This window comes from Squalius cephalus, assembly GCF_949319135.1.
Source record: "Squalius cephalus genome assembly, chromosome: 6".
Lineage (NCBI taxonomy): Eukaryota > Metazoa > Chordata > Actinopteri > Cypriniformes > Leuciscidae > Squalius > Squalius cephalus.
In genome coordinates this window covers 45,591,842-45,715,500 of record NC_137127.1, presented here as the reverse complement: position 1 = coordinate 45,715,500, position 123,659 = coordinate 45,591,842, and the positions used below count along the sequence as shown (strand labels likewise).

At 38.9% G+C, this 123,659-nt stretch overlaps 2 protein-coding genes across 4 annotated transcripts in view; one reads left to right on the top strand and one right to left on the bottom strand.

The window, feature by feature from the left end:
• fli1 (Fli-1 proto-oncogene, ETS transcription factor) overlaps window positions 1–20,591 on the bottom strand; it is a 31,345-nt gene extending 10,754 nt beyond the window's left edge. The window contains exons 1-5 of one of the 3 annotated variants that reach the window (XM_079874885.1): window positions 20,414–20,591; window positions 18,030–18,117; window positions 9,309–9,520; window positions 8,955–9,106; window positions 7,723–7,926 (exon numbers count right to left, since the gene is read on the bottom strand). In XM_079874885.1, the coding sequence (XP_079731011.1) occupies window positions 7,723–7,926; window positions 8,955–9,106; window positions 9,309–9,520; window positions 18,030–18,074 (613 nt within the window). In that variant the 5' untranslated portion in view covers window positions 18,075–18,117; window positions 20,414–20,591. Of the gene's footprint in view, window positions 1–7,722; window positions 7,927–8,954; window positions 9,107–9,308; window positions 9,521–13,344; window positions 13,483–18,002; window positions 18,118–20,413 lie in introns of those variants that run through there. The other 2 variants (XM_079874884.1, XM_079874886.1) reach the window with 2 other exon arrangements.
• A 26,840-nt stretch (window positions 20,592–47,431) lies between these two features.
• Window positions 47,432–98,727, top strand: ets1 (v-ets avian erythroblastosis virus E26 oncogene homolog 1). The gene is given in 11 exon segments (XM_079874119.1): window positions 47,432–47,545; window positions 47,551–47,592; window positions 49,526–49,624; window positions 60,172–60,313; window positions 86,246–86,365; window positions 87,376–87,576; window positions 88,451–88,528; window positions 89,687–89,932; window positions 91,537–91,797; window positions 96,248–96,366; window positions 97,519–98,727. Coding segments are annotated over 11 exon segments (1,623 nt in total). The 5' UTR covers window positions 47,432–47,446; the 3' UTR covers window positions 97,735–98,727.
• Window positions 98,728–123,659: the final 24,932 nt, after the last annotated feature.

Below are 123,659 nucleotides of genomic sequence, written 5' to 3'. Positions count from 1 at the left end.
ACACCTATTATACTATAATAAACATCTATTATATTCTATTATACAATTATATAATAAACACAATTTAATAACAAAAAATAATTCCACTCTTAAATATTAAATTATTATTCAATTTAGTGAGGTTAAAAAAATCAGCCAACAAAATCAAATTCAGTTACATTCTATGAAAAAAAATTAAAAATACATAAGAATAATATATATATATATATATATATATATATATATATATATATAGGGAGGGATGGATGAACAGATGAATACATGTTTTTTCACAGGATACATTTTTTTTTACAAATGCTAAATTTATGCAAAAGCATATATATATATATATATATATATATTTAATGTTATGCTTTTTGCATAAATTTAGCATTTGTAAAAAAATGTTGGCCATGAAAATTTTTCCTATTAAGCTTATGTCTTAGTTTTGAAGTGTATAAACATGTAATAACTATGTAATTACATTGTAACAAGTTATCTAATTGCATATTATATAACAAGGCACTTAATCAAGCGTCAGACATCTATCATTGATTCCCAACATTCATTTCTCTTCACACAAGCTCCTCGGTTTTGTCATTACAATCCAAACACAATCTACACTTCGCACAGAGAGAGGCATTCATGTGCAGTCTGAGAGTGTTTCCAGTGAGCCGTCCCTGAAGCGCTCTCTTAATTTTAGCTGCTTTAACTCATAAATCAGCGCAAAGGAAAACAGAAGGAAAAGTGCACTGGCAAAACACGAGTCTTCCTTCTCCGGACGGAGAGCTGATGGTTCAAGTGCTGGGATTTCAGCAGATGCAAAAGGAGGGATTCATTATTTTTTCTGAATGAAGAAAAGGAAGGGGTGATATTTGTCGTTCGTCTTTGATCAGCTCAGAGAAGATGGTAGGGTGTTTTAATATACGTGCGAGTGTGTGTAAGTGTGTTGTTACGGGGGAGGAGAGCGCATTGAAGACATATTTTAACCTCCAGGCCCCTAAACCCCCCTGAGCGCTGCTGTTGGGGCCACAGAACAGGGCAGGCTTTGTGTGGGGTGCGATCCGCACATGGCAATCAAAGACTGCTGTTCCTATACTAAAATAACCCCCCACAAATCCATGAAAGAAAGAGAGAGAAACTTTTATAGGAAAAATAAAGACAAATCTCTGTTAAGCAGCAGCTGAGTTTTACAAGCACTGTTTTTGTGTTCAATCTGTTGCAGCATTTATCCATCCATCCATCCATCCATCCATCCATCCATCAATCCATCCATCCATCCATCCATCATCCATCCCTCCATCCATTCATCCATCCATCCATCCCTCCCTCAATCCCTCCCTCAATCCCTCCATCCATCCATCCATCCATCCATCCATCCATCCATCCATCCATCCATCCATCCATCCCTCTATCCATCCATCCATCCCTCCCTCCATCCAATCCATCCATCCCTCCATCCATCCATCCATCATCCCTCCATCCATCCATCCCTCCATCCATCCCTCCCTCCCTCCCTCCCTCCCTCCCTCCCTCCCTCCATCCATCCATCCATCCATCCATCCCTCCATCATCCATCCCTCCATCCATTCATCCATCCATCCATCCCTCCCTCAATCCCTCCATCCATCCATCCAACCATCCATCCATCCATCCATCCCTCTATCCATCCATCCATCCCTCCCTCCATCCATCCAATCCATCCATCCCTCCATCCATCCATCCATCCATCCATCCATCATCCCTCCATCCATCCCTCCCTCCCTCCCTCCCTCCATCCATCCATCCATCCATCCATCCATCCATCCCTCCATCCCAATTCACTTTACAACTTTTTTACATTCACAATCAAATTGCAATTCGGTATCCTCTTTGCTACCTCAATTCAAATTTAAATAAAATTTTAAATTCATTGCATGATCAAAATTAGGATCATTGCATTAGTGTTCATCACACAACACATATAACATAGAGCGCAAACTCATCAGCACAGAAAACAGAAGAACAGCCGATGTGAGCCAACAACAGCGCTCAGGTTTAATCCCAGACTTTTGAGCTGCTTTATAAGTTATGACTCAATCTTCCAGAAGCTGTTCAGTAGAAATGAAGATCCAGAGATGCACACAATCCCACGACACTATTTACGAAGGTGTTGAAACATCCAACATAAGCGATAATCCACCACAAATGGAGGACAGATCAATAAAAGCTTGTGGGAAAGGGAGAGAGAGCTAGAGAGAAACAGAGAGAGAGAGAGAATAGGCTGTTCATATGTTTATGGTCTGTGTAAACCATCAACGGTCTCTGAATGTCCCACTCTGAATTATCACTGTGACCAGTCTGTCTCATAACTACAGCCAGACCAGCAGCAACTGTGTGTGTGTGTGTGAGAGAGAGAGAGAGAGAGAGAGAGAGAGAGAGAGAGAGAGAGAGAGAGAGAGAGAGAGAGAGAGAGAGAGAGAGAGAGAGAGAGAGAGAGGAGAATCACAAATAAAATATATATATAAAAAAAAAAATAGTGCAGTGTGCCAAGTACTTAAACTTCAAATTCAAGAAAAAAAAAAAAAAAGGTTTATAACATTTTCAACAAAACCATTAATTTAATGATTATGAAACTGTGGTATAACCAGTAGGTAAAAACTACTGAAATATTTCCCTTTCACCTTAACCGAGTATCTAATTATTATTATTTTATTATCTATCTATCTATCTATCTATCTATCTATCTATCTATCTATCTATCTATCTATCTATCTATCTATCTATCTATCTATCTATCTATCTATCTATGGCAGTGTTTTCTAAATGAAACACAAGAGCTGTAGTTTGCAATTGCAAACTAAGTATAAAGCAGATATGCTTGCAGTTTTGCAGACTTGGTCTGAAAGATATATGAGTAAGTGGACCTCAAGTACCACTTTTAGTGTGTAAGCAATAAAAAAAAAAAACTAATAAAATGTAGGAATTGAATTAGAGTTTGAATTAAGCGTTCTCAATTCAGTTCTAGATATCAAACAAGCCTGTGATTAATATGCAAACTGTGGAAGTTTCCATGATATTAAAAACACAATTTTAATGATATTCTTTTTAAAAGATTGTGCTAAACTCCTACTATTTCAGCATTATAATTGACAAGGCTTCTTTCCTTAACACAACTACCAGAAAATTCCCCTTTTTTATTTTAATTAAACAAGATAAACTGAATTCAGTCACTGAAAACACAGAAGAGCTGCAAGTGATTCAACAAGAGCATCACATCTTTGTGAGCATAAGTGTGCATTTCTGTGCATATATAGTCTTACTCCTGGAAGCGTTCTAACACATGCACACACACACCTTTCCAGTCTGTACAGTGTGTAAGTTGAGCTAAAGGCAGCAGTTCAGCACCGCTCCCCTCCTGCAATGAAATTCCAACAAATTCTCAAATTGCAGTCAAATTGAAAGCACATTGGTGAGGGGGCGGCGATCGCTAATAAAATCTGAATAACTGACCAACTGCGAAGTCAAAACAAAACCTTCAACAGATATCATCACCATTGAGCTTCAGCATCACCAAACACAATGCATATTGCATATCAAACACTGAGCATATTCACCAGCTCTGCATCTTCGGCTGGTTATGATGCGTGTGTGTGTGTGTGTGTTGTATGAGTCAGTGTTTGCCTGCAGTTTGACCAGAGGCGGTGCCCGTCCCTGCCCTGCTCCGCTGTGTGTAGACTTAATAACACACAGGAATGTTAATCAGACTCACCACAGCATCTACATACATGTATGAAACTATTACACTGCGGACTGTCACATTCGCGGACGGCGGGGAGCGGAAACACGCAGCAGGCCGAGGCAAACAGGGTGTGTGTGCGTGTGTTTGCGGATCCAGACCGATCCAGCCTGGCTTTATTGTGGAGGGCTGTGATTGTGTTTGTTTGTGTTACAAGAGGAACATGATCATCTCTGGTTTCTAACCCTGAGCCCCGGGGCTCAAAAGAAAGTTAAACATATGGTCCTACATACATGTACACACATTCCCACATGTAAACTACATAACACATGGCACTCTTAAAGGGATAGGTCACCAAAAAATGAACATTCTGTCATCATTTACTCTCTGGCCTGTATATATTTTGAAGAATGTTTCAACTCTTAATGGTAAAAGACTGTAAAAATGATTTCTGTTAAGTTGCCTTACTCTATACGGAGACAACTGTAATATATCCAATGAGACATACTGTTAAATGAACAGTTTTTGGAAGTGAAAAAGAACAAGTCATCTTATAATTTACAGTGAACAAAAGCATAAATTGACATACATTTCCTGTGTATTTTTACAGTAAAGCAGCCACATCTTCCTTTTTACTATTTACCATGGATATCAGATTATGTGAGATTTTATTGATCCTCTCTGGGACACAAAAGGAATATTTCTGAGGGGATCCTGTTTTTTTTTTTTTTTTTTTCATACAGAAGTCAATGGGGTCCAGTGGGTTGCTTTGGGAACACTGACATCAATTGTATTTCAAAATATCTCCTTTTGTGTTCAGGAAAGTTAAATAATAATAAAAAAAAAAAACAGGTTTGGAATGAAATGAGGGGGAGTAAATGATGACAGAATTTTACATTTGGGGGATGAACTAACCCTTATAAAGTCACAAACAGGTAAAAGGAACTCAAATATCTTTTGGCGGAGAGCGAGTATAGCCTCTGGTAGATGGGACAAGACCATCTCTCTTATTATTATTTGATTTTCACTCGGGACGCCTTCCAAGGCAATACAAATGGTGGAGTGGAGGATTACGAACTTTTTCTTCTGTTTCCAAAACACACAGGCTAAATCAAAGAAACAGCAGAAGGCAGATCCACAATGCCCGGCGCGTAAGCTCTGGCTCAGTCCCGAGGCAATCGTCCCTAATGAAAACTCAAAAACCCAGTTCTCTTAAAAAAAAAAAAAAAACACCTGACAGCTCGCAGACAGGCCGGGATCTGCCCTACGACTCACAATGGCTCTCTGTTAAACTGCGAGTGTGTATGCAGGCCCACAGCCTGGCCACCAGCACAAAACCGTTGACACCCACGGAATAAAGTTCCCATTACCTCACAGCAGAATCCATCACTGTTTTTTAAGGACCGTTTTTAAGCACTCGGCCCTGTTGGGACTCCACCCACCTCAGAGGCGAGCTGCTGTCATAATGTTTGGACGGGCCAGCTGCTCTCACCATCCCAGCAAACTGCATCTAAACGCGGCCCTTCAGAGAACGCGAAGCTTCTGTTTACCGACACGGTTCTCGTGCAAACAAAGCGACGGTCCACGCACAGATGCGGCGTGTCCTCCCGACATCTCGCTTATAGATGGCACTGAAGTATTCAAGTGGATGAGTGGACTTAGTTTTCGCCAAAGCCACGGGATTCTTGCCAAAGAAACGAAGGGAAATAACATAAGAAATCCCTTGGAAGAGAAATGGGGCAAGATGCCTCTGTTGTAAATTAGGGATAAACTTTCCCGTGCAACAGCGTGCAAGCATGGGCCTCGTCTCCTGAGGCCATGCACCTGGGCTTCATCTCTCGAAGTCTGAGGCCCAAAGCACTCAGGGGGAGATGCTCGGGATGGGATGCTTGCTGAAATTCATAATCATTGCGACTCTGCCAAACCAAATGCGTCCAGTAAAAGTCAAGCAGGTGGAGCGAGACAGGAGCTCTCCCTACTAAAACGCTCGTGTGGAATAAAAGCGAGCGTAATGTGCAAACTATCTTATAAAATATTGTTGTTAACTTGATCTCAGTGTGGTTTGAGTGACTGTGCCACGGCGTGGTCAAAAACAATGACAGCAACCATGTGGAATAAACTAGACCACTTTGGCTCCATCTGTCGCATGGATAGTCACGCATTAAACAGTTACAATCGCTTCCAAACTTTTTACTGTTGTGGTGCAATTAATACAAGCTTTTTCAAACTAGTTTGGAAACAATTTATTGGTCAGTTGCTTGGCACTTCATAAATAGTCATAAACAAAATATAAACGCTGCTCTAAAAAAGGCTTTGGAGTGATGTTCAATGAAATTGCAATTAATCTGGTTTTGTTTTGAAGTTATTAATGCAATCTGTCATCAAAAATAGTCAGACCATTTCAACTAGTGTGAGATTTTAAAAATGTACAAAAGCTGTCACTGGGGCAGTATTCTTTCAAAAGGTACAGTTTTGTTCCTTATTTACCCCTAAAGGGTGCATATTAGTACCTTAAAGGCACATGTTAGGGGCACTGGAGGAACCTTTTCATAGTTCCTATAACTACTGGCGCAAGTACCAGCTTTTTTGGGACGCAGGAACTCGGAACGATTTTAGGAACACCTTTTTTAGGAAGTGTACGATGATTGGCCCGAACGTATCCGCACCCACCATTTTTAAAAAGCAGTGTAAACACAGTTACGGTATACATTTACTCCACACACATGGAAAACAGCGATAAATGGGCCGATGTTGAAGTCCAGGCACTTCTCAACCTTTACCCTACCGAGGAAGCAACTTTGAAGGGACCAAGCGAAACATGATAATATATTTCTGCTCAGCTAACGCCATCAGTCATCAATCACATGGCAAACGCTATACTACTTTTTTTGTATACCGTTTACTTTCTTTGTTTAACAATTCTATCCAATAGCATATTAGATTAGCCTAGAAATCTAGACGCACCCTAGCGGCAGCAAACTTTATTTTGCAGCCAGTGTGGTCTAGCAACTCTCCGTTGACTTTCGAGCTGGAAAAACCAAACTCTAGTCAGGCCAATTACATCGTGTATAGAGTAGGCGGGGCGGGCTTAACATAATGACGACAGAGTTGTGACGGTTCCCTGCTACTTGAAAACAAAGAATGGCGGCTGCTGCTGGCGAACAGTCTTTCGAATCGGCTTTGGCCGCGACTCTGGAGGACTTGGAGTTAAGCTTTTCTTTGAGAAAAGAGCAAAGAACGGCACTTCAGTCATTTTTAAAAAAGGAAGATGTGTTCGGAGTTTTGCCGACTGGATACGGCAAAAGTTTAATATACCAACTAGCCTTCTTCGTTGCTCTGATTAGTTGTAGCGCTATCCTATTGCGTGCAGAGGGATTTTGAGAGACAACAGTTTATCCCGCCCCTCGGATTGAGCCGTGCCAATGGTGAGTTGGTGATCTTGATGTAGGTCTGGCTTGCCAGTCTAATATTAGATCAAAAAAACTAATGAAGATGGAGAATGGGAGCATTGTGTGCTCTGGCGATCTCAGCGCCGTCAAAATAAAAGTCCCGCACAACATCCAGGGCTGCGTTTTCCAAAAGCATCGTCTAAGCATCGTCAAGCCTAAGTTGGTCGTAGAGACCATTAGTGGCAATTGTTCTAAGATCAACTTAGACGTATGATACTTTACATCACTTCAGAGTTCCTACTGTCAGTGTGAATGCAACCAGGAAAATGGCACTAGGGGAACATTTAGTTCTCGGACGAACGCCCTAGTGGTTAGTTCCCATAACTAGAGCAAAATCCCCTATAATTCCCTAAAGTTTTTGAAATGGTACAACCATTTTTTTTTTTTTTCTGACAACAATATTATAATATTGTGATTGAGATATGTTGCAATATATATTGACATCATAAAGCACGCCATAGAATAAAACAAGTTAACACATTTGTAGGCGCACAAACCCACTAAGAGAAATGCAGCAAAAGTGAAAGACCCAAACTAGCCAATCTCAATCGAATAAAATAAACCGGGTGGACTTACTTTCCCTGAGGTAATTGAGATGTGAGAGCAGGACCTCCGTGTTATAAATGCTGGTAAGTCTCAGGAAGTCCTCTTTGCTCATCTTGCAAAGCTCTTTTCCATCTGTGTTGTGGAACATGGCTGTGTCGATCTCCTGAAGACCATACTCTTTAATGGCCCAGTCTAACCATTGCCGCACATGGTCCGGAGACCAGAGAGAAGGGTCTGAAATGGCAAACACAAAATAAAGCCACAAATTAGCTGGAGACTCAAGGTTTAGATATGGCTTACAAGCAGCTTTCATTGGTTTCAGTGTGAAAAGACAGTAACTGTTTTAAAGCGAGCACTAAAGCAGAGAACAGATCTTGGTGTACAGAAACATTTTCAGATAAACTAAGTAATAATTTCTGCAACATTAGTGGGACCAAACAGAAATGCAAAAGTTATGACTCCAAACATCCAAAGGTCATGCATCATTATCTTATTTTCTCCAGATATAACAATCATTGGGATTATGAGGAAAATCAATCACAATCTCAAGAAAACAAGTACATAATAATAATAATAACAATAATGCATGGCCACTGCTGGCTTCCTTATGTTTGGAAACATAATTTCAGTTTGGTGCAGCTTACACATCTTTAATAGAACTGAACATTTGATATTCAACTATTTTATTTTAATATCTTTTTGGTATTGATGTTGTACACTGATTTATGTTGACTAGAGGTGTAACAATATATCATGTCACAATATATTGCAATGCAAAAATTGCAATAATATGTATCGTGGATAGTTCACTCAAAATAAAAATTCCAGTGTGAGGAAAAAAAAAATCATATAATGTATAATAATGCAATGGGGGAATATGTGTGGGTCCTAATAATGCCAAATATCTTATGCTACCAGTAAAACGTGGCCTACATTATTTTAAATACATCTAGTCAGTGACAGAGTGCAAACATGTTAGTCTAAAATAATTCTGTATTTTCAGCTTCAGAATCATGAATATTGTTATTCTGGTGTCTCTATTGTCCTGTGCTTTGGGTTTCAGCTCCAAGTCCACGCCTGTTCATTTACACACACAATGTAAAACCAAATTTAGCATTTTAAATCAACAGTACATGTTTTGTTAACCTTTTAAGTCTTGGAGTCTCAAAATAATATCATATCGTGAGTTCAGTATCGTGATATGTATCGAATCGTGACATGAGGGTGTCGTTACACTCCTAATGCTGACGAACAATGAATACCTGCTGGGACGATAACTCTCCTCTCATTGGTTGTCATGTTTGGAGGCGGAGCACACTTCTCATCCATGTAGCCAGTATAGTTCATCTGAGATGTGTCGGTCCCACCCACCATTTTATTGCATTTACCCACACTACAGTCCACCGGGGACTCTCTGCCAGGGTGAGAGAGAGAGAGAGAGAGAGAGAGAGAGAGAGAGAGAGAGAGAGAGAGAGAGAGAGAGAGAGAGAGAGAGAGAGAGAGAGAGAGAGAGAGAGAGAGAGAGAGAGAGAGAGAGAGGTTATTGCTTACTAATGCTCATCTCAGACAGAACAACTCTGACAAACACAGAATAGTGGTCTTAACAAAAGAGGTACCTGGATCCATTGATGTGGTCATATTCTCGTTTGACATTAACTCGCACAGGCTGGCTGATCCACTCCTGCTGAGGAGGAATAGGGTTGATCTTGTGTGTCTGAGCGTAATCCTGTGTGCCGGACGCAGTCATGTCCGTCTTGGGTAAAGGAGCAGCAGAAGCGTATGGAGGCTCAAACAGAGACTGGTCTTCACTCACCACTGACAGCGCCTCCTGGAGGATCGTAGAGCCAAAGCTATATCACTGTTTCTCATTAAAGCACATGACAAATGACTTTCAGTTCATCGTGTGTAATCAAGCAACACAAATGTCTAAATTGTTTCTTGCTGAAGGGCATTAGAAACACAGATGCTGAGTGCAAACGAAGCAGTGCAATTGATTGCTTTCATATATTAAATATGTGAAGTCAACATGAAACACAGTTGTACTTTATTTGACATAAAGTATGACAAATTGACATATTCAATAAAAAATAAAAATGTAAAAAAGGACCACTGGGCATTGATGGGATTGTGAAGAGTAGGAACTACATACCAGACTGAAGTCAGGTGTTTGAAGGGGAGGAGTTAAAAAAAAGAGGGATTTGTGATGTCATGTTTCAGAGATGGAGAAATGTATTGTGTTTTGAAAAAAAAATAAATAAAAAATCATGGAATAATTTGCACCAATGAATTGTGGACACTAAAATCAGGAATGTGCATTGGAAAAGTAAATAAGGTCGCATATTTTGATTTCATGTTGACTTCACAGCGTTATGGGTGTAATAATAATAATAACAAAATTCAGCCATTTACTTCAGAGTTATCATTAAAAAAAAACACAACCGAAAAACTTAACTTTGACTTTTAAACCTTTTTGTTTTCGGGAAGAATTTTAAAATGTGACTTTCAATAAGCAGAAGATTTCTTGCTCATGACTCATATGAGAGACGGAACAGAGGCAAGGTCACTTCTACATTTGCTCTCGTTGCAGGCGCTCAGCTGGGGTGATGTAGTTTTATTAAAGAAAACAAACGCGGCAGACAGGCTCCTCTGGAGAGATCCGCGTCTACACGTGCACGTGATCGTCTCCATTCAGCTTTCTTTCAGTTTTATGAAGACTATCTCGAATCGGTCGCCTAGATTTCCCTCTGTTATTTCAGTCACGAACACCTGTAAAACTCTCAACTTTCACTGAACTTTATACTCAATAAATGTGAAAATTCACCATTAAAAAAAAAACAAACATTTAGGCTAAAAGACTCACATCATTGTAGACTCAGAGGGTGATTTTGGACTACTGTTCGATAAAAAAATAATGCTTCCTCTTTGGCATTTTTTAATCAAAACATACTTTCCATAAAGCATGTATGCTTTACAATTAACCATTCCGTCTCTGGCTAAGGGGATCTTGTTTTTTTTCTAACTTTGCTGACAGTCGTCATCAATTTGATCAGTGTCCCGCGGACAGTATCGGGGCGACCCACAGCAGCAGGCCGGTGGCATGATAAGTATGGCAGAGTTAAGGAATGCCTTCACGCTGCCAGATAAGGCCAGAGCTGCTATTATGACTGTTACACGTTACTTACACGCAGACATATCAGCCTCCACCATATAATTCATGATTGGCAGTCAGTCTTTCCCAAGATTACAGAGGGCTGTAAAAATAGGAAAATCTAATTCCACACTCACGCTCGTACATACGTACAGACAGGCCTGTCAAAAGGCGAAATTCCTTCATCTCTGTGAAATCGAGTGCTAAGCAATGGTCAGCGCACAAGTGCAAGCTTCTTCTTACAATGAGGTTAAAATACTCACAAAGGTGCCAATTTCCTTGAGCCATAAATTGGCCGTGTCTGCACGGCTCGCTCAAACCATCCAGAACCACAGGGTTACACTGGTTCGGCGTTGTACATTTATAGTGAGCCGTATTATATTAGAAGTTATCTCTAGAAAAAGCTATTTTCAACATTTGCATATGAGAAATTGAATAGCCACAATCACCATTGCTTGTCCCACAAGATGCGTCATTAGGTCGGGATGTGCAGACACATTAAAAGCACAGTGCTATTTTATACAGAGGCCATTCCTGTCTTTTGTTTAAGGAGGAAAAGGAAACCTGACAGGAAACCAGATTGTGTGCAGCAGGAAATACCCATGGATTGAGACACCCTCCTCATTGTCGACTAAAGTGAACAGTTAAAAATCAATCAAGAGAGCTATCGGAGTCAAATTCCAAACGACTAACACACAAATTCATGCTAAAGAAGATGCAATTAGAAAAACGAATAATTGATGACTACATTTCCAGATAATTACGGGTCACACATTATATTAGTTGTATTTTATACACTACTTTCATTTGAAGTCGAAAGGTTAGGTTTAGTGTAGTGCCATTGCAGGACTTCAATTAAATATGTTGTATGTATATATATATATAATGTTCATGCAATGATTTGACACTGATGACTGGAGTATGGCTGATGAAAATTCAGCTTTGCATCAGACAAATAAATAATATTTTTAAGTATATTACAAGAAAAAAAAACATTATTTTAAATCAATAATATTTCACAACATAACTGTTTTTCTGTGTTTTTGATATATATATATATATATATATATATATATATATATATATATATATATATATATATATATATATATATATAGCCTATATAAATATATATAACTTACATAAAATGAGTGTTCATCAGAATATATCAGTATGTTATTTAAATTGAGTTATGATTATAATTTATTCAAATTAAGCTTATTTCCAAAGATAAGTAGCTACAATTGTAAAGTACATAGAAATTCATTATATGTTGGAATTGTTATAATACTACTACTAATAATAATATGCTATATTAACAAGTAATGACAACAACTATCATACAATAACATACACTTCTTTTCTCAATGCTATACAATTTCCAACAATAATTGTATGCCCTTTGAACTATAAGGCAGCATTAAAATCATCCTCCATCTGTCCTCAGTCACCCCACTGCAATCGAAACACTCTATTTAACATGATACAATCTAAAACAAGCATAATGTGTACAGCCCCAAACATATACCACACCCAAAACCACTTATATGACCGCAAAAAAAGGAGTGTTTGAATGTGCAGCCCTCCCCTCCAGAGGAGAGTCCACAATTAATCAGTGATCATTACCTTATTTGATGCTCATACCATTTTAATTCAAATATTGATAGTTGTTTTTAATCGGAGATTGTATATGGGGATTATCCATTTAAAAATAATAAAAATATAAAAATTCATGCTAGATTATTCTAAATATCGAGATGCACAGAGCAGCGGCGTGGACCACACATCACTTATTATTCCAAGTAGAGCGCAAGGTTTTTTTTTTTTTTGTTTGTTTGTTTTTTACTTTGTGGACTGTAGTCTTTGTGTAAACACAACCCATTCAAAAGCGCATTATAGCAATTATTATCAGTTATCAGAAGAAGGGAAAGAACGTGGAGTAATATTTTACTGTGGGTGGGCTCGGCTTTTGAACTATATGAATGGTTGGAAAACCTCGGCACGGTGCCACTCCAATTGCGCAGCCACATCTCCAGCCTAAAGCTTTATGATTTATATAAACCACTGCACTGCATTCACACACACACACACACGCGCGCGCTCGCCACGATATACTGAAAACTCACAGCAGCCTCGTCGAGCACCGGACGTTCGCTATTCTAATCTTTAAAACGAAACTTAGGCTATGATTTTTTTTTCTTTTTTTTTTTTCTTGACGAAACATCTTTACTCCATCATAAACAGCCCGTGCGTTTTTACGAGCGTCCAAGAGTGCGCGTTGAGTCCGTCTGAACGCTCGTATCCTCCGCTACAGTTTTCAACTTTCAACAAAGTTTCGACGAAAAGGAAAAGGAAACTTGGAGAGAGAGAGAGAGCGAGAGAGAGAGAGAGGGAGAGAGAGAGAGAGAAGAGGAAAAGCGCAACTCATAGCGGCTGAAAAGTCCCAGACTACAAGCTCCCAAAACTCTGTCCATCTCAGAAAGATCCCTCTCCTCCGCTCTTACCTTAATAGTTCCGTCCATTTTGCGCAATTTTCAGTGGAGCCCGACAATATTCCAAACATGACACGCGTCTGAATTAATTCCAGCCCCGATATGTGGCGGAGAGACAGAGACAGTTTCGCCGGATGGTTTTTTTCCTCTAAATTTGGGAAGTGAAGTCACTGCGCTTGAGAAGGAAGCCGTGCGTGCGTGTGTGTGTGTGTGTGTGTGTGTGTGTATGTGTGTGTCACTGGCCCTGCCTTCATTACGGCACCCAAAGCAGGATATTTGTCCCGAGAAGATAAGACACCAAAACAATAGTGTTTCTTTCCTTTACATGTTTTTGCCTGGAAATATTTACAGAATGCATGCCAGCTCTTTACGTTTGTTGCGCTTTTTCCAACATTAAAATAGACATCGATCTGGTAGAAACACTGTATGTTAAATATAATTATTAACAATAAAACTCTAAAAAGAAAAAGGACAAACACTAAGCTGATAGAAAAATATTATAATAAAAATAATAACTTTTGACCATTAATGCAGATAGTTATTGTCATAGGCTAAAGGTTTAATCGAATGCATAACGGGATAATATTATGATCGTTATTCCGCTATAAACGAAACGCGAGTTGGTACCCATGTGAAGTGAAGAATGTGACGAGTCTGTCCGAACTTCTTTCGCTGCTAATATGGGTTTCCATTAATAAAAGCGAAGCCCGCAGCGTCGAGTCTGTCTGCTCCACACGTGTGCGCGCTTCTGAATGCACACGCATAGCATTTCTCCAGAAACACTGGCTGTATATGGATCATATAGAGAGGCTATACCTCTCGAGTGCTTGCTGTTCAACATTTCACCAAATCAATAGCACATGGCCTCACATTTTTTTTGTTTTTTTTTATGTCTTCATGTGCAATGAGGGGAACAGTCTCTATTCTAGACAATATTTATACAGTAATTATTTACTTTCGTTCTGGGAAAAGATTGAAATAGACATTATTTATTACGATTTAAACATATGTTGTGTCAAAAATTCTAATTTGAATAAATATTATACTCTAAAAAAAAATGCTGGGTTGTCTCAACCCATGTTTAGGTCAACTATGGACAAAACCCAACGGTTGGGTTTAAATTTTAAAATAATGAAATACATAAATAAACCAAAAAAATAACAGATTAAAACATTTAAACCAACCGTTGGGTTAAACAAATCAAAAAAGTTCAAACCAACCAACCAACCAAAAAAAGTAAACCAACGGTTGGGGTTGTCCATATGTGACCCAAACATGTTAAAACAACCCAGCGTTTTTTTTTTTTTTGTTTTTTTTTTGTGTGTGTGTTTTTGTTTTTTGTATACCATTCTCTAAAAATGCGAGTGAATCTCCACCCCTACGGTTTTTTTTTTTTTTTTTTTTTTTTTTTTTTTTTTTTATAACATATTACCGAGCACACTCTAGACGCGCAGCCAGACCCCCGGATCCTGAGACCCCCTGACCGAGAGGGCCAAGCCTCGGGGAGCGAGACTGAGTCTGCGCCGGCTGACTTGCACTGTTTGCGGGGTCTGGGAGGGGGTCGGGGGGCGGGGAGGCCCCCTCGAGAGCTCCACATCTGGATCCTGCTAGGGGTCAAGGCTTCTCCTGCCTGAGGCCTGCGCAGTAATTAACGGAGACACCTTGTTTAACCATTTCGAGTCTGTGCCTCTCTCCTGCACAAAACAACCCTGATTTTTCTTTTATTCAAATAAACGGTGTTGGCATATATTTATCAATTTCTGTGTTCTGCATTCGTGATTGAGTGGGGGATATAAGACAAGTAGAGAGATCTGACAAAGCGAAGGAGAGGAATTGGGTTTTAGTCGGAACTAACCTTACAATAGGCTATTATGGTTGAGTAATGCAGATTTGGATCATCATATCAGGTTTTGGGACATGTGTATGCGCGTTGCAGTGGAAGGGTGGACATCATTTTCACAGAGCGTGGGACTTGATAGCTGAAACATATGTTTCCCTAGAGGGGCCGCTTAGACTCCACAATTCTTTTAATTAAAACACCATTATCTCTGAGCGCATGACGAGACGGAGATCTGGCGGAGAGGGGTCACTAATGACAGTATAATTATGTTTTATGGTCTCTATTTCGATTATTATAAATGAGACGTCTCTTTACTCGAAGCTAAACTATATATCAGATAAATAGCGAACACAGTGGTTTCATTCAAAGTTACGAACCGCGTTTGTAGTGAGCAAACATTTTGTAGATCGTTTGAAGACGACATTATCTTGCTCTAGAAATCCACAATGTAGACAGCATCTGCTTATCTAAACCATGGTTCTTTCCAAGATACAGTGTGTTTTCAACTTTCAAGATGTAATGATAACAAGTCCAAAATAAATTACTTTTTATTTATGGAGAAAACATATCCAAGAGGTGCATCATTAAACCTAAAAAAAAAAAAAAAAAAAAAAAAAAAAGAATCAGTCTCTTTTCCCGCGTGGCACTTGCCCAGGTCATTATGAGTCCAGCGGTAACAAACATTTTGGAAGGCCAATAAACAAATGCATGTTGGTTTATGTAGTGAGCCACAGAACATCTGGCTCGACGCTTGTGCTTGACAGCCAGGCATTTCTCCCAACCACGACCTGTGGGAAGCCAGTGGCCCAACGCTACTGGAAAAACCCTGAAGTGCCTGAGTAAGACTAACCCAAAGTGAGGCCAGAGGCTTCCTCTGGTGGTAAACGGACTTTCGACCATACAATTACATAACTAAAGGTTGATCTACAAGTAGCCAATATACCATATCTGTCTATCTATCTATCTATCTTACGATTTTTAGACAAATATTCGACACAGATTACCGGTAATGGCGTGGTGCTTCTCAGGTTGCTCGAGACCGTCACGAGCCCATTTTCCTCTCACGCGCTGAGAATGACACGCACATCGAAAAAATAAGAGACTGCAGCACACAACACCAAACTGTCTGGCCTCCAGCCCCGGGCCATAATTAATTTGAGATTTATTTTTATTGGAAAGCTCCAGTCTCGCCCGGCCTTAACCAAACAAAAACCTTAACCCATGGCTTCGCCTGAATGAGGCTGAATATTTCTCTGAAACTTGCCTTTCTTGAGGCGTGCTGAGGTAAATACATTTCCCGCTCAAATTCTGCCCGGCAGCAACAACATTCAAATCTGAGCGTTTAACTGGCTGACCCTTTTCACAGACTGTGATGACGCGTTTTAACGGTCATAAATCATAAATCCTCAAATTTATTTTATATATATATATATATTTGTATGTATGTATGTAGCCTACATTTATAACGCTACTTTGTATTATATTACCTTTGCATCAAATGACAAAAATAAATAAATAACATAGTGAATGCTTCTGTGAGGGTGTTCAGCCTCTCTCTATTTTTTCCCCTCTTTTTGAAAGTTGTGAAAAGTTTTTATTTTGCTATTAGAGCAAATGGGAACACTTTTTAAGGTAGTCTCTCATTCACCGCTATAGAAGTTTCCTACGAACTACGACTTCCGATTCTGAGAAACCCGGAAATGTGAAGGAAATGGGTTACTTCTGGAACACATTTGTTAAATATTTGTAAATTTTGACCAAAACAAAAACTTAGTTTTGGTTTTGTGAGAAGACTGTCTTAACACAGACACTTGTTTACTTGTTAAAAAATAAGAATAAATGCAAAATGAAAAAAATAACAAACATAAAATAATAATAATAAGAATCTTCTCAAAGGCTCTTTCTTGCTGCATGCACTGTACTATTTATTATTCAGTCTGTGGAGAGAAAGCTGGATTTCAAAGAGAAGTTTTTCCCTCAACATTCCTCCGCTGCTAATGTCTCGAAACAAATCGAGGACTGTTCGTGGGACTGTGAAACGCAGCCCTCTGTGGAGGAACACAAACTATAGCGTCTGCATGAAAAGCTCCCTTATGCAGGGGGGCAATAAGTCTCCATAACATAACAACTCGGCTCTGGAAAGTATGCTGATTGTAAAGATATAATGAATGACTTTAGCAGGCACAATACTTCATTTTCATGGCTCTGTCTGTATGCAGTGCACTAAGCCTTCTGATACATTTAAGTTATTGTTGTGGCACTTTGCCATAAATAACCATCCAAATATGCCAATTTCAGCCTCTAAAACAATGAACAGTGATAATACCTTTCATATAGAGGTATTAAACCATGTTTGTATCAGAAAGAGAGAAATTCAGTAGAAGTGGCATAATCAATGTCAGTCTGAATGTGTTCAGTGGCTTATACAGTGGACTCAAACCCATCAGAGATTCCTTAAACAGGTCGAGTTTGAATAATAAATGGAAACTTCCCTGCTTGGTCGAACCTAGTTCATGAAAAAACAGATGTCTGCCATTTGCAATGTTTACATTCTTTAAAAGCATGTAGAGAGAGGAAAAAAAGGGCACCATGTCAAATGCAATAATGTACAATATAAGTAACATTTGTGAAGGTCATATGGCCTGTCCCTTCATTCAATGTTCAGATCAAGTTAGAGAGATGTGTTGTAAACAAATGAACCCAGTCGTCAAACATGACGAGGGGTGAATCTGCGTTTTTACAAACCATTTTACGTCAGTCATCATCACCATGCAACTTGTAAGAGGAAAAAGGCATTTTAGAAGTTCCAGTGTGTTTCCTCCAACATTACCTGCTCGTAGTGACGATGTTGTCTTACCTTGACGTAAGACGAAGTGTCGGGGACGGTCTGAAACATTTTCATTGGACAGAGAGCCCGGAAATGTGTGATGTTCACTTCACGGCCCCTTCAAAAAACAAGTCCACATGTCATCTTAGAGGAAACTAGAGTTTGTCCAGTGCAAAACTAACAAATGAACAAATACAAAAAGTCTATATAATAATAATAATTAGACAAAAAGCCAATTTGTGCCTTAATTCTGATCCCCACACCAATACAATTGTCTTAAGCTCTAAAAATGAACTTGATTCTAGTCTACTGAAATTCATTCATTATAGTCATTCATTAATTCATATCTCTCACAAATCTGCACAAAAAATATTTCATTTATTTCTCTGAATTAAACGTATTCTCCTCCACAAGCATATTAGCTAAGCCATTTCCTCTCAAAATTATTGATATGCGTCTCATATTCTAAGAAATACATTTCTTCATCCACTACAGAGATGTTTTCATAGATAAAACTCATGCATCTGCATTTTCTGTATACCTGCATCGGGTAATGGTAAAATCATTTGCAACGCAGCAGTTATTGTGTATATTTGGGCACCTTGCTTTCAAGCCCGTAAAACCACATCCAGCCAATCTAAACAGAGAGGTCAGATCTGGTTCATGAGCTTATGAGAGGCAAGACTGGAGCACAGTGAAACAGAGCTGCATTTATTCCTTTAAGAATTGTAGCTTTTACCTTTCATCCCTTCAGAGGTTCAAAACATTTTTTTTAATTAACTACACAAGCCTCTGTTTCATGGCTATTTTGGCTAAGGTGGCAGTGAAGCCATCATTAATAATAATAGGCTAATAATAATAATAATAATAATGAATTATTATTATTATTATTATTATTTGCATCGTTATGATTATATAAACAATGCATCCGTTTAATCTAGATCATGCTTTTTCTTTTCTTTCCCGGTCTTCTTTCGTTTTTGGATGTGTTTATATATGTGTTATATGAGATAAGTCAATTAGTGCAGTATATAGGCCCAGCCCCTTCACTTCCAGAGGAGACACACATTGAAACACTTTTCGTTTTAATAAGTGTAGCTTACAGAGTCTCGGGTGAAAGGGCACCTCGGGGACGGTGTCTTTTGCCTTTCCCTCGGCGTGCAATTACAGAGCAGACTGGCACTAGAATTATTCAACATTCCTCAGCAGTTCAGCAACACAATCAAAATAACCGATGGCCATATCAGAACACAAGAGAAATAACGCAAACCTTAACATTAAAAAGAGTATTTATCCTTCTTTAGAGGCTTAAATGATTATTTAATGGTGATTTTGTTTGGAGAATAACACGGTGATGAGTTGCATCGGTAGCCTATAATAATAAATAGGCTACAACTTTTTTTTGTTTAGGCCTTTCTTGATAACCAGGTCAGCTCACTTTCCCGAACCATCAGTGTAAAAAAACAACAACAACAACAACAAAAAAACCAGTCATTATTTTATATTCATTCATTGTGTATCAGTTTTGTTTCAATCCACTAAACTTATTAAAGTCATTTCTGTATTTCTGTTTTTCAGAGCGTCAACGCGACTTACTTCATCAATCGTAATTTAAAGTCATTTAAATGTATGACTGCAGGTTGTCACTTTGTGTTTACGAAAAATAAAAAATAAAAAAATGCAGGGGAAAATTCACCTTGTATTTTCAGTTCTAGTTGTAATTTCATAGCCTACATTGCACTTGACTACTGAAACAACATTTATTTTAAATCAATTTGTGCATAAAGCATCTATGCTATGTCATACGGGTTTACACATTTTACAGTTCAAATGATGCAACAATAAACGAAATATGCAACACGCTAATTATGGAAATTAAAATGCATTCGTCAGTTGCCTGTCATCGCGATAAGGAACGAGATGTTGACATTTCGATACCTGAACATACTGACCGTAATGAATAAATCAGGAGTCTTATAATTCGCTCGATTTATATTCGCAGCGTCAGACCCCGGGCTCCTGCGGGCGAGGGCTGGGCTCGCCTCATAAACTTTCCCAAATGCATCCAATTTCTAAACGGTAAAAGAGCATAGAATTCCGCATCTGTGGCCAATTAAGTGACTGGAGGCTCAACAGGACTGTTAAGTAACTGCATCGTCTCTCCCCCGAAGAGCGTCTAGTGTTGCATTTAAAGCGTGTGCTTGTTATCCATCAAATAGCTTTTCTCTCGACTGTCAACACATTGGAAAAGAGCAAAGAAGCGACATAACAAAATGCACAAGGAATTCAAAATAAAAAGTAGCTCCACGTGCATGTGTTTTTATTCAAGAGCGACTGAACTACTGCGGGTCAAACTAAATACAGAAAGAACACAAGCTCAGCTTCTGAACCTCAAACACCGCATACAAACTCACCTGTCTGGACTTTGTCTCTCGGTAACTTTGAACTCGTTTCCAGTCTTAAATAATTAGTCCCGTCTATGAGAAAGTGATTGTCATGGATAAGTGTGAGTAATGTTGAGGAGGAGAGGAGGGATGTATGAATGGGGAAAGAGAGATGGGAAAGAGGCGGCTCGCTGACCAATGAGAAAGCGCGAGCTCACCCCTGCACATCCACTGAACCGTGAAATAAGGGAAATCTGACTGAAATGAGCGCAAGACCATAAAAGAGAAGAAGGAGAGAGAGAGGGGGTAAAACGTGAAGCTACTGGAGGACATCCGAATATCTTCTGCAGACACTATAGGCCTATATTAACATTTAAAAACATTCGAAGTTTTCAAATTTCATTCATTCAATTGCTGATTCAGTTACGGAGCCCCTAAAGGGACATGGTGAAGGAAAAAAAACATGAGATGGAGGGAAAAAAATATTTGTCAATGCTTTTGAGTCCCCTCGCAAATGTTTTGCTTTCCCCGAGAAACTTGAGCTCAAAAGGTTTTTGAACGCAAAACATTTGTGAAAGACTTATTATTTTTCCCATCTCGTATTTATTTCCCCCACCACAATGTCGCGTTAGGGGCTCCGTACTATTTCTTTCACACCATTTCATTAATCAAAAATAAATAAATACATATAGGCTATTTGTGCTTAGTGATATTTTTACAAGAAAAAAATGCATTTAAAATAATAAATAGCATTTATGTTTTGACTATTGCGATATGTTTTAGTTTATTTTGTTTTAAAGATGTCTCCCAGAATCCCCGTCTGTCTCGTGAGGATCATGTCCCATCCACGCGTCACCCGTAAGCGTCTCTTTCCTGTTAGGTTGACCCTGTTCACTTCACTAACTCCATTTCCTCCACCAGAAAACTCCTTCAAAGAACCAGCGGCAGGTTTACAGTGGGGAAATCTACTGATGCGTGACGTCTGAATATCAGCAGGGAACCAAACACTTAATATAGACTCCTCATTGATCTGAACTGAAGGCGGTTCTCACATTAGGCCTGACAGTTTTTAAAAGCTGTTGATTTGAAAGCTTGATGACACTTATCATCGTTACAAGGGTTAGATTTCAGCATATAGGCAACTGAGTAGTTTACAAATTAACAACACTAAATATGTAGCCAAATCATATTGTGGAGTTGCTTGTGGGTACACTATCTGGTTACACTTTATTTTAAGGTGTCATTGTTACAGTGTAATTATATATTTTGTTACTGTAATATTAATTAGCATTACTATAGGTTTAGGGTTTGGTTGAGGGTTAGTTGCATCTAATTATGCATAATTTATTGTTATTATATGGTAAGTACATGCAACAAGGACACTAATTAAAGTGTTACCCTTTATTTTAAGGGGACGTTGTTACATTGTACGTATAAGTAATATTAATTTACTACATGTGCTTATAATAGGGTTAGGGTTTGGTTTAGGGTTAGTTAATGCATACTTTATTGTTATTACTATAGTAAGTAAATAAAATAAAGTGTTACCATAAAAATTGCTTGCTTTTGTAAACAATTATTACACAATGTAAAATGTATTGCATAAGGATTACACGTGTTGTTGCTAAAGGATATTTGTAATAATTTAGTTTGAGCTCATGGTCCTAAAACTAGATTGCTATACAAATGTGACAACTAATAATAAAATAGTATTGAAAAAAAAAAAAAAAAAAGTTTTTCCCATGAGTCTAAATTTACCTGACTGATTTAGGTAAACCCGTAAACTCTGAGACAAACAGCATTTGGAATAGCACGCCACGTTCTCGTAAGATCACATACATTCTTTTGAACAATAGCAGGAAATTGCCACCTTAGCCAGACGGGAAACATATCTGAAGGCAACCGTCACTTTACTTGCAGTTTCTGACTGTCATTTACAACATGTAAAATGCTAAATTCTTGCAATCTTTAACCAACATAGAAAAGTTTTACTTTCTTCACCTCTATATGCAGTATTATTATTTATTTCTCAATATATCCTGTAACTCCTGGAATTTTACAGATGTCGGGATTGAGAACACATCAATGGCTGGATGACGCACTTCCATCCAAATGCCTTATGACAGGAGTAAAGAACAATAAACATTGACAGTGTTAGTTCTCAGAAAATGGTTGTTTTTTCCATTCCATTGTCTTGTTGCTTTAAAACCGTTACTGTAGCTACTCACATCAAGATCAGCAATAAGGAACAGGAATACAAATGTTAAAGGAATGAAAATACAAAGATATCCAAACAACTGTTCTCAATAGAAATGGCCTATGTCCTCTCTTGACAAACTTAGGGTCCGTTTACACAACACCGTTTTCAACTAAAAACTGAAAACTTTTTATGTATTTTGGCCATTTATTTACACAACAACGGCATTTTGGGGGCCTGAAATGCAAACTTTTTAAAACGGGTTTCAAAGAGCGAGTTTTTGAAGACTATACTTCTGTCAGGACCACTATCGTCAAATACGATTGACAATTAGCATATAGTTTGGATTGGCGGTATGGTTCTGTTCTGGGCGAGAACTCCCTGCACATCCATGCAGCCTAGCATGAATAATAGCAGGGAGAACAGCAATAACCCCCCAAAACAAAACCATATGCCAATATCCCCCAAACCCAACTGCTTTTGCAGTTACCTGAGTGAGCCAAGGCAACAAGCATGTTGCCAATACCTGAAAAGCTTGAGCAACAGCATGTTACCAACAATACCAGAAAGCCTTAAAGCAGGGCTCAGTAGTTTCGGGATTTCTTCGCTGTATTCACGCTTTTTGCTCACAGGTTTCTCTCTAGAGCTCCCCCCACAGCTTCGGAATAGATATTTGACAACACTGTTGTAAAAACTCGTTGGCGATTCTCAGACACCAGAGGCTAATAGATCAACGACATCAAAGCAGATGGGACATTCTTTAAAACGTCTTCTTCATTTGGGTGCGAACAGCGTGAGGGAGCGCAATAATGACAGCATTTTAGCAGATTTCTTTTGGCCGTAAAGCAATTGTTTACATCGCGAGACCTGATATCACGCGATACTTCCTGACGCGGCGGCCGGCGCCCCGCCGGCTCAAAGTTGCAAGTGCGTATTTTCCACTCATGGGCACCAGGGGAGTGCGAAACGACCACCATTCAACCCGAAATAAGTAATATAACCACTCCAATGACTCCGAAGCTGTTCAGTTAAGGTAAAAAAGTTACTTAGTTCACCTTTAAGCAACAAGTATGTTGCCCTTACCTGGATGACATAAATGAGTATGTTGCCATGGCAACATGCATGTTGTCAATACCCGAGATGCTTAAGCAGTAAACATGCATATTGCCATGAATGACATGCTGTCTGAAATGAAGAAGTGAAAACTGAGATGTCAAAATTAATCAGCTGCTTGCTTGTGGTTGTATATCTGCTGTCTAAATCCAGTTTCTTTTGAGTGACGACTGTAAGCTAGAGATGAGAGATGGAGATTTCCTTTTCAATTATTCTTTTCATTAGAAATACGTCACAATACTGATTAATGTTGGTGAAAACTTCCAGTTCACGCAGAATTAAGCAACATGTCATTAATACAGCTGGATGGTTTAATGCAACAAGTGTGATTCTGATACGTAGATATATTTAAGCACAAATAGCCTATGTAGGTTTGCAAAAACTGCATACACTGACACCTGTCAATGATGTCCTACACCATGCAGCACTAGCTCAGACTAGCGACAACACAATCTGATACAACCATAGGACTATTATTGAAACTAGTGCATTTTGGCAGGGCAAGCATAAACCCAGTAGCTCTGAGTCAGATGCAGTGCGCAGCTAAGCATGGATACAGTGTGCTTCCTCAGTCATGAACATGATTTCTGCTCCCTTCGTACTGATTCCATCCACGATGTTGTTAGTGTTGAATAACAGACCTCTGCGGTGAATGTACCTACTGTGTATTTTGCATAAGTATGTTACAGATAATCTAGATAGCTTTAGCCACAAGCATATGCTAACTTTAACACAGCATGTTGCAATAATCAGATATAATAAAGAACGAGCATGTTTCCAATGCAACCAGATAAGCCTAAAACAACGCTTGATTACCACAGCATGTTGCTTCAGACAGTATGTGCTAGGAAGTTATTGTTATTGTTACTTAGAAGCCTAAGTAACAAGCATATATTCGATAACATTTGCGCTAGCAACCACCATAAAGTACTGATAGCAATGTTGCTGAATGACAGCATATTGCTGATACCTGATAAGCTTATAATGACACCAGATATTAGCCTAAAACACAGCTATGTTCCAAATAACGACTGGATTAAATAACCTTAAAACATGTTCCTAATAGCAACTAACAGCTTTTAGAGCAAGCAGTGACAACAGATAAGTAACAAACATTGCCAATATGATCGCATAAGCCTAGCAAGAGCATTTTAATGAAAACAACTAGATAAGCCCAAGCACACGGATAGCATTAGCAACAAGCATGTTGCCAATACCGTGTTAGCTTTTAGCAATGAGCATTAAAAAGGAACTTAGCTTAGCTTCGTGAAGACTTTCAGATATGAATGGAGAGAGAACCACGTCGAGTCCTGTGTCAATAAGCAGCGATGCAGACTGAGGTCACTTCCAAATCAGGGCAGCTTATGATCAATGCGGCGAATTTCGTGTTCAAGTTCACAAACTTAAATGAATCTGAGGTGAAATCCTTGTGGGGAACGAATTCCTCTTGCTAAATTCCCAATTGTACGATTCCTTGTGAGATGATGCGGTTTCCCTGCCGAATTTCGCCATTTAATTAGCTCCTGAGAAACGTGATAGCTGCTGGTAATAATGAAGGAGCTTCGTATACAGTGATAGGCGTTGTATTCTTATTGGTAGACGTGGATCAGCTGAGAGTCAGCTGATGCGAGCTTGACCAACGTGACCTACCGCTACGCTTGATCGTTATCATGTAAATTATAAAAACGTGAATTTATGAAAACGGTGACAACATGCTCATCCATATCAAGTGTTCAGTCTATAGATGCGTAGTGTTTCTTTACAAAGTGACATCGCCATCTGACCTGGCAGAAGAGTACAGCTATTTTCGTTGTTTCTGTGTGATCCATGTGTACGGGGATCATTTTGACAAAGTTGTCATCTGTAAGCAAAACTTTTCAAAAATGCAAAGGAAAACCTTTTCCGTTTTAAGTACAAGTTCCGTTCTAAACCTAACCCTAACCCTAACCCTAACCCTAACTAGTAAGAATTCAATTAGAGAGCTCTACAATTCAGTTCTTACTAGTAACAATTCCAATTAGAGAGCTCTACAAATTAATTTTTACTAGTCATATGTTTCCATTGACTTCCATTAATTTTTAATTACGGAGCTCTACAATTGAATTGTTACTTGTAAGAATTACAATTAGAGAGCTCTCTTATTAAATTCTTACTAGTAAGAATGCAATTACAGAGCTCTCTAATTGAATTTTTACTAGTAAAAAAACTATTACTAGTAAAAAAACAAATTAAAGATATGTATAATTGCAGAGCTCTGTAATTGAATTAAAGAGCTCTGCAATTGCATTCTTACTAGTAACAAATGAATTAGAGAGCTCTCCAATTGGTATTGTTACTAATAATAATTGGATTAGAGAGCTCTCTATTTAAATTGTTACTAGTAAGAATTGAATTAAAGAGCTCTGCAATTGCATTCTTACTAGTAACAATTCAATTGTAGAGGTCCGTAATTAAAAATGAATGGAAGTCAATGGAGACATATGACTAGTAAAAATTAATTTGTAGAGCTCTCTAATTGTAATTGCTACTAGTAAGAATTTAATTGTAGAGGTCTCTAATTGAATTCTTAAAAATGCAATTACGACGTAGCCTGGGAAAACCCAGACAACTTCCGGCAAATTTAGATTTGCTCTGCAAATAGTCTGGCAAAGAGCTCATTCAAGCCCATTTCTAATCCGTCGAAATCCCGGCACCAATCAGAAATGCTGAGGCGGGCTTTACACGATGACGATCGCTCTGATTGGTTTTAGGTCTATCCAATTGCGCCCACTGAGCGACGTCCGTTGGTGAAGCGCAGCAACTTTTAAATGCATTATTATATTCAAATTGCAAACACACGAGGACAGTCTCCATGAAAGACCCACTGGCAGATGAACGTGCTACTACATTTCTCTCCGAAACAGTAGGAAATTAATTAGATTTAATAGAGGATTTTAACTGTGACAAGATGATTGACAGGGCAGTTTACGTGACAGGATGCACGCGACAGATCCGTCCGATAAAGATGACGAAGTAGTATGTCCCAAAGCTTGCTTTTTTGCTACACATTCAAAAGTAAATACCTTTTCTTCACAAAAAGAGTACATACTTTTATGGCGTAGTGTAACTTATGCGAATTGGGATGCAGCATATGGCTTTACACGATGACGATCGCTCTGATTGGGTTTAGGTCTATCCAATTGCGCCCTGAGGCATTTGAGCGACGTCCGTTGGTGACGCCCCTTTGGAAATGAGTTATTAATGAAGCTTTGCCAGACCATAACTCAGTTACTACTGAGAATGGTCTGGTTTTAACCAGGCTAATTACGACAAGTAATGCTGGGTACAATTTAAGCTAAAACGGCTTGCCATAAACATACAGTGCCCTCCACAATTATTGGCACCCCTGGTAAATATGATCAAAACTGGCTGTAAAAAATAAATCTGCATTGTTTATCCTTTTGAACTTTCATTCAAAAAATGTACAAAATTCTAACCTTTCATTGAAGTAAAAGAATTGAATGTGGGGGGAAATCACATTATGAAATAAATGTTTTTCTCCAAAACACGTTGGCCACAATTATTGGCACCCTTTTATTAAAAACTATTTGCAATCTCCTTTTGACAAGATACCAGCTCTGAGTCTCCTCCTATAATGCCTGATGAGTTTGGAGAACACCTGACAAGAGATCAGAGACCATTCCTCCAAACAGAATCTCTCCAGATCCTTCAGATTCCCAGATCCATGTTTGTGCTTCTTCTCTTCAGTTCACTCCACTCATCAGGTCAGGGGACTGGGACGGTCATGGCAGAAGCTTCATTTTGTGCTCCGCAACAAATTTTTGTGTTGATTTTGATGTTTGTTTTGGATTGTTGTCCTGATGGAAGATCCAACCACGGCCCATTATAAGATTTCTAGCAGAAGGCGTCAGGTTTTGATTTTTTATCTGTTGATATTTGATAGAATCCACAATGCCATGTATCTGAACAAGAAGTCCAGGACCTTCAGCAGAAAAATATGCCCACAACATTAAAGATCCAACGGTATATTAAATTGTACACATGGGGTACTTTTTATCCTTGTGTGCACCAAACCCATCTAGCGTGTTTGCTGCCAAAAAGCTCTTTTTTTAGTCTCATCTGACCACAGAACCCTGTGCCGTCTGAAGATCCAGTCGCGTCTGACAAGTAAATTTGCTGGAGTTTGTTTCTGGAGGAGCGAGGAGGATTTTTCTTGAAACCCTCCCAAACAACATGTGGGGATATAGGTTTTTTTTTTTTTTTTTTTTTTTTTTTTGGCTTTCTGACCCCAAGACTCAACTAATCTCTGCAATTCTCCATCTTTGATCCTTGGAGAGTCTTTGGCCACTCAAACCATCCTCCTCACCGTGCATTAAGACAATATAGACACACGTCCTCTTCCTGGCAGATTCGTAACATCTTTAGTTGATTGGAACTTCTTAATTATTGTCCTGATGGTCAAAATGGGGATATTCAATTCTTTAGCTATTGTCTTACAGCCACTTTCTATTTTGTGATGGTCAACAATCTTTTGCTGCGCATCAGAACTATATTCTTTGGTTTTACTCATTGTGATGGATGATTCAGGGGATTTGGCCTTTGTGTTTCCTCATATTTAAACTCCTGTGAAACACAAAGTCATAGCTGGACAGTTTCATGTTCCTAGTCACCCTGGTGTGCTAAAAAAGGTAAATATTAATGGGAATATACTTCAGAGATATTTTACTCGTAAAAAATTCTAGGGGTGCCAATAATTGTGGCCAACGTGTTTTGGAGAAAAACATTTATTTCATAATGTGATTTCCCCCCACTTTCAATTCTTTTACTTCAATGAAAGGTTAGAATTTTGCACATTTTTTGAATGAAAGATCAAAAGGATAAACGATGCAGATTTATTTTTTACAGCCAGTTTTGATCATATTTACCAGGGGTGCCAATAATTGTGGAGGGCACTGTACCCTAAATGTCACAAACCTAGTGTTACATTTTAACTCTTTCCCCGCCATTTACGGAAATTTCTGGCTTTCTGTGTTTTCACTGTTATAGGGTTAGGGGGCGCTATTACACATCTTCTGAAAGAGTACTGAATCTCCTGATAAAAAGAAGTGTGAAGAATAAGCAGAAACAAGCGATATCATATGTAAGCAGATGTAAAATAACACGATCATCAACATTAAACAGCATATAAATCAAAACTGCCTAATGTTACTGAATGAAATGTTGACCCAGGACGAGCTACAGGACTGCGAAGCTTTGGGGGTGTTGATGGACTCGATCTACTCCATGTGTATTCTGATCATCGTTCTGAATCTGATCTGCACAGTCTTTATCAGCTTTTTGCTCAAAGTATTGCTTTTTTTATGAAACTTGCTCACATTCAAGTGTTGATAGAAAAATAATGCATGAAGCTAGAATCAATTTTTTTTTTTTTTTTTTTACTTAAAAAAAACTGGCAGCTTTCGAACATGACAGTTTATATTTTATGCATCACTTGATATTACTATTCAGAACCAAACAAAGGTTAAAGGGGATCAGGATTACACTCAAGAAAAGGGCATATTTGAACCAGATCAGTCTCCATAAAACAGTTAAAAATGTGACTGTCTCTCACGAAGAGACGAATTCCTGCATCCCATCTAGGATCAGCCCCCATGGCTGGTGTTCGCAGTCGAGACTTATCTCAAAGGTCCGACTCCACCTCCTGGGACCTCTAATATATGTCTATTTAGAAATATGCAGAAACATACAGACGTGTCTGATTACATCGAGTATGTAGTAATGAAGGCCTGGGTCCTCCAGCGTAATGTCTTATTTATTTAACTGGAGAAGCAAGAGAGCAAAAGAGATGAAGATAGCTCATTTTCCACATCTCTCTATGTTCTCAGGGGGAACGGGAAAATGAGATGCCGGCACCAGTGAAGGCAGGGCAACTCTTTTCACGCTAACCCCGTCAAGGCCCACACGCAACAGGACAAACCCAAGGGCTTTACTAAACTCCAATCAGACTCATTCGTACTTAAATGTCAGTAATTTCAGCTCTGGAGATTGGAAGAAGTTCTGCAAAATCGTGTGACTTAATCTTATTCTCTACTCCCTTAGCCCTCATAAAAATACAAGTAGTTATGAACACCTGGAGAAGGCTGTCCGCTTTTTCCTGTCCTTATTCACAAAGCCTCGCATGGATTTCATGTGTTGAGTCCGAACTCTTTAGATTCATGGTTTGTAATATGAATTTCACAGACAGGTGAAACTGGATCTGGAAATGTGTCTGTATGCAAACAGCAGACCACTCATGCGTGTCATTAGAATTTGCAAAGGGAAATTAAACCGCTGTGGTTGGTTTATAAGAGAGCATTTGTAAAAAGGTAAGACCTTACCAGTGGCAGTGAAAGTGCTGAACTTCCTAATAAGACTCCAATCATCACGACTGTTCCCTCCATCCAAACGAAGAAATAGATGACCTCGCACTAATGTCACACATCTGGTTTAATCGGACCTCAGGTTGTCTTTCATTCAGAAGGAATTTAGTGTATACCTCCAGAATAGCAAACTATAAAGTTAGACAACTCATTTAGTTAATTACAATCTTAACATGCCATCTATAAGGACTTTCTGGTACATTTCAGAAATGTTCTCATTAAGGCTGTAAATTATACAGTAGCCTATATTGTTTCATAGAGATTTAAACATGTAAGTTGCCTTTTTGACCTACTCATTTAAATTCATAATTGACGTTATTTTCGGGAATGTGTCTCGAGTGGTCGCGCTGATTCACTAAAAAAAGAACGGACTCATAAGAGCCATTTGTATTCTAATCTTCACTGTTCGCACTGTGTGTTACGTGCAGTTTGCGTAACATCTCAAAATAAATGCTTTTCTTTGATTTATTTCACAGTACACATTATTTTTATTGCATCGTCCTGTTTTACGACACATGGGTGAGTTAAGTCCACTGTATAGGCTACATGTACTTAGTTTAGACGCGAATTATTAGCATATTCATACTACCGAATGTATAAAGCAAATCGCATGTGCGAGCTGAGCGTTCAGTAGTGGTATAGGCCTACTCCAGTTTCCGAGTTCTGCTCCATGTCGCGCAAAGTTAACTGCATGAGCGGAAAGTGGATGTTTTTAGCGCAATTTTCCACCGGACAAATTGCGATTGTTAACTCATGATTTCTGTTCTGTCTGTGCGCACCAATCTTGCACTTCTATCTACTCCTCAACCAGACCACCTAGAGACTTCGGGTTTTCGGCATTATGTTAAGGAAGGTCTAATCTCGGGAACGCACAAAAAAAAATCCAGGAAAAGATTTACTATCTCTTAGTGTTGTGATCCCATGAGGTGAGAAAATTGCGCTAAAACACTCACTGAGTTTTTATTACTTGTTTATCATCTAAAAAGTGCTGTGACTTATATTCCAAAGTGACTTATATGCATTAACATTAAATAAGCAAAAAATAGACACTTAAAGGCTCCCTGAAATCAAAATGTAATTTTTTTTAAAACAATTTTTTTACTTTTAGTATGAATATGTTAGACTTAAGGTTATGAATAAGCTGGTGTGTTACAAAACAATTGCAAAACTCGCATTTAGGAGATATAAGCATTCAAAACAACAGTCTCTCACTTCCACTAAAATGGATCACAGATTTTTATGACATCACCGCCGACTTCAGCTTCTCATTACATCTTCTGTCCAATCAAATGCTCTCCAGAATCTAAAGCTCCGCCCCCTACGCTATAAACACCACCTGGCCAAAGGGAGCGCTGATATGGGCTGGAGAGGTGTGTTCGGTTGATGTGTGTTCGGTTGCTCAAACGCTCAAGTTTTATTTCGGTTTCCAACTGTACGCTGGTTAAGAATTAAATGGCTAGAATTTATTCTCACCTCTACTATTGAATCCAACGTTTCATCAGCGCTCGGATTCGCTTCCATGGTGCTGTCAAGTACGACTTGCAGTCTGTGAGGTCAACTAAACGCTATTGGCTATTTGAAAAGGGGGAGGAGACTTCCTGTTTCAGTGGAAATTAGGAGATTACAAAGCATCCTGTTTGTTTTGTTATTTTACAAAAGCAAACGTTTTGTTGTTATTTTGAATGTACAGTTTTGAATGTTGTCTTACTCTTATCTGTATTACCATAAACGATGCAGTACTTTTAAGTTGTTTCAGTTGCTATAAATTAAAGTGATTGCCCCAGCGGCTCAAGCGCGCACAAATAACATTTCAGTTAGCATCTCTAAATTGATATCACAGCCTATTCATCAAACTAAAACAAATCTGTCATCTAAATATAGAAAAAGATATTCGGCTCAGTTTAAATAGTCAGGCTTCGCCGGTCATGACCGTCCTACCATTGCACTCCAAACTATTTTTGCGAAGTATGCTGTTTTACATGCATATTGGGATAAGAGTGATTTATAAAGCCTTGTTTACATAATAAATAATAGTTTAGCATCCAAGTACATGCGAATATGGAAATGTTTGACTTTTGCCGAATAAGAGAGGAGCCCAACACCAGTTTCAGTTTCGCTTTAAATAAATTAGGCTGAATGCCACTATCAGGCTATTTATGTTTATTATAAAATAAAATACATGTTTATAATGTGTTCATAATGTTTGTTATAGCCTATACATTTTTATAAATGTTTTATTTAACTGTTTTTTTATTTTATTTATTTTTTTACTTATTTTCCGAAAATGCTGTATTATTGAAAAGTGCATATTTACAGATGGGGACCATTTACGCCAAGGAGTCAAGCATACTCCCACCCATATTTATCACTGTTTCAATTATGAAAGGGTCCTGGGACATTTTTCTGCCCTATAAGAGGTCCATGGCTCCAAAAAACTTTGAGAACCCCTTCCTTAGCGAACACAGATTCATAGTTCAGCAGGACGAGATGCGCTGTAAAGGTTTTCAGGGTAAGGTTTGTTCAAATGACGATTGCATTCATCTGAAACCAATATTTTTACCCAGACCTAGCACCAAATCACAGCTATTAATTATATCTGTTCAATTCATCGGCCTTCTATGAACGTCAGGGCATTAATCTTACCATTTAATACTCGCCAGGGCCATGTGGATGAAAAAAAATACCTTGGTGGAAAACAGCAAGTCAAGGCATATGACTGCACACCTCGTCTAAGAAAATTTAAAGTCATCTCTCCTCAATAAATCCTCTGACCACTCATCATTCAACAGGCTTTTAGCGGGCCCTTAAAGAAAGCAGCAACTGAAATGAATACGCTGTCACCTCTCATTTCTGTCCACAGCCCGGGCCTGTGAGAGAGCGTGTTGTTCCTGGGGAAGCGGGACAGGACTCTCAGGTTTACCGTGCCATGCTCTTTTTCTCAGGCATTTGCTCTCGGGCCCCCCTCTGCTCCCCAAAACCCCCACCAGACGTGTCTGACAGCCTGAACTCCACGTGAGCCACTCACCAGACTACAAAACTCATTCATCTGTGCCTCCGACGCTCAAATCTGGATCCAATAAAGCAGGATACTATTGATCCCTTGTCTCACTGAAACATGCTGTGATGGTTCTTCACCACTAGGGGGTTCTTTGAGCTAGTTTTGAGGCAAGAAAGCCAGAACCATGAGACATAATTGTGCAAAGAAAGGTTGACATAAAATGAGTAAAAAAAAATGGGCACCATTTAAGTCACTAATCAAATGTGAATAAGAGGACTTATGACAAGGACACTCAATGAAACTTTCCACTTAAGTAAATTTGACTTAATCAGCAATGTCAGGGATGCAGGAAAGGACTCATCCGGACACTGCAACTGCTTACAGTTGTCCATATCTCAGCTGCTAGACTTTCAGCCTTCATTTCAATCATCTACTATCATTTTTGCAAGTCACTTTAAAGCCTAATGTGTTTGTATGCACAGATAGGCCTTTTTGGGAGGCACAAAGTGAACCCCTCCTTCTCCCATGTTCCCTGGGGCAACAAACAAACGAATGAAACTGGGAAACAGACCAAGCCACACACAAATGTTACGTTTGCCTGATAAGTGAGGGGGGTTTGCTGATTATGTAGTTAGAGAATTACCTAAAGAATAAATGATCAGATGCACAACATGGGATCCCTGTCTCAAAGGATGGAGTTGGAAAGCAAACGTCCCAAAGGAGAGACAGGGAGTTAGCCTAAAAACGGTGCATGTGTGACTGACTGCAGGGGCACTGCTCTAAACGCCCTGGCAAAAACCACAGCATTCTTCCTCATCCTTAAAGAGACAGAACATTTTCTGTGGTTATGTGCCAACACACACACACACACACACACACACACACACACACACACACACACACACACACACACACACACACACACACACACACACACACACACACACACACACACACACACACACACACACACACCCAGAGAGAGAGACTTCAGAATACATAAAGTACTGTAATAATTTCCTTTGACTGATAGAGGGCAGAGTTGAGCTATGGAAGAGACCAAAAAATATATACATAACCATCAGTGTCTATATATATTATACACATAGAGCACAAATATTTGCTTTTCTAAAACAGAATAAAAAATAATTAAATCATGACTGAAAATGTGAGATGTTGTTGACCATATATTATCCCAAAATTGTGTTTTGTGAATTTGTTGCAGCTCTAATCCAATTAATTACTAAACATAAATATATATACGTGTTACTTTATTGTAGGACTCAAGAAAACATGTTTTGTTTTTTTTTTAACCAATAAAGGTCATTAGTGTGACACTGTTATGTTCAGTTCCATGCTGTGTTTTTCACAAGCTCTGACTCACACTTGTCAACATCTGTAATTGAGGGAGTGGAACTCATAAGCACAAACACACAGACATGTACAACAAAATTCACCAAAATACATCTAGAGGCAAAGACGAACACAAGCGCTCTGCACCCACACAATCGCATGCACACACTGACACACATCCCGCACACAAACACCTGTATCTTCATCCTTACATCTGTGTGTTACAGTATAGATCCACAGAACTTCATGGATCAGCAATACAACGTGTCTGCTAGTATCAAACGTTCACTCACTGTGGTCTCTGCATATTAGAGTATTTGAACATAATGACAACAAAAATAACATTCTTTAAATGGAGAATTCTGTCATTATCTACCCACCCTCATATTGTTGGGTAACTTTTTTTCTCATGGAACGCAAAGAAAACGATTAACAAAATGTGTGTCACAGCTAAACAAAAATACATGGCGATCACTAGATTTAGTTACAGTTTACTAAAAACCCTATGACGTCCCTGCTGCAATCTTCCTCAGTTATCATGTAAATTTGATCTTATAAGTTTAAAATAAGCGAGCGTACGCAGGCAGACAGAGGCAGATAATGTGGGCAGAGGTGAAGGAGTCTTTGGGACGAGAGGCTTGCATGGGGACGCTGATTTGAGCTCAGATTAAATATAGGACAGGAACAAACCACATTCACTAGACTGCTGATAAGAGCAAAGAAGGGTTTTAATCACCAGCAAAGAAAAAAGAAAGAGGGAGTAAAAGAAGTAGAGCTCAATCCATTTCCTCACTGAATATCAGACTACAGGATAGACGCTACTTCCTTAAACCACGTCTAAAAATACTCCTATTGTCTTGTGGTTGGTGTAGTCTAGCTGTGTGTATGTGGTCATACTGTTGTCTGGTTGGCTGTAGATAATAAGCACACTAGCATTAGTGAGTGTGTGTGTGTGTGTGTGTGTGTGTGTGTGTGTGTGTGTGTGTGTGTGTGTGTGTGTGTTGTGAGAATCCGGGAGTTGTTCCATTTTAGAGTGAAGTTTGATGGGAACGAGGGCTGATTATTTATGTGTCTGTAATCTAAACCCTTCAGCTGAACCCAGATCTTCTCCATCTCCCAACGGTCAGCCATCAATTTCCATCCGGAAACAGCAAATACAGCCTCAAGATGGTCTGCAGGTTATGACACTCTGCTTACATCCTTACATAAGCTGGAACACCTGAAAGCCATTGTGGGAACTGTTTTGATGGATGTACTAAATGGACATTGAACATCACAGATATGGGACCAGGTCTAGGCCTAAGGGTGCGTTTACACGATAGCGATATGCTTAAAACGGAGAAGTTTTTCCTTTGAGTTTTCAGCGTACAGAAGACTCCGTTGTCAAAACGATCCCCATTTACACGGATCTGCGAAAATACTAAAAACGCTGTATTCTGCTGCCAGGCCATTAGAAGGCGATGAAACACTATAGGTTGAACACGTAATACGCATGTGCATGATGTCATTGTCTTCAGAGATTTGCGTTTTTGTTGTTTACAGTAGCTGCGTTTCCATTACCCTTCAAATTGCGCAAATTAAAATTGCGAATTGAAAATACGCCCAATGGAAACACGTCAATTTCGCAAAAACTCCCATTTATCGCGAAAACGTTTTTACGCTCGCATGAGGGGGTTTTTCAGGCAATTTGAAAAAGAAATATTTCGCAAAACTGCAATGGAAACAGTTTTTGCGCATGTACAGGTCAGCTGACGTAGATGACGAGGTGTGTTTGGACAGAATACAAGACTTTCTTTATTCATATAAGACAAAAGAATTACAGGAATAATGGATTCTAAACCTCAAATAAATGCCACAATCAAGACCTCGAAGCAGATATGAGGGAGAAACACCCAGAAACACCTCATATGTGCCGCTCACAAGTATAATAAGGGTCGTTCCTTACCATTAATGATTGGAAAACACACATACATCTCCTTCGATTAATAATAATGGCCAGTGCAGTGGCTGGGATATAGTACAGAAACCTACTAACGTCCGTTGCAATGGTTTTTGGAATGATTTTACTGATCGCGAGAGGAAAAAATGTAGTTTTAGTCGCATAACATCGGTTAATGGAAACGCCGTCATTTCACAATAGTTTTTTGTCGACATTTAGAAAAAATCACAAAAGTTTTGCGCAAATCTGTAATAAAAACGCGCCTACTGACACCGTTTTCAAAAACTTGCACTTTGAAACCCGCCTTCAAAGTTTGTGTTTTCCGGCACCCAAAATGCTGTTGTCGTGTAAACGAACGGCCAAAACGCATAACAACTTTTACGTTTTTTTCTTAAAAACGGTGTCGTGTAAACAGCCCACAGGATTATTATTTAAAAAGGTTATAGCCTCAATAACTCATTATATATGCTGATATATGGTCATAACCCACTCTCGTGAGTGGATATTGCTATACAACAGATAAATGGACTATATGTAATCAATTAGTGTCCAGACACTGTTGTGTTTGTATGGAACTTCTTTATTGCAAGATCTGCTATTTATTAGTTCAAAAGATGTAGGCTTTACAAATCTGCCAACTTCACCAACGACGACTTAGGCCGTATGACTTAGGCAGAAACATACAGTACTGGTGTTTTGTTTATGAATGATTCTGTGTTTTTGAACGAATCGGTTGAATGATTCAAAGACTCACTCTTATTTAGCCACTTGTTTCCTTCCTGAATGAATCGTTTGAATAAATGAGTCAATGATTCACTTATGAAGTCAGTAAACTTTCGCCACCTACTGGCGTAACAATAACCTGCAGAAGGAGTCACACATATCCTTGCCCCTAATTTAATCATCAGTCATAATCCCTACAGCCTATTTCCTTTGAAAACTGTACCTTTTACTGTAAGTGATAGGGCTCAAAATAACTGTCATTCGGAGCTGAATTTTAAGGTCATTTTTATCGAAAATTCTGAATGATCATACAGCTTGGCTATCATTATTTTTTTCATGTTCACGAACAACAGTACAGTCTGTCTGGAACAAACCAGACAAGCGGAGTGATACAAACCGTGAAAAGTCCCATTGCTGTTGGACGTTTGGAACAATGCTGCTCGACCAATCACATTTGAGGACCGGAACTAATGGCTCATTCACGTTAATTAACATAATAAGGAGATGAGAGTTGGAGTTCTAAGTTGAGGACGTGAACGCTTTTTACAAGCACGAATCTCGTAATTATGGTAAATTTCCAAAAAAACTAAATAAAAAAATATCTATATATTGTATATTATAAATGTATAGCTTATGCCAATTGTGATATTCAGAATTGAGTGATTGGTTAAAAACCAGTATAAATCAGTTGTAAGTTTTGGAACAGTTTATCCCGTATCCTTTTGGTGGTTTTCTAATTTGCCGTGAAAGCTGTGCTATAAACAGAGACCATGACAGCTGGAGTCACTCAACTCTTACCATGGCCCATCAGCACACACACGGAACAGGCCATTTTAAGGACATTTCTCTCAAAAGCCACACAAACACACACAGGGGTGCACTAATATTAATCTGTGTTTGGCACTTTTTCTTGTGAAAAGAGGAGTAACAGAGGAAAACTGTGATCCACACAACTTTTCCCTCCTAATTACAGTATGTGTGTGTGTGTGTGTGTGTGCGTGTGTGTGTGTGTGTGTGTGTGTGTGTGCGCGCTTTAAATGTCAGATTTCCGAGCACTAATGAAGAGAAGTTCTGTGCTGTTGGATGTGGAGGCTTGTTTGTTTTGGACTGATCCCAGTATCTTATCAAGACTGAGAATTAATTTTTGCTCCATCGTTGGATTGCCCTTATTTTTAGTCTTCTTTTCTTCCTTTCCAAACAGACAATCTGCTCCACTGGCACACATTAAACTGCGCTGTGATCCATCTCCATAAAGACACACTCTGAGGTGAAACACCTGCAATAGCAGACCTAAGAGAAGATTTATTTGGTTTGACATACTCAGTTTGAATAATTCGTTTTTTTACACTCTCTCTCTGCTGAGAGAGACACCCCAGAGCTGTGTGGAGCCCTTTTATGATGGATAGATGCACTTTTATGATGGATAGATGCACTCTTATTATGTATAGATGCACTCTTATGATGGATAGATGCACTTTTATGATGGATAGATGCACTTTTATGATGGATGGATGCACTTTTATGATGGATGGATGCACTTTTATCATGGACGGATGCACTTTTATGATGGATGGATGCACTTTTATCATGGACGGATGCACTTTTATGATGGATGGATGCACTTTTATGATGGATGGATACACTTTTATGATGGATAGATGCACTTTTATAATGGATAGATGTACTTTTATGATGGATAGATGCACTTTTATCACAGATAGATGCACTTTTATAATGGATAGATGCACTTTTATCATGGATGGATGCACTTTTCTCATGGATGGATGCACGTTTATGATGGATAGATGCACTTTTATCATGAATGGATGCACTTTTATGATGGATGGATGCACTTTTATGATGGATAGATGCACTTTTATGATGATAGATGCACTTTTATGATGGATAGATGCACTTTTATCATGGATAGATGCACTTTTATGATGGATAGATGCACTTTTATGATGGATAGATGCACTTTTATGATGGATAGATGCACTTTTATCATGATAGATGCACTTTTATGATGGATAGATGCACTTTTATGATGATAGATGCACTTTTATGATGGATAGATGCACTTTTATGATGGATGGATGCACTTTTATGATGGATAGATGCACTTTTATCATGGATAGATGCACTTTTATGATGGATAGATGCACTTTTATCATGAATGGATGCACTTTTATGATGGATGGATGCACTTTTATGATGGATAGATGCACTTTTATGATGGATAGATGCACTTTTATGATGGATAGATGCACTTTTATCACGGATAGATGCACTTTTATGATGGATAGATGCACTTTTATGATGGATGGATGCACTTTTATGATGGATGGATGCACTTTTATCATGGATGGATGCACTTTTATCATGGATGGATGCACTTTTATGATGGATAGATGCACTTTTATAATGGATAGATGTACTTTTATGATGGACAGATGCACTTTTATCATGGATAGATGCACTTTTATGATGGATGGATGCACTTTTATGATGGATGGATGCACTTTTATGATGGATGGATGCACTTTTATGATGGATAGATGCACTTTTATAATGGATAGATGTACTTTTATGATGGATAGATGCACTTTTATCACAGATAGATGCACTTTTATGATGGATAGATGCACTTTTATAATGGATATATGCACTTTTATGATGGACAGATGCACTTTTATCATGGATAGATGCACTTTTATGATGGATAGATGCACTTTTATGATGGATGGATGCACTTTTATGATGGATGGATGCACTTTTATGATGGATAGATGCACTTTTATAATGGATAGATGTACTTTTATGATGGATAGATGCACTTTTATCACAGATAGATGCACTTTTATGATGGATAGATGCATTTTATAATGGATAGATGCACTTTTATCATGGATGGATGCATTTTTCTCATGGATGGATGCACGTTTATGATGGATAGATGCACTTTTATCATGATAGATGCACTTTTATGATGGATAGATGCACTTTTATGATGGATAGATGCACTTTTATCACGGATGGATGCCCTTTTATAATGGATAGATGCACTTTTATGATGGATAGATGCACTTTTATGATGGATAGATGCACTTTTATCATGGATAGATGCACTTTTATGATGGATAGATGCACTTTTATGATGGATGGATGCACTTTTATGATGGATAGATGCACTTTTATCATGGATAGATGCACTTTTATGATGGATAGATGCACTTTTATCATGGATAGATACACTTTTATGATGGATAGATGCACTTTTATGATGGATAGATGCACTTTTATGATGGATAGATGCACTTTTATGATGGATAGATGCACTTTTATGGACTTCAAAACAGAAACGACCATTCACTGCCATTATAAAGCTTGGAAGATTTTTTAATATAACTCTGATTGTATTCGTCTGAAAGAAGAATGTCATATAAGACCTAGGATGACTTGAGGTGAGTAAATCATGGGCTAATTTTCATTTTTGGGGGAACTATCCCTTTAAGGGAAATCAGTTATTTTATGTAATACAGCAACACATGTCTTCTTAACACTTTACTCAGTCCATGCAGGGTTCTTGAGTCATTTTCTCACTGTTGGCCAAGGTTCACACCTCCATGGAGCAAAACTGTATCCGATTGTAGTCAACAGAGGCCGAGCGACACTCCCTGCTCCCAGGTTGCCTCGGACAAACAAAGCTCCTCAGAATGAGTTCCGGCACAAGTGTCCCAACCAGGGAGCGTATCGGAGGTTATGAGGGCCAGCGAAGCCCGGTGGAAGGGCAGAAGTCCTAGCCTGGCCTTTGTGTTGCTAGAACCTTAGAGAAAATTGAACATCTGGAGAAAGCTACATTTACCAAGGCATCAAATACTGGGGATGTTTGTATGACTTAGCAGGCCTCGTACAAATGATTGGCGACTTAATTAAAGATAATATCAAGGGCTAAAGCTACTCCTTAAGAATGGGGCTTCTCGAACTATTGGCACCAATTGCATTCATCTTTGAGAAATCTCCCGATCCAGTAACACTTTATTTCGATGGTCCACTTTAGACATTCTACTAACTAAAGTAACTTTGCAACTACATGTCAACTAACTCTCATTATAGAGTATTAGTAGACTCTCTGCTTAATATCTGCTAACACTTTATCTTGATGCTCCTCAACAGATATTCTACTGACTATAAGTAACTTTGCAACTACATGCCAACTTATTCAACTAACCCAAACCCCTAAGCTAACAGTCTACTAATACTCTAATGAGAGTTCTTAGTAATAAAAGTTAAGTATAGTAATGAAGCACAGTTACTTAAGAGCTTTACACCGATGTGGAGGAGTGGAGACTCATATAGCACCTTGGTTTTCTACTAATACTCTAATAAGAGTTAGTTGAAATGTAGCTGCATAGTTACTTATATTAATTAGAATGTCTAAAATGGACCATCAAAATAAAATGTCCACATTTGGTCCAAACATGCGACGTCTTTACAGTACCAGCATTTCTTTTTATTCCCATGAGCTCCAGTTGTAGAGCTTTTTTGTTTAGTGCTCTATACTTGGGTTTGGGTGATCAAGAGTGGATACTGTCATGAAGAATTATGCGCTCTCTTTTGTCATCATATCCATGGCTTTTATCTAAAAATACCTCAGCAAGAAATAAAAACAAGACTTCAGTAGAAAAGATATCAGGCCTGTACCTCTCGGAAACACGGTGGCCTAAAATAGACTCTGTCTTCATAAAGTCCTCCTTCTTTGTAGTCGCTGGAGCAACATCTGTAGGGCAGTTTCTTTAGGGAAAGATCCGGGCAGTGAATCAAAGAACCGAGAGATCTCCTGCGAGAGATGAGTGGGAGGACTTTCTCTCGCTCTTCCCCTCCTCAAATCGCTAGAAGAAACCTGCAGTAATCGGGATGACCGTAACAAAAGCTCATTAATATCACCTGTCTAAACTAAAACTGTGCAAGCAAAATGTTTATGAATCCCCAGTAAGGACTGATAGACAGACTCTGATAGATAATAAAGCACTGATGTTGTCGTGATTTATTATTTTATAAGGTCTAACAGCAACTATTCAATTGACAACATATTCCTTTGCCTCCGGAAGACTTTGCAATCCAATTATGCAAGAGTTCAGTGTGTGTGAGGGGTGATTCCAGAGCGATTGAATGTGCAGGACGGTTTCAGATCTGTGAGATTTGGTTTTACACAGAGCTTTGCACTTGCACGCTCCGTGACGACAGCAGAACGGACACGAGCAGTAAAGCAGTCAGACGCAGAGAGTGATGAACGTTTAGAGCTGGTGGCGAGGGAAAAGTGCTCTGTTTAATGTATAGCGTGACCTGGAGAGAGAAAGAGAGCGAGAGCGAGAGCGAGAGACGTACAGAGAGAGCGTGAGAATGGCAACAACGGAACGGGGAAAGTGATAAAGGCATGAGAAAGAAAAAAAAAACTGCCTTAACAATTTCCTGAAATGATTTCCATGGTACTATCTATAGATCTATGCATATATCTATGGAAAATCCATCCATCCATCCATCCATCCATTATCTATCTATCTATCTATCTATCTATCTATCTATCTATCTATCTATCTATCTATCTATCTATCCATCCATCCATCCATCCATCCATCCATCCATCCTGTAAGATGGATTTAAATGTGTGCCTCATCTGATTACTTGAAAGCTTGAAAAAACATTTTAGCTTGTAGCTAGCAGTCAATTAACTTTAAAATAAAAAATAATAAAAATACAAAAATAAAAACAATTATTAATATGAATGTCTCATAAAAATAAAATGTGTTATTTTTACAATTTTTTTTTTTTTTTCTCTCTAAAATGCTTAACATGGTAGTAATGATTGGGAGCACATTCTTTATCTTAAGTCATCAAATACATTTCTGAAGATGTCTCATGAAAAATAAATGTTTCCTGATTTTAAAACTTTTTATAAATTTGTCATAGAGAGGAAGTTAATAAGTCAGGGAGTGAACGATCATAAATTCAGAAATTCTGCAAAATGTAACTTTAAACAATAACACATTTCCCTTAAATATAACAAAAGCGCCCCCCCCCCCCCCCCCCCCCAAACAGAGGAGGGAAAGAAAAGAGGAGGGGAATGTGAGAGAGAGGAGGCTGGATGAAAGGTATGGAGTGATAAGGAAGGCGTGAGGCTTGGAGAGCTGGATCGTGTGCAGATCTTTTGAAGCACTCATCATGTTAATTGAAACAGTATTGTGGGCACATGAGGAAGATCTGGATCACATTCACTGCCTTTTATTCAATTTGGCTCATCAGAAGGGGTGCATCTATTCTCCTGTCTCTCAGCACATGGCCATCAGTCACGCATCTACCCTTTTGCCCCTGATGTGTTGCCCCTTCCTAGGCCCTCTGGGATTGCTCTGTCCCGCAGCTTCAGAGTGATCCCCCCCCGAGACATGCCACTTCTTCACGCTTCTCACCTTGGACTTGAAAGCACCTCCAGATTTACTTTCAAGGAAGATCTTTGACCACGCACTTTCTAATTCAAACAAATGAGCGCGTGGGGCAGCCGTGGAGGTCTTATCACTCATCCGCAAGGTGTTTCAGACGAGATGCGAATGGCCCGCTGATAAAAACTCAGCACTCTCGTGGGCTGTTTGAGTTTGCTGGTGGAAAAAAATAATTGTCTGGAAAATGATTTTATTGAAATGATGCTGTGTGTTCACCAGGGTTACAGTTAACTAAAATAAGTATTACAATTTTGAGTTATTTTATTTTATTTTAGCTATTATTTTGTCAAGCCAACATACTGAAATCCTATTTAAAGGGGTGGTTGATTATGATTTGACTTTTCTAACTTTAGTTAGTGTGTAATGTTGCTGTTTGAGCATAAACAACATCTGCAAAGTTACAACGCTCAAAGTTCAAAGCAAAGGGAGATATTTGCTTTTACAGAAATCGCTTTTTAAGGACTACAACAAACGGCTGGTAGAGACTACACCACATTCCTCCTGGGTTAGTGACATCACCAACCCTAAAATTTACATAAACCCCGCCCCCTGAACACGATTTATAGATTATCAAGACAGAATATGCTTATCAATGACTAGAAGATAACTACACATAAGCTATACATAAATTCACCAACTAACCATTCAGAAATGTCCTGTTGCTTCTACATGTTGTCACTTCTTCTCGAGTCTCTCCATCATTGTCTGAATCCGGTTTGAACGTAAAAGGCTAAAAGTTTTTGAAATTTTCGGTGCATGTCTGTGTGAGTGCAAGCTGTTGAAGCTCCGCCCCCTGTGCCGGGAGCAGCAGCTCATTTGCATTTAAAGGGACAAACACAAAAACGGTGCGTTTTTGCTCACCCTCAAAAAGTGACAATTTTAACATGCTATATAAAAATATCTGTGGGGTATTTTGAGCTAAAACTTCACACACTCTGGGGACATCAGAGACTTATTTGACATCTTGTGAAAAGGGCATTATACCACCCCTTTAAGCACATTCTTCTTCTTCTTCTTCTGCTTCTTCTGAGACAGAGGGTAATTATACAACAACAATTTTCTAAAAACTGAAAACTTTTTCATTTTCATTTTTCGTGTACAGACAGCAATGTTATCTTAGATCCGCGAAAACAACTAAAACCGATGTATTATGCTGCCAGGCCAGTAGGTGGTGATGTCACTTTATAAAGAAACTACACGACTGTAGACTGAACGTAACACACATGTGCATGACATCACCGTTTTCACTAATTTGTGTTTTTGTCATTTACATGGAGATGACAATGTTATAGTTTTCAAAATCTTGCTCTTTATAAACCTGTTTTCAAAAGTTTGTGTTTTCAGGCCCCCAAAACGCGTTGTCGAGTAAATGGACGGTCAAAACGCATAAAATGTTTCACGCTTGGTATCGCGTAAACGGCGCCTAATTTTAGTCTAAATTTAGTCTCCTCCTAGAGCTTTAAAGCTACAACCACCAAACTCAGGTCAGACTGTCAGACTTTTCTAACTGATCGGATCTAAACAGACGTGTTAAAACTAAGAAAAATCTCATCTACTTTCATTGAGGGGGTGAAAACTTAATAGGGATATTTCATGATAGTAATACAACTAGGCTACTAGTCGACTCGAAACTGAAAAAATGCTGTTTTATCGTGAGATCCCCCTATGGGCGGGTTGAAAACATGCAGAACGAGCTCCTCCTACTGTCTCTCGCCTCTTGACAAAAAAGCCTCCGATGACGCTAAATGACGATTTTTGCGTCATCTGAGGTTTTTTCCAGACACACAATACAGAAATCTCTCGTCTCAGGGGGACATGAGGGAGGGAAGCACAGTCATTCGAAAATACTACCGGGTTTCTACTGATGCAAAGCTTAATGCTAATTGGTGAAGTATCCCTTTAAGCTTCATCCACCAAGTATCTATCTCTAGCAGAGCCTAGAAACTAACATTGGACATGCTAGAATTGTGCTAAAACATACTAGCAACTTGCTTAATAATGTTAGCAACGTGATAAAACATGCAAGAAGCATTCAAAATCAAGCTAACAATGTGTTATTTCATGTTAGCAACATGCTAACAACATGTTAAATCAAACTAAAATAATGTGCTAATTTATGTTAGCAACATGCTAATTCATGCTAGCAACATGCTAATTCATGCTAGCAATATACTAAAACATGCTAGCAACATGCTAAAACACTATCAATGTGTTAGGGTTAGGGTCAAAACATGATAGCAAAATGCAAAATAATGCTAGACACAAGCTAAGACATGCTAACAACATATGGGACTCTTATAAAACTTTCAAACTTAAGCCAACATAAACGTTTGTCCTGATGACCTAGTTCAACTTTGCTGAAATAAGTAAAACTCAAACTGAAATAAAATGTTAATAAAAACCATACAGACAGAAAAAAAGACAAAAATCACACAACAAATGTACTAATACTTAATCAAAAATGAAAATAGAAAATGACAAACAAATTCAAGCTATTAATAAAACTATAATAGTATCTTAATGATGCTAAAATCACTCTTTATTCAAGCACATAACAAACAGACAGATGTGCTTACACAACTGTCACTTCTGAGTAAATAAGCTGTTGTTTCAAACAAGGCCAGATCAGATCATAAAGAGGACAATCCACGCTTTCTCTCGCACTGTATTCTGTCACACACAGGTGGAGTCTCTCTCCAATACACGCATGATTATACAAACACACACGCGCACACAGGTCACGGCCACCCAGGCCTCATCATTTTTTCGCTCATCTGGTCAAAGTAACGCAGCTGTATTTAGGAACCAGGCACGATAAATAGCCTCTTTTCTCCTCTCCAGAACTCGTCCTCACTCAGCAGCACATCATCGCTCGGCCTGAAACTGGCTTCCTCCCACCAGCAGCATAAAGAGGGACCTTGGACAGTGCGTCCAAACAAAACCGCTCCCTAAACCTCTCCCTGCCCTCAACCTGCTGGACAGACGTGACCGACCGGAGGAAATCCACTCATTGTGACCCCCGGCCGTCTCTCTCTTCCTTTTCCTCTCTATATGGACATTTTCCTCCACGCCGTCACAGCGCGGGCTGTTGGACACCGTCAGCCACTGGCGTACGAACTGGGAAAACTCATTCGCTCCACTTCCTCTTGAACCTTTGTTACGCCGTCAAGCCCAGGAAGAGCTTGTGTGAATAACTAATAAACACTAACAGCTCATATCATGTGTGTAAAACAAAAACAGTTGCTGCCTTTAATTTGTAAGTACAATTAACTTGGATGTTTGTAATTTCAACTTAAATTACATTAAACTGATAAAAAAAAAGAAAGAAGTTGAATCTTGGATAACTTATAAAATTACTCATTTTGATGAGTTAAAGCAATGCAATGTCATAACTTATTTGTCATATAAGTTTTTACAGTGCAAGTACAATGTGACTGAAGTTGTTTCTACACTTTGTCAAAAGTATCTTGTATTTTTTTTTTTTTTTTTTTTTTTATGGTTTAAAAGACTCAAAAACAAATGAAACCAACACATAATTACATTTAGGAACTTGACAAATTTACAAAAAAAGTTTGAAACTATATATAAAACTTTTTAGGCAATTGACTCAAAATATGAATTTAAACGTTCATTAATGTCATTTATTGTGGTGAATCTGAATATGACAATTTTGTCAACGAAAATGTGATTTAAAGAAAGAAAGAAAAAAAAAAAAACGGAAGAAAATAAATCTAAAGTCAATATTCCCATAAGCATTGTTCTCATCTACAGTCTTGCTCCCCACATCAATCGCTGGACACTTGTTTGATGTGGTAAAGTCCTGAATGTTTTTGGAGAGGAGCGCAGACAGTGATTGGAGAGGGTGGGACTCCAGCAAGTGCGCTTTATCCTTCCTCTCCAAAGACGATCCAGGTACACACCGATCTGACAGCCCACCGCAGACAGCCTTCAGCGAATCCACCGAAGAACGGTAAGACAAAAGTCTGCTTTCATTCCTCTACTGATGTTTTGCTGTAGTAAACGGGTTTATAGTACAGTCTCTGAGCGCGTAAAACCATCATGCTCTCGTGCGCTTCGCTCTCAACTTGCTTTTTGGATCAGGATGAATCGCGCCGTTTTTCACAAAGCTCAAAACTGACACACTGTGAGGAATCTGAATGTGACGTTTTGATAATAACAACAGTCTTTTCATCTGAGAAAAGTTTATTTTTGAACGTTTTACAACTTTTGAAGTCTAATATTTGTCTTTGTAAACTTTATGAAGAAAAGGGAAAGGTGTTTTTCGATTTTACATTCTGTATTCTGTCTGTTTAAAATGCTATTAAAATGATATGAAATTGATATAAAACGAATTTGCATAGTTTGTAGGCTACTAACACAGAGAAGTTCAATTCTGTTCTACATTTGCTATTTTGAATAGTGACATTAAATAAGAGACTGTTGTGGTAACCTCGGGAAGATCAATCTGTGACAGTCAACTCAACCTTTGACTGAGAGTCACATCAGTTGCCACACTCTCTAAGCACTTCAAGATGTTCACTCTCTCTCTTACACACACACACACACACACACACACACACACACACACACACACACACACACACACACACACGCTGCTGTTTTAGGTGAATCTTCAGTTGTTGGCCAGCTTGTCCATGTGTGCATCATGAACTCCCTCCAGAAACTGAATCCTCACAGCTGGGCTCCAGCTCCCGCTCCTGCTAATGCCCAGTTACTCTAGTAAAACAGTGATAACGGGGTGGCAGTAAGAGGACACTGACAGAATGAGAGGGGAGGGGGAAGAAGAGACACACACCAGGCACTGGACTGTCTCTGAAGAGGTCAATCTTTAGCATTGCTCTACAATTTAGCGACCTTGCCATGATAAAAAAGCTACTTTTTTGACTGATCTGTAGCCAGATCACCATATCATACTCCTTCCATTGTCTGACAGAAAATATGTTAATGAGAACAGCTTTATTGAGCATTTGGATAGTAGAGTAAAATACAGTATGTGAGCGCAGAGAGAAAACAAATGCGAAGTGCATGAGAGTTGGCACATCACGTCATCTAGCGTCATTTAACGACTTTTTTGAGCAGCTTTCCATTGAAAGTAGTTGGCAACACTAGTTAATATTATTATTTATTACTACTATATTGAAATTAATCCTTCCATATCTGGCTGTTTTGATATAACCTGCTTGGTGATGAACAAGATCTATTCTGTTTTCAAAATTTTGAGTGTGTATTTGAGTAAATATATAGGCATAACTGTTTATATGTGTATATTTTTAATTATTTTAAAATTGAAATATGTATATGTTTGATATCCAATTTTTTGTTTTGTATGTAAACTAAAACAGATTACAGGTGTGTCCTACAGTTGAGTATACAATAAAGTTTTCTGTTAGGGTTAGGTTATAGCACTGTATTTAAACCCTAAAAGAAGATTAAGCAATGTAAGATAGCTAAGCAAACTTCTGTCGGGATCAGCCACTAACGACCCGTGCCATCTTACCACTATTTTTATTAATTTATTATTATTTTAAAATGGACAGAGTCACTAAACAATTGCACAATCACTAAGTGTTTTCTTTTGCTGTCATGTAAATATAAAACGCATGATGACTTTGCTTTGATTCTTCTGATTGCCACCCAGTCCGGTTGCTTAAGCAACATTAACATTAAGCAACGATAGAGATTAACGCTCTATCGCTTCACCATCAGTTCCCACCCTTCTGCTGCGTTCGGGTCACCTCGTGTCATTTATATGTTTGAGTGGCAGGTTATTACTGATCCAGGTTAACCGCACGCCTGGCGGAGGCTTGTCTCTTGGATAAACAGTGTGTGATGGATTGAGGTCCGTGCCCTCTCGTGTGGTCATGTGTGTGTCTTGTCCGCAGGCCTCCATCACTGCAGCTCCAGCTCGTAGAATGAGTTACTACTTGGATCCAGTTTCCTCCTGTCAGGCTCTTCACCCGCCTGACTGTCTGGGTGTAATGGTAAGACCCCTCAACCTTTCTCCATAAATCAGCCCTGTTTGGCCTGAGCTGCCCACCACACCAGCCGTGTGTAAGAAGCAAGTGAACACACACCTCTGTTTGAAGGATTGCTTGACTCTGCGTTACAGCAAACATAAACCCAGTTCATGTTTGCATGATTCAGTTCCAGTTAATCAAATTGATCAAATCAACAGCATTCGTGACATAGTGTTGGTTAATACAGACATTCATTTCCACTCGTTCCTCTTTTTCTTTAGTTTATAGTGATGCACTTACAACGGAAGTGAATTCACACGCATTAAGATACTTCAATAGTATGGTCATAATAAATGAACCTGATGACTTTTTTTTGGATAAAATGATGAGCAAATATTTGTAACCTTGAAACTGTGGAAAATATAATAAGTAAACAAATATAATTGAAATAGTTTTACAGCTCTAATAATACGTTTAGTCAGTATTCATTTCATTTTCAAGGACCGTATCTCTTCAGTTACCCTCTTTCCTTTGTTCTAGTTTTCCCGCCACTACCAGTTGTCATGGATACTCATTTAACAAGCACACCTGTTTGTAATTAAGTTCGTCACCTTGTGTATTTAAGTTCCTCTTTTCCACACAGTCATGTCGGTGCATTGGACACTGTTTCACTTGTGGTCGTTGTTATTGCAGTGCCTGAGTTGTCAAATTATATTTGAGTCGACTTCGCAGAGTTAGGGTACGTTTACACGACAACGATATGCTTAAAACGGAGAAGTTTTTGTACATTCGACACCATTGTCAAAACGATCCCCATTCACATGGATCTGCGAAAAAGACTAAAAACGCTGAATTCTGCTGCCAGGCCATTAGATGGCGATTGAAACACGATAGAGATCTTCAGAGATTCGCGTTTTTGTTGTTTACACGGGGACCGTTTTCAAAAACTTGCACTTTGAAACCCGTTTTCAAAACATTTTTTACGTTTTTAGTTGAAAACTGTCGTGTAAACAGACCCTTAGTGTAGTCCCCTTAATTATATCATCCAAAACTGGCACCATTCACTTCCATTTTAACTGCATTTTTTTTTTTTTTAAGAAAAAGAGGGACGGATATTTTTTTTTTTTGGTGCAATCAATGCCACAAATGCTGTCGATTGAGCTTAGCATGTATTGAAAATCCCTTTACATGTTCATTTTCAATTAAATCAAAAAGCTCATTTAAAGCATTTTATGCATTATGTCACTAGAGTAATATTGTAGCCCTGTCACTTCACGTTTCTTGCATCCACAGCTTTCATATGCATTTACCAGAGCAGATGCAAAAGCAGCAGACAGGTGAATAGCAAAGGTGTTAAATGAATGTGAACCCAGGGGTGACACCAAATCTGCCCCTGAACGCTGAACATTGTTTGAACACAGAACGCTGCGTGTGGCTCGAGCGCTACGAGCTTTTCTCGATGACAACATTTAAATAAATGCACAATACACAAGGAGCAAGAAGAATTAGTATGGGAATGCTTAAAGGGAAAAACATTTACCTCCCTTTAACCCCCATCCACCCCGTCTAGGGGTCAGTGGGGTCGAGGTAGTTTGTTGGGCGCTTGTAAAAAGGCAACATTTTAACAGTCCTGGCGAGGAGTCAGACGGGGCATATTGGGATTCTGCGCAGGTGAGTGCAGAATCAAAGGTGTCTAATAAAGATTCAGGGAGGACATTCAGCCATCAGTATGCACAGACAGGGCTGTTAGTCTTTGAGCCGGAAAGGGTCGCATGCTAATCCACAGCGACTCAGCGTTCAGCTAATCTGCTCAGGTGGCCTCGTGGCTTTTGAAATCGAGACGCTTGTCTCCCTCTGTGGTCAAAGGCTATGCGGAGGGGGCTTCCCTCCCGGTTCATTCATTTACATGCGGCGAAGAAGAAAAGACATTCTCTGATCTCCTCTCCCCTCTGAACATCCCCTCACCCCTCTCTCGCTCATGAAGAACCTGAGGAAGACAGACACATATTGTTGGTGTCATTAGCACTACAGTCTAAAAGAACAAGATTGCCTGGCGTTGTCGTTTCTGCTGAAGTGTCTGTTAACACGACACACTTAATTTGTCTTGAGGGTCGTACAAGAGCATTCTATAAAAATCCACTTCATCACGAAATCCACTCTTCAGTTCAGACGTATCACATTTGCATTCAGGTTCTTTGGGTTGCAAAGCACATTGTACAAATAGTGAGTTACCTCTGGGATTGTGAACTGCATCCAAAAAGCGTGCAGAAATCAATCAATCAATCAATCAAATAATAATAATACAAATCGGAAATAAATGGTGTTTCTGTCACTTGCATGTGCGTTCTTTCACTGAAACGGATGGAACACATTATACAAAAATCAATATACATCAATGCTGCCACACCACTACTGCATCTATAGTGCAAAACAGACAGAACAACCACTGGAGTCCGATTCAATTCCGATTCAAATGAGTCAGTTCTTTTAAGTCTGAATGAAGTTCCTTTCTCACACCAACACTGTAATATAATAGGCTACTCCAACAGAGTTTCCAGCACTACTGCATCTACAGCGCAAAACAGACAGCACAACCTCTGGGATTGTGAACCGCATCCACAAAGTGTGCAAAATCATTATTATCAATCAAAAAATTAATAATAAAAAAACCTCCACAACGTTTCTTTCACTTGCATGTGCATTATTTCGCTATAACTCAACGCTATCCCACGACCAATTCATACGATTTGTCTAAACCCCAGTGATGGGTGGGTTTAGGGGCGGGGCCAGGGGTAGGTCATTGTATGAATTCATACGATTTAGCCACCTCGTAAAATACGTACGAATTGCTGTTAGAACGGGTAAATACTCCATCAATGCTGCAACAACACTACTGCATCTACAGGACAACCAGTGAAGTCCGATTCCCCAACAAATGAGCCAGTTCTCTTAAGTCTGAATGACGATCCTTTTATTATTTTGCCAATGCGGATGGAACACCGTATTAAAATACTATGACAGAGTTTCCAGCACTACTTATTCAATGGTGCAGCAACAGCACTAATGCATCTACAGCGGGAAACAGACAGCACAACCCTTGCAGTAAAACTGTCGAATTAATCGGTTTTAATATTACTGTTTAAAAACGAGTCGGTTTTTCTTATTAGTGAGTCAAAGAACACTTACAACACATGGCACTTCCCCGCCATTGACAGAAACTTCCGGCAATCCATGTTTTCCCTGTTATATGGTAGGGGGTGCTATTACACATCTTCTGAAAGAGTACTGAATCTCTGGATCAAAACACAGGCGAAGAAAAAGCAGAAACAAGCGGTAGAAACATTGCTTATGCACATGTGATGTAAAATAACACCACCATCAAACAAGGACTGTGAATCTTTGGTGGTGTTAAAGGAGAACTCCGGTCAATTTTAACATTGAGCTCATTTTTTGGTAAATTTGGAGTGCTGTCAGTACAGAGAACAACGACAAAAATCAGTGTTGCCTACACCGTGTTATCCTCTTTTTAAAATTTGCACCCTGTTGACTTCAATGGGGCAAGTTTAAAACCTGCTTTTAGCCTCTTAACATCCTTGATGTGTCATTACAAGTGCCCAGCCATGTGAGTGATTCCTTCAGAGTGAACGCGGTGAATCTGACTGCAGTAGATGTGAAAGATATGAATAAAAATGATGTTATTTCAGCCAGCGCACATACTGTATTTACATCCTGTTTTCGGTCGAAGTCCACAGTAGTCGATTGTCGAGTTCGGGCACATGATCGTACGTACTAAACCTATGCGCGTGAACTCGACAATCGACTACTGTGGGCTTCGACCGAAAACAGGATGTAAATACAGGTATGTGCGCTGGCTGAATTAACATCATTTTTATTCATATCTTGCAAATCTACTGCAGTCAGATTCACCGCGTGTTGACTCTGAAGGAATCACTCACATGGCTGGGCACTTGTAATGACACATCAAGGATGTTAAGAGGCTAAAAGCAGGTTTAAAACTTGTCCCATTGAAGTCAACAGGGTGCAAATTTTAAAAAGAGGATAACACGGTGTAGGCAACACCGATTTTTGTCGTTGTTCTCTGTACTGACAGCACTCCAAATTTACACAAAAATGAGCTCAATGTTAAAATTGACCGGAGTTCTCCTTTAATGGACTCGATCTACTCCATCATCGTTCTAAATCGCAGTCTATGAAAAAATAATTTGTCAGCTTTTTGTTCAAAATGTTGCTTTTTTATGAAGCTTACCCACATTCAAGTGTTGAAAAACCCCCAAAACAATACAAATGTATTAAGCTAGAATAACAATGATGTATTTATTTTTTAAAGTAGAGGTTCAGATCTTTCATTTGATATATTGCATGTTCAGATATTCATACAACAAAATATTCTGGGGGCCATGAAACTTTTGTGAAAAAAAAAATACTGGCGGTGGCTGGAAACTTTTTATTTTATTTAATTTTTAACGCTGGTAGGGAACGAGTTAATGCACAAATAGTTTAAATGTTCCAGAATGAATGATGCTTACGAGTCCGATCTTTTTAGTGAAGTGCACAAGACCGTAAGTGCATATGAAGTGTGTATTTTGGACTGAGCCAAACAGAGAGAGCAACCAGTGCAGTCCGATTCACGAACAAATGACCCTTATGAGTCGATTCTTTTAAATTAATCAAACACCTTAAAGGGTTAGTTCACCCAAAAATGAAAATTATGTCAGTAATTACTCACCCTCATGTTGTTCCAACCGCGTAAGACCTTCGTTCATCTTCGGAACACAAATTAAGATATTTTTGATGAAATCTGAGCTATGTCTCACTCCTCCATAGGCTGCTATGTGACCGAAACTTGCTGGCCCAGAAAAGTCATCAAAGAGATCGTTAATATAGTCCAAGTGACTACAGTGGCTCAATCTTAAGTATATCAAGCGACGAGAATACTTTTTGTGCGCAAAAACAAACAAAAATAACGACTTTATTCCACTATTCATTTCCTTCTCTCTGGGCCTCTAGTTGGTTCACGTAGTGTTTTTGCGCAGCGCGTCTGTGTTACACGTCACCACGTAGGCTCACTATTGGCCGACGCCGGTCATGTGTGTGATGCGTGATGACGTGCAACACAGACGCGCAGCGCAAAAACACTACGAGGCCCAGAGAGAAGGAAATGAATAGTGGAATAAAGTTGTTATTTTTGTTTGTTTTTGCGCACAAAAAGTATTCTCGTCGCTTGATATACTTAAGATTGAGCCACTGGAGTCACTTGGACTATATTAACGATCTCTTTAATAACTTTTCTGGGCCAGCAAGTTTCGGTCACATAGCAGCCTATGGAGGAGTGAGACATAGCTCAGATTTAATCAAAAATATCTTAATTTGTGTTCCGAAGATGAACGAAGGTCTTACGCGGTTGGAACAACATGAGGGTGAGTAATTACTGACAGAATTTTCATTTTTGGGTGAACTAACCCTTTAAAGGGGGGGTGAAATGCTCATTTTCACTCAATCTCCTGTTAATCTTGAGTACCTATAGAGTAGTATTGCATCCTTCATATCTCCAAAAAGTTTTTAGTTTTATTATATTTATAAAAGAAAGATAAGCTGTACCGAGTCTTTCCGGAAAAAACCGAGCGTCTGGAGGCGGGCCGTGTGGGCGAAGCCAGAGTCATAGAGAGAATCCGTCGATCTGGGCTTTGTTTATAAAACATTCATCGTTGCATCCACTGTTCCTAACGCTGGGTTCTTTGGGAAGCTGAACATGGTAAGCTTTCCCTCACATCCAAAAACACACTTTGGAGACACTATGCAGCGCTGCCGATGATTTCCTGTTGAAGCGCGTTGATGTGCGCGGTCTCGCTCTCCTCTGGTCGATGTGTGCGCGGGCGAGCTTTACCGGGAGAAATGCTCATATAAGGAGTTCCACTCTGGTCTACGTCATTAGATCCACGGTCGAAAAAAAACCAGCCGAAACTTGTACCAACCCGGAAGTAAGATTTTCGGCACAGAAATTCTCCGTTATTCGTCCAAAATATTTATTAAAAACTTTGGCCATGTTAAGCATGAGAATCCATCTCTTTAACACTGTAAACAACTCTGAATACATGAAACACCATTGTACCCCCCCTTTAAAGCTCAACCAATGTAGTGATTCCTGAACGACTGAGTCTTATAAAATGCTTATTTTAGCGAGTCAAAAAACTTACAGCACAACCAGTATGACTCTTACAAGTTTATTCTTTTTAGTGAATCAAACACGTCCCAACTAACTAAGATCTAAATTAGCAACGCATTCTCATCCTAGGGCGTCATATACTGACACTTCTGACATTTCGTCGACATCGAACGCACATGGCACCCTTTAGCGTCAATATGACACGCACAGAGCTTTGTTCGGTTATGGGTAGGTTTAGGTCTGGTGTAGGATTAGGGTTAGACCGCTAGGAGGCGCTTCTGGCCCATATCTATCTGCGTCTCATATTGACCCTAAAGGGTGCCATGTGCGTTCGATGTAGACGAAATGTCAACAGCGTCAGTATATGGCGTCTTGGGATGAGAACGGGCGTGTATTTACTGGTTGTTCATATGACAATGTGTCGTTACATATGCATTTAGTAGACATATTCAAAGATACTTGCATTTTATTAGTTCAGTATTGTTAAGGCAAAATTATTAGATTGCGTTCATGCTGCCTCTAAAAAAATACTGTGAAAAGTTTTGAGTACCAAACTATGCCTTAGAAAGTTCCAAATGAACAGTTAATGGATCTGTTAAAGAATCTGAATCATTATGGAATCAGAACCACAATCACCAAATTCTTTCCGATTCCCATCCCTAGTTTTCTCTTTCTACAACTTGCGTTATCTTGGCTCCCTGATTTAGCATGTCAATGGGGGCAGGGCTGGCATTGCCCTTTGCATCCCTCCTGTTCCTCATAAATCCTCCAGCCGTCCTCCCGGCTTCCTCCGTCTCTCCCTCAGCCATCATCTGTATCTCTCTCCGCTCTCGACTTCTCGTCTCCAGTCCCCGTGACTCCGGCGGTGGACTCTCAGACACCCAACCATGATCCCCTCCAGCCCCCCTGCCAATCCTCCACCGAGCACAGCTCTATAAAGCAGGACTTGGCTGATAACCTCAGTCTTGCCTGAACAGCAGCTTTATCAGATGAGCAGTCAGTCAGGCTGTAGACGCTTCCACGCACTAAACACAGCACTGGAGACTCAGAGACCAGCGGATTCTGGCACCTCACACACGCTATCTGTTGAAGAGCTTTATAATAGTGAACATACTTTCTCTTTATTCTTGTCTTTACATTCTTCAGTATACATGGACACTTTTATCCATCTGATTTAGATATAGTTCACATGAAAATGAACTTATTTTAGGTAAATGCGGACTGGGTCTGTTAAGCTCCAAAAATGACCAGAAAAGCAGCTGTTCTCTGATCTGATCTGTGACTCATCCAAATCTTTAATAGTTTCGTGTGATGAAAAGATTGGAATCTTTGTGGCTATTCATTGAAAATCTTGACGTCATGAAAAGTAGCCGAACAAATCATTATTTTCTTTCTTTTTACATTTTTTTTTTTTTAATCCAGTTCTCAAAACTGGTTCAAATGACTAATTCAAAATTGAGTTAATGGTCCGGTGACTGCATTTAAAAGGACACGATTATTAATGAATATGTCTTAAATGTTGGTCTATCGTATGACTTTAGATGATTTTCAGTATGCTGCAATACCTTTAAAACTCCAGTCTATTTAACACTTTAATTTAAGGTGATATGGTTACACATTGCTACATGTACTTTGTGCATGTACAAATTATGCATATTTACAAGTAACTAACCCTAAACCAAACTCTAACTGTAACTCTATAGTAAGTATATGTAGTTAATTCATATTACTCAGTACTTTTCTGATTAAGTACAATGTAACTACGTCACCTTAAAATAAAGTGTCACTTCATTCTCAGATCATTGTGATTTCATGCACTGAAAAAAGTGTAAGAAATTGTTGTAAATTTCACAAATAATTACAAAGAAACAGCAAGTAACACATTTAATTAACTTAATTATTTATAGATTTTGGGTTTTATAAATGTTATGTGTAATTTATAATGTCTGCTATGCTATAAGTTATGTTATTCAATTTTGAGCTTTAAATGACTACATGCTGTATCTTTAAAGGGGTGGTATAATACCCTTTTCACAAGATGTAAAATAAGTCTCTGATGTCCCCAGAGTGTGTATATGAAGTTTTAGCTCAAAATACCCCACAGATATGTCTATATAGCATGTTAAAATTGTCAATTTTTGAGGGTGAGAAAAAAAACGCACCGTTTTTGTGTTTGTCCCTTTAAATGCAAATGAGCTGCTGCTCCCGGCACAGGGGGCGGATCTTCAACAGCTGGTGTCCTTTTACCTCACATAGACATGCATTGAAAATTTCAACAACTTTTAGCCTTTTATGTTGAAACCGGAGTCAGACAATGATGGAGAGACTCAAGAAGAAGTGACAACATAGAAGCAACATGAAGTTTCTGAATGGTTAGTTGATGAATGTATGTAGCTTATGTGTAGTTATCGTTTAGTCATTGATTAGCATATTCCATCTTGATAATCTATAAATCGTGTTCAGGGGGCGGGTTTATGTCAATTTTAGGGTTAGTGATGTCACTAACCCGTGTAGTCCTTACCAGCCGTTTGTTGTAGTCCTTAAAAAGCGATTTCTTTAAAAGCAAATATCTCCCTTTGCTTTGAACTTTGAGCGTCGTAACTTTGCAGATGTTGTTTATGCTCAAACAGCAACATTACACACTAACTAAAGTTAGAAAAGTCAAATCATAATCAACCACCCCTTTAATTTTACAGTTACACACAGATGCTCTAAATGAACTAGCCATGGCATCTGTGGCAGGACACACTTCAAATTACTATTTGCACCGCAACCAGTCATGCTGAACACTTTGGTCTTGATAAATCATATCAAAGAGAGCTCGAAGCTTCTTTGGAATGGAAACCTCTCTTATTTGCAGACAGATAACATTTCAGACAGATAAATCTAGAGCAGGCATATGCGCTTGCCCTGCATTAATGCTGATTTATTCACCACAAAGATGCTTTAGATATGCTGATACCAGTTAACCTGTTCCTGTACCCAGCAGCTCACAACATGAATCAAAACCCCACTGAAAATGGGACACCGTTTTCGAGTCATGCGTGTGCCTCTAGATTGCATATCGGTTTTCTAAAGCAGAGTGAACAAGAATGCGTAATAGTTATGCTTTGGCCACAATAACCGCATTGTTTCATCAATCTTAAACATTCTTTTCAAGAAGTTGACTGAGACTGTCAACAACCCAAGGACAATGAGTATTTACTGTACACTCACAATCTTCTACACAATTACATGTGATGGCATGTGCTTTAGGCCAAAGGAAGTTGATTCGACTATTTCAATGGACCTTTATGTTACAAATTGATTTGTATGAGGTATTTTCCCTTAGAATAGCCCGTATTCAGAAAACATCCCGCAGATGAAGAACTGTTCGAGGTTGGCTAGATGTTTTAGTGGACAGCATGAATCAACAATTAGCTTCTCCATGTTTACTGGCTTCTTTATTGGTATATTATAGGCCAGAGTTGATCCTTGATGATCAGCATACTTTCTGTAAAAGAGAAAACATTGATTGATATTTTAGTTTAGACTCATAAATAATCAGCCATTTGTTTTGTTTTGAGTATATCATGAGAAATCAAGCTTTCCTCTGAGATAAAAGAGCTTGATGTCCTATGAAAACATACAAAATGATAGAAATGTGGTTGACTTTGTTTTAGGAAAATGAAATCATTACAATCCGACTTTAACCGTTGATGCGCCAGCAAAGATTGTTACACGCAAAGAGCCTGTTATTGAAGAAAAGGGCGTTTGAACATTGGAGCTGACAGAAAACCCTTCAGCCTACATTTACATATGCAAATGTTTCTTAGAAAAGACAAAAAAACTTCACTAACATTATAAGAGGGCTTCAGGAAAATCCAAAACTAAACAAAATGTGGTATGACCCCAATAAGGAACCGGTTGACTCAGCAGTTCTCTAGTGTGTCTCTTTCTTTTCGTCTCTTCTTTGAGTGTCTGACTTCCCCTTCTCCTGGCCTGACGTCAGAGTCCCACCGAGATCAAACGAGCGAAAATGCTTCTCAAGCGCTTTGCCTCAACAGAAACCCAATCTGTCTCAGGCCACACAGGGAATTTCAAATGTAAAAATCTTTGCTGATCACCGGTGGCAATCGGTCATGAATGAAAGCCTTAAGGCTCTCTTGTCTTTCAAGGGGTTTCATTCATGACCGATTGCCACCGGTGATCAGCAAAGATTTTTACATATGATTTTTACATACTTTTTTGTGTACAACAAATAAAGTAGTTAAATATATATTTCCATCACGATTCTGTGCTTGAAGTGCTGCAAAGTTAACCAACCATCTCTGTGGCTTTCCCAGTAAAAATGAGCATCGCAGCTTTATTGTTTGCAGTAGTTTGTGCGTCTGTTTTGTCTCCGTAGAGGACGAGTGGCGGGATGGCAGTTTCCCTGGTCCCACACACACAGTCTCCTGCAGTTTACCACCCGGCTCCACCCAGACCGCTGTACGCCCATCACATCACCCTGCAGGAGGTGCCCAACGGACCCGAATACGGCCAGAGCGGTGAGAGACTTGTGCTGGGATGAGAGTGTGCATGCAGGATATAAAGGGGAACAAGGGCAACTCTTACAATATACTTTCTGAATTATTAACCAATGATGTTTGGACAGTAATCTTCACATCATTTAATATTTTATACTTTGTGTACGATTTACCTGTCTTGGATTATGAAGTAAACAGTACCGGTCAAAAGTTTGGGGTCAATCATTTTTGTTCTTTCTTTTTTTTTTTTTTTCTTTTTTTGAAAGATATTAATACTTTTATTCAGCAAGGATGTTTTGAATTGATAAAAAAAAAAAAAAAAAAAAAAAAAAAAAGTAATAGTAAAGATTTATATTGTTAGAAAATATTTTTATTTTGAATAAATGCTGTTCTTTTTAACATTTTATTCATCAATGTATCCTGAAAAAAAGCATCACAGGTTTCAGAGAAATATTAAGCAGCACAACTGTTTCCAACATTGAAAATAACTGAATTCAATTCATAATATTAGAATGATTTCTGGAGGATCATGTGACACTGAAGACTGGAGTAATGATGCTGAAAAATCAGCTTTGCATCACAGATATAAATTGTATTTTAAATTATATTCAGATATTTTTTAAATTGTAATAATATTTCACAATGTTACTGTTTTTTTCTCTGCGTTTTTGATAAAATAAATTCAGGCTTGATGAGCATAAGAGACTTCTTTCAAAAACATAAAAAATAGTAAGGTTTCCAAACTTTTGACCGATTCTATGTGTGCGTGTGTGTGTATATATATATATATATATATATATATATATATATATATATATATATATATATATATATATATATATATATAAATGTTAAATTAATTATATACTTAAATATATATGTTAAATTATAAAATTATTTAATAATAATTAATTAAAACAAGTATTTACATTTATTATTTGAATTATTTAAGGTATAAAATATTTAATTTATTATTATTATTATTATAATTATTATTTTATCTTCTTCTGTTATGCACAATTCATCGATTCATGTAATTTCCAAATTTAAAAAGAGGTCTTTTTATATACTTGCTCTACTTTTAAAATTACTTTCCTTTTTGGCTGACATCACAAATCTCTTTCTATTCTATAAAATCACTCTATCCAACACTTTATCTCGTTGAAAATCTTGTTTCACTGCAAAAGTTTCATATTTGAGAAGTGAATTGTGCTGCGAGTTTCACACCGCTGCACGGCTCAGAACGAGGTCAATACACTCTTGACACAATATAAAGTTGAGGACTGTTTGGCGTAAAACAGATCTTTGTGTGTGCAACTGTGCAACGTGCATGTGCGCGCAAACACACACTTCAGTTTTTGAGGAGGAGGAAACTGTGAGGCATCTGGTAAAAGCATCTCTTTGGGGGTCAATGTCCCTGTCATCCCCCAGAGAACAATGTTTTCTCTGCCACACTCAGTGTGTGTGTGTGTGTGTGTGACGTTAGATGGGGGAGGTGACTGCATGCTCTGGATTTTTTGTCCTGGACATTTTTTTTTTAATGTTTATTCAAAATGAGTACATTCCTCCCAGTGTTTGACATCAGCCTCCCTGCTTTTTAAAATGCTGGAAAAAGTGGCGACATGCACCATCTGTATGTGTGTGTGCTGGAGTGGATACAGCAGTGGCACCAACTGTCAGTTGACACCTCCCCAAACGGGACACAAGGCCACAAGGGTACAAGGCCGCAAGGGCTCAGTCCTTTTCCCAAGCCTCAGGGCCCCTCGGGGAGCTCGAGTGGGATCGGACCGGGTCGGGTTTGATGGGATTTGCTGATGTTTGTTGCTGGAGACACTCACTAAAAGCCTCCAGCTTCGCCTGAGTATGTTGCACCATCATAAACATTGTCAACTGGAAAGAAACGACCTCTTGAACTTTTCCTCGGAGGTGATGCATGTGAGGGCCGAGCGCTGTGAACACTCTGATGTTCGGTGTTTTATTTAATCCGACGGCCCCGTGTGTTTAGAGGGTTTTTAGGAGGCTGAAACATGCCAGCAGAATCCAGAGATGCCGTTTCTCGGTTGTTTCTTTAGTCATGGGCGAGGCACAGTTTAGTCAAGACTAAACCAGCGAACGAGCCTGTGTGAGACGGTAACCTCAAAACACACTCTTGAACTGTCATCCAAGCCACCGCATGCAGAAACCGTTGGACTGCGACAGCTGTTAGTCAGACTGAAACCTCGTCTGGAGCCGTTACTCTGACTTCTTACCTGATACTTTCATCTAAAGTCATCAGACATGCATGAAAACAGTTGGAATAATGCAAACTTTGTTTTTTTTTTTAAAGAAAGGGTTGTTACTTTAATACACTTTGTGTTGGACCATTAAGCGTGTATTTAAATACATGACGTACAATAGTAATCAGAACTTACATTAAAGCATGTTTTAGTTTCCCAGTCATTACATTTGTATATTTTAACCATTTTTCAAAGTAGTTTTGACAAAGTACCGACTTCGATATCAAGTCCGTACTGAAATTTAAAAAAATGCGTTGATACCAGCTCTAGCATTTTGAGCGCTGTTGAGCGTATTCTTAAACACCTCTGATTGGTCATTGTGTTCACGTGTTCATGTCTGTGATTGGCTACAATGATCAACGCTTCACCGAGCGCTTACACAGATTCACTTGGGAGCGTTTGAAAGCAAGCATCTATCAGATAGACGGAAACGACTAGGGGTGTAACAATACCCTCATGTCACTATTCGATACATATGACGACGATACTGAACTCACGATATGATATTATTGCGAAAATGCTAAATTTGGTTTTACATTGTGTGTGTAAATTAATAGTCTTGGACTTGGAGCTGAAACCCAAAGCTCAGGACAATAGAGACACCAGAATAACAATATTCATGATTCTGAAACTGAAAATACACAATTATTTTAGAGTAACAGGATCCACAAATATTCCCCAATTGCATGATTATACATTATATTCAACATTATATAGTAGTTTAATGCAGTACTGACACGAAAACTCTGTAAACTTGTAAATTTCTTCTCACACATAAATTGTGGGTGAACAATTGGATACATATTGATAATTTTTTTTTATTGCAATATATTGTGACACGATATATTGTTACACTAGCCTAGAAATCTAGACGCACCCTAGCGGCAGCAAAATGTATTTTGCAGCCAGTGTGGTCTAGCAACTCTCCGTTGACTTTCAGAGCTGGAAAAACCTAAATTGGGTCAGGCCAATCACATCGCGTATAGAGTAGGCGGGGCGGGTTTAACATAATGACGACAGAGTTGCGATGGTTCCCTGCTACTTGAAAACAAAGAATGGCGGCTGCTGCTGGCGAACAGTCTTTCGAAACGGCTTTGGCCGCGACTCTGGAGGACTTGGAGTTAAACTTTTCTTTGAGAAAAGAGCAAAGAACGGCACTTAAGTCATTCTTAAAAAAGGAAGATGTGTTCGTAGTTTTGCTGGCCAGATTCAAAAGTAGATATCAAAAAGTCTAAAGTCTATCAACTAACGTTCGCTCCGCTGTTGGGAAAACGCTCTGGTTGGTTGAAGCGCTGTCCTATTGCGTGCAGAGGGGATTTGAAAGACAGCCGTTTATCCCGCCCCTCGGATTGAGCCGTGTCTATGGTGAGTTGCCAGACCTAACATCTTGATCTTGCTATTGTTACACCCCTATCAAAAACGTTGATTTACAACATGTTTTTGATGAATTGATAAAGAAATCCTGTAAGAAATCCATACGAGTCGAACGGTTTAATCCAAGACGCGATTATGAGTTTGTAACAACATGAGGTTGAGTAAATGATGACAGAATTTTCATTGGTAGGGGTGAACTCTCCCTTTAAATATATAATTTTAAAGTATATTATAAGCACTCTGTTTAAAAGAGTATCCTTCTTTTTCACAAGGAAAATCAGTTTGTTATTTTAATACCCTTTTTCTTGGCCTCGCCACACTAAACCGCATTTGATAACTAGATTAAACTCCAGCAGCATCAGTGATTTGGCTTCCAGTTGCTTTTCACCCATCATTTACTAGAATTGCTAAGCATTTTGCAACTTTTTGACGCTCTCACTGCTGTCCTCTCCCATAGAGAACGAATGTCTCCACTTCTTCCACGCTGTGGTCATGCACGGTTATAACCTAATCGGTGCCTGACGTTATGATGTTAAGCGTTACCTCAAAGCTGACAGGCTGTTGTTGGCCTTTTCATTCCGTAGGTATGTCTGTTTTTCCATAATTTTCACGACAGCAAATATATAGCAAGACGTGACCAAATGATGTAATTTCCAATAAGAAAACTGACTACAATTATTTTGACTACATGACTTGGCTTTCCGGACGTCATTTTTTCCTCTGTCATTGTTTTGTACGATCCAATCACATGCACCGACTTATGTTTAATGAATCAGTGCCATATTGTTGCATACAAGGTGAAATTTATTGCATGATTGTTGTAACAGCAGTCCGGCCTCTGGTCTCCAGGTGTGCCGTATAACACACATAGACACGCGCAGACGCCCACATGTGTTCAGTGAGCTTCAGCGCTGCTGTACTTGTCCTGAATCTGCAGGCTTTCAGCGCAGGTGCAGGCAGTTACACCAGACACCAGCTCTAAACGGCTTTTGTGCACTGCACATATGGGTCCTGTATGTGGAGGGAGAAAACTTGCTGTTGCACCTCAAGTCCATCAAGAAGGGATTGTTTTTCTGTACTATATGGTGCTTTAGTAGACTTTATTTAGCATGCAAGCAACCATGTAACACAGTAGAGTAGACAACTTGCTCTGTTCAGACCAGATGTGAATGATGCTTGTCAGAGAACACACAGTGTGCTTCCAAAGATAAGATATGCAACCATTATGCAATAACACTTTATTTTGATAGTCCACTTTAGACATTCTACTGACTATAAGTAACTTTGCAACCTAATGTAAACTATCAGTCATTAGAGTATTTGTAGACTGTATGCTTAATATCTGCTAACACTTTATTTTGATGCTCCTCAACAGACATTTTACTGACTATAAGTAACTTTGCAACTACATGTCAACTTATTCTACTAACTCAAACCCTAATTTGATGTCACATTTAAAGTTAATATTTAAATGTAGTAATTCAGCTACATCTATGCAAATATGTGCTTGCAAAAGTATTTAAATACATGGCCTTGACATACAAGTTTCAATAGAAATGACATTACAGTATATGTTTGTTTCCCATTAATACTTGTCAGTAAATTCAGCAGAACACTTTAGCCATATTTCAAGGACAATAGAAATAATTATGAAATTACATATAAAGATGTACTGAAGTGCTGAGCAGAGCTTAACCTAAGACCTTAAATGTGTCTCATAAAATGAATTTTATTTCATATTAGGAAAGAAACAAAGAAAAAGTATTTTATTAAAAAAAAAAAAAAAAAGCTAAGCTAGTACGCTGAACAGTTAGCTTGCAACTAAAAAAATCTATTTCACACCCGATAGCTTCGGACTGAACTCAGAACGACTGCGTTTGTTTTACAACCACTTCTCTAATTCAGACTTTGTTGATCAAATTACACTGACATATAGAAAGACCTCTGACACAAATGTACACACATATAAATATACTTTCTCTCAGATCCATCCATTAAAACCACACAAGCACATCAGTGTGTGTGTGTGTGTGTGTGTGTGTGTGAGAGATAGAGAGAGACATTTGGCCACACTGACAGCTGTGTTGTGCAGCTCTGGCACCTCTGGCTTACATTGTATATGATTTGACAACTGGACATTTGAATTTAGGAAAACACTGCAGAACTGAGATTGAGAAGTGTGTGTGTGTGTGTGTGTGTGTGTGTGTGTGTGTGTGTGTGTGTGTGTGTGTGTGTGTGTGTGTGTGTGTGTGTGTGTGGGTGTGTTTGTGTTTCTACACGCATTGATGATGTTGTGTGGAAGCACCTTTCAGTGTGTGTGTGTGCGCTGAGCCAGTATCTCTGTATATAGATGTGTGTGTTTGGAGGAGAGAGCTGTCTCTGATGAGGGGCACGTCCTCGTGGGCCAAGGCCCATTTCTTCTGGGTTAAAATAAACAGACGACTGGCGGGGGTCTGGGGGTTATGGGAAAGGAGGAAACCGTGATGCTAATCAGTCCTACACACACTTCCCCCAACTGTAAAACAAAACAAGAGAGACAGAGAGAGAGAGAGATAGTTTAGCTATAAGTGCGCATGAGCGAAAGTTTAGGACTAAAGCTCCGCTTAGCAAGGCCAAGTGTTGAAACCAACAGAGAACCAGTTCCTCTCCAAATCATTTTATTTCTTCATTATGATTTTCGCAAAGCCGATCCATGTAACATGATGTTACAAAATCAAATGTTTAGGCAACAGTTACACAAGCAGAACATTCAGATTTGCATAACTAAAGGGACAGTTCAGACAAAAATGAACATTTCGTCATAGACTCACCTTCGAGTTGTGTTATCTGTGGAGGATCAAGGATTGTAATGTTAAGTTTTAGCGTGTTTTCTATACAGACAAAGTCGATGGATATTTATTTATGTCTTTAAAATGTAAAAAGCACCATAAGTACCACATTACTTCAATGAGGAACAGAGAAAATCTAATTTTGTGGTTGTATTGTTGGCCAGGTGCTAGAATTGAGTTCAATCTGCTTTCATTGTATGGGATGAAACAGATCATGCATACTGTGTAGATCTTATGCTTGGCAAGTGAGAGAAAGTCATACAGATGTGGAATAACACAAGGGTGATTTAATGAATACAGTGTTTTAAAGGCACACGGCCTGTGTATCACTGCATTCCTGCAGTATATGATGGATTCAATAAGACAGCCGACTTCTGACCTCTCAGATCAATGGACTGAGGAGCGGCAGCACTGTGGCCTGCTGTCAGTCGAGTGTGTGTGTGTGTGTGTGTGTGTGTGTGTGTGTGTGTGTGTGTGTGTGGCAGACTGGGGGGCAGAGACGTCTAGAGAGGGGAGGAGGAGACGGGGCGAGATGGAGGGATGTAATTTAATTTGCCACACAATGGGGTGAATAGCAGACACGTGGTGGAGCTAATGGAGGAGAGAGATGTCCTTTTTAGCAGTGCTAATTGATAAGAAAGAGCTTAGCCTTTGTTCAACCAGTTCCCCATCGGTAAAACGCCCCTCTGCTTTCCAGGGTCCTCATTAACTGTTCACCACACACACACACACACACACACACACACACACACACACACACACACACACACACACACACACACACACACACACACGTTTTATATTTATATGTGTGTGTGTAGAAGTGTGAATGCCACATTGTTTAATGATCAGTATCACTGTGAGAAAGTCCCAAATGTTGCTTTTATATTGCAGCATTACAGTAAATACCACCGGGTGAACCGTGTCAGCTATTTAGTTTAAACTAAACATTAATTTAATAATGATTAATTTAATTTAATTATTTATGTTTATGGACTATGAATTTAGTTTTGTTATTTATTTTATAAATTCTAAAATAAATTAAATTATAAAAAAATATATTATAATTTAGTGTTTACTTTTAATTCATATCGAGAAAATTCACTGAAAAAAAATTGTGTAGAAACGAATAAAACGTCAAGTAACATCGAATAAAACGTGAAATTTCGAGGTAGAAAAACTTCAAACAAACACACTTCAATAATTTCTGTGTTATTTACAAGTTCAAAAAATCTTTTTTTTTTTTCTTTACAGTGTGGTATAGAATTTGAACAATTAAAATTTGTTGGTTCTTTGCCATAAACAAATTACAATATGTGAACTGTTTTTACTTTAGTGCCATTTGCTAGAAAGCTCCAAATATAATCAAGCCAGTGCCTCTCGTTTTTAAGGTATTTAATGCACTAGTTATTTTTTATTTTCTTTACATTTTGTATTTTCCAAAAAAAAAAAAAAACCCCAAAAAACCATAGTGCTATGACAGATACAAATTATTCCTAGCATAAAGGTTATTTCATGTCATGCATAAACTGTCCCTGTTAACATCTATGGCTTGTTTGTTTCATTATTCTGATGTTGTGCCGCTCAACTCTCACCCGGCCTGATCTGATGCCTCATAACTGTCGAAACCATGACAACAGCACAGTGGAGATCAGAGAAGCTGTGTCTTCCACCAGAGAGTGTGAAGCTTCATGATTGAAGCTTAATGAAGTCCTTAACACAGCCTGACTCTCTCCTCAGGGTAAATTCCCATACAACTATGAAGAGTTGTGAGGCAAAGCACATGCTTCCAGTAAGTGTGACGGGCCAGAAAGAGTTTTTCCTTCGCTGTATCCTGGAGACTGCTTGTTTTGGGGAGTCAACAACTTAAGATGTCTCTTGCGATCCAAGTTGGAGAATGAATGAATTTCAATTTTATGAATCAAAACCAAAACTCCCTCGTGTTCAAGCAGAATGTCTTATAATTCCAGAAGCTTTGGCTACCTACATTGTAAAGAGTGAGAAGCTGTGTTAAAGAGAATTTGTACCTAATTTAACAGATAACAAATATTTCTTTGTTGCTAAATTAATGTATTTAGGTTGAATCCGGGTTTTTTTTTTTTTTACTAAAACCAGTTAATTTACCCTACGGTTCAGAACCAGTTGTTACCCGAGAACCTATTCTGGTCAGGACCGGTTGCTAAACAATGATTTTTGATTTAAAAGATTTTCCATCATATAATTCAGTGGCCAACTAGAAAGAAACATGGGAAAATGATTTCATGATGGCGAACATTAGGATATCTGACCGCTGAATTAAGCAATTGGCCACTGGACACTACAATTGAAACCTTCATGGATCAAATACACTACTGGCCAAAAGATTTGGAATAATTATGGTTTATGTTCACCAAGGCTTCTTTCAAAAAAACAAAAAACAAAAAAAAAAACTGAATTATTCCAAATTTAAGATTAAAAGAATAATGAAGATTATCTCATAATTTACTCTCGCTCAAGCCATATCACTTTCTTCTTTCAGGGAAACATAGTCAGAGTTATATTAAATAATAATCTGGCTCTGTCCAGCTTTGTAATGGCATTGAGTTTTGAAGCTCCAAAAAGCGCATCCATCCATCATAAAAGGGTTTCCCTTTATTTTGATGGTCCCTTTAACACATTCGAATGACTATAAGAAACGTTGCATCTACATGTCAACTAAATCTCATTAGAGTATTAGTAGACTGGTAGGGTTAGGGTTATAATAAGTTGACATGTAGTTACGTATTGTCAGAATAAAAAATAAACTCTTTATCAAAATAAAGAGTTAGCAGATATTAAGCAGATAATCTACTAATACTCTAATGACTGATAGTTGACATGTAGTTGCAAAGTTACTTATAGTCAGTAGAATGTCTAAAGTGGACTATCAAAATAAACAAAATACCCATATTTAAACTTTATAAACTATAAACTAAAAAACTTTATAAACTATAATTACTGGCTTCCGCTAATAGCCGTACTCACGTTCAACAGAGAGTCGAGTCCCGGCAGAAGGGTGACCTCTGACCCAACGTATGTCGCAACACCTCTTCTCTTATATCGAAGTCCTCCGTCATTTTTCCTCTTTGAAACTTCTAATTCGTGAACAGCGTTTTGTTTTGCTCTAGTTTCTGAGCTTCTGCTTTTATCAATTCTCATCTAAGCTGACGCTACACCTACGTCATACATCTACGCCTGTTGTCGGAAGCCAGTGTTCCTTTAAAGGGATACTTCACCTCTGGAAAGATGAATGTGTATTTAAAATTGGTCATTTATGTAGAAGAAATTTGAAGAATTTTTTTAATTTGGAGCTTTCTAGACTGAGAAAAGCCAGAAAATGTATTTTTGGCTTATGTGGATGAAAGACAACAACTCCCAGAATGCACTTGCTTCGCTGCCCTAGGAGGCCACACCCAAGCCACGCCTACCAGTAAGAGAGCGCAGTTGAAAACAACAAGGTTAGGCTACCAGTGAGTCTCCGTGACGAATCTGCCTGGGATTTCGAGATCGCCCAAAATGTCCGGGATTCGGCTTTTGCGTTCTACAGTCGCCATTCATTATGTTTACTGTGGCGAGCAGGACGAGGCTGACGGCCGCGGGAGAACGGCGCCAGGCCGGTGGCGTGATTACTGAGACGCACCGGTCTCGTATCTCTCACGGAGGAGCGGGAATTTTCTTAGCAATGTTAAAACGCACATCAACCGATCACTTGTTTAGCGTTCATGTAAACACTACATTCAGATTCACCAATCGGAATGAATTCAGTTAGATTGAAACAAGAGGTGTGCATGTAAACACTGAATGGCGACCGCAGAAAGCAAAAGCTGAATCCCGGACATTTTGAACGATCTCGCCCGCCGGACAAGTCCGAGAAAAGGAGGATGGTAACCCCTATACTCAGCTTTCTCTACAGAACAAGAGCCTGCAAGCTTAGCTTCCAAAGAAAGACGGCTGACTGTGTGTACATTATGTGAGTGAGATCTCTCTATGGGCGGGTTGAACAAATGCGGAACAGCCCCTCCTACTGGCTGTAGTCTTTAGCCTCTGACCAGAAAATCCTCCGATGACGCAAAATGACGATTTTTGCGTCATCTGAGGATTTTTTCCAGACAAAAATACATAAATCTCTCCTCTCAGGGGGATATGAGGGTGGAAAGCACGGTAATTCGAAAATACTACAGGTTTTCTACTAATACAAAGCTTAATGCTAAATCCTGAAGTATCCCTTTAATAGATTTAAAAACAGCCATGGCATCCAATCAGAAGTGATACAACAGAATCAAAAGAGATGATTAAACTGGTATCAAAATAGCAGTGACAGACTGCAGGCCGGGAGTATAAGAAGAAAAAAGGCCACTCAGCAACCTCTGGCTCTGATATTAGTCAGCAACCCCATTAGTCTTAATGGCCGCCTCTGGGCGCAAGGGAGCCTGGTCTATCCTTTTAAAACTACATGCAAGGAGCTCATTAAGACTTAAAACAAAGCGGGTAGTAAGAGGGGGTCGAGCGGACGAGTGAATGAGTGAGTGACAGAAGGGGGGGACGTGAGAGATCCCTCCTTCCATTAAGATCCCTTCCCCCTTCCAGCTCTCATTGACGGGTTCTTGCGACCACAGAAGCCCCATAAAGGCTCAGCCATTTCCATAATCGCTCATATCTGTCGGATGAAACACTATCCAGACGGCTTAATGGACACTCTGTAGAATCCCTGTTTCAAAATCCATACCTAATCAATAACGCTGGCTCCCCGGCCTCTCAGCAGCACTTGCAGATGTGCACCGTCGTACTCGCAGCCTAGTATTGACCTGGCTAATAGGGTTATTCTGAATACAGAGACCTGAGCTGGTCGCATTTCTTACATCAGGTTTCCATCGCTGAAGCTCTTTGTGGAAAATACGGTAGGTCAGAATTAGTTTTACGGAAACGCAACAATCGGCGATGACGTGGCTAAGTGTTCTAGGCAGCCGTTCCCACAGTTGTCAAAACCTTTGGGCTCCACTTAGGAAACGAGCGGATCAGCACATGAAAATTGCTAAGGCAATCTGTTACCATGGCAACTAATTAAGTTAAAACAGTCACAGGCCCTCATCCCTCCACCTCCATTCACCTCCTTTTAGAAACGAGTCAATCTTTCCTCAAATCCATAAGTAGGGTGATTTGATTAATTCAATTGAATTTCAGCTGTTCACAACGTGAATCAAAACCAACCGTATATACACTCATTGAGATTTGAGCACTGTTTTAAAGGGACACTTCATCCATTTGTATTAAGCTTTGTATCGTTAGAAACCCAGTCATAGATGGGAGAAATACCGATTTCAGTGTTGCAGTTCCTGCTTATAATGATGTAAAAACCGTCATTTTGCGTCATTCTAAGCAGGAAGTCCCACATCTTTGTAAAGGGGGTGGGACTACAAACACTCGTTCCTCATTTTTACAGGGGGTGGGACGCACTCACACTACAGACCTATTACAGATCAGTGGGTGGGACTTCACTTGCAGAAACTAAAAGCAATATCCTCCATCTTGTTTGGAAGCTAAGCTAACAGGCGCTGTGGAGCCAGATGTGAAGTTACGACAATGGCGGAAGGTAATCAATATGACATGGAAGAAGAGGATTTCGAAAGTCTGATGCTCGAATCAGATGTTCGTGGCTACCTTTACGAGCTGCAGTATAGCGAAGAGCAGCTGGGGCTGATGGAGGAACAGGAGGCGGAGGCAGAAGACCTGCCTGTCGCGGACGAGGAGCCCGGACTGGCTCGAGCTGGGGCGGACTGGTGGTGTCTGTGCTCTCACTGTGGCCTATGGACACAGAGATAGAGTCCGACTGCTGCAAAGAATTTCAACGATGCCAATTTCTCCTGGACGGAATCTCTGAATCAGACGAGGACACGGACGTTTGTGTTGTGAAAATTAGTGGGAGTGGCTTGCGGAGCTGTGCAATGTGGTACATTGTGGGAGTTGTTGTCTTCCATACAAATGCGCCCTAAAGTTACTTTCTGTCTTTCCTCGGTCAAGAAGGCACAAAATTTGAAATTTATGTTACATTTCGACTTCATATATGACCCACTTTCAATAAAGATTAATGTTCCCATGGGTGAAATGCTCCTTTAGAGAGCGGCAGTTATGCTTTTCTTGTGTAGGACAGGTGTTTGTGCATGTAAACGATTAGCAAAGTTACACCAAGTCCATGCCAAAGAGTTAATTTCTCCAACAGAAAACATTTGCCTGAAATGTCTCATTTGTAGGCCTGACATTATTTCCATGACTTATACGTCACCATGTTGTACATTTGCCTACTAGCTGCTTTGACCTGCCCAAAAGGAACAGTTGGGTAGATTTCGCTATTTTAAGGAGATGCTGTTTTATCATTGCAAGGGCAGCAAAAGATGGTATGAACTTCCAATACCAATGCCATAGTTATACACCGTAGATATAATAGTTCACAGCTGTTCATAAAGCATTGGGAGCTGAAATGCACTGGCTATGGGAAGGGGCATTACACAGACTGGACCAGCTTACCAATCAGAGCAGACTGGACCAGCTAACCAATCAGAGCAGACTGGACCAGCTGACCAATCACAACAGACTGGACCAGCTGACCAATCAGAGCAGACTGGATCAGCTTATCAATCACAGCAGACTTAACCATCTGACCAATCAGAGGAGACTGGACCAGTTAACCAATCAGAGCAGACTGGACCAGCTGACTAATCACAACAGACTGGACCAGCTGACAAATTAGAGCAGACTGGACCAGCTGACCAATCAGAGCATATATATATATATATATATATTTATTTATTTGTAAGGTTTTTATTAGAAATGTAGGCCTCCAAAAGTTGTCAACGATTCAAATCCCTCTCTGTGGGTGTGGCGAGAAGATCCTCTGTAAAAATCCTGGCTTGGATTTTTACTGATCTAGTCAAGGTGGGCAGGAAATACGCTGAGGTGTTTATGAGGGCAGGGTCGAAGTTATGAGAGCACTCGTTACTTTCAGATCATTTGCAGACTATTAGCCAGACGGGAGACATATCTTTTTATCCTCTTTAGTTCCTTGCATGATTCCCGCGCTCCGGTGAGAGTTCAACTGAGCATAGCATCAGCCATTCACAATGACAAATGAGATACTAAAACACGAGCCAGCGCGGAATACACTGTTTATCAGTGTTTTTAAATAGACTGAATAGTTTTCTTGTCCTTGGCAGCTTTTCCTTGAGAGAGTGAGGTGTGTCGCAGTCATCATTTGGAGGTCAGCTTGTCTTGGCTTTTAAAGAACAGCACATGCAAGTACATGGACGTTTGTGAACTATTATGGTGATATGACACTTTCAGCGGTAGATTGCATCAGTGGAGTTAGGCAACTGTTTTCATTAAGATGAAGAAATTGCTCAAGACTATTCACACAGAAAATGGACAATATGTGATCTCCGTTTCTTTGTGAAACTGCTCTCTTTGTCAATATCAGCTTCTCTGTGTGTAGCAGTAAGTGAAATTAACAAATGGGAAGTTCCCAGTACTATTTAAGTGGCCATTGTGCCCAATAAATGAGCAAACTCGATTCCAGGTCAGATGTAATCACAGCTTTGTGATCCCTGATGACTGTACACAAATGCAACACACCGTCTCATTGGTGGAGCTTCACTTAGTGCAAAAAGAAAGGGGGGTGATGCAAAAGCCACATTTGAATATGAAAAGGGTGTTTACACAGATGTTTTTTCATGCACAGTGGTGGCATAACCGTACAGTATTTACAGTTATGCCTATTTACTATGTCCTATTTACACATGACTCACAATCCTGGAAAACCATGTATCAGAAGCTGAGTGCTGAGTCTTGTGCACAGCCAATAGAAAACAAGATGTGTGCTGATTGTAATGACTGGTAAATGTTCACCTTGCTCTTAAAGATGCAGAGCTAGAAAAAGAGTAGACAGTGCTGGCAAAGACTGAAAAGCAGGAATTCATAATTGTCTACTTTATGACCATCTTTATAATTGGTTTTACTTACTAAATATATTATATTCTTTTTTTTTCTTCATTCAGTATGACTGTGTGCATTTGTGTGTGATTGTTTTTATTATTATAAAATTATACATAGCCTTAAAAATATTAAAGACTTCTTGTTCATGAAGTGGAATCCTTCCGATAGATGATACTGCTCACTGATTCAAAATATAATATAAAAATATTGTATTAATAAACGTTAATTATTAAAAAAATAAAAATAAAAATAAAAAATACAAAGTTAATTTTATTGGATTTCCGCTACAAATTGATACATATTAAGGCCAGTTATTATTGATGCTGAACTGTGAGCATTGAGCTCAGAGCTGATTAGTCTGTTTGGTGAACGTTTTGAGATGACGAGCAGCTTCGACGCTTCCAGTGCCGTGGCGTCGCGTGCGTCCCGTGCGTCGTCCCGTGCGTCGCGTCCAGGGAGAGACAGCAGAGAGTGAAGTGTAATTGAATTGAATTGAATCAGCGAGTAACACCGCCCCCTTTACGCGGGGATCAGCCTCTTCCGTGCCGCACACAGAACCGCCCTGACCGGGGTAACTAACAGAGGAGAAGGAGGGAATGAAAGACTGATTGAGATAGAGCGGAGAAAGAAAGAGAGAGGGAGGAAGAGAGACACTTCAATACTTCAGAGGTCGGATCTTGTTAAGGGAAAACCTGTGTTATTTCTAAGATACTCCCGGCACATAGACGGACTTTGGAGGAGACGTTTGGGACTAAAAACATACAAACAGACTTTGTACACTGAATGCGTGACCATGACGGCAGCTGTCGATATTAAGCCGTTAACTATAATAAAATCTGAAAAAGTAGACGGTAAGTAGCCTACGCTTTCTCATTGTTATCGTTTTGATTTTGCATTGCAAAACGCGTCTTCGTCACTTGTCCAGTCAGTTATGAATAACTTTTGTGCATGATGTCTTGCCTTTGTGAAATGCATTGGAATCGAGATACAGATTTGATGTCAAACAGAACATTTCCGAAACTCGTTGCAACATAAAATGTGTTTGATCAGCTAGTGATAGACAGGTATCACAGCCTGCGTGTGGCGCTCCAGATGTGCCAGTCATTGATTTAGTGCTATACAAATAGTCTTTATTATGTGATATTGTACTATTAATCAATTTATCGCAGATTTGTACCCAGATAAGTGAGCACATGTAGTTTACTCATTGGAAAGCCTAATTTCAACAAAGTCAGTGAATATATGTTTTATATGTGGTCACAATTATAACCGGTGGGGGGAAAATGCTGAATAAGACCCAATAAAAAGTTGCATAGAATAGGCAAGTACTGTCAGGCAGTTGTGGGTAAAAAGTATTGATGATGCAATAATGATTTTTTTTTTTTTTTTTTTTTTTTTTTTTAATATTTAATGTAATAATAGTTTTAATTTTTTTTTTTTTTTTTTTTTCAATTTTATTATGTGAATCAATTAGTTATTAATTCAGAATGGTGTTTTTACCCCCACTGGCCACATATGTCACCACTGATCATGAGGCAGCAATTATAGATTATTCATACACTTTTAAAATGTTCTAGTAATCATATATGTTAAATAATATGTGTATTATAACATGCTTTACATGATGCCTCCTTTTATGGATCTTTCTGATTGCAATTAACAGCTCTGGTCATGTGACTACTTACACCAGTCTTGTAAACATGCAGTTATATGAAGTTTAGTCAATCTTCACTTTTATAGTTGACAACTTTGTAAATGTTACACATGTTATCAGCGGGATTCAAAACTGTGGTGTTGTATTAGGATATTCAGAACATATTTTTGTCTTTTTATTGTCATTTTTGTCTGAATATTGTCATATTGATTATGTTAAAAACTGGACTCTTTTATTGCTACGTTGCAATAATGAGAGCAACATTCATTTAGCAAATACTGTACATGAAGAGTCTGACACCAGTCTGATGTTGACTGCCACACATGGCCTCTCATGACATGACACACTTTACCGCTTCACATAGTCGTGTTTCATTTCATGCATGTCCAGCAGGCTTGAATTTTAACTACAAGAGTCATTAATTTTATGTCGAACTGGCTTTCAGAATATTGCATCATCTAATGTGTGTGTGCATTTAGTGTAAGTTCATTATTTGGTCATTGGCTGAGCCCTGGGCTTTCTTCTCTTTTTATGCAGATAATATGGGGATCCTTGTTACTTAGTGATTAAAGTTACTTAGTCTTTCTTTCTTTCTTTCTTTCTTTCTTTCTTTCTTTCTTTCTTTCTTTCTTTCTTTCTTTCTTTCTTTCTTTCTTTCTTTCTTTCTTTCTTTCTTTCTTTCTTTCTTTCTTTCTTTCTTTCTTTGTGTTTTGATGCCTGTGTGCTTGTGCAATCTCATGCATGCTTGTCATGGCAGGGAAATTCCCTCTTGGCTAAAGAGTGGTCAGTGTCAACTGAATGAAGTTTGTCATGATGCTGCTTCACTGTCCATTCATACCACATCCATTAACCCCCACCGCTGCTGACCCAGCCTGCCTCAGGAGGGGCCGCATGCCTGACCAGGGCGAACGGAGGGAGGGATGGAGAGAGAGAGAGAGAGGGAGGGAGGGAAGATGCCATGCTGGTTAAGTAGTCAGCAGTCTCACACTCCCCCTCTGTACTCCTGAGGACTGAAATAAAGTGACGAGTATGCAAGTGGGATGTTAGTGTTAGCACATGCCTTGGCCCAATGTACTTGTACTCTTTAAGAATATGACCCTCTTCCTTGGCCCGGAAGGGCAGGGTGAGTTCAGTGGCCGCTAGTTTCCCTATGTTAAAATGCTGACTGGCTTCGACCACAGCTGATGGCTATACACGCATAATTCTGACTCCCTAACTCTTACACAGACTCACACATCACCAGCTGTTAATACATCATGGAAAAAAAGGCATTCACCTTTGCATGTCAGAACGAAAGCTAAAACATAATGACTTTAGTGTGATGTGCAAGATGTGGTATGAATCATTACCACACTTGCATATTCTCACATGCACACGGACTGGCTCTCTTTTCACACTTAGTCGCAGAGTTTACATTTACAAATGCACTGGCACATGAACATGTGCAAACACTCACCAACACAAAAGCACAAGCTTTCTCCTTGCATGGAAAAACAGTTGCGTGCTGTTAAAAAAAGTGCTGATACTTGCAGCGGGGGTTGCCAAAATATCGTGCTATCTTGCAAAACAATTTCTCAAGACAAGCTCCCCCGAGTTCAGTCAACCGTGAGTGTTCAGGCCAGGGTGAACCCAGCTCACTGGCAAAGACCGTAAAATCCACGCAAGACATGTTTACTGCTTGTCTGCTACTTTAGTCTTCTGGAAAAATGGATATGTGCACCTTGTGGGTCCCATGTTCTGCAAAAAGTGCCTGTATGAGTGTAAAGCTCTGACAGACTGGCACAGATGATAGTTTCTAACGTGGACGCGTCAATAATGCGGAGAGGCCGTAGACATTAAGCACCTGATCCCGGATTGTATTGAGTCTTAAATCAAGACAAGCAAGCTGTGTCTTGAAGACAACGGCTAGTACAAAAACAAGCCCGCCTTCCCCCGCCCCCATTTGCTTTTTGACTCTGTTTATACAAAAGTGATGAATGGTTGAATTCAATCAAGAGTCACACAAAAGTTGTTTAGAGTTCAGTCAAGATTATCTGATTTACCCCGGAGACATGTAGTGCATGAAGAGACAATAGGACCTACACAAGAGCAGGACAGCCTCGATAAACACACTTACATTCATTAATTGAATTGCTAAAATAAGACTGCATATATGGAGTTAGCACAAAACGATCTCCAAGTACCCACAGCGAGTCTGGAAGCAAAAGTGTTTACGTTAAAAAATTGACCGTGCCAGCTCAAGTCATTCACAGGTATGAATCATGTGTTGTGGAGCAGCACAGATGTTAGAACGGCCTTATGGCCAAAGATACACCCATGTAACGTCTGCTACTAAAATGGCTAATGCTGTTCCAACCCAGCCAGTTTTGCTGTTCCAGAAGTCTTCAGCATCTTCTGAGAGCTCTGCTTTGAAAGGGGCGTAGTCAAAATGCTTGATAATTGGGTCACTCCTTTCATCTTTGCCCAAAGACTACTTAGCACAGTGAAATGAGTCAGCAACAACACGAGAGAGCCAGGGGTCACCTCCCACTCATTTCGTCCTAGAGAAATAGGCCTTGATGAGGATATTTCGTCTTCCCTTTCTCCTTCTTTCTCACTCTTGCCCCGTGTCCGTCTCAAGGTTCAGTGAGTGACAGGAATGTCTGAGGATTGGGTGGGTTGCCTATTGCCCACTTTTATCTGATTAAGACACTGCACTCTCTCTCATCCCAAACCCCTGCTAGGCCCCGCTCACACACCCTTGCTTTAGATACCAACACACTGGGCACTAGTGCAAAAGAACTATTAGGTGTGTGAAGAGATGATAATTCAATTAGGTAGTCATATTTGCAACCTTTCGAGATAATGTTTTTGAGTATGAATTAGATTCCCAAGTTACATAACAGATATGTTTCTTTTGCCAGGCCTAAGCATGCCTTGCTTACCTGACAGCTGTGCAAATACAGACCTAGGCAATCAAGGTTAGTCTGATGTGGGTCTCTGGATGTGGGCCAAACAAATGACTCAGCCTGAACGCAATTTTTATAGTTTGTGTACGAGTCACTTCAGAAAGAATTTACTAACGTGAAGTGTAGGGCATGCAAAAGCTTTAAGAGGTGACTGGGTTAATATTTGAAACTCAGAATTGATTAATCAGACTCAAGCCTTGAGGCAAAGATGAAACACTGTTATATCAGAAAGTCTTTCCTACTGTTCATGAATGACTCCCCCTTCACAGAATGTCCACTGGTTTAATGACTCCCCTGTCAGAAATTCTTTCTGGTGAACACACATTTTTATTGTTCCCTTTAAAGTGTAGTCATCAAAGGGTGAAGGAAGGTCCTAGCCTTTATTCATTCAAGTTATTGGCACAAGGTAACAGCACAAACAAACTCTTTCCGAAACGTTACATGCGTCAGAATGACTGAGCGATACGTCAGAGCCGTTTTCGCTGTAGCATACTTGCGAAAACCGTCCTGACCCACTTCACTGTGTTTCAGTTTGAAGTCTTCCCAACAGTTATCTCTGGCCCTGCTTCTCTGAACTTCAAAAGACCAAAACAAAAGCAAAAGACACAGCATGTCCCAGAGCAGGGAAGAAATAACAACCACAGTGAATTTTTTTCCAACATTTTACAGCACCCATTTTCTCCCCTATGTTCCATGTCTCTCTCTTTTTTTTTTTTTTTTTTTTTTTTCTTTCTTGAATTTGTCTCTCTACCGTCTGTGGGCCACATGGGCTCTTGCCTCGTCTCCCTGGCCCCTGATGTGGCGTCTGCCTAGTGCTGTCTTCTCATCCCCGCCGCGTGCTACAGGCTAATTACTGAGTCACAGCCCCTGCCGAGCTGACTCCAGCACCCACCCCTCCTCCCATAAGACATTAGCCCTTCCCAGTCCCTCTGACGCTCTCTGGTGGGCTCCAGACCGCCTCCTGGGTGGTGGGAGGCCCTTGAGGTGAGTAAGCCAGCCGGACCGGTGCCTGTCTTTCCATGCCACTCTTGTTTTTTTGATGTGGCTGTTTTGCAGATGTCTACCGAGTACAACGGAGAGACACAGAGTGTGGCGTTGGGTCTGGTTTTGAGATCAGAGCGGCATCCCGACTGGTTCTGGCTACGTGTCTCACAGTTTAGGGAGGCAGAGGAAGACCTGTTCCCAGATTCAGCTCTCCCATCGGTGTATGCTCTTTCACCAAGTCACCTGTTTTAGGGCTCAGTAGTCAGAGCTGGTTTTGTAATTTTCCTACTTTTGTCCCACCTCTTTGAACACATTTCCTACCTTAGAGGCATATTGAAGGAACGCTTCTGGCTACCAGTCCGGTTACATATGGGATCTTAAGCTGTTCTCTGAGGTCCAGGTGTTTGGCTGTAGCTAGGTTTACAGTCTCTCTCAGTTTGCGAGTGCTACTTGATGTACAGCTGAATAGAAGGCACATGATCCTTGGCAGTCACAAGAGCCGCCACAGCTGGGACGCTTTCTCGTTCAACCTTCTCCCTGCTATCTACATATTTCTGACAGAGAGGCTCTGCTCGGGTGATTTAGGGATGAGGCAGTTAAAGGCGTTTTGTGTAGGTGTCTGGACCGGTTCCAAGAGGCAGTCATAATGAGGGCTAGTCTTTGACTTAGTTCACTTACACAAGTAGAACATGGTGGAATTCGACAACTCGCCCCTTTCTCATAAAACCACGTAGCAGGGTTAGTCTGATTTTTATTTTATTTTTTTTACTTCTGAGAGTGTGCAAATGGAACCTGTTTAAGACATATAACTATTTCTTACAGTTACAAACTGCTGAAACTTAATTGTCATGCCACTCTGCTTTTCACTGCTTCCGCTTGCTGACACATTTGATGTTGACATTTGTCACCATAGAGAATTTTACTGAAAAGATGCATCACTTTGATGATGCTTTAGCACACCGTTGTGTTCTGCAGTGTGCTGTGCATTTCAGAACATTGCATCTTCTTTTCCAGCCTTCCATTCATCTATTTTGGGCTTGTGAACTCTCTTCATTGTTGCAGCTGTGGTACTTTACTCTATGTACAGTTAATTGTGTAATTGGTCCATTTAGAACTGAACTCAAAGGCACATTGGTTTTTAGGTCACAAACACAGAACAAGCTCACAGAAAAATCCCATCCACATTAGCGATTGTAAAACAAGGCAGGAATGTGTGGTTCGATACATAAAAACAATGTGGTCTTTGGGGAATTCATTTACCGAGAATGCATCTGTTGGCCATTGGCTGGATCCACAATGGCAGACAACATTAGCCATTAGCTTGCTAATTGCATGCAGAACTTTCCTTCCTTCATTTCCCTGGTTCTGAAAGCTGCTTGCTCATAAACTTAGCTCAGGCATGACTGACTACTCGTATATGAATTCACTTTGATCAGAAATGCTTTTGGACTTATTTATATCCAGTGCTGGAAACATGTCTTTTTTTCCCCCCTCATGAAGTGCTGCAATTTCAGGTACACTTAGAGGACGTTATTGGAGGTTTCTAGGAAGAATGTCGCTGAAAGTAAACTGTTTGTCAAGATCATCATTTGTTTGTTCAGAAGTCTAAACAGTATGATTCACTGATCCATGTGCTCTCATGGTCTTTTCGAGGTGTTCACTCCTGCAATGCAGTTATGCTCTTTCATTTTGCATGCTGCACACTGCCTCCGCTTTACTCTGCAGTATGCATAGTAGCATTGCTATACGTATCTCTGTAATGCATCGCATGGCAGTTGCGGACAGTTCAAAAGCATGATTGCAGAAGGAAAAGAAGTTGATAAGAGCTAGGTTGTGGTAGTGCAAACGGTTATGGCTTGTCAGCAGCAGATCTATAGGTACCAGTAGTGGTATCTTTCAACCCTGCCAGACATAACAATTAATTGTTTAAAACAAGAACTTGTTGAAGAATGCCCATTTTAAAGTGGCTCCTGTCGGTCATTGTGATTTGAATGCTCACTGTGTGACCCACTGATGGTGATGTTGTGTATTTATATGTGTTTGTGAGTGGGTTAGACCATCTAGTGAACCCGGGGAACCCACTGGCTGGGTCTCTAAGAATAGCCACAGTGTTCCAGGGCGGGAAAGCCCCCGACTCGTGACCTCGACAGGGTGGACGGGCTCTGCGTGGCCTTTGGGAGCTCGATCGTGGGCCGCTGCTATTCCTGTCTCGGCCCGGCCCGGTCTGCATGCTTTCAGATGGAAATCTAAACAGTGGGCAGAACAAGCACTTCTCTCACTGGATCCCCCACCCTAGACCGTGCCTTGTTCAGCACAGACCTGCTGTGTGAATGGCCCTCCTTCATGCGGGCCAGGTTTAACAGTCTTGCTGTCTAACACTCTGTGAAAGATAATGCGAGAGATAAAGAACTGAGGGTGTTTTATGGCCCACCCTGACACCCTGCTGAGACACACATTTGTCAAAGGCCAGAACCTGACTTTTTGCGGGTTGAAATATTTTTTTTGTTCTACACCCACGAACAACCTTATTTTCAGACTGGACTTTGATGGCATATGCATTTCTGAATTGAACCAGAAAGAAAATAACATGTGGTGAGATATGCTAATTTGGCATACATGCACAAAGACACAAAGCACAAAAAACATTCAGAAGCTTTAATACCGCCCAGACTATTGAAGGACTCAAATGAGCTATTTGGCTTTTATTACACACCCACTCGCTGTCTCTCACACACTTAAGACAGACCCCGGACACACACACAAATGCGGACACACACATAAATGCAGACACATTCTTTGAAGTGTGTCTAATTTTAGAACGAACCATTAACACTGTCATCAATGTGTGATCTGTTAGGCTGAAGACTAGCCCTGGCTAGATGTGTGCAAGTCATTAAACCACTGAATGTACCATGGAAAACACTGAATGGACTTGATTGGCGGGACCCTGTGGTCATGCCAACAGTGATGTCATCCCTTTGGGGACTCCATTCATGTTGTCTTGGATGCTCTCACATTACAGATAAGTGAATCATCCGACCCCACCCCACCCAACTCCTTGAGACCACCAGGGCCTCATGACCATAATCACAATTTCACAGCCCTCTACTAATGCACAGATGAGACAGGCGGATTTGTACTCAACCCCACCACCCAATACACACCTGTACTTTTACTGTACGTTAAGAAGGTTTTCAGGCCCAAGATCTATTGGGCCTAATGTGGTTCAGTAGAAAGAATCACCATGGATTCATATTTACAGCTATTAGCGATGTTTAGTTACTCTCTATGGAAATTGATACAATCATCATTTCATTCATTGAACGTCACCTGCTGAGGTATGCATTTGCTTCTTGGAAAGATAGTGTTGGTTCCTCCAATAAAGTGCCATGTGATACCATGTGGAAAGCTGAATTGAAGATTATCACCATTTAAAGTAGTCAAGAAAGTTGCCAAAAAGTAAAACAAGTTTACTACATTTCAAGTATTTAAGTGAACAATATCTTTATATGAATGTAAGTCTTGAAATGGATAATAAATCGAACTAAAAAACAAATCCCAAAGCAATGTGATGAACATTTAATTAAATATTTGCCTTCAACAAAAAAGACACAGGGTTTAAAATGAATCTGTGATTCATTTATTTAATCAGTTAATTTTATATTTAATCAGTGAATCATGTATTGGCATGAACTATGAGAACTGGATGATTAGTAGATTGACTTCCAATACAAGTGGACAGAGCATGTTTGATTGTTGCCTCAGCATGATTGGTCAATGATAATTTGAGTTTGCAGAATACCCACAGAATATCTTCCAGCTCTCTGTGCATGCAGATGAGGTCTGTTGATGAAAAGCATGGAGATTAGAGTTTTTCTTTGAAAACAACTCACTATCCTTTTGTTTCAGGTGGCCTTGCAGATGCATGGTTTTTGCCAAGTGAATACTTTTTTTTTTTCAAATGATTTATACATTAACAGAAAAATAAACTCTTGATTTGATTTTCATAGCATGCTCAAACTTTATATTTTAATACACAGCTTGTAAGAGCTGTCACTTGGATTTTTGTCATCTAAACATATAACCATTTCAAAGCACTTTTTTATTGTTCACAAGGCACTTTGCATTTGTCAGTAATATAAAAACCTGTCATTCTTTAAGCTGCTGTGTCATATTTAGTTCAAGTAAAACATGTTTCCTTTACCAGGGTCTTTTTTGGCAGTTCTGGTCTTGTATCGCCTAATGTGAAAATGGGCCTCTTCTCTAGTGAATGAAGCCTCTGACGTCCAGATGGCTCTAATGTGCAATTAAACACTGTAAATGGAGACTGCAGCATCTCGCTCTAATCCAATCACACAAGAGCACTACATTGTTTTTCTCCATCTAGACACTCTGCATAATGCATCACTGCAAATCCTTCCCTGTTCGAGTCAACCAGGGTAGCAGATCGCGAGAAGGAGAGAGGGAGTGAGGTTAGGAGGGACAGCTGTTGTGCATTCTTGGCTGGGTTATGTCGTGATGTGGATCGACAATAGCGAGTGCAAACCCATACGGCGCCCAGGGCTGGCAGTTTAAAAACCGCGCGGAGATGCCAGAACATCTGGGTGTCAGTAGAAAAGCAGTCGCAGACAGTGAAAAAAAAAAAACACAGAAAGTGTTCGCTCTCCACAGTCTGGACTGTGCATTTAGCTCCCAGACGAATTCATTGTGCCTGAGTCACAGTCTGACGTTTTCTGACGGCCACCAGTAATAGAATAATCACCCCTCACCGTACATCTAGCGTGTCTTTGATCGCATTACGCTCCTTTCGGCGGATTCTTCGCTGGGCTCTATGGCATTCTTTAGACCCTTAGGGGGTTTTCTAGACCCTTTCTTTCTCTCGAACTGCCACCCCGGCAGTCCTAATTGGATCAGTGGAAGTCATCGGGTACTGTTTAACTCATCAAAGACCTCTCTGTGTCCTGCTGGGTGCCCACGAGCAGAGAGGGCGAGCTTTCCAACACTGCAGTGTCTGTTCGACACCCTGCAGCCTGCTGTGACATCATCACCCTCTGCCACGACCTCTGACCCCTAACTATTGACCCCTGCCAACACAGGCCCCTCTGTCAATGGCTGGACATGGAGATGGGACAGCTTGCTGGGCAGAAGGGATTGTGGGAAGGTGATCATTGATGTAGAATCTGACCCGTGGCACACTCTGTGTGTTAGCAGACCCTTGGCTCTGAGAAGCAGTCTAGGAGGTCAGGTTGGAGGTGGATGGTGTGCATATGGCCAGCAGACATGCAGGACAACTACAGTCAATTGTGTGGTGCTGAGGGTGCTGGTTTTCTTGCTGTATATGATTATGTAGCTCTTGCAGTTCCCTGATTGACTTGTATTACCTCCGGAGATGAATTTTGGGGAATTGAAGCTCAGGCTGCAGACGTTTACATATATGAGATGCTGGTATTTTATTTTATTTTATTTTATTTTATTTTATTTTATTTTATTTTATTTTATTTTATTTTATTTTATTTTATTTTATTTATTATTAATACAAATATTATTTTATTTATTTTAATTTAAATATTTGATATATTTTATTGTTTTTAATTATTTTGTTATTTTATATTTAAATATTTGATATATTTTATTGTTTTTAATTATTTTGCTATTTTATATTTAAATATTTTGTTATTTATTTATTTTTATTTTTATTTTATTATTTATATGTTTTATATATTTTATGTTTTCATATAGTTTATGTATTTTATTAGCTTTTTTTAGGATTTTTTTTTTTTTATTGTTTTTATTTATTTGTTTGTGAAATGTAGTATATCTGCAGTTAATCTGATTTGGGAATGTGTGTGATGGGCGATGACACATGTTGTCTGTGTTTGGTCCAACAGATCTGGAGTGTGCGGATGTTCCTTTACTGACTCCAGGAAGTAAAGAAATGATGTCACAGGCTCTTCTGGCCACATTCAGTGGCTTCACCAGGGAGCAACAGCGACTCTCCATCCCTAAAGGTCCTAAACTCTAAAGCACTTATATATATATGTATATGTTTAAAAAAAAAAAAAAAAACCTCTCTAACTGTTTTTAGAGTAAATCTTATATTCATTTTTCTTATCTTATTTCTGTTGCTCTCTCTCTTAAAGGGAAAGTTCACTTAAAAATGAAAGTACTGTCATTATTTACTCACCCTGTTCCCAACGTGTATAACTTTCTTTCTTCCATGGAACACAAAAGGAGATTATACGGGTTTGGAAAAACATCAGGGTGAGTAAATAATGACAGAAGTTTAATGTTTTAAGTGAACTTTCCCTTTAAAAGACACATTTGAGAACTCACTGATTATGTTAATGACATTGGACATACTTTCCTACTTGTTCTTATTTATCGGATTAATAGGAGGAGGAAATAAATGATAGATAGAGAGAAAAGAAGATAGAGGAAACATGGAAAAGTAACGTATTTTCCTCGTTTCTGGCCCAGTATAGGCTGTTTTTGAAATGGCACAATCAGATTGCCTAAAAGGAGATCTTGCTAGATAGACACATTGCACTCTGAAGCAGCAGAGGTTATGAATTATGCTTCCCAAACTATGGCAGACCGCAAGATGGCTTCGCTTGCGGTGTGTAGGGTGGCTGAAGTCTGTGTCAGGTCTGTGTCTGTCTGGAAATAGCTGAATGCAGTGAGCATGTGCACAGTCGAGAGAAAGAGAGAGAATGAGACGGACAGAGATAGAGTTGGTGTGCAAGCTAAAATTACAGGCGTTTCAGTTCCTCCCATCATGGCATCAAATTTATAGCGAAGTCAGCTGATAATTTCCCATGAGCCACCGGACCTGCGACTAAAATATTGTATGCATCAGCATTACTAGTACACAATATTAGACCGTTTATGGTTCTGAGGCATAGCAAACTTACTTAACAGACTCTTTCTGTAGATGATTATGAACAATAAGTAGTAAATATATGATGCAGTCTGCATATGCATGTAACTCTGAGTTGTCTTTTCACTCTGACTACTCTAGATCCCCGCGAGTGGACAAACGCCCATGTGAGAGAATGGTTGACCTGGACGGTAAATGAGTTCAGTCTGAAGAATGTGGACTTCCATAAATTCAGCATGGACGGGGCCAATCTCTGTGCGCTGGGAAAAGAGCGATTCCTGGACCTGGCTCCTGACTTCGTGGGTGATATCCTCTGGGAGCATTTAGAGATGCTGCAGAAAGGTAGACATCCTCACCGCCTCCACATCTGCAGGACCGCCAAACACACCAGTCACATTTTAGAAATTAGATTTAATTTCCATATTTTTCATTTTAATATTATTAAATTATTATTATTTTTTTTTTTTTTTAAGTACTTCAACTTTAAATGAGCAACTAGCTGAAATAAAACATATATATTTTTATATATTTAATTTTAGTTACTTATTTTGCTTCAAATAATGTATTGTTTATGGTTTTAGTTAATGATAATAACCCTGTCTTCAATAAATTATTATATTAATGGCAGTTATCTGAATGTTAGATTCAACCAGTAATATCATATTAATATTACATGAATAATTGTTATTTTATTATGATATTATTTTGTATATTAAAAAATATTATATATTATATATATATATATATATATTCATACATTTTATTTTGGTTATACGATAGCTCCACCATTGATTAATTAATCTGACTGTAGGCTGTTTATGGTTGCCAAAAATTAGACGCATTAATATGGAGTCCGTCTGACGTAGTCACGGGTGTGTGTCTCTCCAAAAACTCAGAATGCAGTTCATCCTATCAGAATTTTGAGTTGTAATGTTTTTTTATAAAGTGACTTGTACAAAAGAGTAAGCTAAGCAGTACAGTAAATCATCTTCAGCAAAAAGTATAAATTGTAGATTCAATTTTCTAATCCATGCTGTGATTTGTCAAGAGGTGTAAGAGGTGTCACATTTTGAAAAACTTGTAAAGTAAACGCCACACTGACATGCAGATCAAGGTAGTTTCTGTTGCATTGCCTTGCACAGTCTAATCTATTATTTAACAGCTTGGGCTTCGAAAGTGTTGCATGGTTTCAGTGTGTGTTGTTTTCTTCACACAGAAGACCCGAAGCATTTCCCTGTCAATGGTCTGACCTCCAGTTTCCAAGAATCCCGCTACCCTTCAGACTACTTCTTCAGTGAGTATCTGCCTTTTCTTTCAGTTTGCGTCATCACAGTACCCGAGTACACGTTCACCGCTTCTGCCATGACTATAATGGGAGATGATCTAATGATCTGTGTGTGAAGGAGGTTAAACCGTCCTTAATGCCTTCCTTAAAGGAAGAGTTCATCCATAAATGAAATTTCTGCCATTATTAACCCACGCTTATGCCATTCAAACATGTATGATGTTAAGTACACTCAAAAAAGAAATTCACATAAACTTATTTGTTACTGTTAAACAAGTAAATACTATAAAAGCAGCATGAAAGTGGTTCAAATGACTTGCGTTCTTTTGTGTGAAGAACAGATTAAAATTTAATAAGGCATGCAGAAATATCATAACCAATATTTCATTTCTTAATTATGGACAAAATGGCCGATAGTAATTATTTTGTCAAAATAAATTCAAGTTGAAAATCAGTTGTTTTCAATGTTACAAGTGAATTTAGGCATCACAACATTATAATATTTTTTTAGTCACTAATATTAGTATCAGCATTTGCTAATATTTGCCAGTATTTTTATATTTGCATATTTAAAAAAAAAAAAAAAAAAAAAAACTCTAAGTGAGCGTTACATGTAAAACATTATGCAATGAGTACAAACAATTAAATATCTAATATTGATCGATGCAATGAAAAAAATGAATACAGGGACAATGCAAAATATACATTAACCTTAAAAAGGAGAGATGCATTATACCAGGTTGTAGCACTTGTGCTAATTTCCACCTGTAGTCCCTGGGCAGGCGGATGTCAACAGATAAAGTCTTGCACAATAATACATTTATCCCAAAACAGCATTGAAATGATCACACCCTTCATTCATTCCTCAGCATTCATTTACAAATACACTCTCACATACACATCAATTACAATACATTATGTGAACATGTTTGTTTTAAAACAAGAATGCTATCTGCTAATTGAAATCATTATTCGCTGAAAATCTTCACCTCCGCTGCAGCTCAAATCAAACATGCCAACTCTTTGTGTTTTTATTTCAGCTTATTTGAAGCATAATAGCCCTGGTGCAGACAGCCTTTGGTCACTATGAACTGTCATTTTATGGAAAAGGTCTATGTAAATCCTGTTCTTTTCAAATCTTTAACTCTTCGTCTTCCTTTCCTCCAGACTATGGCATTGAGCATCCTCAGTGCGTGCCTCCCTCCGAATACTCCGAGCCGAGCTTCATAACCGAGTCTTACCAGACCCTTCACCCGATTAGCTCGGAAGACCTGCTGTCACTCAAATACGAGAGCGAGTATCCAAACGTTATTCTGCGAGACGCACCTCTCAATCCACTGCAGGGAGACTATTTTTCAGTCAAACAGGAAGTCGTGTCACCCGACAACATGTGTGTGGGTCGCATTAGCAGAGGTGAGTATGGGCCAAAGGTCATGTGTTTCGATGCTTTTGAAATTGCGAGTTCATGCAAGATAAAGTTTGAGGCATCGTCAAACGGTCTGGGAGACAAAAGCGAATTCCTCTCGTCTTAGATGCATGTTTACGATCTCGCATCGGGGCTTAAATGTATCCCATCAACCCTCGCAGTGATCAGCAGTGAAAACAAACTCTTCTCATCTCGCATTACTGCAGTTATGCGCCAATTGCCAGGGAATGAAGTAGACCGTTGGGTTTATTTGTGGTCCTATCATACACCATCTCTAGATGCTCTCGACTGCCTGCGGTGGGGAAAAAGGAGAGAAAAACAAAGATGTTTGCTTCAAAGTGAGAGATGTTTGAAGCCACAGAGCGCTGGTAGCCGTCTTTTGTGTCAGCGCGTCCTGGTGAGGTTACGGTACTGGGGTAGGAGGTGTTTTTGTGAACCTTAGGTTCTCGTAAGGAGCGAGAGGTGTAAAGCGTGAAAAGAGCGTTCCGGTTTCTCATGAAGTAACTTTACCTCACGTACGTTTGGTTTCACTCCCACTCGTCGAATAAACAGCGTGCCTCGCTCTTCATGGTCTGAGCGTCACGCAGCTGAACAAATGATCCAGATTTGGATTGGACATTGAGATTTGTCAAAGGCGCTTGTATATTATTGAACAACGCAGAGATTTAGGCTTTCGCCCTCTAGGTACACGCAGGCTTTATGCGCAGTAAATCTCAGCTTTGTGTTTTTTTTCCTGCGTGGGAAAGAATTTGTGGTGCCACCAAACTCGCATGTGGCTTCAATTTTTCAATTGAAGATTTCAGGATCAGGCCCAGCTCTGTATTATCTTTCATTCTGTAATTGACATTCACTCGAGACTGGGCTTTCATCTCCAGTTTGGCCCAAAATAGAGAGAAGCAATTTGTTTTGATTTTCTTCCAATTAGAGAAAACCCAAATATTTCCACATGGATATTGTGTAAGAGAAACACAGTGTGGTGTGGAGGGGTTCTAGATTTTTCCACGTGGTTGGGTCTAGACCGCTTGTGAACTTCCCTGGCTGGTGTACTCGCGAAAGACTTTACACCCTCTCTTTGGTTAGAAATATAAGACCAGGGTCCTCATTTATTCGAGCCTAAAGTTCAGGAATGCCATCTTTCAGCAAATGAGCACACTGTAAACTATTGTTGGTTTAGCTTAAAGTACGTTACCTGGTTGCCTTAACATTTTGAGTTCATTGAAATGGTTTAATCAACAGAAAATCAAAATATTATGTTATCTGAACCACATTAATTATCTAAGTTGATTTGACAAAAGAAAAAAATATTGTGATGATACATCATGATGACAATATTTTTTTACAGTGCAGCTGCTTTGTGATTTGACGTCACTTAAGTAATCCATTAAAATATAAATTTAGGATAATTCTGCGTACATCTTTATAAATGAGGCACATGTTTTTTTAAAAGAAAAGTTTGTCATAAGTCACTGTTCTGTGAAGATATTTTGAAGCATGCACATGCTCCTCTTTTCCATGCATTAGGTCTGTTTGAATATGTGGATTTGAAAATGCCCGTGAATAATGTTTAATGATGCTGAAATCTCCATCTCAGGTAAGCTGGGAGGTCAAGATTCGTTCGAGAGCATCGACAGTTTCGAGAGCTGTGACCGGCTGACGCAGTCCTGGAGTAGCCAGTCGTCGTTCAACAGCTTACAGAGAGTTCCCTCGTACGACAGCTTCGACTCGGAGGACTACCCCACTGCACTGCACGGGCACAAGCCAAAGGGAACCTTCAAAGACTACGTGCGGGAGCGCTCGGACCTCAGCAAGGACAAGCCGGTCATCCCGGCAGCTGCGCTCGCTGGGTACACAGGTCAGCATTAACATCTGCCTCTCACAACCTGCAATTTGGGTTCAGTGCATTAGAGTTATATTATATTATATTATATTATATTATATATTATTGTATAAGTAAAAGTGTTGAATGTGTCAGTGGTATTATCGCTGTTTTTAGCCATGTTGCATGGCAATACAGTGGTATTTTGGTCATGTACCATGGTATTTTTGAAGCATGGAGCAACTCACTTCTATCATTTATAAATGGTGATCACACAGTCTCACAGTATATATTACCATCTGATGCCATATCATGGTCCTGCCACAGGGATAATGCATTATATGGTATAAATCATATCAAAAGCCTTATATGATACATCATATAATATATAGAATATTGCATACCATGTCATATCAAAAACCATATGTTTTTGTTCATTTATCATACCATAAATCATATTGTTTTTCATATCACATATCATATCAACAACCATATAATATGATATATGGAATATCAGATACTATATCATATCAAAAACCATATGAAATGATATATAATATGATATATGGATTATTGCATACTATGTCATATACTGTTATTCCATTTATCATACCATAAATCCTACTATTCATCATATCATATCAAAAAACATATGATGTTATTTGATATATTATATCATGTACCATATCATATTTTATACCATATATGTTATTCCATCTATTTTATCATAACCTGAACCCATACCATATATTTACACACGTCAAATAAAATGAAATCTCTTTAATGAAAAAAAAAACAAAAAAAAACAAGAAAGAAAGAAAACTGCAATTTTGGAATCACAAGTACGTGTGTGTTTCCTGCTAATCGAGGCGCCTTGTTTTGTCTTTCTGGGACGTAGTTGCTTCTGGATCAGTGACAGGGTTTCGTGCACTAGTTTCGATGCATTGGTGCACTTCGTAACCGCAGAGCCACATTTGTTACAAGTCTGTAAGAATGTCATCGCAATCTTTTTCTCTGCACAACTGCTGCAGTGATCAAACTTATGAACCAGCTAACATGCCACACCCAGGCTTTCTTCAAGCTCTCTCTCTCTCTCTATCTCTCTCTCTATCTCTCTCTCTCTCTCTCTCTCTCTCTCTCTCTCTCTCTCTCTCTCTCTCTCTCTCTCTCTCTCTCTCGTCACTGCCACCAGCTCTCCGTTTCTTTCTCCGCTGTTTTCATCTTGTTCTCCTTATCTGCGGCCCACATCTCAACCCATTTCCCAGGTCGTCTTGGCAACAGCACAAAGTGATAACAGCCCTGTGCACTTAAGATGAGAGCTCCTTTATCGGCCCATCTTCGAGGGGCTTTTTTAACCTTGTGCCTTATGTCTCAAACCTACCTGCTCATGTCATATATCTGAGCAGAAAAAAAAAACACTCCCCTACCCTAAAAGAAAGAACACAGGGCCCACTTACTATGTGTGGCACATTTCATTTCTATTTTAGGTTCTTTTGAACTTATAAAGAGCTGTGTTGCACGCACCTGAGTTGATTGTCGTGGAATTTTCTATACTAGATCCGAGCTAAAAAAAAAGCATTTATTTGTACCTGTCTTGTTGGGGTGTTTCTGTGTATGTGCAAGAAATATATATATATATATTTTTTTTTATATGGACTGAACTACCTGTTTTCACTAGTGTTACCCACAGTGTCAACAAAACAGGCTTCAGAGTTCAGAGATGAGGTAGATAAAGCCAGCTAGTGACAAAAATGATCCACTTGCTCGCAGAGCTCTGAGGTTTTCGTGTTTGTCTTCATTAATCACGTATGTAAGTACAAATCCATCAGATCTGTGAGGAGAGCAACACAACCACAGCACCGCAACACTTTCTTCAGCGACGGCTGATTTTTAACTTTATAGAGCGGCTTCCTCGCACAGACACGCACACATTAAAGGCACAGTTCACCCCCCCAAAATGAAAACTTTGTCATCATTTACTCATTGACCACCGAAGGATCTTTAGCAGAACGTTCACCCTGTTTTTTGAAGTGGAGACTCCAAAACTCCAAAAATGACAGAAAATGCACCACAAAAGTGCCATAAAAGTATTTTATTACTACAGACTCTATTTCAGTTCTTCTAAAACAATACGATAGCTTTGTGTGGAAAAATAGACCAGAATTATGTTTTTAAGACTCTAAAGAACAATAAGCACAATAAAGTTTCATTAGTTAACCTTAGTTATTGCATTAACTAACTATGAGCAATACATTTGTTACAGTACTTATTAATCAATGTTAATGTTAGTTAAAAACACAACTGTTGATTGTTAGTACATGTCATCTCCGTTCCATTAAATAATATTAACAGATGCAACCTTTGTTTTTAATAATGCATTATTAATGTTGCAATTTACATTAACTAAGATACTTTTGCAATGTTAGTTCTTGTTTACTAATGTAGTGACGTAATGTTAACAAAGTGCTGTCCGTATTCTGCTACTTGTATGGTGCTTTTGTTGTGCTCACTAGTCACTTTTATTGAATGAAAAAGTGCAGCGCAAACATTCTGCTAAACATCTCATTTTGTGTTCAATGAAAGACAGAAAGTCATACGTATTTTGAACGACATGATCATTCACCCACACATATTTATTTTAGTGTGAACTATCCCTTTAAGCCCAATGCTTTAGATCCAAGTTGTTTTTCCCAGATCAACTTCATGAAATCCTTGCCTTTGCTTGTAATCATGCTCTCACTCCAGGCAAAGTGGCCTTAATGTACTTTCAAAGCTTTGTTGAAAGTCAGCGCTGGATTTCTGTCAGTCTGAGGGTTTGGTTTAGGCATGTAGGACAGACCGATTGCTTTCCATTCCCGGCTCCTTTGGGTCTAATGAGGGTGTGTTACAGTAGCCGTGCTTATGGAATGTGTTTTAATGCATTTACCTACATAAACAGATTACTGCATTGATCCAGATGAGTGATTTTGTGGATTCATATGTTTAGCAGACAAAGAGAGGCAGGCAGACAGAGAGGGAGAGGGTTAGAATGAACTGTTGAATTGTTGATGAGAGAATCTGTTTCAGAATTGCATTAGTGTTTTATTGCATTATCGGCAAGGATATTTTTAGCCGGATGTAACATGCAGTGGGGAATTCACTAAGAATGAGTTGTGCCTGCTGTTATCACCACTTATTTTGCATGTGCGTTGCTTTGATTTACCGCCCAGTTCACCAAAAGCATTACGCGGGTAAACATGTGACATTAATTGTGTGTAAACTTTTGTAAAATAAGCCTAATTTACAAAGAAAGGATGCATTGAAATCAGGGGATGTGCCATGTGCCAGTTGATGTGTCAATGATAATAATTGCCGAAAACTGATAAATGAATGAGATTAAAATCCTATACTCTGTTTAAATAATTGAAAAATAAAATAATTGTAAATTTAGTGTTCTAAAGTATGAAAAAAGAATATTCATGTTGAGATTTGCTTGGAGGTGATCTGAATGTAAGCATGCACAAATTAAATATCGATAGCCTACTGATAAATGTACAAATCTGGTGCTAATATATAGTGCAGGACTTGATGTTCACAGGAGATTAGACTCTCTCTTCTCTTCACTGTTGTTTTGCAGCAGGTGTGATATGAAGTGACGGTTCATTTTAATGTGCACAAACCACAAGATGAAGAAAAGCCAGAACTAATCTAGACGGGTACACGAGCTGCTCTGCTGCTGCCTACACACTGTGAAGCTCTTGCAGGATAGATCTCGCTCAATAGGTCAACACGACCACATAAACCCTTCACGCTAGTCCTGAAATCGCTTCTCACAATTAAATGCATTAAGATGCATACGGTTGCAATATTTCAAATGTCTCCTTAAATATGTCACCGTGCAGAAAGGCTAAAGTCTTTAAAGTTGACCCCATCATAGTTTGGGGCGAATGCAATGTTAAAGCTTGTGAGAAACACCTCTCGTTTTGCAGATGGCCGCCAAGGGCTTCTCTCTCTCACACCCACACGGCCGTTCACACACATGTAGACATCACACACATGTGTGCTTTCAAATGCACCCGGGCGACATGCAGACATATACATCATGGTTTGCGTGATCAAACACATTTATCCGCCAGATATGTAGCCTTGGGGCAAATCCAAATGATGTCAGTGGTTTGGAATTCACATAAAAAGCCCAAACTCGAGTAGGACATGCGGTCTGGTGCAGTAGCCAGTCAATACTCCATTGTGTCACGCCGGTCTCTGTTTTCGTGCAGCGTGACATAAAGCTAAAGGCATGTGAAACTCTGTTTGGACCGTGATTTGAAATCTAACATTTCTTTTAGACTTAATGCAGTAGAACTGAAGAGTCTAGAATGGTGATCATGTGGTACTTTGACATATGATGCATACATTAAACTTGAGTACTTGAGATCAATGGGCATATTGTTGTGAACATCCTCCATAGGATTGTATTAAGTCGTTGTGGTGTTGTGTGTCCATTCAGGCAGCGGACCCATCCAACTCTGGCAGTTTCTGTTGGAGCTCTTGACGGACAAATCCTGCCAGTCCTTCATCAGCTGGACTGGAGACGGCTGGGAGTTCAAGCTTTCCGACCCTGATGAGGTGAGGGGTTGTAGTCAACATGCTCTGTATAGGTGGGGAAGAATAGACTCAAACAAAATAAAAATAAAGGGAAAAATTCAAAAAGTACAAAAGCTGCTTTTTAAAAAAAAAAAAATTGACAAAATAGGGCAATGCCAGGCTATTATAGTTAACTGAAACTAAAACTAAAACCATTAAAAAAAAAAATTACTGATTTTTTTTTTTTTTTAAACATAACTTATTTCAGCTTGTCTGCAGTGCAGTTCACATTTCCATTTAGTTTAACGATGACTAAAAACTATATTGACATATTTAAAAAATAAAACTTAAAAAAATGACAAACTACATAAAATTTTATATATATATAACTCTATATATATAACTTATATATATATATATATATATATATATATATATATATATATATATGAATAAGAACTATAATAGTATCTCAAAGATACTAAATATAATAATAGAGTTAGTTAGTTGAAATATCTAATTCAGTCATGAAACTCTAGAGGGCGCAGACTGATAGATCCTTTACATGATCATTACTACACGGCACAAGCTGATTGGCCTCTGCTGATCCTGCATCCAATGAGATCGCTTGCTCAACATTTAAATAGTTTGTTTCAGTGTTTGCTGTAAGTTAGTCGTACAGTGTGCTATCAGAGTTCCTCTTAACCCCTCCACCTCCCAAGCTCCACCTGCCTAGATCTGCTACAGGATTTATGTGTGTATTCATGCAGCAGCAGCATATCTTACATGCTCACAGCAGCGTGTCTGTGCATTTATTAGCAGAAGCGAGTGCATAGCAATAATAAACAGCAGCAGCGTAGCAGGTCTATTCCGCCAACATGGCCATATTCAATAGCATGCTAAAACTATTCCGAGAGTTTATGTTATGCTTATATTACCAAAACACAGAACCAAAAAAGGTGTAGCTAGTGAAGTAAATGCATATATTAAATATGTAAGTGTGTTTTGTACTGTTGTTTTTCAGAGACTAACCATTTATCAGTTGAAAACCAATTATTATCTCTAGTGTATCTGATGCGATCACTATACCACCACTGCAAGAGCGCAGGGTTGCACACACTATAGAATCTCATGAGCAAGCGAATGATTATTTTGTGGGTTCCTGATCCTGACCCGTGTCTCCTTGACCTCTAGGTGGCACGTAGATGGGGCAAGAGGAAAAACAAGCCCAAGATGAATTACGAGAAGTTGAGTCGTGGTCTACGCTACTACTATGACAAAAACATCATCCACAAGACGTCCGGCAAGCGCTACGTCTACCGCTTCGTGTGTGACTTGAAAAGCCTACTGGGATACACTCCCGAAGAGCTCCACACCATGCTAGATGTCAAGCCTGACACGGATGAGTAAAGTTTGGAAAGGGTGGGGGGGAGGCTGAAAAAGTCCTTTACAGACCCTGGAAAGAAAAAAAAAAACGGGTCGTCCATTTTCGGGTCCAATCACATTCCATCTTAACACTTAGTCGTGGTCCAGTCTTGTTTTGAGCTCATACGGGACAAAAAAGGAAGCATCAAAACATTTACCAAAGTTTAGAATTTGTAGACTTTGTGCGTCTATATTGTTTATAGTTCTGCGGGGAAGGGAAAACTCTAAGTTCAGGTAGAACTGCCGTTTTGTCCCAGTAGCACAAACACCGGGAAGGAACAGAAGACAAAGAGATGGACATTTCTTGGACTGAATGCTCCTGTTATTAAACGCATTGCCAAAATTAGAGACAAGAGGAATATCGCAGAAATATTTACAATTAAGTTACTTACTGTTTCTGTCTCCTTGCTTACCCACCAGGAGGAAGTGAGTTCTCAGCCGGACCAAATTGTTTTCATTTTTTTGTTTTATTGTTTCTTAAAGATCTATGCGTCAGTATTAATATGTGGAGAGACCAATCGTATTGAGATGCTGTCCGGACAGAGATTGCACCGTTTGTTTTTTTGTACATTTTCATATGCAGAAGATGAAGGTTTATTGAAGTGAAACTGTGCTTAGATATTCTCTCTGCTTCTTTTAAGGTCACGTTCGGTTATATGGGTTGCTCTTACCACAATGTCCATAGCTGAAAACGCTGTTTTTGATCACCAGATCAAAATAGATACCAGAGTCTCACCCTTTTCAGTTGAAAGAGACGCACCTCAGTCAAACTGAGAGACGCATATGAAAGCGGCCGTTGGCTTCTCAACGGTGACAGTCGCAGCACACGCACACGTTTGTGGTGAGAAGAGTGTGCGTTTATGACACTGCTGGTGTCGCTTCATCACTTGTATTAGGACAAAAGACATTTCAAACATTTCTTGCCTTGGCTTTGTTTGTACGTGAATCATTTTTCATAAAGTCTTGCCTTAATATAGCACACCGTGTTTATGAACTTACTGTGTTTTCTCGAGGTAAACTGAAACATGCGTCGGAAACTGAAATGTCACTCAACCGGGCCTCTTCGCTATCAAACGGTTTGCTGGCAGTGCTAGACTGAACCGAAAGCCATAAACCCGAGACGTTTGAGAACGCGCCATGTGAGGTGTTTTAACCTTGAGAACGGTCTTGTGCGCTTCAGCCATGTTGAAAAGTGCACACCTCAGCATGCATCTGGATTGTCAAAGTACGTGAGATGGATTTTGCAGCGGCAACGAAAGATTTTTTTTTTTTTGGGGGGGGGGGGGGGGGGGTGTTTTATTTTCCAGATGGTTTGTGAAAGTGTCTATTACTGGTAGTGGCTGATATAATGTAAAGATAGGAGGACCACCAGATCATGCTGATACTCTCGGCAGCTTTAAAGATGATTGCGTGTGCTACAACTGGCTACCAAATATCACAAGATCGAAAATGGGAGTGCGTTTCGTATTGGTTTTTAAAGATATTTAAATGCAGTATTATAGTCATTGAACTGTTTTAGTCATCGCTGGTTGGGACTTAAGCCAGAGTTGCATTGCAGTGTACTTTAAATGTAGTTATTTGGAGAAATTGCACATAAAATGTGCAAACTTGACACTGAAATGCAAAGTACCAGTATTTTCAGTACTTTAAAAGGCTAAGTAGAATCATTTTATGCCGTCTTCAGCGCAGCATTTCGACTGTTTCACTGTGTGGGAAGGGTCTCGTCTCGTACACAAGACCTTGTGGGAAAAGCCAAAGTTAAGAAGGTTCTTCTATGAAAACAAATCGTATTGTTTACAGAGGCAGATGCTACCCATCCTGATTGGTGGAGATGTGGAATTGTCTATTTTTACAGATAACATTTCATAAAATTGCTAGATTGATAAATAAACCATATTCACAAGCTCAGAGCTCAGAATTGAAGCTCGTTTTAGACACACATGAACAACAACAAAAAGTGGTACATCACCTTAACAAGCTTAAAAGTCTCACTGATTAACAAGAGAACATGTTCTGACGGAAGAAAGCGTGATTTTTGTCAAAGCCCACAGTGATGCTACCTGACATATTCTCAAACCACACCGAAAGCCAGCGACATGTTCCATGGAAACAAGTCTTATTTTAATAAGGTTCAGATCATAATGCAGTCTTTGTCCTGATTGTAAAAAGTGATGCATTTGTGTGAAACTCAAGACTTTTGACAGATGCATACATACTGAGTGTTGTTTTTATTTCCCCACAATTTTGCCTTATTTTGTATATTTTATATTTCTGTATTTTTTTTTTTTTTTTTTTTTTTTTTTTTTTTAATGAGAATTTTAATGTATTTAGTTCACAAACATTTTGATATTTTTCAATAATTTATATTTTATAAACTTTGAAATATGAGATGCAGACAGCTGGTGCTTTCGTGGGGAAAAAAAATAAATAAAATAAGGTAGCGCAGGACAAAATGTAGCGATTTTTTTTCTTTTATATGAAAAAAAAAAAAAGAGAAAAAAAAAAGTTGAATTTAAGGAATTTTAAAGACCTGTCTGCTTATACAGTTCTGTATAGATAAGGCTGATGCTGGCCCATCATTATGTTCCGCTGGAGAGTTTTATATACAGTAGCTTCTATTTCTTATTGTACTTTAAATTGTTATGTTATTAAAAATATATGTGGAGAAAATGATCCGTGTGCTGCTTCGTTATTCATTCCAAAATGAATCTATTTGCAATAATGCTGAATCAAAAGTAGCACGAAGGAAGACACACCCATATCAACCGATAACTCTCACAAACACAGGTATGAAGTTGCTAACGCATGCAGATTATCACCTTGCTCTCTCTCTCTCTCTCTCTCTTTCTCTCTCTCTCTCTCTCTCTCTCTCTCTCTCTCTCTCTCTCTCTGTGCAGCGCTCTGCAGGCTTTGCGGCAGATTTGTGGTTTTGTTCATTATGAGTCTTGGTTAAATGAGCAGCTCTTTTCTTTCATTGCTAATCATCTTACACACCACAAGCTGCAGTTGTTCATCAAGCAAAAGCCTTCACATCACGGAAAGACAGGCTGTTACCTTTGATTCTCACACTCAAGATTTGCGTGCTGCATCTTTGGGCTTTTTTTTATGAGCTACGGGCTCTTCTGAGGAAGGGGACAGGTACTATCTTCATTTGTGGTTGATCGTGTATGCAAAGAAGACCCTAATTAAAGCCCACTGATGTAAGAATTAAAGCAGGCAGTCCATTCTGAAGGTACAATGTACAGTAACTTACAAATGGCAAGGGCCGTCTCTTCTTATCATTGCTTGTCCTCTCCGTTAAGATCCAAAGAAGCTTTCTTGACTGTATAAATATGGGTTAATATTGCCAAAGCATACCCCCCCCCCCCCCCCAAAAAAAAAAAAAAACTCCACAAAATAAAAAAAAAGAGGCTACAAAATTTCAGCAATAAACCATTTTATAGAGTTTTAAAATTTCGAACAATGCAAAGAAACTTTGACATAAAATGATTTCTGGGCCATGTGTGTACATCATGTGACCGAAAGAAACCAAACCAAATACTAACTAGACCATTTGAAATGCTAATGTTTCCATTCAACTTTTCACTGATTATGCTGATTATAATTTGAATTGTTCACATAAATGTCAGGGGATTCACCTCAATCTTTGCACCATTGCTTTTGTGGAAAGAAAGAGTCAGTGGTTTGTGCATAATCAGAGCACAGGTCAAGAAGAGTTGTTGCAGTTATTTTGTGTGCACTAGACCAGAGATCTGGAAATCTGTTCTGAGTTGAGAATTAGTCAGGACTTTTCTTAGTCCGTCATGGTGGTCAGATTATTCAGCATTTTCTATTTGGAGATGCATCATATTCCGGTATACTCTGTGTAGATGTAGTTTCTGTCTTTGACATTTGGAAATGAAACGGTCATTGGCAGGTTACATTTTTAACTTTTTCCAGTTGATTAAACAAAACAATTAGGTTACACAATTAGGTTACACTTAGTTACATTGTACTTACTCAAATAAGTACTGGGTAATATGAATTAACATGTACTTACTATAGAGTTAAGGTTAGAGTTTGGCTTAGGGTTATCATACTGTTATTACTATAGTAAGTAAATGTAGTAACATGTCACTGTCACAAGTGTTACCTAATAGGGTTATGATCTATTACCTAACCCTAACCCTAAGTGTGGGCCGAGATTTTTGATAATTTACCATATTTTCAGGAATAACAAAACAGGTGAAATATGTAAAAAAAACCCTTAGACTATATGTGACCCTGGATCTCAAAACGAGATTGCACGGGTATATTTGTGGCAATAGCCAACAGTACATTGTATGGGTCAAAAATATAGATTTTTCTTTTATGCCAAAAATCATTAAGATATTAAGTAAAGATCATGTTCCATGAAGATTTTTAGTAAATTTTCTACCATAAATATATAAAACATTTATTTTTGTGAGTGAATGCAGCAAAATCGCCAACACAAATGAACAACTTTAAAGGCGATTTTCTCAATGTTTAATTTTTTTGCACCCTCAGATTCCAGAATAGTTGTATCTCAGCCAAATATTGTCCTATCCTAACAAACTACACATCAATGGAAAGTATTCAGCTTTCAGATGATGTATACATCTCAATTTCAGAAAATTGACCCATGTGACTGGTTTTGTGGTCCAGGGTCACATATGTAGGAATATAATTGTAAAGCCTGGTGTATGTAAGTGCTGCTGAAGTGGATATTTCTGACTGAAAAAAAACTCATTTTGGGGGTAACACTTTATTTCGAAGGCCCACTTTAGACATTCTACTAACTATAAGTAACTTTGCAACTACATGTCAACAAACCCTCATTAGAGTATTAGTAGAGTGTCTGCGTAATATCTGCTAACACTTTATTTTTATACTTTTATACTATAAGTTTAAAGTAACTTTGCAACTACATGTCAACTAACCCGAACCCTAACAGTCTACTAATACTCTAGTGAGAGTGAGTTGACATGTAGTTGCAAAGTTACTTAGTTAGTAGAATGTCTAAAGTGGACTATTGAAATAAAGTGTAATCAGTAACTTTATTTTGATGGTCCCTTTTGAACAATCTGTTGACTATAAGTAACTTTACAACTACCCTACATGTCAACTAACTCTCATTACAGTATTAGTAGACTGTTTGCTTAATATCTGCTATCACTTTATTTTGATGCTCCTCAACAGATATTCTTCTGACTATAAGTAACTTTACAAGTACATGTCAACTTATTCTACTAACCAGAACCCTAAAATAACAGTCTACTAATACTCTAATGAGAGTTAATAGACATGTAGGTGCAACGTTACTTATAGTCAACAAAATGTGTTAAAGGGACCATCAAATTAAAGTGAAACCAAATAGTCCTTTTTTTTTTTTTTTTTTTTTTTTTTTGCGATTCTGTTTGGTTCAGCTGATGCTGTGTGGATTTTTTTTTTAAACTCGCTATTATTTTGACTTTTTGATGCATTTCAGGTGACATTGTGACTTGTTTGTCTGCTTCTAATCTGATGGTAGGATACAGGAGACAGCTGAGGCCAGCCATAGACTTCAGCATAAATATTTGTGCTCAAACTCCACACACTTCTCCATCTCCCGTGTGTGTGTGTGTGTGTGTGCGTGAGTATGTGTGTGCGCGCTAGAAAGATACAGAAATTCTTCAACAGCATGCAGGCATAGGGCATCACCTAACTTCACCACTTATAACACTTTTGCACTTGCAAAGATTTTTTTTTTGGTCTATCTTTCTCTGCCTTTCTTTCTTTTTCTTTTTTTTTTTCACTTAACCGTAATGGAAAATTACCTCAGTCAGATATGAAAATTACCCCTTTGAAATCCCCAACTGTAGGTGCCTTCAAACCCACAGACACACAGTGTTTGTGTAACCTGACAACCATTTTCTAAATTTTTCTACTGCATAGTACAAAAAAACCCAACAGAGATCCGCTTCCCAAACACTCTCATGCAGATCTTCCTCATCAACTTCATGCTATATTTATAATTATATGCATATTTAGGGTAACTATTGAAGGAGTTTATTTTAGCAAGATCAGATTCATTATGAACAGTTGTGCTGGTGTGTGTTTGGCGACGTGTGTGATCACAGTTGTGTGCGGATAGGCAAAGGTGAAGGTGAGGAACCACCTGCAAACGTGAACCTAGTGCTGAATGATGTCTATAACACACAGACCTTGAACATTTGTGCACTTTTGTGTGGTCAGTTGTGGACATGACAAGATATTAAAAGAATGAAGTACAGACAAAAGTAGAGACAAACCACTTTTTTCTTACGTTAGTAAATTTTGCTTTCACAAATTCTCTTCATTCAGACCAGTGGAAGGAAAACACCCGAAGTACACTTTAAGTGTTTATGTGATTGCACTTTGTAACACATTATTGTAGGGACCAATTTTCACTATTGACTAGTTGCTTATTAGCATGCATATTACTAGGATATTGGCTGTTTATTAGTACTTAAAGCACATTTTAATGTCTTATAATGCATGATCATTTTCTACATCCCTTAATCCTACCCAATACCAGAACTTAACAACTTCTTTACTAACTATCTTTAAGCAGTCATTAGGAGTTTATTGAGACAAAAGTTGTAGTTAATAGTTAGTTAATAGTTAGTTAATAAAGTTACCATAAGGTAACTTTGCAGCTACATGTCAACTAATTCTCATTAGACTATTAGTAGACTGACAGGTTAGGGTTAGTAGAATAAGTTGACGTAGTTGCAAAGTTATTTAGAGTTAGTAGAATAAGTTGACGTAGTTGCAAAGTTATTTGTAGAATGTCTAAAGTGGACTATCAAAATAAAGTGTTACCCATGCATGCATCCCAAATAATCCGTTTATAATTGGACTGATGGCTCAACAAGATTGAAAAGCCTTCATGTAAACACCTTAACACATCCAATATAGCTTGATCTGAATGAAATCTTGATCAGTTTGAAAGAGGTGGTGTAGACCTGAAATGATTCAATCATCATGTACATCCTTAAATACGACAATCTTCTCAATCAGATTCAGAAATATCTTGCATGCATTGTGCAGTGCCGTGATGCATATGTTTACCAGAGCCCATTTATAATAAGATCTCTGTTTACATCCGTTTTAGTTAAGTTTATTTACGTCTTACGAACTGGTCAGGATAAATGCACTGCATAAAGGCATCTAAATGAATATGTGAATCATATTGTAACGTTTATAAACCGAACTGAGTCCATGTAATCATTCTGTGTTGGTGCTTCTTTGCACTGTAAAAAATTTCTAACCCTCCCAAATCAAAAATTTCAAGTGGCCGATAACATCTAAATTTTTCAATTGGCCCAAGTGAAATTCTGTAAATTATAAAATTAAATTTACAGATTTTCACTTGGGCCAATTGAAATTTACAGAATTTCACTTGGGCCAATTGAAAAATGTAGATGTTATCGGTCACTTGAAATTTTTGATTTGGGAGGGTTAGAAATTTTTTACAGTGTGTCAGTTACTTTAACATCAGAAAACATTATCGTATATTGAGTAGCATCTGACTGAACGGCTGCTTGATTTTCATGTCAGAACCGCCTGGTCCCGTCAGTGGTGTTTTGAGGCTAGCTGTGCTCCTAGCTCATTAGCTCGCAAAAGCGCCATGTATCCCCGTGAGGAGCTGGAGAGAGAGATGGCCCTCATGACGCATGTTAAGCTCCTCTCAGTGGTTCCATTACGCCAGAGCTCGTGAAATACGAGCCCATTCCTGGTTCCCCAATGTCCTCTTCATAACACTGTCTTCTATTCTGGGCTCATTGTCCTGAACGGTCGAATCTGGTCCGGGTCAATATTACCAGGGATCAGTAACACTGTCTTGGGACTTCATTACAGCCCCATAACTGAGCCTATTGGACTATCAGTGTCTGATCTATCTCTATTCTCATGGTTTCTGCGATGACTCATGATCTGCTTGCAAATTATTATCTTTATTTTAATCCATTTACTGTAAGCCGATGTTTAAAGGTGCTTGATTTAACATCAAATATTTAAATAGCAGACTATTTTAATGAAACATTGGAAGTATCTATGCATTACTGGGTTGATCTACTCACAATGAATGTACTAGTTATTCTGTTGTGAACTTAATTTGTACTTAACGTTTAAATCGGAAACAATAATTACCTAACAAATGTAATTTCATTCATTCGTGTGTTAAAAAACTATATTTACAGTTGCACCTAGCAATTTAGGCCCTGTTTACACCTGGTATTAAGATGTGTTTTGGTCGACTGGATCACAAGTGGACGACGCTAAAATGACAGATGAACAAAACACCTTAATGTATCAATATTTGCATATCTTACAACAAATTAACAAAGAATCAAGAAATGTCTGGTAAATAAACATTCATTCATTCATTCATTCATTCATTTATTTATGTTTACAAATATACATATGGATAAAATAAAGCTGAAATTGAATAGAAAACGAAATATTTATCGTTATTATATGCAAATATATTTAAATATGCAAATGAATCTAATTAAGACATCTCTGCTATAAATAAAATAAACTAAATAAATATAAATCTAAAATGAAAAATAAACCAAACTAAAATCTGCATTAATGGGTTAATCTACTCATTTATGTTCATAATAAATACTTTAATTTTACTATCATAACCCCAATTTGTACTGACAAAGTTATTTATAAGCATTAAAAATGCCTCTGAATCTAATTAAGACATCCCTGGTACAAATCAAATACATACAAACAAATATAAACCAAAACAAAAGAAAAAAAGTCTGGGCATTCATGAGTTATCCTACTCATGTGAACCCAATTTGTATTTACTGTTAAATATGATTCAATAGGAAACATCAAAGACCCTTATAAATGTCATTTCATTCATGCGGCGTCATACATTCTCTCTCTCACATCTCAGTGTCTGCATCTGAGTGAAGACGTCCTGACCCAGATTTAGCCACAGGTGGGGAGTGTATTATGAGTGTGTAGGGGGGTCGGGGCTTGGGCCGCACAAGCTTTGCCTGCAATTTGCATTTTTATTACTCTTGTCCTAGTCCAGGTCTCCCGTAATGTGCTACCGACTCACAAAGACACCTCCACAACCTCCTCGTGTCCCTGCCCAGATGAAAGCACCCTCGCCGGGGCCGCCGCGTATTCATGAGGGGCCAAAAGCTGAGGACCTGCCATTCGAGACGGGAAATGGAGATGTCTTCAGATGGTAATGTGGACTTTCCATCAGGAATGCTGATTGATTTTTGTTTCAGAAGGCATGACAGCTTATAAACCAGTAGACAGGTACAATGAAAAGTGAGTGTGTTTGTTGGGGGAAAGCCGACAGGGGCCGAAAAGGTAGACGGAGGGTCAGCGGACGATCTCCACTGCGTTCAACACCTGACATTTCTGTGCTAAAAGCTTGAATCATGTCAGCGCTCATGATGAAGTGCACTGAATGCGTTTATTATGCTGGTATTGTAATAAAAAGGCAAGTGGCTGCACCTGCAAAACCCACATCAATAATGTAATATTTGGTATTTGCGAGAAAAATGTGCTTATGTTGTCATTAAATCCTCTTTTTCACCTCCGATCCAGATTTATACGTCCGAGTCCATTTCTGCTGGCCGCAGTGTGTGATTCCAGGCACATGTTTGCACAAGTGTGTGTATGTAAGCGCAGCTGGCTGAGAACAGAATCTGCTGCATGTCCAGTTGTAGGTTTGAATGTTTTCACTTCTCTTTTACTGCGCTTCGTTTGGGAGTTTGCACGCCTTTCCCAGGACATCTGCTCCCTGCGCCCACGGTTGGCCTCTCGTCCAATCGGGACGCTCCTAACACCCTTCAAATGATCCGCTGACGTCCTCCGATTGGCCGACGGAGGCAGGGCCCAGAAAGAGAAGAGTCAGGCCTGAGAATTTTCCGAAACCTCCCCACCTCCTCCATGGCTTTCTCGGGCCAACATCTGCTTCCAATCACAGTTTCTCCAGAGAGAGCCCCCTCCCTTCAGCACGGTCCACTTTTCAAGGGCCCCCACTGGAGAACTGTTCTTGGGATTCTCCTAATGGACTCCGGGCTTGTACTGACTCGAACGCCGATTCTCATCCCAATATGAGGTTTAAGAGGTTTTATAGGAAACGCATCTGGATAAACGTAACACTTGGCCTAGAATGATTCAAACACAGACTCTGCTCCGTCCAATATGGGGGAAACATGGTAAGTACTGTGGGAAAAGGCTTCTTGGTGGGAAATTCATATGTAAACGCTACGTGGCCTTATGAATGATTCAACGGTATGAGGATAACAGTGAATAAATGACATATTAAAGGGATAGTTCACCCACAAATTAAATTTATCCCATAATTTACTCACCCTCAAGCCATCCCAGGTGTATATGGCTTTCTTCTTTCAGCCAAACACAATCAGAGTTATATTATAAAAGTATCCTGGCTCTTCCAAGCTTTATAACGGGAGTAAGTGAGTTTTTGAAGCCCAAAAAAGTGCATCCATCCATCATAAAAGTAATCCATGCGACTCCAGGGGGTTTATAAAGGCGAAGCGATGCGTTTTTATAAAAGAATGATCAATATTTATAACTTTATATGCTATAATCACTGGCTTCCGGTAGTGGCCGTACGCGAGTCTAATTCCAGCGGAAAAGTGACCTCTGACCTGACGCATAACGTAGGATGTAGGAGTATCGTACGCTCAGGTGAGAGTAGACTCCCTCGTGGCTTTACAAACAGGGCTGGGCAACAAATTCAAGCTCCTAAAATACTTCTCCTTAAATATTCTCGTTTTAGACTTCTAATTCATGACTGGTGTTTTGTTTTGCTCTATTCTCTGAGCTTCCGCGTTCATCAACACGTCATGCGTCGGGTCAGAGGTCACTCTTCCACCGGAACTATGACTGACTTTTGTGCATTCAAAAAATGCAAACACTGCAAAGCCATATAAAGATGGGCCTTCATACTGCAGTTGGAAGAAGATGAGTCTCGCTGCCTCATATATACATGTTTGAAGTGGTTTTGAAAGGGTTTAGGGAGGGCTGCTAGACCACCAAACTACTGCAGTAAGCGTGCTCTCCCACGACATCTAGAGCCACTGAGGCCAAGGTCAGCTCTCTCTCTCTCTCTCTCTCTCTCTCTCTCTCTCTCTCTCTCTCTCTCTCTCTCTTGATTGTCTCACTGGCCTTCAATACCCATCAAACGCAGTTTTCATGTGTGGTCGCTTTTGCAGTTTTTTCTCTGCATGACTTTCAACTGTACTGAGAAAATAAACAGCTGCAAAGGCTAATAATAACAGGTACTTACCGTAAATATTCACAACTTAGATTCGTGGATCACTGTGGGCTAAAACAAACACACAAGAGATGGAGCAGCAGCATGGATTCCCATTACCAGTGACTCCATGTTTTCCTTCAAGAGCTTCTGTGATGATTGGATGCTGGCATCTGGAAAAGCAACTCGTTCTTTTTGTTTTTTTGTGGTGGAAAAAAGGGGGACATAAACATCCCTCAAAAAGATTAACAACCCAGTTTACTTTCTGTTTACTAGGGTAAGGGAAAGAATCCAATTCCTCCAAAACAAAGAACGCTGCAAAAAAAAAAAAAAAAAAAAAAAAAAAAGAAAAAAACGTTCATCCGCAGGTGAATTTTACGCTACATAAACTCTTTTATAATGTGCCTTTTCAGAGAGTTGTATGGAAAGAAGGTCTTAGAAAGAAAAACTTAATTTTAAAAAGCTCAACTGGTCATTGGCAGCTTTTTCAGAAGACTTTTTTTCATAAGTATTCTTCCTACCCATTTTCTTCATAAGCAGGTATACAAAAAACAATACAGATTTGTTAACCAAGCTTCTCAGAGAAAGATAAAAAACACATGATTCCATTCAAAAAATACATATTTGAAAATCTAAAAGAGGGAGAAAAGTAACTCTATCAAAGTCATGAACTACACATTGAAGCAGTACAAATGATGTAATCTAATCAGTAATGGCAATGCAATATAAAACTATTGACTACACATCATTGATTATAAATAAGATACCATATATATGACATACAGTACTGTATATTCAAAGAAACATACAAAAAAAAGTTGCTGGCTTAATTTTTTAAGTACAATCATCTTGGATGTTTAAGTAATTTAATCTTAAATTACATTAAACTGGCTTAAAGCAACACCATGTAACTTTTGCTCTCGGGGTCCCCCTACATTTGGGAAACAGTATTGTCTTCTACTTCTGTCGTAAAATCTGTCATGGTTACACCAGGGCATACACGTGCATTTGTTGACAAGCCGATACCCCCGAACTCTGTAGAAGGAGTTCTCACGTCTTGGGCAGACTTCCTGCGTTGCGTGTGAAATGTCTTCATTCCAGGTACAGTGGCATATATTTCAGCATGTCATATGAATATAATTTCATGGGTTTTATTTTTTCATCGAAAACTAGCATGTTAGTGTTTACTAGCTACCAGATTGATAATTCGCTCCTCTACTAGCATTGCTTGATTCATGAAGATAAATGGAGGACCAGATAACTTCCGTAACATAGCCAGGCAGACAACAAATTCGAAAAACTAGAGATAGTATGCAAGCAATATACTTACTAGTCCAATAGCATGACGGCCAAGTCAGCATCGGTCGGGCATTAGAAGACATTACATTAGAAGATGATAATGTTCACAAAAGCCCATCAGACAAGACAGTACGAACACAAACGCCAGGACAAAGCAGCAGAACAATCATACATCTTAACATTTAAACATATTCATCAGCATTTGAAAGTGACGGTGGGTTGATTGGTTGTAACACATCCAGAAATGAAAATGAAGAAAGTGATCGGACTCTTATCACTTCAATTCTCTGCTTATTAGAAACTGAGCCATGCAAGGACCTCCTCCTTTAGCTCACGCCAGCGAGCGAACGCTGGACCAATATTGATCCTCGTCCGGACTTTGATTTTGTCACTCTCCCTTTTCTCTTCCTAGTCTCCTCCGACAAAACCTTTGCCTTCTTCGGTTTCGTTACTGCTTCGGTCATGACAACAACATACACACGCTATACCAGCCGGAAAACAAACGCTAGTTGGGCTCTCACGTCTGAATTTGAGGAAATGGGTGGTGGGGGAAGTGAGGTATGCCGTAAAGCAGTCGAATTTTGTAGTTCTTTTTGTGCTCGGGTTACTACCCGAACCCCGAAGTTCCGTAGTGCCAGAAAAAGCGATACAGACCCCATCAGGCTATGGCAGACGTGTCATTCAACCTATTGTAAGTCGATGTACCATCACAAGGGTCTTGGAAATATATTATGAAGGTTGAAAAACTACATGGTGTTGCTTTTAAAAAAAGAGTTGAATCTTGCATAACAAAAAAAAAAAAGTTGAAAATTGCTTAACTTACTTTTATGAGTAACTCACCTCCTTTACCTCCTTTACCTTTATTGCTTAACTTACCTCCCATGTTGTCATAACCTTTGAGTGACTTTTGCAACTAAATGTCAACTATCAGTCATTACAGTATAAGTAGACTGTCTGATTAATATCTACTAACACTTTATTTTGATACTCCTCAACAGATATTCAACTGACTATAAATAACTTTGCAACTACGTCAACTTATTCTACTCAAACCTAACAGTACTAATACTCTAATGAGAGTTAGTTGACAAGTTGTTACTTATAATTAGTAGAATGTCTAAAGTGGACCATCAAAATAAAGTTTAACCAACTTATTTAATGGAGAAAATCAATGGTGTTTTACTTTCACAATCAGCTGTTGCGCTATATCAAAAGTAAGTGTATAGAAATAATGCTAGTCCAGTTTAGGCATATATTTAGGTATATGTTTAGGTACAGTATATGTTTAGGTATATGTTTAGGTATATGTCATCTTATTTGAGCTTCCTTCCTGTTAAACCCTGAGCACTTATGCCATAACAATTGATCTTGATCTGATTTATTGTCCAGTGTGCTGACCGAGCTTCCTTTATACATTAACTTGACATGCAAGGAAGATATTCCTTATAACTCCATAGGCTTTTTTTTTACTTTAAACCAGCAAAATAACTTATCTCATTAGATCTGTGGTATGGTAATGTTAATATTACTCAGTATGCATGTTAGCGGTCTGAACTGCCAGTTTCTGTTGCGGTGGGCAGTGAATAGTGGTGAAAGATGACATTTATGTTCTCATCTCAAATTTGCAGTTCAAATCATGTTCTCTTCCTAAGCTGCCCACATTTGGCTATTTATAGAAAAGAAATGCACACAAATAGTGACTAGTACCAAAAGAAAATCAGCCCCATCAAGTAAAACATGAGCAAAGCAAGATAAAGATACGAGGGAGGAAAAATAGTACTAGCCACTTTGACATTTTCCATAATGAATCATCTTAACTTACTTCTCATGCACTCATCAGATTCTCTGATAGGCTAAAACCACCATCATCTTATTCCAAAGCTGAAATCGCAAAAGCCATCTTACGAGGTAGCACACTCATTTAAAGGACTGTGATTAATTCAATTTCGTTTAAAGAGCCTGCATTTTTGTTAAAAGAAGACAACGATGTTGTCAGGGCGTTATAAACAGTCATAAATGATGTGAAGAGATCTTGCATCATTCAGTGGTATTACGTCTAGCTTGGGATGGCGAGTTAACAGAAACACTGATAAAAGCGAAAAAAAGATAAGACTGATAAAAGTTGAACTTGGAATTAAATATATTCTCTCGGAGAAACCATGCAGTTCTGTGCTTCAGGCTTTAACCCTTGTATTATGTACAGTAAGTCGGGGTACGGATGTTATTTCCTGGTCAAATGTACTTTTTGGATTGAATACAATTAAATATAAACAAAGGTAAAACAGTAAACCTTTAACATTAATACTTCTCACAGAATAAAAAAGTAAATATGAGAACATTATTTTTAAAACAGTATTTATCAACTATTATCAACAGTATGTGTGTGTGTGCGCGTGTGTGCATGTGTGTGTGCGTGCGCACGCGTGTGTGTGTGCGCGTGCTTGCTTTCCTAAAGCTCAAACAGTAGAGCATGGCGCCAAGATCATGGGTTCGATTCCCAGTAAAAATCACACGCATAAGCTGATAGAAATTTCTCAGATTTTTTCTTCCAATAAAAGTGTCCACCAAATGCATAAATGTAAGAAACTGACATCATTTCTTTGGGGTCTAACAGGTAGCTTTTGGCTTTCTTAGTTGGGAACACTTAATATTCAACAATATTATTGATCTTCTTGCATTGACACCATTATATGAGAACTGAACTGAGCTGGACGATGGCATCACGGTTTTCTCCAGAGCGGCTTATAAATGAACTAAATTTATAACTTTTTTACAACAAAAATTAACCATCACTAAACTTACTTAAGCTGGACTGTGACGTTATGTTCTTCTAGATCTGCTGTACAGCTGAAGCAAACTGTGTTGCATTATTTTCCTGTTATCAATGTAAAGCTGCTTTGAAACAATCTGTATAGTAAAAAGCGCCATATAGATAAAGGTGACTTGTCTTGACTTGGGGTCTGTGTCTTTGAACTCTCTCATCGTCACTTGTTTTGCAAAAATGTTGCCTCAGGTACGTTTTTCCAATGAGCTAGCTTGTGTTGCAATATAAGGCTCAATATGATCTAATCACATGATAGATCCCTTATTCATTTCTTCCAGGAGTGTGTGTGTGTGTGAACTGACTCATACTACAGTGGAATTGGCATTTGGCACAGCAGATCACAGCTCTGGAGGAGTCAGTCGGGAACCTCCGTAAACTTATTCCACTCCAGTGACGTGAACAAGCCCATTAACTGTGAGAAAGAGTGGAGTCACTAGATGAGCCAACACATCTGTAAACAAACGCATAGACATTTACATCTTAGCACATCCCACTGGTCCTCACGGGGATATGAATAAACCAAAAATGAGTGGGAATATGAATGAAAATGGGAGTGATTCTCAAACACTGAGCACAAACAACAGTGATATGAATCAGAGAACATGGGCGCCGTGCCACAGACACCACCCTATACTGGGTCAACCGTGTCATTTCCAGTAGCCTCACCAAAGAGAAATCCCGAAAATTATGACAACAAAGTTTCCCAAACACTCTGTACATGGGTATTAGCGCGTAACATAACTTTTTTGAATGTTTGGAAAGACACTGAAACATTCTACATGTCATGCACATACTAGCTACTACAACTACATGTCAACTTTTTCTTCTACACTGAAAAAAATTATTTGTTGAAATTAATAAAAAACATTAACGTAAGTGGTTGCATTCAATTGATTTTATCTACATTTAAACAAATGCATTAACTAAAATTGATTAAGTTCAACTTAATGCATTTGTTTAAATGTAGATAAAAATCAATTGAATGCAACCACTTACGATAAAAAAATTGATTAATTTCAACGAATCATTTTTTTCAGTGTATCCACAACCCATCCAGTCTACTAATACTCTAATGAGAGTTAATGACATGTAGTTGCAACATTATTTATAGTCAACAGAATGTTCAAAAGAGACCAATAAAATAAACTGAAACTTAGAAACCTACATCTAAACCTTCCCCTAACCATGTCGACCGTTTAAATATATATTTTTTTTACAGATTATCATAGTTATGTTCGGATTGTTTTAGTATTCATGGACTTTTATTCAAGGCTTAGTATTCAAGGCATGGTTAGGGTCTAAACTATTAATAAGCAGGAGTTAGGAGTTTATGGAGTCAAAAGTTGTAGTTAATAGTCGGTAAATAGTGAGAATTGGACCCTAATCTAAAGTGTGACTGAATACTGTTCCGTCATTAAAAATCTAACTACACAGGAACAAATGAGTAATGCACTATTAACATTCATTAATTATCAATAAACTCTGATTAAGGAATTAGTCATTTATAGCGCTCAGGTGAATGAGGTAGTTCACTATTAGCTAATCAATAACCTCCCAGATGACTACTAAGAACAACTATATACAGGTTTATAATTAATGTTAATAATGCATAATGTATAATTAATTCTAAAGTGAAGATCATGTTAACCCACTAGTAATGACTCAAGTGTTTCTACATCCTTCTAAAGGAATTACTAATTATGTGGATCAGTATTCCATTACTATTCCATTCCCAGATATATTGCATTATAAGTAATGGTAAAATGATTACAGAAATGTTATTCATTTTAAGATTTTAAAATAGTCTTGTTTATTGGAAAAAAAATACGGAATATGGAGAAACAAGGTTTCTGCCCGATATTTAAAATTTTGTAAATTTAGAGTAATTGTCTTACATTGTTCTACCATTAGATTCAAATAATAATAATAATAAAATATATTATTTCTCCTCACTGTAATTGGGTCCCCCTGTACATGCGAGCATAGGCACGTGCATATAATGCATATGCATAAATCCGCCCCATGGCTACGACCTCAATCTCTGGACTCTAATAACGTCTAGACTGATATGTTCCTCCTATCATGCCCTGACTCTTTCTGTGTGCAGTTTTGTCATGGGTGGCCCGGCTCAGTGCCAGACAGAGAGATTGTTGGAGGTTTGATTGCCCTTGTCGGAGACTAAACAGATTGCTGTGCGTTTTATCTATTAAATGTGGCTGCTACAGACTGCATTATCACAACCGTGCCAAAATCTGGAACACGTTTGGTGTTTATTAATAGATAATTACAAACAATTACGAGAACTGAGGCTACAAGTGGACAAAAAGATCATTCCTTCACCTAAATAAAATGGGCGACTTATAAAAGAGATTCCGGGTATGCTAAACACACGTGTCAAAGTCTTTATATTCAGACAGATTCAGAGCTCAGAAAAGTGGGTTTATCTCCTCTGTCCCTCCTGGACTATTCCCACATTAGCAGTGTCCACGCTGCTCTCCAGGGCCGGCAGGCTGGGAAAGGCAGAAGCCTGTGTTCTCACATTCGGTCCAGGCCGCTTGTACATTGGCCAGATGTGTGGATGAAGAATAGACCTCAAAACCAGCTCAGATGAGTTCAGAGCAGCACAGCCAATCACTGAGCAGATACACAAACCTGCAGGGAGACATCAGCTGATCACTGCATATTGGGATGAGCAACTGATCTGGATTGATTTCATGGAAAGGATGCTGGTACATCAAGTTGTGATTGGGTTGAAACTATTTTAAAGTCAGCATGAAATGAAAACACCCTATTTATTTTCCGATTGCTTATTATAGATTTTATTGTGAAAATTCATCCGTGCATATATATAAAAAAAAAACTTGAAATGTTTACTCAAACTATCATAACTGGATCTTCCATTGAAAACATCAGACTGAAGTATGCAGGATTCTCCAATCATTTAGTCGTTTAAACTCGTCCCTGCAAACTCACGTTCATCTGACTCCGCTTTTGAGTGTCACGCCCACATCTCAGCATCCAATCAACAACCAATGAGTATAACCAAGTCCGGCCCTACATTTTTTTCTTTTTCAATAATCCATTACAATCGGATGTACGTCACAATACGGAAGAACATTTATTCCATTCCATCGCAACTTTAAAGCATGTGCAAAGGTATTTACAATAAATTACCGGTGCAAAATGAAAACTTGGACCTAACTGTGGAATGGATACTGTTTTGTTGCAGCTCAATTGTGAGCTGGAACATATATAATAGACTTTAAAAAAATGATAATGCAGTTAAACATTTCCTTTCTTTAACACCTTAATCAAAGTACAAGGTTTGGTTTTAATCTTTTCATTCCACAAATGGTTCTTTATAGTGAAAAACAAAGTTCTTTGGATTTTTAAAATGTTCTTAATACTAATAAGTATGGACTCTTACTATTGTCACATCCTCAGTCACCAGTCTATCACCTCTGCACACTACATCTCCCACAATCCTCCTTGGCCATCACCTGCACTCACTTCTCAATCACCACACCTGTCTGCGATTGCCCTAATCAGCACCTCTCACCTCACCCTTCATAAGCAGCAACCTTCCACACCACACTTGTCTGGTCTCGTAGTTCTATACTGAACCACTACCTGACCACTTCCCTCCGGGTACCTGCCTCCGTGGACCTGCCTCCAGGTCCTTGCCTCCGGGTACTTGCCTCCGGGTACTGATAATCATGGTCATATTTGCCTTCGGGTATTTGCCTCCAGATACTTGTCTCCGGATACTGATAATCATGGTCATATTTGCCTCCGGATACTTGCCTTCGGGTACTTGCCTCCGGATACTTGCCTCCGGATACTGATAATCATGGTCATATTTGCCTCCGGGTACTTGCCTCCAGATACTTGCCTCCGGATACTGATAATCATTGTCATATTTGCCTCTGGGTACTTGCCTACGGGTACTTGCCTCCGGGTACTGATAACCATGGTCATATTTGCCTCCAGGTACTTGCGTCCAGATACTTGCCTCCGGATACTGATAATCATGGTCATATTTGCCTTCGGGTACTTGCCTCCGGGATACTTGCCTCCGGATACTGACAATCATGGTCATATTTGCCTTCGGGTACTTGCCTCCAGATACTTGCCTCCGGATACTGATAATCATGATCATATTTGCCTTCGGGTACTTGCCTCCGGATACTTGCCTCCGGATACTGATAATCATGGTCATATTTGCCTTCGGGTACTTGCCTCCAGATACTTGCCTTCAGATACTGATAATCATGGTAATATTTGCCTCCGGGTACTTGCCTCCGTATACTGATAATCATGGTCATATTTGCCTCCGGGTACTTGCCTCTGGATACTGATAATCATGGTCATTTTTGCCTTTGGGTACTTGCCTCCGGATACTTGCCTCCAGATACTTGCCTTAAGCTTGATCACTACAAATGTATGTCCATGATTACAGATTATTATTCTTTAAAATAAAGAATAATAATAAACCCTAACCCCCCAAAAAAATAAACAAACAAACAAACAAACAAACAAACAAACAAACAAACAAATAAATAAATAAATAAAAAATAGCATGCAAAAATCAGTTGTTCAAATAAGTATGATGTTCATAAGCACATCAAGCCTGAACCGCGCATCTGTTGAGATTCAGAAGTGAGCACCCACTGGAAACTTAACTATCCCATAATGCCAATGGAGTCAGGGATCCGCCCGATTTAAACAGTTAAAAAAGAAAAATGGCAGACACTGTGAGCTGAGCGGTTCTCTCAAAGTGTGATTGCTATAAAGTTGTTACACGTGGTTTAAGCACATATGGGTCAAAGGACAATGGCAACATCTATAGTATGTTTAAGAATACAGTATACATATACTACATAAATCCTTATGGTGCTATACTACACATGGACATGAACTACTGCACATCAAGCACCTTGTTAAACTGGCTTGATGAATAAGATAATTTAATGAATAAGATGCAGGTTTTGCAATAAAATACAATGGCACAAAAGCAGGTTTAGTGCATTCACCCCTGAATCGACATACAAACTTATAATTTATAACTACTATTTCTTATTAGTCATGCTGCATTTTCCTTTATCTTTAAAGAGGACAAACATGAAATAAAAAGAAGACAGACAGATAAATATGGGCTGGTGAAGCTTAACAAACTGCAGACTTGCAAACCGCAGCTTGTACTGTGATAGAACACCTTTTCTTCCCCCACACTGTGAACGAGTGAAAGATGAGTAGGCGGAAGCACACCAGATAAGAAAGAGGGAGAGAGACAGAGACAGAGCGTTTCAGGTCACTGACACTGCAGCCGCAACACACTCCAAGACTGCAACCAAAGGCCAGTCGTGCGGACTGACCGGAGGAACCCGACCTCGTGAACCGGTTCTGTGTCGACACCTTCCCTTTCAGCTGTCAATGCACTTTCACAATCTCCACGAGCAAAGTGGAGCATCGACAGGAAACCACTTTATCGGGAGCGCAGACTTTCTCAGAAACCCATCCATCACAAATCAGACACAGTTACAAGGGACGAAAAAAATAGTTTGATTGGTAGAGCTAAACACAAGCCCATAGGTTTGACTGCCAGGGAACACACTTACATATACATGCAATGCACTGCAAGTCACTTTGCATAGACTAAATGTAGAGTTTGGCCACAAAAATCTGAAGTCAGTGAGTCGTGATTACTCTCAAATGGTGGTTTTGATGTTTTTGATTGCTGTATAGGAACATGCTGATATCAGCATGAAAGAAGTGCTGGTATCTAGAATTATAAACCAAGACTGCTGCTAATAAACGCCCACATACTTCTCTGATCTGGCATATGAATAAAAAAGAGGAAGAAATGAAAAAGGGTAGTTTTGTGGTCGTCTTAACTGGAGCCCAATATAAGAAAAACAGAAAAACACCTAAGCAAGCAACTGCGAACAGTGCAGCCCGCGCTCCTGGACTTCTTAATCTATACTAAATCTATACTCAGTGTGAAAGTATGGTTACAATTTTTTCTATTTGCCGATATGTTTAGCACACAGTATGCATGATGTCAATTTTTCCATTAGCAGGGTCCACGTGAACATGCATGTGCCTAACCACTTAAATCGTGATGTAAGAATACTATTTCCAAGTCGAAGCCTCTACTTGTTTCATTTGAGATTATATATCGACAGATGTTTATAAGCATTATTTATTCATATTAAACAATTAAGCTTTTAAAAACTTATGCTATACATTCTCTGAACTCACGGCGTCCCGGACACCAATATTTTAATGATTCATAAAAGGTCAATTACTGTCTGGCCACAGGATCATGTATTTTCGGTTGTATTACATCAAATCAGGATTGTATAGAGAGGTGTCAAAAGTATGCACATTCATTACTCAAGTAGAAGTATAGATACTAGTGTTTCAAAAGACTTCTGTAGAAGTTGAAGTATCAACTCAAGCTTTTTACTCAAGTAAAAGTGTAAAAGTACTGGTTTCAGAACTACTTAAAGTATAAAAGGAAAAGTAATGCCATTACTGACAAAAGCTTAGGCCGCGCCACAGAGGCCTATAGTGCACTACCCCACCTCCTCAAAAAAACAATTCTAAAGGCCATAATGACTATAAATTTATATTAAAATCTTAATTTTGAAAAATTTGGGATGCACTAGGCTACCTGTTTCAGCCGCATATATGCCCATTGAAAATGAACACATTTTAGCACAATGCAAATACATTAAAGAACCATATATGTGTACTACTGAGCATAAACGTGTTTCATGGAGCGGAAGATATGATGACTTGTTGCCTAGATAAGTATTGTAATGGTGCACAGTGTTGCCAGATTGGGACAGTGATTTCCCAAAAGCTCACCAAAACCCGCCCACTCCAAGAAAAAAACGCCTAAAATTTTACTGGCAAAATAATGTGATATAATTTTATTACCATGTAATTAAAGGTTGATAAGCACAATTCTTAACCCCTTAAAACAAAATAAAAAATAAATAAATTTTCCTGGAAAACGGATCAAAACAAGGCAATAATTAATTCGAAAATATGACTAAAATGTCCAGGTGGACACTGTCAAAACGGCAATCAAGAAATTAACCGATGACTTTAACCCTCGGAAGTACATAATGCAGAACATAATGCAGAATTTAGCAGTCAAAACTGATTCATCGTTGATTCAAACCTTTTCCAACAAGTAGAGCGCATGCAGTCTGGACGGTGTAAAAGTTGCAGATGTCAGACTAGGCTAGTGTGCACATGGCCATGAACAGGAGTCGTCGTCCCATTTTCGATTTCAATTCTAGTCATTAAACTGTGCTCTCCTCTATATTATATTCACCATCGAGTCATCTCCCACCGCATGTGTACGTGTTTAGAGTTGCTCAATATCTCACTCTTTACTGTAGAAACTAGTATGTCACTTTGGCATTAGCGATCACTTGAACATACAGCTACAACTTATCGCGCTATCGCGTCTGCCTTCTGATCACTGATTGGCTAAAAGTGAACCAATAGGGTGTCGGAATGGTATATGTTTATACTTCTCATCCAACCACAATCAAATTCACTCTATCCGGATAGCGTAACGGATATATATATTTTTTTTTTGAATGATGATAAGCCGGAATGAAAACAAGCCGAAATGATATAGGAGTAACGAGGCTATTTTTAAAATGTAAGGAGTAGAAAGTACAGATAATTCTGTGAAAATGTTAGGAGTAGAGGTAAAAAGTTGGCTGAAAAGTATAGATAGTTTTAAATTTACCCAAAATTTCTACTTAAGTAAAGGTAATAAAGTATTTGTAGGTCTACTTCGTTATACTTGACACCTTTGATTGTATATTAGCACCATTTGTTGTTTGCTTTTTGCATCTGATAGAGAGTTTCTCATTACTATTCCATTACTTTAAAGAGCTAGTCGAAGTAAAAATGTCAATACAAAACTTTTACTTACTTTTGTGTTTATTGTCATTATTCAGTGATTTTCTTGTATGCTGATTACAACTGAGCTCTGAATAACTGAATGTAATTTATGTTTATGAAAATGTCAAATTAATTTATATCTCTCTGAAAAATAAAATGGTAAAATGTTATCAAAATATATCCAGTATATTTTTATTATAATTTCTGATATTAAAGACATGTACTTTTCAGAATTGCTCTCAATTCTCTACTTATTTTCAGGTAAAAAAAGGATATAGATAGATGGATATGTCAGAGAAACCGATTCACTGATTGAGTAAGCTGAAGTCGACATGAAATTAAAGTTCACCCAATCTGTTTTCTAAATGCGTGTTAGAATTGGTGAGGGCTGCGTTTCTCGAAAGCATTGCTGCAATAGGGTTAGGGTTAGAAAAGTTGATCGCAGCGATCATTGGTACCAATGGTTGTACGACCTACTTAGGCATACAATGCTTTCGAGTCAGTCCGATTTGGGGAAACCAGTTCAAAAGAAAGATTCCTTCACAAACTAGATCTGACTTTGCAGAAGCTTAACATCCCAGAGAACATCCCAACAACAACATTATCCTATGATAAAAACACAAAAACAAAACTTTCTGTCCAGAACTTGTTGTGAAACTCTTAAACATAAGCTGGTTTTATTGAGCTTCCAGACTATATATAGCCTCAATGGATATGACCTCTGCGAATGAGGAAGGAGTTGAGTGAAGACACGAACCAGTCTGTGCTCAGGAAGACATTAATGTGAAGCATCTGTGTGCAGCGGGGCTGGAGAGAATCCTTGTGTTTTTATCTGAGGATGTGCCTCTCATTTACCTGCAGACGGATAAAGCAATGATTTATTGATCCCGCCGTTTTGCTGGCCGCTCCAAAGCTGAATTAATCAGGTGCGAGACACATGGAGCCTTCAGACAGACAGAAAAAAAAAAAAGAAGGAGGGACAACGAGGAGAAAAGAGAGATTGCAGACAAGGGAGGGGCAGAATGAGTCAAATTGGAAACATGTCTTTTCAACATGTCCAATCTGGCTGAGCGTATCTTATCTTTAGGTGAGAGATGATGACCCGGGGTGGCGAGGCCAAACTCTGGGAGGAGCTTCTCTCTCTCTCTCTCTCTCTCTCTCTCTCTCTCTCTCTCTCTCTCTCTCTCTCTCTCTCTCTCTCTCTCTCTCTCTCTCTCTACCTCTTAGTGGCTTTGATGTACAACTGGTGCATTTTAGGCACGCTCTGTCACCGAAGCACTATTTTTATCTGCTCTCAGGTGGGATTGGGTCCAGATGGGACACTTACTCTCATATGGGCGTGGATTTCAACGTGGGCGTTTAACCCTTTCAGAAAAAGTAGGATAGTTGATCAAAAACAGAAAATGATGTCATTGTTTTAAAACTGTTCCAAACCTGATGACGGTGGGAAGAATATACTTTGAAAATAATTTGAATCTATACAATGGAAGTCAAAGGGTCCAAACCTTTTTTTGGACCTCCACAAAAACAGTTGGAAGTTTTGTTTGAAGAGTTTTGTTGGAAGTTTTTTGTTTTAGAAAAAAACAAATTAGCATACGTTTATTATTTCTTCAGTATATGGTGAGAAAATTGTCTGTACGCATGGAAATCCACAAAGGTCTACTAGTTTTCCAAAATGTGCTGTGTTTGCAACTCAGAAGTAAGCTATTTTATGTGAATCTGTGAATTTTTTCTGTATCAAGCGACATAATGGCCTGTTTTTGTAGATAAAATAACAGAAAGCTGATGACACTGGAAGCCTTGCACATTCAATTTACTAATATATGCGCTCATTTTTAGGTTTAAAAATAAGGTAGATGACATTGCACACAATACGTGTCCCACCATGCATTGCACTCGACATCATCTTCCATTTCAGTTTGACAAATGAGTTGATGATAATATCAGCTGCAAATGAAGTTCTAAATATCGTAATAACGAGTTCCGAGAACATGAGTGACCAAGCAAAGTCGTATTTACAAGTGGAATTATATCTAGATGATACACGAGTTGCGTCAATATAGATATATAATCAATATGGCGATCAGTGAGTGGAAATAATGATGTTAACCACTCAACTTTCACGTTTGCTTCACGTATGTTGTGAGACCATGTCAAAGTAAGAGACAGAAACTAATATTTCTTCATCATTTTAGATTTGGATTATTTGGCTTTTTGTTCAGTTATGTTTCTGACTTGAACACATGATGTCTTTATAACACTGTAAAAAAAAATTACATCCCCAAGTCAAAAATTTCTAGTGACTGATCACATCTAAATTTTTCAATTAGTCTGACGTATTATTTCTCATTGAGCCAATGTTAACAGACTATTGCAACAAGAATTGCACTTGGGCCAATTTAAAAATTTAGACGTGACCAGTCACTAGAAAATTTTGACTTGGAGAAGTTAGACATTTTTTACAGTGAACAAATGCCCAACATAGAGGCGCAAGCTTCCCAGATGCACTTGAAGGCAGCATTATTTCCAATATATAAGCCAAAACAATCTCTGTTACTTTATTTTCCT